At 58.8% G+C, this 140,887-nt stretch overlaps 2 protein-coding genes across 13 annotated transcripts; one reads left to right on the top strand and one right to left on the bottom strand.

Annotated features, from left to right (window-relative positions):
- The first annotated feature begins 59,618 nt into the window (after window positions 1-59,618).
- On the top strand, window positions 59,619-61,997 carry ID2 (inhibitor of DNA binding 2). 2 transcript variants are annotated; one of them, XM_059660604.1, is made up of 3 exons: window positions 59,619-60,090; window positions 60,454-60,515; window positions 61,240-61,997. In XM_059660604.1, exons 1-2 carry the CDS (start codon window positions 59,743-59,745, stop codon window positions 60,508-60,510), a joined length of 405 nt encoding a protein of 134 aa, XP_059516587.1. In that variant the 5' UTR covers window positions 59,619-59,742; the 3' UTR covers window positions 60,511-60,515; window positions 61,240-61,997. The 2 variants fall into 2 exon arrangements, with proteins under 2 accessions (XP_059516587.1, XP_059516588.1); XM_059660605.1 differs by lacking the exon at window positions 61,240-61,997 and adding an exon at window positions 60,857-61,233.
- A 9,886-nt stretch (window positions 61,998-71,883) lies between these two features.
- On the bottom strand, window positions 71,884-133,572 carry KIDINS220 (kinase D interacting substrate 220). Of its 11 annotated transcripts, XR_009448046.1 has the most exons (33): window positions 133,455-133,572; window positions 127,767-127,909; window positions 125,663-125,761; window positions 124,322-124,420; window positions 122,829-122,927; window positions 121,917-122,018; window positions 120,239-120,337; window positions 119,293-119,490; window positions 118,959-119,057; window positions 117,751-117,849; window positions 116,707-116,805; window positions 115,861-116,038; window positions 113,753-113,917; window positions 112,546-112,725; window positions 111,454-111,619; window positions 109,358-109,509; window positions 108,739-109,028; window positions 107,949-108,089; window positions 107,057-107,300; window positions 106,506-106,594; window positions 105,343-105,487; window positions 103,652-103,814; window positions 95,589-95,767; window positions 94,267-94,493; window positions 92,372-92,485; window positions 91,601-91,657; window positions 88,279-88,314; window positions 86,836-86,868; window positions 78,939-79,067; window positions 77,286-77,384; window positions 76,165-76,398; window positions 72,825-74,761; window positions 71,884-72,765 (listed from the first exon to the last, which is right to left on the bottom strand). XR_009448046.1 is itself a non-coding variant. In XM_059660593.1 (32 exons), exons 2-32 carry the CDS (start codon window positions 127,872-127,874, stop codon window positions 73,535-73,537), a joined length of 5,349 nt encoding a protein of 1,782 aa, XP_059516576.1. In that variant the 5' UTR covers window positions 127,875-127,909; window positions 133,455-133,572; the 3' UTR covers window positions 71,884-73,534. The 11 variants fall into 11 exon arrangements, 10 of the variants coding, with proteins under 10 accessions (XP_059516576.1, XP_059516577.1, XP_059516578.1 ...); XM_059660593.1 differs by having other exon boundaries at window positions 71,884-74,761; XM_059660594.1 differs by having other exon boundaries at window positions 71,884-74,761; window positions 121,917-122,015.
- Between the last annotated feature and the right edge of the window lie 7,315 nt (window positions 133,573-140,887).

Here is a 140,887-nt window from a genome sequence, read left to right as displayed (position 1 = left end):
GGTGCCTCCCACTGTGGGCGTCTGGTGCGAGGCGCCCCCCCAAAACGCGCCACCCGCCCTCCGCAGCCAGCAGACAGAGCCGTGCGCAAAGGAAAAGGCCTGTGCAAAAGCGAAGGCCAGAAAGGAGGCGTCACAGGGAGTTGATTTCAGAGGAAGGGAGAGGGGAGAGAGAGAAACATCCATGATGAGAGCATCACTGACCGGCTGCCTCCTGCACGCCCCACACTGGAGACCGAGCCCACAACCCGGGCCTGTGCCCTGGCGGGGAATCCAACCCTGACCTCCTGGTTCCTAGGTCGACGCTCAGCCCCTGAGCCACAGCGGCTGGGCAGTCCGTGTGTCTTATGCTAAGCAGAGCGCCTGTACTGGCCAAATATCCAGGAGCCTTTAAGGGTGATGACAGTGTCCGCTCCTGTCACTCAACCAGCTAAAAGGCCTTGAAACGCTGGCAGTTACGATTGCTGCCTGTGCTGTTTCCCGGGCTCGCTGAGCACTCTGCAGTGCTTTGCATGAACAGCGGACGCTTGACCAACTCCGGGGTTAAGGGTGCCCACTCCCCACCACTGTGTAGCAGGGGCCCCTCATCCATGGGTTCCCAGTGGGGAATCCAAATACAGTTGCCCCATGAACAGCAGGGGTTTGAACTACCAGGTCCACTTATATGTGGATTTTTTAAAATTGGCGTTGTTCAAGGTCAACTGTATCACTTCATGTCCGTCTAAAAGGTTGCGGTTTTGATTCCCAGTTGGAGCGTGTGCAGGAGGCAACCAGCCGATCTCTCTCTCTCTCTCTCTCTCTCTCTCTCTCTCTCTCTCTCTCTCTCAAAATCAATGGAAACCACCATTGTTGTAAAAAGAAATGTCATTACACCCATTACACAGATGAGAAAACTGAGGCTTAGGGCGGGGCAGGGACTTGTCTGAGCTAACTGTGCTGCTAGTACACCCGGTCAGAGCTGGGATGAACCCCAAACCTACTGAGGCCCTTTCTTCCTCGCTCTCACCTGATTCCCACGGAGGACGCAAGAGCTCAGGTCTCGCCAACCGCTCCAGGGAGCCCCCTGCCCGCATCCCTGTGTCTCCTTAGGGGTCTTCTCCCAATTAGGCGGCACCCTGGTTGTCCATTTGGTCTGCTTCCCGCAGACGGGGACCCTGAGGACCGCTGTGGGCTCCGGTGCCAGGCGGCCCCTTGCTGTGTCTAGCACAGAGGCCGGTACCCACGGAGGGGGCAGCCGATAGGCGCGGAATGAGTCAGCCCGTTCCTCCGGGGCGTCGTTTTTATTCCTCACAGACCACGCCTAACAAGAAAAGCCACCAGCCCTGACCGGTTAGGCTCAGTGGATAGAGCGTCGGCCTGCGGACTGAAGGGTCGCAGGTTCGATTCCGGTCAAGGGCATGTACCTTGGTTGCGGGCACATATCCAGTAGAGGGTGTGCAGGAGGCAGCTGATTGGTGTTTCTCTCTCATCGATGTTTCTAACTCTCTATCCCTCTCCCTTCCTCTCTGTAAAAAACCAATAAAACATATTTAAAAATAAATAAATAAAAAGCTCTTTAAAAAAAAAAAAAAGCCAGGAAACCTGCCACTGAAATCCAACGTGTCCTTCTCGCCTTGGTGCTGAGGCCGGACCACCCGGAGCGTAAGCTGAGCGCCAGCCGCTGGGCCCCAGCCAGGCCTCACCCTCCAGGGGCACCCGCTCTCCAGGCAGGGCCCCGTCCCCACAAGTGACAAGCTAGACAATTAAAGACACTCAAACCTGCCCGGCGTGGCTCAGCGGTGGAGTGTAGGCAGACCTATGAACCAGGAGGCCGGGGTTCGATTCCCGGTCAGGGCACATGCGGGAGGCAGCCAATCAGTGGTTCTCTTTCATCATTGATGTTTCTCTCTCTCTCCCTCTCCCCCTTCCTCTCTGAAATCAGTAAAAATATATTTTAAAATAATAATAATAATAATAAATAAAGACACTCACCTAACCCACTGCCTACCACACATTCTGGGCAACTTTGAACCTGGGCACAGGTCCTGCCCGTGGGGAGATGCTATCCGAGGCGTCACGGGCACGCGGGCTTTTCCGTGCGCCTTTGGAAATGACCGAGAACAACATTTCCATGCGAGTCCCAGGCCCCGACCCGGGTCCCGCCAGCTCCCCGTGGCTGCCCCCTCAGAGAGCCCCCGGGCCCCCCCCAGGCGGCCGCGCCCAGCCGGTGGCACTGACTCAGGCTCGGTGCCCCCAGAAACTCCCTCGCCCCCAGGCCCGGCGCACCGGGGGCTTTTGGTTCTCAGTGAGGTTCTCGGTGAGTGTGCGGGTTTCGGTGTCACCCGGCGGGAGGCGGGCCCTCGCAGGCCGAGTCAGCACCCGGTGGCCCAGCCGGCGGTGAATCACGCACCGCGTGGCCCTCCCGGTCCGTCCGGGAGCCGCTGGGAACCAGCAGCAGCTGCAGGAAGTGCGAGCGCGGCGACCACAGAGCAGCCGCAGGGCCCGGCAGAGCGTGGAGGCCGGGGACAGGAAGTGGCGTTGGGGCCGCTCCCGGCCACCCCCGAGGCACCCCCCCAGGAGGCGCCGGGACCGGCTGTGGGTCAGGAGGAGCCAGGAGCACCCGAAGGCGCCGCCCACAGCCCTGGCAGCCAGAGTGTCCCGAGGGAGAGGGGGCCCGGGAAACCCCTGGCTCTGGGGTCCGGCTGCGTCACGGTCCCCATAACCTGGCCTGTGGGGGAGGGACAGCCGCCGGGGCCGCGCTGACAGGCCGTTCGCGTTGGCCCAGGCATTTCCTAACCTGGTCCCGCCGGGGACATGACCAGCCCGGGGTGGCGAAGGCATGCGGAGCCGGTGAGGCGTGAGGTACCGCCTTCGCGGCTCAGACCCCCTCACACCTGAGGCCGCAGCCACGGAGAGAATAATAGCCAGGCAGGCGGCACCACACCCTCCCACACGGCCCTGGAGCGCACAGACACCCTGGCATGTAGGTCGGATCGGCCCCATGTCCCGGATGAGCAGACTGAGGCTCAGGGCTGCTTACCCTTCTGGGGCACAGAACGCATGGGCGGAGCCCAGACTCTAGGTCTGACTGCCTCTCTGTGCACCCCGAGTCATACACCCTCTCTGTGCACCCCGAGTTATGCACCCTCTCTGTGCACCCCAATTCATACACCCTCCCTGTGCACCCCGAGTTATACACCCTCTCTGTGCACCCCGAGTTATACACCCTCTCTGTGCACCCCGAGTTATACACCCTCTCTGCACCCCGAGTTATACACCCTCTCCATTTGTGCTGGGGAGGAAAGAGGGAGGTGAGCAAAGCCGAGAGCCGAGCGTGTGGTCGGTGTTTAGTAACATCCTCCGTGGCCAGGGCGGATGCCAGCTCGAGCAGCCCCATGAAAGGGGAACCCCCTCTTTGCACCCCAAAGCAGGCCCAGGGATCTTCCAGGGGCAGCCAGAGCAGGTGGCCTGCTGGCGCTCACTCCTCTGTGACACACAGCATCTGCACGTGAACCTGGCGCCGCCCCGGGGGGGGGGGGGGGGAATGGCTGAGGGGGCCCCAGCGGGCCTTCCCCGGGCTCTGCGCTGAGGGGATCCCCCTCCCGCCTCTGAGAAGCTGGCGGGGCCCCTGCCCCAGGGCTGTGCCCCTGCCCCAGGGCGGTGCTGGCTGCTGGCGGCCACCTCGGGGGCAGCAGGAGGGGTCGGCGCGGCTGATTCACCGGTTCCTGGAACTCCGGGGAGAGGATGCTGTGGGCAGGCCCTGACTGTATCATCGGGCCGGGCCGCAGCAGATGGTCCCGTTTGAAAAAACACTTCCACGTGGGCTCGAAATAGCACAGCGCTCCCATCAGCTGCGCGGAGCGGCCGGCCGCGTCACGTGGGGGCGCCGGCTGCAGGTCGGGGCATGGGGCCCAGGCAGCGGCCGGGCTGGCGGGCAGAAAAGGGAAGCCTCCGGCACCCACTGTGCGCCCGGCCTCAGGCCAGGCAGGTGGCACCGCTGGCCCAGGAAAGCCCCGTGGCAGCCCCCCGGGCATGTGACCCCGCGCAGGGGGGCTGGCGCCTGAGACACGGCAGAGACGGGACGCAGGCGCGCGGTCCAGAACCTTCCGTCGGTCCTGCCGTCGCTCAGCTCTGCCGCCACCGTGCGCGCCGGGCCTCAGGCCTGGCTGGGAGTGGAGTGGGCACAGCAGCCCGGGGGGTGGGGGGGGCGCCCCACACAGGCCGCTGCCCCAGGCAGGCCCCTCCCGCAGGCAGGACACAGCCCTGGTGTCTGCGTGGAAAGCAGCTCCGTGTGGCCAAGTAGAGGCCGGCCCTGAGCGGCTGGGCCTGAAGTCACCGCGGGGGAAGCTGCGGGGGACGGTGACCACTGAGGTCCCGCCGGCGGGGGCACCGCCAGGCTCCAGCCAGCAGCCCCAGCTCCCTCCTGCCCCCCAGAGCTCAGCTAGTGGAGCCCTGGCCGCATGGCCTGAGCGGGGAGCACCGAGGGGGGCACTGCAGGGGCGTCAGGACACCTCGGTCACTTGGCTGAGACGAAGGTTTGTCTGGAATGGAGGGCTTCTGCCCAGGGACCCCGTGTTCTCCGGGATGACCAGCGAGCTGTGCTGCAACCGCGGACCACCGGCTCTGCCGGGAGCCCAAACGGCTCTGATTTGGGCCAGGCTGTGTGGAGGGAACCCCCAGCTGCGGCCCCCATTCCGGGCTGCGTGGAGGGAACTCCCCGCTGCGGCCCCCGTTCCGGGCTGCGTGGAGGGAACCCCCCGCTGCGGCCCCCGTGCGGGGCTGCGTGGAGGGAACCCCCAGCTGCGGCCCCCGTGCCGGGCTGCGTGGAGGGAACCCCCCGCTGCGGCCCCCGTGCGGGGCTGCGTGGAGGGAACCCCCAGCTGCGGCCCCCGTTCCGGGCTGCGTGGAGGGAACCCCCCGCTGCGGCCCCCGTGCCGTGTGATGGGGCACCGGAGCTGGGAGGAGCCCGCACGGTCCCCTGCCAGGAGCTCCGGCGCCCAGCGCCTCCCTGGTGATACCAGCCCAGCCCTCCCAGGGGGACGCGCCCGGGGTGGAGGGGGCCGAGCCAGGACAAGGCCCAGCTGAAAGGCGGCTGCCCGGGGGGACTCGGTCTTCCGCGGGACTGGTCCGTGTGCCTGCTCCCTACCCCGCTCTGCTCACGGCTGCGCGGCCCGGGGATGCTGACGCCCCCTGTGAGCCTCCTGGGGAGGGAGGGAGGTCACCCCCCCCACCCCCCGACAGTGACCATGTGGTTGGAATCACCCCTGGGCACATGGGCTCGTGTTTTAGGTCAAACACGGGACTCTCCTCGTCAGCGCTCGTTCCGGGCCCGCGAGGAGCCTGGCCCACCCACACTCAGACCAAGGCGCCTGCCAGGCCCGCACCCCAAGGAGCGCCGTGTCTCTCCCTCCCGCTTCCCCAGGGCTCGTCCGGCCGCCGCTTCCTCTCCTGCCCACGTCCACCCACCGCCGCCTCGGTGCCCAGCAGCTCACCACAGGCGCTGCCCACCCAGCTCGGCAACCCCGCTGCCCCGCCCTCTCGCCCCTTTCTCCCCCCCCTCAGCCTGGGCCCCTCCCTCCCTGGGTGTGGGGTCCTCGCCTGGGGCCCCGAGTCTTAGGTGGGGCCCTGTCTCCCTTGCTGAAGTCCTGGAGGCGAGCTTCCTCCCTGCTGTGGTCTCCAGCATCCAAATCTATCCGTTTCTCCCCAATCTGACCTCCACCCCGATGCCTGCTCTGCCTCCCACAGCGACACAGAGGAAACTCTCGCACCCACGCACCCCGCAGCGTCTGAGGCCCCTCAGGCTCAAGTCCAAAACCACTCCTGACCCTCACAGAGCTCTGCTCCGGAGCCCGCAACGGACGGTGTGGACACGCCACCCCGTGACCTCGCCCCTGACCTGCCTGAGCCCTGTGCTCCCTGGCACCTGGAGAACCCGTCCCCCGTGCCCTTCACCCCTTCACAGAGCAGGACACCCCCCCCGGGACCCAGGGCCGACTGGTGCTCCCCACCTCAGCCTCCCCTGGTCCCCTCTAAGTCCTCCCCATCCCAGGCGGGGGGAGGTCCCCTCCAGCAATACTCTGGGGACACAAACGGCCTCCCACGCGGCTCCTTAGGCCCGCGTGGCCAGCCACAGACTCCCTCTCCCGGTTCCATTCTCTCTCTCTCTCTCTCTCTCCCTGGAGCAATGCTCTTGAATCTGCACCCCTCGCCGCACAGGTCTGCGCACACCCCTTCAGCCCAAGCTGTCCTCCTTCCCTGCCCCCCCACCCCCACCCCCGGAAGATCCTGCATCACCCCCCTCCCTCCCCCAGCTTCCCCACCACTGTCCTGAGTTAACCCTGTTTGTGCCCGTTCACTGTCATGTGGTTAACTGGTTGGCTCTTAGCTCTCCCGCTGGGCTGGCCGGTGGAGCGGGGGACAGCGAGCAGGACAATGCTTTGCCCCGGCAGGGGCCTCATCTGGGCCGCGGGGCCGCCCACCTGCTGGACGCCCGAGGCCCAGCCACGTGACAGCGTCCAGGCCTCCTGCGTCTCCACACACCCTGGGGTGGGGCTCCAGCCCCCCAAGCCTCCTGCCCAGGACAGAGCGCCACCAGCCAGGGACGGCCTGCTGCCAGGTGTGTCCACCACAGGCCTAGGAGGCCCCGCGCAGAGGAAGCGCGGAACACGCGTGGGGGATGCGGGCAGCTCCCGCCCTTGGTTCTGCAGAAGCTTTTTCTGACCTCGAGGGCAGGCGAGCAAGGCGCTCGCAGCTGGGGGCCTGCCTGTCGGACGCGCCCGTGTCCTCGGCCGAGCTCCCGGGCAGGACTGGGAGTGGGTGCGCCCTCCTCTCGCTGTGTCTGTGAGGCTCGGGGCGGGCGAGAAGGCGGAGCTCCCTGATCCTGGGCCAGGGAGGCGCTGCTGGGCCTCTCTCTGCTGCTAGCATCTCTCCCGCCCCCGCCAGCCTCCCCCTCAGGCTGCCGGGGAGCGGGCTGCCCAGAGACACCGCCTCCAGCATCCGAGCCAGGACCTCAGGACACAGAGCAGGCTCCCGCTTCCAGCTCCCGCCTCCGGCCCGGCTTCTCTCCCAGCGGTGAGCCCGTCCCCATCACCCAATGCCAGCACTCTCTCCAAGGTCATCACACACACACACACACACACACACACACACACACACACACACACGTGCATACACGCATGCATGCACGCACATAGAGAGATACACGCATGCACACTTACACGCATACGCAGACGTGCACATATGCACGCACACATACACGCACGCATGCACGCACAGAGATACGCACACTTACACACATGTGCACATATGCACGCATGCATGCACGCACACAGAGAGATACACGCACGCACACTTACACACATACACACGTGTATGCACGCACACCGACGCTGCATTTGAACGCTGTTCCCCAGGAAACTCGAGTAGCGAGAGGGGGGAGATCACTGGAGACAAGAAGCGAAGCAGCGTAATTCCAGAACGCACGCTCACCCACTGAGCCACACCTGCCGGGCTTTCACCCGACCTGTAATTCCTGCTGTAGTTCTCTCTTCTATATGCTTAGCAGCCGCCTGGGACCCTTTCCTGACAGGGAGGGACACAGGGAAACACGTGAAGCAGATGAGAGGAGAGGAGAGGGGAGGGGAGGGGAGGGGAGGGGAGGGGAGGGGAGGGGAGGGGAGGGGAGGAGAGGATGAGCTGAACAATGAGCTGGTGGGTGGTCCCCTGACTAAGGGGGAAATCTGACCCCACCCTGAGGTCCCTGGGCGTGTGCCCGTGTGTGTGCCCGTGTGTGTGCCCGTGCACATGTGCCCGTGGGTGCGTCCCCACCCGGCCAGCTAAGAGGCCGTTTGGACGGGGCCTCCTGGGCTCCCGCAGAACCGCAATCTTAGGGATCTTACAGGGTCTCGGCTCCCATGGCCCCAGCCCCGAGAGAAGTGTTTTTGCTCCCACGAGGGCCCGCAGCGCCAGGGTTGCTGGTGCTGAGGACACGCCCATCCCGGGCCCTGAGGCTCCCCTGGTGGGAGGAGCGAGGCTCTGCTCCTACCCGGTCCCTGGCTCCGGACAGGCGCGAGGACGGTGCCTGCAGACCTCGGGCACCTGGGCGGGTCCACACGGCGGGTCCGGGCCCCCCCAGGCACCCTGCGCGAAGGGTCCCATATCCCCACGTCTGCTCCCACAGCTCCCTCCCTTCGTGTAATGCCTGCCCCCCCCCTCAGGCCGGCGCCCTCCTTTCTGACTCTCACCTGACACCCCCTCCCCACCTGACTCCATGGGGCTCCCCACCAGCCCACCAGCACCCCTCCCCCAGCCTCACGTTGGCCTCGGAGAGGGTCCCTGGCAAGTCAATGTCTATGAACAAACAGGTAAACATTTATGACTTTCCCCCGGGAACTCGCTCGCCCCAAACACACGGCTTGTGACAAAGCAAAGCCACGTGTCTGTCCAGCCCCCTCCCCACCCCCTGCTCCCCGCCTCTCTCCCTGGGCAAGCGTGACTGACGCCCTAGCCTCAGCTTCAGCGCCACCTCCTCCAGGAAGGCGTCTTTGATTTCCTCGCTCATTCCATAAGCATTGCCTGAGTGTGCATCCTGCCTCGGGCACGTGACAGGTGAGAACAGGCAGAAGCGGCCCCGCCTGGGCCCCGAGGGGCAGGTAAAGGCACCGGGATCCACACCCCACACATCTCTCACATGCACGCCACACGTGTGCACACACGCACAGCACACCTCCAACCGACGGCGAGTGGGGCTGAGACCTGCTGGTCACCCCCACACTGAGGAGGAAAACTTCCCCTGGGAAGGTAAGCAAAGCATGGAGAGAAGCCAGGCCACGCAGCGGAGTCTGGGCAGGGCTCAGAATGAAAACCAGCACCCACTCAAACAGAAGAATCCCGGCCGGCGGGGCTCAGTGGCTGAGCGTCGACCTAGGAACCAGGAGGTCAGGGTTCGACTCCCAGTGAGGGCACAGGCCTGGGTTGTGGGCTCGATCCCCAGTGCGGGGCGTGCAGGAGGCAGCCGATCCATGATTCTCTCTCACCATTCATGTTTCTCCCTCTCCCTCTCTCCCTCTCCCTTCCTCTCTGAAATCAATAAAAGTACATTTAAAAATAAATAAATAAATAAATAAAGGCCTACCCCAGGCTCTTACCCAGGCTGCAGGCTGTGGGAGGGTGGCCACCCCCCAGCTCACACCCCTGGGAGCCCTACACCCGCAGCTCCCTCGGATGCCAGCTGCACGGCAGCCAACCCCAAAGACAGGCATCGCGAGGCCGGCGGGGCACCTGCCCGGTCACTGGTCACTGTAACTGGGGGAAGCAGCGTTCAGGGTGGCCTGAGGTCCGTGCACTGTGCCCAGGCCTCGGCCACCGTGGGGCAGAGCACCTGCCTCGGCACTGAGGACCCCAGACGCCAGGGGACCGACAGCCCTGAACCACAGCTGTGTGTCCAAAGACCGGAGCAAACTCCCGCCTCCGCCGGGCCGCCCGCGGTCAGAGGCACAGACGGGCGCGTGCGGGCGGTCAGGGCCCGGAGCTGAGGCCGCTGCAGCTGCGGCTGGGGAGGCAGCCAGGCGCCCGCCCGCCCGCCTGTGAGTGCCGATGCCCCACCGCCCAGGTGGCCGCAGAGGACGGACGAGGAAGTGCGGGCGGCAGGCCAGCCCCGGCCAAGGCCAGGCCCAGACCAGCTGCACAGAGGCAGCCAGAGGCCTGCCACCCGGGCGGACACAGAGGCAGGTGGGAGCACCGTCCAGAGGCGCAGAAAGCCTGCGCCCGAGCGCCCGTGGGCGTCCCTGCAGGGGGTGAGCGCGCAGGGGTTCCGAGGGAGCGGCCCTCGGCGGGGCCCGGTCTGGGTCAGCCTCACGGCTCCCAGCCCCGAGAGGCCCAGAACATCTGTGTCCCTCACCCGCAGGCCCGCCCCCAAACAGCTGCGCACGGGCACCTCGCGCAGGCGCTGCTCAGACGGGACTGCAAACACGCCGGTCTCTGCGGACGACAGTGGCCCTGGCGGCTGCTCCTTGGAAGAAAGGTCAAGGGCGAAAGGCGAATCCAGGGCAGATGCTGCTACAGCATCTCCGGTGCCGCTCCCAGCCAGCCTGGCCCCTGGCCCGTGTGCCCACGTCTGTGCCCGGCCTCCAGCACGCTGCTGCCCTGCAGGTGCGTCCCTGGCCACCGTGTGGACACAGAGGACACGGCTCCAGGAGAGGGGACGCCACCCCTGAGCACCTCTAACTTTAGCTCTGACACCGACACGATCGGGCGCTGCCAGGAGTCCCGCAGGGAAGCGCAGGCACAAGCACCGCCGGCGGGCAGGCTGCTCTTGTCAGCCGTGGACAGCACAGACCCGCGGCCGGCGGGCACCGGCGGGCACCGGCGGGGCAGGCTCCTCTGGAGCCCTGGCCTCCTGCAGCCTCCGTGGGCCCCTCTGCGGGGGTCAGAGCCGAGCATCCGCCTTCCGCCATCTCCCCAGGAAACGCCAATTCCTCGCCAAATATTCGCAACAGCTCCTGGCCACCTGAGTGCGCAGGGCCCCTTCGCCCCGAGTTCCGGCTCCGCTGGGGGCCTGAGGGAAGGGGGTCGCGGCAGCCCGGGGCTGGCCCTGCTCCTGGGCCAGTTCACACACTTTTGTGGCTGAGTCACCATTTTCTCCTCTTACACATGCACGCACAGCACTGCACACGCGCCACACGCATGCACACCCATGCATGCATGTACTTCCCACAACATACATGCGCATGCCACACAATCACACCGGGGTTCCCAGGACAATGCGCCAAACCAGGATCCTCACTGGGCTGTCAGCCGGTCGCCCCCGTCCCTCGGCTCCGGGGGAAGGAGCACAGAGGGAGAGGCAGTGGGAGGTGACCCGAAGGACACAGGCACGGGAAGGCCACACCGACCGGCGGCACCTGCCCGCCCACACCTGGCACAGCCCCACCGCCCCAGAGCAGCCCTGGGCGCCCGCCCTGCCCCACCCACCTCGCCGTGTGACCGCAGACCCGTCACTTGCCTGCCTGGGCCTCAGTTTCTGCCTGGCAAGCAGTGAAGTGACCGGCGCCTCCACGGAAACAGCCCTGAGGCACCCCCACCCAGGAGGACTCCCGCTGAGGTTGGGGGTCCTCCCGGGTCAGCCCGCCCTGCCCCACCTGCCGGAGGCTCACCACAGACGCCCCGGGCCCCAGCGGACACCTTCCTCCTGATGGCGCTCTGAGGGCCCCCATGTCCCCGGCAGCCGGGCAGGCCGGCGCCACACGGGGCCTGGCTCTGGGGGTGGGCTGCCCGGGCGGCCCCGGGAGGCTGCGGGGCGGGGGCGGGGCGTGTCTGTGGGGCCGGGAGTGGGCCTTCCTGCGGGCACTGAGCGGCCCCTGTGAGCAGCCCGTGCGCCAGGCACAGCCTCTTCCCAGCTAACGGCACCCGCAGGACGCGCCTCCTCGCACCCTCACCCCGAGGGTGCTTCGCTCCAGGTGCTGCCCATCCACGGCTCGGTCCCCCGTGGGGGCAGCAGGAGGCAGCCACTCAGTGGTTCTCTCAGCATCGATGTCTCTCCCTCTCCCTTCCTCCCTGAAATCAATGCAAACACATTTTATTTTTTTTAATAAACATTTTTATTTTATTTTATTTTATTTTATTTATTTATTTTTTATATATTTTATTGAGTTTTTACAGAGAGGAAGGGAGAGAGATAGAGAGTTAGAAACATCGATGAGAGAGAAACATCGATCAGCTGCCTCCTGCACACTCCCCACTGGGGACATGCCCGCAACCAAGGTACGTGCCCTTGACCGGAATCGAACCTGGGACCTTTCAGTCCGCAGGCCGACGCTCTACCCACTGAGCCAAACTGGTTTCGGCCAAACACATTTTAGAAGAAAGAAACGTCCTGTGTGGATATCCACACGCAACCGTCAAGGCGCCGCGTGGCCTGGCAGCAGCTCCGGGGACACACGGCCGCTCCCGGGTCACGCCTGGGGCTGGGGCTCAGGAAGAAAACTCGCCCTCTGTGAGGAGTCATCACTTTCTAGTTTTTACGAAAGGAATGAGGAGGGACGCACAAACAAGACGCAGTCGCCATGGACGCATCCTGAGAAGCGGCTTCATCGGCTGGTACAGCTCTGGCAGCAGCCGAGCCGGTAAACGCGGAGCGTGCCCGTGCAGGGAGGCCGGCCGCCGCAGTGCTGTGAGGCTGGCTCTCCCGGGAGGAGACCCTCGGGCCTGGGGTCCAATCCCGGCTCAGCACGAGCGGCCCCTGTGTTACTTGTCTCTGGGGCTTCGTTCCCTCTTCCCCTCGTTCCCTCGTGGGTAAAAGGGAAGGGCAGGGGCGCCCATGAGGTCCCCTGAGCGGAACTGAGCTCCAGGCCCCCATCGCACTCTGCCTGCCTCCCCTCCTTGTACGAGGAGCAGAGGGAAGGGAGGCTGCATGGCAGGCCGGTCCTCAAGTGCCCTCTGCCCTCCAGCCCTGCGCTCCACCCTCCACCCTCCACCCTCCACCCTCCACCCTCCACCCAGCAGCCCAGGCGAGGGGCAGGGGGCGAGGGGCCGGGGCAGGCCACCTGGAGGCGAGAAGTCCTGACGACACCGGCGCTTTTAGCACCAACACGAAGCCGACCCGAGCACGTCCAGACACCCAAGGGGGGTTAATAATAAGACACCCCCTGTTGTGCTAAAAATATGGCAATGAAACTATTGGACAGTGTTTTTTTTTTCTTTCTCAGGAAAATGCATAAAAGCCAAGAATGTAGACACGGCACCCCCAGGCTTGCGCAGGAGCGTTTAAATAACCCCGGGTGTCGGTGAAGGTAAGCGACTGGCCCGGTCACGGTGGCCCGCCCGGTCAGGAGTGAGGACTCCCGAGAACTCAGGTCCGAAAGGACGTGCGGACATGAGTGACCCAGAGCACAGGGGCCTCACGCATCTGCCCGGCTTAGTGGCCAAAGGCCGACCAGCCCCACCTCCCTGAGGGCCCCACCATCTCGCCCCCCTCCCACCCCCACGCCCCGCCCACCCCCACCCCCACCCCCTGCAGGACCCTGGGAATCGATGACTTTAGCCAAAAGGCCCAGGTTCCTCATCTGTAAGGAAGCGGCTCTTCCTCTGGTTGGGAGGATTCGATCAGATAAATGTGATGAGCTAGGAGCTCCCAAATGCTGAGGGTGGCTCCTGTCCCCGGGCCCTCGGGGCTGGGGCTGTTCCAGGGGCAGATGAGCTGTCTGTGAAATGGTGGGGGCTGTGAGGGGCCGGGCACATAGGCTGGCGTCTCTTACGGCCTGTGGTCACCTCCCAGGAGCAAGTGGGGTCCCCAGCCAGGCAGAGCCCCCCGTGCTGGCAGGGCAGCTGCTAGAATCCTCCCCGCCACTAAAGGGCCTGCCTCCACCTTCCTCCACGCCTGGACCCGCTCCCGAGCCTCGGCCGGCTGACCTGACCTCCAGGCGGGCCCCCGCCTGCCCCCTCCCTGCCCCCAGAGCTGTGTCTCTCCTGTCCCGGCCGCCCAGGGAAGCAGCCTGGGGCCTCCCCCAGGAGGCATTCGAATAGCTCACGTGGCAGCTCCAGGGCCCACGTGTCCTTCAACCCGGTGACCGGTGGCCGTGCCTGCGAGTCCGCCCCACAGCGGACAGGACCTGGGAGCCTGGCTTTGATCAGTGAGTGGGTGCCCCCCTCATTCCAGGGCAGGTGACCTGGCCCCCAGCGGCGGGGCGAACGGATCCAGGCCTGGACTTTCACCTTCTCGCACTCAGTGCAGAGTGGCGTCTCTAAGCCCCTCCCCATGTCGCTCCAGTGAGAGCATTAACCGTCTTTAATGTTGGGAATAACTGCAAACAGTGGAACAGCCGCACTGGCTCCGTATCTCCCGGGTCATGCTCCCTCCGTGCAGAGGGTGGCAATATTTTTAGACCCTATTCACGTTCCCCACCCCGGTGGCAAAGGAAATATTAATTGAAGGTTATGCTCGCAGCTTCGGAAAATGATTACTCTAGATAGCAATTATATTTCCCTCCTCCTCGGGCAATGAAACGGCACCTCGCTGTGCAGCAGGCGCGGGCAATGCCGGCCCTGTTGGTAGGGAGGCGGCACCAACGCGGAAGCGAGGGCCTGCCCAAGAGACACAGACACATCAGCCCCGCGGAGAAAGTGGTGACTCAAAATAGCAGGACTCGACACCCAGGGCGGGGGCCGCCCTCAAGGTCAGGGACTGCCCAACCGGCAGGAAAGAGGGGCCCGGTCGCGAAGCACGCGGAGACAGGAGCAAGGAGACTCGGGGTCGCTGAGCAGCGGTGCAGGCCCGCAGCCTGCGTGCACCCGGAGCCTGCGGCACCAGGAGCCCATAGGCCAGCTCCCCGGGACCCTTCTGAGGGCTCAGCCACTCAGGACAGCCCCCTGATCCAAGAGCCAGCACCGGAGCCGCTTCCCAGGCAACTTTCGGGGAAGCCACCGCGTCCCTGGAGAAAAAAAGAGGACAGTGTATCACCTGAAAAACAACAGTCCTGGCTGCCATTTATTGAGCACCTACTGTATGCCACGCAAACTCAGTGAGGCAGGGATTCCCGCCTCCAGGTGACAGACAAGAGCCCTGAAGCCCGGCCATCTTAAACAGCTTGCCCAGGTCGCACAGCAAAGGGCAGAGCGGGACTCAACTCAACGGGCCGACTCTCCCACGAGGGCCGGCTGTGTCCCCAGAGTCCACCTCGCACGGCGCTGGCCCCTAGGAGGCGCTCAATCAACTGCACTAATTCCACACAAGAAGGAGAGGGGTGAACTCCTGGAATGACCATCCACGCAAGGAGGGCAACGCTCCACCACTTCGCAGCCTTAAAAAAAAATAGCTGTGACTTGGACTGGAATGCAGATAAGCATCACTAATGGGCACAGACAGTAGGGGGATGAGGGCATGTGCTGGGGGGCAGGGAGAGGTCGATGGGGGGAAAGGGAGACATGGAATTCTTTCAACAATAAAGAGTTTTAAAAATATCGCGGTGACTGTGAATGAGTCCGGGCCTGGAGGGGAGCAGGACAGGTGGGGGAGGGCAAGCCTCGGGCCCCGCAGGTCAGGGTGGCAGGCCCCGCCCCCAGCCGGGCACGCACTGAAAATCTGTGGCACTGACCTCAGCGGAATACGGTGGGTCTGGGACAATGGAGGCTTATTTTGTGCTGCGACCACGTGAGAATCAGGCCCTTCTCACCAGGCCGCCCTGGAGGGGAGTGACGAGGCGCTGGCCGCAGGGCCCACTTCCACCCGCTGGCCTGGAGGTAACTCCCGGGCAAAGGAGAAGAGCCGGGCGAGGCCTGGCTGCCGGGCGGTCGAGGCTGCAGGTTGCGACAGAGCAGAGAAGAGATTTGGCGGCTGTGACCCTGGCGCCTCCAGACCACGTGGCCTGGAGCCAAGGACTGGGATCTGCTGACCCCACGGGGTGGGAGAGCTGCTGAGGAGGGAAGAACTGTGCCGGTCACCGGCGGGAGGCCTTCCGCTCGGGGCAGGGCCCCGGGGGCTTCCCCAGGGTCCCAGGGGCAGCCCCAGTGAGGACTGGAAATTCCCAGGTGCAAGGATTGTTCTGGAAACTGGAGAACCTGGGGGAGGCAGGGACTTCCTGATCTGAAACGAGGAGAAGCAGGAGGGAGCCCTTGGGGACCTCACTGGCCCTTGAAGCAGAGGTGGGGGGCCGGTGGGTGTGTTCCCTGCAGCAGCAGGCAGAATACAGCCGTGCAGTGAGGGTCAGAGCCAGGCTGGGAGGGGCTGGCCGCGGCCATCGTGGGCAGAGGGCGGGCGCACAGGCCTGAGTGTGCAGTGTGTGTGGCGATCTCGGTACTGACATGCACAGACCCGGCCCTGCCCTGGAGATCAATGCCTCCGGTGGGGCCCAGGGCCCCCCACCCCTGACACCCGCCCCTGGCTGATGCGCCCCTCCCCCCTCTCCCCCTCCCCCCCCCCCCCCCCCCCAGAGCCCAATGCCTCTCCTGTCCTTCCTGGACCTCCTGCAGGGGGCGCTGGTTCACCAAGGGCTCCGATGGCCTGCACCAGGGGTCGGGGAGATTCCTTCCCATCCCAGGGCCTTCAGACCCCAGGCCCTGACCAGATCCTCTAGGACAGCGGTTCTCAACCTTCCTAACGCCACGACCCTTTGATACAGTTCCTCATGCTGTGGTGACCCCCAACCATAAAAGTATTTTCGTTGCTACGTCATCACTGTCATGTTGCTACTGTTATGAATCGTCATGTAAACATCTGATCTGCAGGATGGATTTTCATTGTTGGCGACCCACGGGTTGAGAACCGCTGGGTGAGGGGCCCCTGGCGGGAGGCGGGGCGGACACTGAGGCCGGGCACTGCGAAGGGGCGGGGGGGAGGGGGTCCTACCATCTGCAGAAAGGGGACTCCAGGCCCTGCTTTTGCTGATGCCACATAAGTGCACTGACACTCATCCTTCTTGGGGACAAGAGTACGTGGGCAAACAGGTCCCAGAGCCAGAGATCCACGACCCGCGAGGTCAAGGCCGCCAGCCTCCTCCTGCCCTTAACCCCCACGGCCCCCTGCTCAGCGGGCTTGGCCAGAGAGGCCTCCCAGAGAGAAGGCCCAGACACGGGAGAGAGGGTGAGGGGTGGCGGTGGCCGGAGTCAGCCCGGAGGGACTCATTTGCAGCTGGCAAGGCCCAGGCCCAGAGCTCCCGGGAAGCCCTGGGGCCCTCACCGGCCTCCTTTGGGGCTCCCTGAGGGGTCCAGGGATCTCAGGACACACGGGAGAGAGCGGGAGATCCACAGAGCGCGCTGGAAGGCAGTGCTGCTTCGGGCTGAACCCGGCAGGCTTCCTGCTGGAGGCGCCTTCCTGGTGGCGATCGCACAGCCCTGAGACCTCTCTCGGTGCAGAGGTGGGTGGCGAGGTGGGTGCTGAGGAGGTGGCAGTGAAGAGGAGGCAGGAATGTCCCTGGGAAGAGGAAGTGGAAATGTTCCAAGAACTGGATCCCTTTCCTCTTCCAGCAAATGGAGACCATTTCCCAGGAACGCTGATGAAATCAAAGCTGCTTCCATAGCCCTGGGTACAGGGAGGAGGCTCTGCCCGCCACCCCACCCCAGATTCCAGCCGGACTCGGGCCTCTGAGGGCGGCGGGCGCCCCGGCCAGGAACCCGAGAGGCCGGGGCAGAGCTGCCTCGGGCCCAGGGAGCAGCGCCCAGGCTCCCCCACGACCAAAGCCTGTGGGCAGGAGCCCTGTGCCTGCTTCTCCCGCCCCTGATCCCGCCCAGCACCTGAGGCCCCGCCCAGCACCTGAGCCACCGCCCAGCACCTGAGGCCACGCCCAGCACGTGAGGCCCCGCCCAGCACCTGAGCCACCGCCCAGCACGAGGCCCCACCCAGCACCTGAGGCCCCGCCCAGCACCTGAGGCCCCGCCCAGCACCTGAGGCCCCGCCCAGCACCTGAGCCCCGCCCAGCACCTGAGGCCACGCCCAGCACGTGAGGCCCCGCCCAGCACCTGAGCCACCGCCCAGCACGAGGCCCCACCCAGCACCTGAGGCCCCGCCCAGCACCTGAGGCCCCGCCCAGCACCTGAGGCCCCGCCCAGCACCTGAGCCACCGCCCAGCACGTGAGGCCCCACCCAGCACCTGAGCCACCGCCCAGCACCTGAGCCCCGCCCAGCACCTGAGGCCCCGCCCAGCACTGAGGCCCCGCCCAGCACCTGAGCTGCACCCAGCACCTGAGGCCCCGCCCAGCACCTGAGCCCCCGCCCAGCACCTGAGCTGCACCCAGCACCTGAGCCCCCGCCCAGCATCTGAGCTGCACCCAGCACCTGAGCCCCCGCCCAGCACCTGAGCTGCACCCAGCACCTGAGCCCCCGCCCAGCATCTGAGCCCCGCCCAGCACCTGAGCCCCCGCCCAGCACCTGAGCCCCCGCCCAGCACCTGAGCTGCACCCAGCACCTGAGCCCCCGCCCAGCATCTGAGCCCCGCCCAGCACCTGAGCCCCCGCCCAGCACCTGAGCCCCCGCCCAGCACCTGAGCTGCACCCAGCACCTGAGCCCCCGCCCAGCATCTGAGCCCCGCCCAGCACCTGAGCTGCACCCAGCACCTGAGCCCCCGCCCAGCATCTGAGCCCCGCCCAGCACCTGAAGCCCCGCCCAGCACCTGAGGCCACGCCCAGCAACTGAGCCCCCGCCCAGCACCTGAGCTGCACCCAGCACCTGAGCCCCCGCCCAGCATCTGAGCCCCGCCCAGCACCTGAGGCCCCGCCCAGCACTGAGGCCCCGCCCAGCACCTGAGCCGCCCCCTGGCACCGGGTGGGAAAAAGCATGCGGGAAGGACACCGGAGGGGAGAGAAGCAGAGGGGCCCCAGGTGGGAGGAGGCGCCCTCCGGCCCTGACCGCCCGGCGCCGGCTCACCAACTGCATCCCTAACACTGAGGACCCGCGCTGGGCGCGACCATCCACCCGAGGCCGCAGCGCCCCGCGGCCAGCGCAGACCTGGCGGTGCGGGTGACGGCAGTCCAGGTCGGGACAGGCCGCGCGGGGCAGGCACAGGACACAGGACGGGGCGCGGAGGGAGGGGTGCGCGGCCGCGGTACCCGCCGGCTGCACAGCGCCCTCCCCGGAGCCTGGATTGAGGACGCTGGGGTCGGAGCCCACACCGGGGTCCCCTCCAGCATCGGGGCCCAAGAGGAACACACGCCAGTCCCGTGCGCATCCTCCCCGGGAGTCAGCAAACGCTCTTTTTCCTGGGCGGCCAGGTTCCCCTTCAGACCCCGCGCACGCCTGGTGGCTGTGGCCAAAGAAGGGGGGACACCCGAGGCTCCGCCCACCTCCCCGCCCTCGCCTGACCACGCCCCCTCCTCCGGGCGCCTCCTTCCGGCTCACCTGCCCCGTCTCACCTGTCCCGCCCCGGGGCTGGCACCTTCCTCTCCTGCGTCCGGACGGGCGTCACTGTGCCTGTCGGCATCGCCTCTCTCTGCTCAAGCCCCTGCCATTGCTTACGGCCGCCTCAGGCGCAGCCTTTCGGGAATCACCCCTCTTTCCCGAACCAGCCACCCCAACCTCGCAGCTGGTGCTGCTCAGACAGGGGGCTTCAGGCCGCTCCCCGCTACCTGCTCCCTGCGCTGCAGGCCTGGAGGCCTGGGAGGTGTGTGGGCCTGCCCTGCCCTCCCCGGCCGGACCCGGGGGACCCTCCTGCACCAGACAGGACCCTCCCAGCTGGCCTTGGGGGGGCGGGGGGGAGGCTGAATTCTTAGCAGTGACTGAGCTGCTCTCCCCACCAGGCAGAGTGGGGGTTAAGGGCACAACCTCTGACCCCTGATCACTCGTTTCAAACCCGCTCGGCTCGCGTTTGTGGTGTGACCTTGAGTGGCTTTCCTCACCTTTCCATGCGAAATGGGGATCCTGTCCCTAACAGCCACAGAGCTCTGTCGAGGGGAACGGAAACATTTCGGAAATGACAGGGGTGAGGGCTGCACACTGTCAGTGAAATTAGTGTCACTGGATGGGACACTAAAACAGTGAAAGCGGGAACGTTTGTCACAGATATTCTATTATAATTCTGCAAAGTTAGTAATGTCACATACCAAGAAGCGGTGCTGGACACTTTTAATGGGTAAATTGGATGATATGTGAATTGTACTTCAATAAAACTGTCTTTTTAAAGTCACAATAAATGGAAACAATAATGATGCCCACGGGACAGGGCTGTGGGCGTTGAATGAGCCTCCGCGTGCTCGGAGGGCTCAGCTCGGTGCCCAGCACCCGGTAAGCACTGAGCCGGCGCTGGCTGGCATATTAAATACACCTCACCCTTCATCTCATTCCATCTTTATAAGAACCCTGCAGGGTTCAAAGTATAGTCACTCCTGTTATGGGTCAGAAGATGGACAACCAGAAAAAGCGGCAAAGCCAGGACTCACACCCAGGTGCATCGGGCAGGGAAGTCTGAGGCGGCAGTCTGCGGGGGAGGGGGATGGGTGTGGGGGTTGTGCAGAGAAGGCTCCTGATTGGGTCTGAGCGATGGGCCAGCGGATGGCCTGGGGCTGCACACCTATGAGGCAGTCCGTCCTGCCGCTCCATCCCCAGAAGGGAAGGAGGAAGGAAGCTGGGCAGCAGCTGATAAGGCCCCGCCTTCCCCGAGGGAAGGTGACCTTGCCTGCAGCAGCCCTTCCCTTTTCGAATAACCTTCCGGTACTGCCCTGTCTGCCTCCGCCTTCCACACTGCTCAGCCCCCCGGGGCTCCTACCTGCCGGGCGGGTGCTGTCTGCCAAGGCCAGAGGCTCTGCACACGGACTGGCTGGTTTCCGCTTTAGCACAGCAGATAGCAGGGCTGTCTCGGGCCAGAGGCAGCAGACTCCTCGGTGAACAGGACAGACTTCTCTCTAAAGTACTGGGTGCTGCCGACAGGCGTGGCTCAGTGGTTGAGCGCTGACCTAGGAACCAGAAGGTTCGATTCCCAGTCAAGGCACAGGCCCAGGTTGCCGGCCCGATCCCCAGTGTAGGGTGTGCAGGAGGCAGCCAATCAATGATTCCCTCTCATCATTTATGTTTCTCGTCTCTCTCCCTCTCCCTTCCTCTCTGAAAACAATACAAATATAGTTTAAATGAAGTGTTGGGTCCTAACTTGCCTTTCTCTTCGATTAAACCCAGGACTGGCTCCGGGCGAAGGCCCTGCGTCAGTCCCCGAGCCGTGGAGGTGGCAGTGGGAAGTCCGAGGGCCGGAGGCTCTGAGACGGACAGAGGGACGAGCATGCAAGTCAGAGTCCAGCTTCCCGCCCTGCCAGGTCTGGCCCGGGAAGCGCTCGGGGCGGAGGGTCCTGCAGGCCCTCGAGGACACCCGTGTGGCCGTGGGCCCACTCAGCACCCCACAGGCAGCTCGCCCAGCTTCGGGGCGGTCTCCCCGGCCAGCTTCTCTCACGCTGGGCTCCAGCCCCCACAGAGCCCCCAGCCTGTTGCTCGAAGCAGCACGTGGACCGAGCCCCCCTCGTTCACAGACATCGCCTCCGGACACGTGAACGCAGACGCCAACCAGCGCTGGGCCGCGGCTCTGGCTCCAGGAGCCGAGGAAACCAGGGAGCGAGGCTAAGAGGTGCCACCCGCTAGCCCAGGTCCCCACCGCCCAGCCTGTGGGACTTGGGGCCAAGTCTCCGCGCCCACAAACAAAACACTGAGCCGTCCTCACAGCCCTGCGAGGAGAAATGCCTTCAGAGACCCGCAGGCGCAGCGCAAATCTCCCTCCTCTTTGTTTTGTTTTGAGAAATCCCGGTTGGATGCTTCCAGGCTTCCATCCTGACTGTGACCAGGGCAAGTGGCTAAACCGCAGCGGTTCTCAACCTGTGGGTCGCGGCCCCTTTGGCGGTCGAACGACCTTTTCACAGGGGTCGCCTGAGACCATCCTGCATATCAGATATTTACATGACGATTCATCACAGTAGCAACACGACAGTTATGAAGTAGCAACGAAAATAATTTTACTGTTGGGTCACAACATGAGGAACTGTATTTAAAGGGCCAGAAGGTTGAGAACCACTGGGCTAAAGCTTCCTCATGGTTCCTCCCAGCGAGCAGGGCCCAGCACAGGCCGGGCATTGGGACCAGGGCCGTCCCCAGGGTCTGGAGCAGGTCGGGAGGCCGGTGAGTGACAGCCTAGAGGTGAGGGATGGAGCTGGAGTCGCACAGAAGCTCAGAGTCCTCCCCAGAGGAGGGGTGAGCTGCCTACGCACAGAGCAGGGCAGACGGACAGGAGGAACGCCCGCCCTGCGACCCTAGGCTGGGTCAGCTTCTGCGTCAGCCTGGCAAGGTCACCAGCTCAGGGCACTGAGGGTGGTGCCCGGCAGCGGCGATGGTTGCTGGGAGGAGGGCGCCTGGGGTCTGAAGGCCAGGGCCAGTGCTGGGCCGCATTTAGCACAAGGCCACCCGCCCTCCTCCTGGTCCCCTGGCCCCGTGGCCTCCCAGAGCCTCGCCCTGCCTCCCCACCCCCACCCCCGCCCTCAAAGCTCCTGGAAACAGCCTTCAGATGCGGGCGGCCTTCACACCTCATGCTGGTCTTTCTTCACATACACGGATGTCAGCCTCTCAGACACCCTGTGGGCTTGGTATTATTGTCCCCATTTTCCAAAGAAACTGAGGCTGAAGCAGGTGGATTCGCCTGCCTGAGACCAGCAGCGAGTGGGTGGCAGTGCCAGGCGTCCTGCAGGCCCCTCAGGGTTGCTCCCTCCCCGCCACCCCAGAGCAGACCAGGGGAAACACTCATTCCCCCAGTGAGCAGGGCACCTAGAAAAGAGGTGAGGAGCCCTCCTTCTATTTTAAATCTGTTCTGAGCCCCCTGAGGGAGAGCTGATATTGTCGGAGCCTCACAGGGCTGGGCGGGGTCTAATTTGGGCGGAGCCACCCCTGACCCCTCCCCGACAAGGTCTCTCTCGTAACCTTTGGTGACTCACAGATGGATGGTTGCCCAAGGGCACCAGGCACCCTGGGTTGCCGCCCACTGTCCGCCCATCCTCTGCCCATTCGGTCACTCACTCATCCACTCACCATGGCCGTGGCGTGGCCTTGGCATCCAGCTCAGGGGCAAGCGGAAACCACCACGCGGCATCGCGAGGAGCCAGCGGTTTCGCAGACAGCATGTCATCCAGTCCCCTCCGCAGCCCCGTGAGCTCGGCTGTGATCCCCATTTTCCATCAAAAACCAGGGGGAGGGTGAACACCTGGGCTGAAGCCGCCCACCTAGCCGGGCCGCGTGGCTCAGGGGTTGTGCGTTGACCAGGAATCCGGAGGGTCCTGGGTTGACTCCCGGTCAGGGCACAGGCCCGGGTTGTGGGCTTGGTCCCCAGGAGGGGGTGTGCAGCAGGCAGCCGGTCCATGACTCTCTCTCATCATTGATGTCTCCATCCCTCCCTCCATCTCCCTCCCTCTCTGAAGTCAATAAAAATATTTAACCAGTAAGTAAACAAAGTCGCCTGCTGGTTTCCGAGCGAGCTTCCGAGCTGGGTATCGGAATGCGGAGCCAGCGCTCTCTGCTGGACTCCATTTCCACCGGCCGCCCCTCCTCGCTTCCCCCTGCAGGTTACGGAGCCTCCATCCACACCCGGGGCCCCTCAGCCCGCCTCGGCTGGTGCCCCTGCTCTGGCGTGTGCCAGACACTCAGCTCTGAGGGCACCTCGATCCCACACGCGGATGAGGCCGATGCCCGCTCCCTGCCAGCAGGAGCCGTGACCTGGACGCTGAAGGTCACATGCATTTGGAGCTTCCGTTCACCTGCCCTGGCTCCCGGGAAGGGACCCCGGCTGTGGGAAGGTCTGGGTACAAATCTCCTGACTTCCCCGGGCCCGGAATCCCCTCCCGACTGGCAACTTCCGGTGCAACCGGGAGAAAAATTCTCCCAAGGAAGGAGGCACCTTTCCTCCCGACACGGGCCCCTCGAGGCCACGGAGACCCTCACGCTCTCACTGGGGGGTCCCAGGCAGCCTCCAGCCGGCCTCGGTCAGCTCCCCGGGAGCCAGGGTTCTACGGGGTCCCGGTTCCCTGATGGCGGGACCACACGGGTCCCCGACACTCACAGATTTAAATGTGTCCCAAAGAGCACAGACAACTTGGCTTCTGTCAGCTCCGTCTGGGGTTTAATGCTGTTTTTTTTAAGCAGCTTATGGGGGGAGCGGGAGTGTCTCAGTAACAGGGTCCAGAGAGAGCGCCTCGGGGACGCCCCGCCTGTGCTGGAGCCGGAAGCCGCGCCCAGGCCTCGCTGGCCGCCCTGGCCCTCTCCGATGGGTGCACCGCTGGGCTCGCGTGCCGGACAGAGAGGCTCCGGCGGGGACACGCGCTCGTGCGGGGCTGGAGGCCGGGTTCCTGCAGGACGGGAGTGGACACCTTCCTCTGAGAAGGCCCAGCCGCCTTCCTGCCCTTGGTTCGGGGTCAGACGCGCCCGCTGGGCCTCCGCAGGCTGCACCGCGTTTCCCCGAGGACGTTCCGGCCCCCGGGAGCTGCCCTTACCGTCAGCCGTGACTGTCAGCCCCGGAGAAGGGTTTGGCCCAACAACACAGAGAGATAACGGAGTTTGTCATCAAATATTGAGAAACCTCAGACCCCTGGGCACTGGCGGCCTTGGGCGCTGCAGGCCTGTGCCTGAGCCGTGCACCGCCCTCTGCGATGCTGTTACAGGTCATCCCGGAGCGAGGAGTCCTGGGGACTCGGCGATCTAATCCAACCCTGTGCGGGCGATAAGGAAACTGAAACCGGGAGGGGGGGAGCGGGGGCCTCGCCCAAGGTCACCAAGGCTGGGCACGGGCTGAGGGTGCCCGGGCTCAGTCAGCGCCTGTGATGGGCTGAACTGTGCCCCCAATTCCGACCTTGAAGTCTTAACCCTCAGGACCTCCCAATGCAACTGTGTCTGTACCAGGCCCTGGCTGAGGAGCTCGGGGAATGAGGCCCTTAGAGTGCGTCCCCTCCCAGCACGACCTGTGTCCTGGTGAGAAGAGGCGCTGAGGACACAGAGGAGCCAGAGGGGTGCCCCGTGAGGACACGGCGAGGCCGCCGCCTGCATACGACACAGAGAGGCCTCCGGAGAGACCAGCTCCACCCACACCCGGACCTCCGACCTCTGGCCTCCAGCACCGAGACACTCAGGGTCTGTGGTCTCCACCGCCCGCTGCGGTGCTTTGTCACTCACCCGGGGCCTCTCTGCCTCCCCGCGACACGGCAGCCACGTGGAGAACGAAGTTGTAAAACACCTCGTCTGTGCAGGTCCTGAAACTGACGCTATGGCGGGCCCGGCACCGAGTTAGGGGGCGCATATTGGAGGGACCCTCAGGCCGTGGCTTGTGCTGACAGAGGCAGTATGAAGCCCTGTGTGAGCCGCCTGTGCCACCATCTCCCCCGGGAGCCCCCCAAAAGGCTCCAGGCGGCGACGCTGCTCCTGGGGTGACCATGTGAGGGGGCGGCAGTGCTCACGTTGATGGATGCGATCAAGTTCAAATGCAGTCACACCTCCCCACGGGGCTGGGTGAGCATCCATACAGAACTGTTCCCGTGGCGACGGCGCCCAGGGCCCTGCTCACCCTCCGCCCAGCGGCGAGGTCAGGCTCCCTGAAGACAGTGTAACCAGAGGCGTGCCACGGGCCCTGGAGGCCACAGAGAGAGCCCGCGTCCCGGCCCCGCCGGGGTGTGCAGACGGGTCACCCAAGGCGACTGTGAGCGGGTCCCGGCACGCGGACGGAGCCGGTTCTGGAAGGAGGGCGCCTGCAGGCAGCCAGAAGGCTGCGATGAGACCCGGGTCGGGGAACTGAGGGAGATGGTGTGGCGGAGAGAAGGCTGCTGGGAGGGGCTGGGGTGATGACGGACTCAGACCAGGGAGAAGAGTGACCGGCGTGCGGCGGGAGGAGGTACCTCAGGGAGGGGCACTTGGGGCAAAGCCAGGGAGCGAGCGTGGCCGGGATGGACACGGAACCAAGCCCCCGACCTGCCAGGCAACTTCCTCCGGGGCCTTCGGATCCCCACGGTGGCAGCCGGCCGGGGTCGCTGTCCTGTGTCCCGTGTCCGTGCACCAGCGGCGGGTGCAGAGCAGCGCTCAGCCCCGTAGTCTGGGGAGGGTGTTGGGCCCCAGGTGGCGGCCCTTGGCTGAATGATAACCCGGTGAGGGGCCCTCGCTGGGCACGAGGGAGACAGCAGGTGGTGGTGACGGGGCACCCAGAGGCCTTGGGGGTCCAGAGGAGATAAGGCCGCTCAGAAACAGCCCAGAGGAGGCAGGCGGAGTGAGGGCCCGAGAGGAGCCGATAGCCGCCCAGGAGGGTCCCCGCGAGAGTCCTTGCAGCTAGAGATTAGGGACAAGGCGCCCGAGGCAGGCCCGTGGGCTCCCGGCCCGTGTGCGCCTGCCATCGCCACTCTGGGTTCCGGAGACACGTCTCTCCTTCATCTTGCCTGCGCCCCCTCAGAGAGGACGGGAGCGGGAGAGAGAAAGAAACATCATTGATGAGAGAATCATGGATCGGCTGCCTCCTCCACGCCCCCACGTCGGGGATCAAGCCCGCAACCTGGGCATGTGCCCTGACCAGGAATCGAACCATGACCTCCTGGTTCCTAGGTCAATGCTCAACCACTGAGCCACACTGGCCGGAACCCTTCTCGAGTTAATCAGCTGCTGCTGCTGCCGCCGCCGCCACAGCGGACGTCCTCTCGCTGACTCGCCCTCCTCCCTGGATTTCAGAGCCTCGAGCAGCAGCGGCAGCAGGAGCCTCCACAGGCACCGCCGGGGTTTCGGGCACAGGTGCCCGAGCAGAGCCTGAATGGCGAGGGTCTGCATCTCCTGCAGGTGCCAGGCGGGTGAAGACCTCGGTGCCCGCTTTGCCAAACACAGACCTGCTCCTGACCTCAGCCTGTCCGGCTGCCGCCAGAGAATACCACCGACCGGGCGGCTTAAGCAACATCACTTATTACCCCCCACCCTGCTGGGCGCCGGGCAAGGTCAGGGTTCCCCGCGGCTGGGCTCGGTGCGAGCCGTCCCCCTGGCTGACAGAGCCGCCGTCTCCCATGCCCACACACGGGCGTCACAGCCTCCCAGGGCCTCCTCCTCTGAGGGCGCTGAGGGCGTCTTAGGGCTTCTCACTCATCATCTAATTTGTCTCCAAAGGCCTCACCTCCAAACACCATCCCATTGGGGCTGGGATCCCGGGGGACACGAGCCTTCCGAGCTGATCAGCGAGGAAAGGCACCCGCGGGCGAGGCAGCCCGTCCCGCCGGCCCCTTGGCGGGCACATGGCCCGCTGTCCCTCCGCGGGGAAGTGATTATCGGAGCGGCACCAACAGGTTTCTTTCTCATTAGAGCGGAGTCTGGTTTTCTCGGGCATGGAGTCCCAACCCACAGGGCGCAGGAGGCCGGCTCGGAGGTTCGGGAGTCGGGAAGGCCTGCCTGGCACGGTCTCGGGGAGCCCTGAGCACCCCTGAGCTGGCAGGGGGCTGGTCCCCTAGGATGCAGCCTCCGGCACCCTGACCTGCAGGAGGCTGGCCCCTGCAGATGGAGCTCCAAGCATCCCGGACCTGGGAGGGGGCCGGTTCCTGCAGGTGGAGCCAGCGGGCCCAGGACCCTGGAGTAGCCAGGAAAGGCGGCTGCAGCGAGGACACAGGCCTGGAGGCAGGGGTCCCGAGTTCATCCTGTGACCAAAGCAGCGCCTTCCTCCCTCCCCCCTTGCTGAGGCCCGCACCTGTGACGTGGGGGGGGAGGGGCGGGCGGTGCCGAAGCCGCCTCCTCGAACACAGAGCCAACCACAGGCTCGTCCGGCTGGGCCACAGCCTCCTCTCCTTTGAACTCGCTGCTGCCGGGTTAGTTCTAAGGTCTCTTTGAAGTAAGAGCTGTGAGAGATGCTGGGTCAGAGACGACAGGGGAACACACCTTCAGCTCTGCCCGCTCCTCGGTCCCTCAAAAACAGTTTTGCTTTACGCACGGAGCTGCACTCTAGAGGTGTAAGCTGCACTTACACTCTTTTTAAAAAAATTGATTTCAGAGAGGGAGGGAGAGGGAGACGGAGAGAAACATCAATGATGAGAGAGAATCGCTGATCGGCTGCCTCCTGCACGCCCCACCCTGGGGATCGAGCCAGCAACCCGGGCCTGTGTCCTGACCGGGAATCGAACCGTGACCTCCTGGTTCCTAGGTCGATGCTCAGCCCCTGAGCCAGGCCGGCCGGGCTGAAGGTTCACTCTGATTGAGTAAATCCCCAAATCCCGTCTCCAGGCCCCACGACCCACATCTTCGGTGCTCACTGGCCACACGTGGCCGGCGCTGGCACCCGGAACAGCACAGGGAGGAACGTTTTCATCGTCGCAGGACATTCTACTGGGCAGCCTGGCGCAGGCCCCCAGGCAGCAGCGGGAGAGCACGGGTGCTGGGAGCTGGGAAGGGCGGAGGACGGGCCGCTGAGCTGAATCGCACGCCAGAGCTGGGGAGGGCAGAAGCCGGCTCCCCTGCCGAGGGTAAGGTCTCAGCAGGGGGCCCACGGAGCCACGTGCCCTGCGTCTGACACAGGCCTACCACCAGACAGTGAGCTTTATGGGAGGACTAGAAGCAGACCCTCCCTCACCTGCCTCAGGGCGGCCAAGTGCCCGGGAGGCCCAGGGGGAGGCCCAGGGGGAGGCCCAGGGGGAGGCCCAGGGGGAGGCAGGCCGTGTCTCTGCAGCATCCCCAGAGCCGCGATGCTCCCCAATACTTCCTTCTCTCTGGAGGAAAAGGCGGGGTGCCCGTGGGGCTGGCTGGGGATCAAGACGCGTGGGATCCGGCAGAACTAAGGAAGCCCCTCCCTGCCCATCAGCCGGTAGAGTGGGTCTGAGGGGGCAGAAACATCACTTGGTCCTGAAGGCGCTTCCGCTCATGAGCTGCCTCGCGCATGGTCATGGGACTTGGTGGCGCTTTTCTGATGAGAGACAACAATGACCCCATTCACATGTCTCAATTCCTTGAGACCCGAGTTAATTCCAAATCCGGTCTCAGTGCCAAGCTAAATGCAACACAGCCCACGGCTTTCTCCCCCTTCCCTCCCTCGTGGATCCTTGCACATGGCTCACTTTCCGTTTTTATAAATTTTATTATAACTGACAAGAGAGCAAAGATCAATGAAACGGTTAGATGGTCTCTCCACAGCCCCGTGGTTCTCAACCTTCTGGCCCTTTCAATACAGTTCCTCATGTTGTGACCCAACCATAACATTATTTTCGTGGCTACTTCATAACTGTCATGTTGCTACTGTTATGAATCGTCATGTAAATATCTGATATGCAGGATGGATTTTCATTGTTACAAATTGAACATAATTAAAGCATAGGGATTAATCACAAAAACAATATGTAATTATATATGTGTTTTCCAATGGTCTTAGGCGACCCCTGTGAAAGGGTCGTTCGACCACCAAAGAGGTCGCGACCCACAGGTTGAGAACCGCTGCTCCACGCCCTTTCTTGATCCCAACTCATTTATCTTCTCGCTACAGGTTTGGCTCTGAATGAAAGAACAAACGAGTGAAGAAATAGATGACTTCATCAGAGCCACCGACACGAAGCCAACTGGCCGCCCTCGCTCTCCCCGCTCTTCCAGGGCCGTGGTGGGCGCCCAGGGGCGGAGCAGCCGCCCAGACGCGGGCATCAAAGGGCCAGAGGGAGAGGGACCCGGGACCCAACCACCAGATCCATCAGCCGAGAAAACCTCAGGAGGGCTTTCTTCCTCGTAACGTTTTTATAATTAACCTACAAACCTAAATTCTGTGGAAAAGAGCCCAGCGCAGACTCCCCGAGCAGTCACAAAGCCCCCACTTCCCAGGCCGCCTCGCAGCCCTGCGCCCACGGCTGCTCATTTCCGCTCCTGGCGCTGAGGAGGAGGGGACACACTCCATCTTCAAGCCGCGGCCTCAAATCTGATCCTGCTCTCCAGGGCCCTCGCGGCTTTCCCAGCCCGGCCTCCGCATGGCACAGATAAGAAAAGCGAGGCCCAGGGAGGCAGCATCTGCTCAAGGTCACACAAGGTCAGAGGTGCAGCTGGGACCACAACGCCCCTGCTCCTGCCTCCAGGAGAGGTGAGGGTGTGCCCGGCATGTCTGCAGGTGCCTCCTCCATGCAGACAGACGCCTGGTCCACCCCTGGGCCCCGGGTTCTGATCCTGCAGAGCGGGGGGCAGCCAGGACGGGACGGGCCTTGTCCCTGGGAGTCCAAGCCTGGCCGTGTACCTGGGGCCCTGGCTCCCTGACCTGCCCAGTGACCTGCAGGAACCCTCTAACACTCCAGGGAGACCCCGCAGGGAAAGTGCCCCTGGGACAGCCCAGACTTGCTATTTCCCGCCCTGGCCTCACGCCCTGACCAGCCAGCAGACTGGACTTTCTGAGCCCAGCGGCCCCTTGGTCCAGCTCCTCCTGTGGGGCCTGGGCCCACCTCTCCTCGATGCTGCAGCTCGTTAACCAGGCCACGGCCATGCAGCAGCCCAGCGCCAGCTCTCCCGTCACACTCACGGCCCCAGGGACCGGGTGGGGGGCTGAGGTGGCCCCAGAAAGTGAGGAGCACAGTGGGGTGGACGGGTGGATGGAGGACAGACGGTGGTCACAGGGGAGCCAGCTGGAGAAGAGTCCAGAGCGTCCGGGAAAGCATTCTGAAGAGGCAGGTCCCTCCCCTCCCACAGCGCCCCACTCCCCACAAGCCCCCAAACACAGCCCCCAGGCCCAGCCCTCAGTCCCCTCCCCCTCCCTGCATCGGGGTGTGAATGGCCCTGCAGCCCTGTGAATGTCCTATGGCCTCAGAGCCGTTTGTGCCAAAGAAAATACCCGAGGTGCTTTATGGACAAAACAGAGAGGGAAGCTGGTGGGGCTGCAGGGAGCGGGGACCTGGCTGTGGGCCGGCGCTCACCCCGTCCAGCCGCCCGCTGCCCTCGCCAGGTGGCCCGGGCTCGCACACCCACACCTGGCGCTCCACCTGCGAGCCAGGGCTCCAGAGCGGACGGCCCAGCGCCACGAGGCCGTGGCTCAGCCTGGAGCCGGGTTACAGGCCCAGCTGGGAGGAGGCAGCTGGAGACACAGGGACTGGAATAGATGAGTGTGTGAGTGTGTGTGTGAGTGTGTCTGAGTGTATATGTGAGTGTGTATCTGTCTGTGAGTGTGTGTGTGAGTGTATGCGTGTGAGTGTGTGTATTTGTGTGTGTGTGAGAGAGTATGTGTATGAGAGTGTGTATGAGTGTGTGTCTGTGAGTGTATGTGTGTGTGTGTGCGCGTGTGTCTGTGTATGTGCGTGTGTGTGTGAGAGTGTGTGTGAGCATGAGTGTATGTGTGTGTGTGTGTGCACGTGTGTCTGTGAGTGTGTGTGAATGTGTGTGTGTGAGTGTGTGTGTGTGTGTGGGGGGGGGGATTTTTTTTTTTTAATATATTTTATTGATTTTTTACAGAGAGGAAGGGAGAGAGAGATAGTCAGAAACATCGATGAGAGAGAAACATTAATCAGCCGCCCCCTGCATATCCCCCACCGGGGATGTGCCCACAACCCAGGTACATGCCCTTGACCGGAATCGAACCTGGGACCTTTCAGTCCGCAGGTCGACGCTCTATCCACTGAGCCAAACCGGTTTCAGCATGAGGGGGGGATCTTGATTAACATATAGTTTAACTCTTCAGCTAAACACACAGGCTGTCAGTCACAGCCATTCCACCAATGGGCATAACCCAGAAGATGAATAAAGAGGAAACCGCTCGGTTGCGGGTCTGAGCAGGGAGCGCTGTGATAAACCCCTATCTGGCCTGCAGCGCAGTGGGAGGGGGGCGGGGGGCATGGAGCGCCCTGGGCCACTCAGCACAGGGGCTCCGACCCCAGGTGCCAGGGCCCAGGCCCCCATGGTGCTGCCCTCCAGGAGCCCAGGCCTGGGCGCTGCCTCCCGGCGACCGGACCTCCCGGCCCAACCAAAGGAAGGAAGGCCAAGCGGCGCCCTAGACGCCACCCGGGAGGCGGGCGGACGGCGTGGCGCGGGCCTCGTCTAGAGCCTCCCACACCAGGCGGTGTCCAGGAGGGCTCCCTCCCCGTGGAGCCCGGAAGGAGATGGGGTGGTCATGCCGCCGGCTGGTCTGCGGAGGGGAGGCCGGGGGCCCTGGGGGGGCAGCGGGCACTCAGGACAGCACTGACCCTCCACAAACCGCTCTCTCCCGGGGGCTGACCTGGCCCTTCCTTCCTAAGTCCCAGGCTAACGCTTTCCTTCCACGGGGGGCGGGAAAGAAACCAACGTGTTTCTGAAATAAAGCGAGAAACACCGGGCCTCGCGGCGCTCTGTGCCCGGAAGACTCGCCCGGGTCCCGACGCCCACCTCGCCGAGCGGAGGGCCGCCTCCCAGGTCGGCAGGTGTGCCAACAGCAGGCAGCCCGGGCCCAGGTCACTGACAAGTCCGCGTGGCGAACTTTACAGTAAAAATGTGCCAACTTCCAACGTCCCTCCCCTCTCTCCTGGCCCCAGCCTCATGGTAGCGAGGCTGTGGGGCCACGTGAGCAGCTGGAAGTGGGCGCGGGAACAAGGAGGCGGGGCCGCGTGGGCACAGACAGAGCTCCATGTAGGACACAAGGATGGGCCTGACTGTGCTCCCGTCCGACAGCAGGCAGCTGTCTCAGAACCGTGGGATACACCGGGCTTCCGCTGGAGAAACTCCTGGGTGTTTTCAGTGAAATGAGGTCACACAGGCTTCTACTGACCTTTTCGCAAAGTCACGCTCGGCGTCTCTTCCCCTCCACGAAGTCAGGAGGCGCTTGTTGACACTGGCCAACCACCGTGACCGGTTCTGTGCGCCCGTGTGCGCGGACGGCTCTGCCGTGCTGCATCGGCACAGCCCGGCCAACCCGGCCCTGCTCCTCCCGGCTCCGCGTGCTCCGTGTTGCCATGTGAAAGCTGGAAACGTCTCCTGCCGGGTGGATAAGAGACTGGGGTCTGAAGACCTCAATGCGAGTTTCTGGGCAGATAAGTGATAACATGAAGGCGCGACCGGGCGTCACACAGCAGTGAGGTCCTGGGGGAGGAGGGGGGCGTGTTCTCCCAGGGGGCGGACGCCTGGACACCACTGGGCACCACTGGACACCAGGGCACCCCGAGGTGGGGGGACGGGGACCTCTTAAGTCTTCCTGTGGTCTACACTTACTATTGGGCACCAAGAAAATATACACCCTTCCCCCCCATCCTAACTCAGCATTTTCTATTTGGTCGCTGCCACAGTACAAATACATCTTCTAGCCCTGGCTGGCGTGGCTCGGCCTGCGAACTGAAGGGTCCCGGGTTCGATTCCCGGTCAGGCCACGTGCCTGGGTTTTGAGCTCAGTCCCCAGTGTGGGGCGTGCAGGAGGCAGCTGATCCGTGATTCTCTCTCTTCGTGGATGTTTTGCATCTTCTAGGATGTCCTCCGGGACGTTTTTAGAAGCAATGGCTCCTCATAGCCTGCCCGGAGGAAGCTGTGCCCCAGGGGAGAGGCGTCCTGCTGAGCGAGCTGCCCCGACGCCCTGGCTCATGTGTCCACGTGTCCAAACTGCGCCTCACAGTCCCCACCCGGTCGTCCCGGCTCCGGGTCAGGAAAGGCGGCTCTGGCCTTCGCTTCGCTTCGCTCTGGGCTGTGGTCCCAGCTCTGGAACCTTCTCACTGGGAGGCACGTCCCTTTCCTGGTCCAGAGGGAAGTCCATTCGAGGGGAGGACCCAGCCCGTCCCCTGCGCCCAACCCTGGGGCTGGCGGGACTGTCTGGGGGGAGGGAGCGGTGGGTTCTGCTTCACCTCCGCGGCTCCCGACCTGCGCACCCCAAGGGGACCCCACAGGCAGGCGCAGGGGCGGACGCATGAGGGCGGGTGCGGAGGGGCCGGCCTGTCCATCAGCATCGCCGTGGTCAGATGTCCGAGGAGGAAACAGCTACAGCTGCTCAAAAGGGACATACACTGCACAGAAATGAACCAAGGCCTATATTGGCCAGAAAACTGACTATTTTTTAAAATATATATATTTTTGATTGACTTCAGAGAGGAAGGGAGAGAGAGAGAAACATCAATGATGGGAGTCATGGATCGCTGCCTCCTGCACGCCCCGCACTGGGGATCGAGCCCGCAACCTGGGCCCGTGCCCTGACCGGGAACCGAACCCTGACCTCCTGGTTCATAGGCCAACGCTAACCGCTGAGCCGTGCCGGCCGGGCTAAGATCCATTCTGAAGGGCCCTGGGCCGCCCTTATCATGCATTACGTCTCGCAGGAGGCCCGGGCTCACCTGTTGGGATTCGGGGAGCGTGACGGGTCGTCCCAGAATAATGGAGTCGGTACGGGTGAGTGTGCCTCATAGGAGCCTCGAGATTTATCCCCCCAATTATCTCCCTTTCAGTCCCTTCCAGCCGGCACGTGAGCCCTTCCACCAAACGACGTGTGCGCCGTTCAGAGCCGGCAGGTGCCGTGGGCCGAAGGTCCCCCAAACCGGTGAGAGCGCGGCTGGGACCGAGGCCACGCGGAGCCGTGTTTGAGCTGGACCCTCTGGCTCGGACTCCAGAGGTGAAAGGTTTTCCCCAGGGCGGGGCGGCCCTGCCCCATGGAGGCCACTGCAGGGCCTTGCTTATCTCCCCGGACGCTCACACCTGCCACTGTTCCTCCGCGCCTCCCTTAAATATTAACTCTGTTTTCCAGCCGCACACAGCACGCCCGTCGCTGACCCGGGTGGGGGCGGGGGGCTTCTAAACCAGCCAACCCTCTGAGACGGGCCCTCCGTGCGGGGGTGGGACGTGGACCCGGCATCTTCCGGGACCGAAACCGAGGTCACTCTTCACTCACGCCGGGTTGTGGGACCCAGCCTGTGGCTTCGGGTCCCCGGGACAGGGAGAACAGAGGGACCCCACACATCAGCCGCCACAGCCCTGGCCACACTGGTCCGTGTCCCTTCTGGGGCTGGGGGCCCCCTGAGTGCCCAGGAGAAAGAGAACCAGGAATCGGGGCCACACCACGGCGGTCATGCTGGGGGCCCCGGCTCCCAAGCTTCCGCCGTCTACCCAGGCGCCCCTTCCGGGCCCTGGCCCTGCCCCTGCCCCCTGCCCCTCAGGGAGCTCCCAGCGCCTGCAGGAGCCGCCCCCAGCCCAGGCTCCAGGCTAGCGGACGGACAGGAAGCTCGCCTCTCCGAGCGGGGCATTGGCAGGGCCTGGCCACGCGGGGACATTGGCAAGAAGGTTCCAGGACCCGCCAGCTCCCCGATCCTCATTCCCAGACGGCCCCTCTGGGGCTCTGCCACATGCCAGCTTTGTCCTCCGTGATCGACAGCCACGCTGCCCCCGGGGCTCCTGTGCTGCGAAGGGACCAGCCCAGGGCCCGGGGCCTGTGTCTTCTGCAGGACGTCCCACCCAGGGGGCGCATGCCCGATCCTCGGGAGGGGAGGAGCTGCAAGGGCTGCGTTTGGAGAGTGGCCACGGCCCCCAGAAGGGAGAGCGTGTGGCAGCTCTGGCCACGGGCACCTGGCGGAGCAAGGACATCCCAGGGCCCTGGGGAGGGACTCGCCCCCGGAGCACAGGAGTGCTCTCTTTGTTTAAACATATTTTTATTGATTTCAGAGAGGAAGGGAGAGGCAGAGAGAAACATCCATGATGAGAATCACGGACTGGCTGCCTCCTGCATGCCCCACACTGGGGATGGAGCCCACAACCCGGGCCTGTGCCCTGACCGGGAATCGAACCGTGACCTCCTGGTTCCAGGTCGATGTTCAACCGCTGAGCCACGCGGGTCGGGCCCGGGAGGGTCTCCCAGACCCAAGACCCTGTCAGGCTGACGGAGGAGCAGACCCTGCAGGGGGTGGCCGAGCGGGGCTGTGCCCCGTGCAAGACACGTGGGGAGGCGCGGGGCTGGAGCAGGGCGCCCGCGGCCCAGAGCACGGCCAGCTCGCAGGGCGCTCAGGGCTGCGGGGGTGACTTCCTGCCCAGAGCCCAGCTCGAGGGAACACAATGGCCTTCTTTACCACTTCCAGCCGTCAGAAGCCGCAGCGAGGGACCCGTCCCGAACTGCCCCCCCACCCCCCCCCAAAGGCACTGTCAGCGTCACAGAGGCCACAGGCCGCCAGGCCCCGAGGCAGCGGTGGTGGTGTGGACCCCGCACCCCTGCTCCTGCTTCCCCCTAACCACCGCGGGGGCCGAGCCAGAGGATGATCTGGGCCCCATCTCCTGCCGTGGCCCGTGAGCCGCCTCCCGGCTCCAGGAGCCCTGCGGGCGCAGTGCAGAGGGGGGGGGGGCGCGGGGGGGACTGGGAGCCAGCTCCCTGCACCCTCATTCCTGGCTCGGCCGCCCTTTCCAGCTCCTGAGCCTTCTGCCAACCACTTACCCTGGCTGGGCCTCAGTTTCCCTACTGGGCTACCCCTGACCCCCAGGGGCATCCAGGCCTTGCCTGGGCCCCCTCAGATGCCTGCCCCTCCCCGCCCCTCCCCGCCCCTCCCCACCCCTCCCCTTTCTTCCCCTCCCACCCATTCCGACTCCGCCAAAAGGGTTTTCCTAATCAGCCGGCTCATTTCCTGCCGCAGCGTCCACATCTGAAGTGCCCTGTTGTTCAGGCCCCGAGGCCCGGCTTCCTGCTCTCCCGCGGCCGCACCGACAGCGGTGGGTGAGGACAGCCGCCCAGGACGGTCAATGATTAACCCTCCCCCGCAGGCAGCACCCCTCCCCCCTCAGGAGATGCTCACCCCTTGCTTCCGTTCAACAAGCCTGGCCGCTGCGACCAGGGAGCCGGTGCAGGGCTCCGAGTCGCCACCAGCGACATGAATGCCCTCGCAGGGCTGGTCGCCACCAGGGCCCCGCACACCCTCCACGCCCACAGCCCGGCCGCTGACCTTCCCCGGCCCTGCGGGCTGCCCTCTGCTCCCCGCTCCGGCTCCCCCTCCACCTTCCCCTCCGGACCAGGCTTCCAGTCCCCGTCCCCTCCCTGAGGCCGTCCCGGGCACTCTCCCCGCCTCCTCCCTCCACGGCCCGCAGCCTGCCTCCCTGAGACCTGGTGGGAGTGAGACTGGTCGGCCAGGAGCCAGCGCCTCAATGAGCGAGGGGAACAGCCGGGACACCCCCCCCAGAAACGAGCACTGGCCCTTCTTCTCTCGCTCACTCACTCGACATCACCCTGGTTTCCATCGTTTACGCTCCCTCCTGGTCCCCTCAGAGTCCCGGGGACGTCCGGGGGCTGGGCTGTGAGGTTTGGTCAGCGATGCAGTTTGCTCGACCTCGGACTGTAGGTGGGAAGTGAAGTGAACGCAAAGTAAAGGGCGACTCCCTCCCAGGAGCCCTGGAGAGCGGTTCTAGGGCGCGTTCTAGGGCGGGTTCTAGGGCGCGTTCTAGGGCGGGTTCTAGGGCGGGTTCTAGGGCGGGTTCTAGGGCGGGTTCTAGTGGGGGAGGCGGGGGCGGGGGGGACCCCCAGCCTGGCCCTGCCAAGGCATTAGGGTGAGGTCATTAAATGTTTGACAAAATATAGCAGCTAATTTTTTAAGAATATATTTTTACTGATTTCAGAGAGGAAGGGAGAGGGAGAGAGAAACATCAATGATGAGAGAGAATCACCTGTGGACCTGACAGCTCAGGGAGGCCTGCGTGGCGGTCTTGCAAACTCAGAGACCTACAGTCACCGCAAAGGACGGTCCGAAATTAAACTTTAACTAAAGCAGTGATGGTGGGCAGTTACCTCCTAGGCTGGTATCCTCACTGACAAGGTCAACCTTTATCTTATCTGTCCTTTTGCATCTATGATAACATACCCTTGAAGTGTCTGGGTAACTTATAACTTCCCTTTTTCTGGAGCCCCTGGGGCACAACCTAATGTGCTGGGTCCCAGGACAGAGACCACAAATTCCTTCATCATCATGTTCATTGTTCCTGCTCCCACCTAAGTATGTGTCTCTCATTTCACTTTTTATCCAATCCCAGGGGTTTCCCCCCCTTGCTTTCTCCCACCTCTAGTCTATCACCAATGGGTTTCATGTAACTCACCTACATCCGTTCCTTTGATTGAAATGTATAAATACAGATGTAACCGCCATTCTCTGGAGCATTATCTCAATCCGTTGAGGTTCTGCTTCCCGTCAATGATCAACAGTCTGGCTCAAATAAACTCACAAAAATTCTTTACAGGTTTGAATGTTTTAATGTTAACACACTGATCGGCTGCCTCCTGCACGCCTCACTCGGGATTGAGCCAGGCGTGTGCCCTGACCGGGAATTGAACTGCGACCTCCCGGTTCCTAGGTCGACACTCAGAGCCAGAGCGCTAACCTCAGTGGATACTGCTGTGCGGCCTGAGAATGACGCTATAAACAGCCCAATGACCTTGGCAGAAGACAGGCTCCCCGCCCCTGCCCCAGAGCAAGGTCTTCCCTGAGGGGGGCACCCCAGCCTGTGCCTGGAGGGGTCCTGTTCCCAAGAAGTCCTCAGCCACCGAGGTGACCCGGGAGCCTGCTAACACAGAAAGGCTTCCCCTCAGTGTGTGTGTGTGTGTGTGTTGGGGGGGGGGTCCTGGGCCCCGGATCCCAGCCTCGATGATGGTTTCAGAGGCCAAGGCAGGTTCTGGCCACTCGCGACAGCTCACTCAGTGACCATGTGAAATCACAGTGGCTGACTTTTAGCCCTGAATTCAGGACCCAAGAACCTGCAGGCGAGTCCAGGACCCATCCTGAAGGCGCCCTCAGCTCCTCCCCACGCCTGCAACTTCCTTACCCCCCTCCCAAACCTTGAGGGCCCCTCAACAATGCCGGCTTCCCAGGATTCCAGCAATCACGGGTGACGCCCCAAACCGCCCTGCCCCTCCCCCCGGAGCCCCTTCGCTCCGGCTCAGACCACACACCCTGCAACCTCCCCAGGAGACACCCAGGAGGGAACCTCTGCCGGCTCCAGGCTCCCCGGCCGCCTTTTCAAACCAGAAGCCAGAGGGCAGGGAACCCAACACCCTCCGATAAGCTCAGCTGCCTTTGCAGACACAGTGCTGCTCCTCCGCTTTCACTCTGAACCGCACACCCCCCTCCCCTGGGCCTCAGCCGGTCCTTGTGGACTGTGTCTAAGGTGTTTACAATGGAGCCTCTGGGCTCCTCACTCGCCCCCCAGGAGGTGAAATCGCCCCCCAGGAGGCTCTGCTGCTTCCACCCCAGCAGCTCCGGGTTAACGCCCGGGAGTCCAAGTTGCTGGGAGCAGGAGGGTTAGCGCGTAGGGGAGGGTGGGGAGGTGGGTGGCGGGGAGAGATGCCAGGCCCTGGGCACTAACCGGGGCTGAGGCCTCGATACCGGCCAGAAACGGGGCTCCCTGGCGCCTCACTCTCCCCTGGGCCTGACCAGCCCCCACCCTGCTGCAAGCTCACCCCGAAGCCCGAAGTTAAAGACTCCAACGCAGAACGAACGCCCTTGTCCCTCAGCAGCCGCCCTCGGGGAGCTGTCCCGGAGCCGGCTGTCCCACAACCTCTGACCTTGTCCCTGGGCTGCTGGCCTCTCCCAGGATGACCCTGCCCGTGGCGAGCCCCCCCGACCGGCTGTCCCTGGGGAGGGCGATACACCCCCGCGGCCCAGCCTGGGTTCCCACCCCGGAGGGAGGAAGCGTGTGCGGGTGAGCTCCCAGCGGGGCTGTGCCTGCCGCCTCCGTCCTCCCAGCTCTAAATTAGGAAGATCGGGGGTGTCCTCGTGTGTGTTTAAAGCCAAACAGAAATTTCCCGCTTCCCGGCACAAAATTAAACTGAAGTTTATGAAAGGGCCTGTAAATGCTCGCAATCAAGCCCATTAGCCAAGCAAAAGGCAGGCGCCGCTTGGGTTCCGTGGCGCTCGGCGCTCGCCTCTCCCGGCGCTGCTAAGGCACCTGCCTCCTCACGTTGCTGGAAAAGGAAACCCCCCGCTCTAGAGGAGAAAAGAAGAGAGAGGGGAGAGGGGAGAGGAGAGAGAGACAGGGGAGAGGAGAGAGGGGAGAGGAGAGAGGAGAGAGGGGAGAGGGGAGAGGAGAGGAGAGAGGAGAGGAGAGGGGAGGAGAGGCCCTCCCTTTTCACATGGAGGCTGGGGCGGGCGAGAGAGGGGGCGCGAGGGAATAGTGCGGCTCTGGCCCGGGCTCTGGAAGGCGCTGGAACCCGCACCTGCGTGTCCCCTCCTGTGGCCTCAGGGCCGTGGCCTCGCGTGGCCTCACAGGGTTCTGCTGGGATCAGAGCGTTTCCGCCCCACGGGCTCTGCAAACCCGCACACACGGCGGACATTAGCGTCCCAAGGCGCCTCCGCTGCGAGGGCAGAGCCCCTCTCCCGGGGGAGTCCACGCTGACAGCGGCTCTCACGTTCCAGGCCAGGCTGGCCCTTCCCAGAGGCCCCGCTCCCGCCCGCTCCGTCCCTGGGAGAGAATCCTAAGCCAGAGCAATGCCCGGGTGTCCTGCAAACTGCTCTGTTGTTCTGTTGTTGCTGTTGTTCTTAATCCTCCCCGAGGACGGTTTTCTGTTGGTTTTTAGAGAGAGTGGAAGGGAGGGGAGAGACAGAGAGAGAAACACGGATGGGAGAGAGACACATCGATTAGCTGCCTCCCGCGCAGGCCCTGAATGGGGCCGGGGAGGAGCCTGCAGCCGAGGTGTCTGCCCTCCACCGGAATCAAACCCGGGACCCTTCAGTCCTTGGGCCGATGCTCTATCCACTGAGCCACGCTGGCCAGGGCTCATCCGAACTTTTAATAGTCTTTTTCCTGATATCTTAATCACACTTTCAGTGACTTCTAACCCCCACGACACAGCACCATAAGTGTAGTCTGGGGGGGCCCGGCAGTGCCTATGGCTGCATGTGCTCTCTCATCTCTAACCCCCACGACACTGAGCACCCTAAGTGTAGTCTGGGGGGGCCCGGCAGTGCCTACGGCTGCATGCGCTCTCTCATCTCTAACCCCCAAGCGCAGGGGTTTTCGTGGGATGAGGACCTGGATCAAACTCAGTGAGGACGGAAAGGGGCACAGGGCCGGAGGGCCGGCCAGGGCAGGACGCGGAGCAGCCGGGGCCCCTCCGCCTCCCCTCGGCGCCCGAGCTCGGGTCCCGGACGCCGGTCCCCCCAGAGCAAAGCTGGAGGCGATTCCAGCGGTTTCCATCCACTGGTTACTCAGGGCCCGTCCGCTCCCTGTGGATCAGCCGCTGCTGCGTTCAGTCAGGGGGTCCTCCCAGGACCGAGGTGCAGTGGCCCTAGGAATGCCCCTCTCCGACAAGCCCCCCCACCCCCCAGGCCTGATCGCTATCCCAGGAGGCCACAGCCTCTGTGTGCAGGGCGCCTGCCTTGGGAGCTGGGCCCTTTCCAGCGGCCATGCCACCCCCTACCCAGCTCATCCCCCCGTGGGGCGGGCTCCCCAACCGCAGGCTCGCCCCACCCTCTCCTCCCACAGCCTCGGGGCTCCAGGCCTGGATGCCGGGCGCTGGCCGTGTCTGTTCCACCGCGAGCAGGTGCTAAAGGCGGGCCGCGGAGCTAAGTGGCGTCCCTGAACTTGCTGTCCCAGAACCTTCCATGAGCCCAGCCAGGAACGCAGGCGAAAATGGGGCGGGTTCACGAGTGAATTTGCTCAGACTCTGGCCAATGACATCTGCTCAGCTACTAAATGAGTGTGAACTTGGTTTAACCGCTGGGTCAGTCGGCTGCAGGGGCGCGGAGCCGCGGGGATGCGGGTCAGTCGGCCGCAGGGGCGCGGAGCCGCGGGGATGCGGGTCAGTCGGCCGCAGGGGCGCGGAGCCGCGGGGATGCGGGTCAGTGGGCCGCAGGGGCGCGGAGCCGTGGGGATGCGCCGGCGACGCCACCTGCGACGTGTACGCGCTCCACCGACCGGGGATCTCACTTCACATGACTGACACTGAAGAGCCCTTTTTGGACGGAAAATGACTGTTTCTCTATCCCACTTGCAACACCCTCACCTGACTCCGCACACAGCCAAGAATAAACGTCACGCTCATTGCAGACGGTGGGGGCCGTGGGGCGGGGGGCGGGGGGGCACGTGGCCTAGGTCTGAATCACGCCCTGAGCACCTGGGACCCCGGAAACCCCTGCCCCACGGCCCGGCCCGCTTCCAGGGCCCCAGCCAGCCTCTTCCCGGGTGGATCACCCAGGGGGCCGCGTCGCTGAGGGGACACCCCGAGGTCCGAGGGCCAGCTTCCTATGGGGTGTAGGAAGGAGCTTGGGTTCGAGGGCTCGGTGTCAGGCCACACAGACCCTCACCAGGCTGTGGAGGCCGTGGGAAGAGAGGGGAGACTGTCCCCTTGCGGGGTCCCCGCGACTCTCAGAAGGGGGCCTGCCCCCTCCCCCCGTGCACCCATCAGTCACCTCCTCCTCGGGCAGGAGCGTCGGGGCTGTGGGGACGGGGAGGGACGTCCACCCTCCTCCCTGCCTCAGAGGTGCTGCCCAGGGTGACAAGGGTGGACCCAGGACACCGCCCTCATCCCTTCACGTGCCAGCACCCTCCCCGTGGGTGTGACCTAATCGAGCCATTTCCCTCCCCTCGGCCTGCCCCAGGCAGACAGGCTGCTGGTCGCCGTGTGAAGAGGCCACTGCCCCTCAGTGTGTGACACAGGCCAGCGGGAGCCTGGGAGCCACCCCCTCCGCAGTCTAAACACGCTGCTCCCTGGAGCCGCGCCTCACGTCCAGGTGCCTCCCCACCTGCCCGGCTCTGTGGGCAGCAGGTCTGCGAGCTGAGAGCCGTCTCCTCTCCCGGCACCCCCTCCGCCTGGATCCCATAGGACAGGCCACCGGACAGGCCACCGGACAGGCAGGCCACGCCCCAGGCCACGCAGGCAGCTGGGCCTCCTCTGAGGTCAGGAGAACAATGGGTTTCAGCCAACCTCTGACTCACTTGGACTGGAACCCTGAACCCTCAGGTGGCCTTGCCTTCCATCCCAGAGGCCCCTCCTCTCTGCATCCCTGCACACACTCACACTCACCCACACTCACACATACTCCCACACACTCACACACTCACACGCACACACTCATGCACACTCACACATACTTACACACTCACATGCACACACTCATGCACACACTCATTCACCCACACTCACATGCACACACACTCACACTCACCCACATTCACACATACTCACACACTCATGCACACACACTCACTCACCCACTCACACATGCACACACACTCACACTCACCCACACTCACACATTCACACTCATGCACACACACACATACCCACTCACACACACATGCACACACACTCACACTCACCCACACTCACACATACTCATGCACTCATGCACACACACACATACCCACTCACACACACATGCACACACACTCACACTCACCCACACTCACACATACTCACACACTCATGCACACACACTCACCCACTCACACATGCATACACACTCACACTCACCCACACTCACACATACATACTCATGCACACATACACATACCCACTCACATACACATGCACACACATTCACACTCACCCACACTCACACATACTCCCACACACTCACATGCACACACTCATGCACACTCACACATACTTACACACTCACATGCACACACTCATGCGCACATACCCACACTCACACATACACACACTCATGCACACTTACACACATGCACACACACACACATACCCACACTCACATACATACACACCAGCCTCAGGACCCTCACAGGCGGCACTTTCTCTAGTGGAGGACGGGGTCCCCTGAGCTCAAGCAGCCCACAGAGAAGCGCGGGGAGATGACCGGGCGTCCACGGAGAGAGGCCACGCGGAGGGGAGTGGGCACCAGGCGGCTGGCACCGGGCCTCGTCCAGGGACGCGGGTGACGTGGTGGCCGTGCTTCCTGTGGGGGCTTTACCGCTGTGACCTCCGCAGAAGCCCAGCTTTTCACAGTCAACAGCCTGCGCTGTCGTCTCCTCACCAAACCTGTTTGTCTCCCCTGCACGGCCAGTCCCCGAGCAGAACTAAAAATACTCCCGGGCGGCGTTTTGGCGGAGCCACCAGCAGCCTTTGCAGCGCTGAACTTCCTCGTTCCTTTGCCCGGAGCTTAAAGGGAAACGACGGGCAGATCACCCTCCAGGCCCACTTCTCTGGGGAAACGGCCTGTATTCACCACTTTCCTTCTTTGCGTGCCCCAAGATCCTCCTCCCATCTCGCTTTAAAAATATATATTTTTATTGATCTCAGAGAGGAAGGGAGAGGGAGAGAGAGAATCATGGATCAGCTGCCTCCTGCACGCCCCACACTGGGGATGGAGCCCCCAACCCGGGCCTGTGCCCTGACCAGGAACCGAGCCGTGACCTCCTGGTTCATAGGTCGACGCTCACCGCTGAGCCGCGCCGGCCGGGGGGGGACCCCCATCTCTTAGTGAAGCAAGTCTCCACCTGGTCAGTGAGTAGCTGCCGTGAGCTTCACAGGGCGGCTGCCCTCCCAGAGGCCTTCCAGCCCCATCCTCCGCCACCCCCCGCCCCGCACCGCCCTGCCACAGACTTCCTGTTGTGAGGACATTCCTGGCTCCCAGGTAAACGCCTGCACTCCCAGGCGTGGCCACCTCCCCGCCCAGGCCCCACCCAAGGCTGCGGATCGCTGGACCGCACCGCGGAAGGTCTCAGGGTCACAGGAACACAGCAGAGGGCCCCCCCAGGGCCAGCTGCTTCCCCACCTCCCGGTTTATTAATACTCACAAAAACCACCCGGGTACCCACAGTCCCCGTTCACCCATCCAGCGGGCACCAAGAACACCAGGCGAGACATAAATAAATCCAGTAAATGAAGCAGGTGCTGACCTTGAAGAGTCCCCATCTGGTGGGAAAGACAGATGCAGGCAAGGGGAGCATCTGCCCGCAGGGAGACGGCTAGAGCCCAGGGAGGCCCGTGAGCCCAGGCACTGGAAGAGCGGGGGGAGGGGTCCCCAGGGCGGGAGGACACGTTGGAGCAGGCCACTGAAGGACAGAGAAGGAGAGGGTTCAGCCGGAGGGGTCGGGAGGCCTGAGTGGGTCTGTTTCATGACCTCCATCAGGAGTCTGTGCTAAGGTGACCCCGATCGCTATGGCGCAGCGGGTCAGCCCCGGGCCCGGACCACAGTGAGGACGGGAGGCCTGGAGTGCGAGACGGAAGTATGTCCAAAACTCCGTGACCGAGAGCGAGCGTGTTTGCATGCGGCGTTTAAGGCATCAGAATCAAGGAGATCCTTGGTGAACAAAATACTGCATTTTTATCTGAAGACAGGACCGGCATTACTGATGCCACCTTTTGTGTCTGACTTTTTCCCGTTGAAATGCAACTTTTTCTGTGTTCACCGCTGTGGGTGTGTACATGTGTGTGGGTTTGTTTCACGTGTTCACCGCTGTGGGTGTGTGTACACGTGTGTGGGTTTCACGTGTTCACCGCTGTGGGTGTGTGTACACGTGTGTGGGTTTCACGTGTTCACCGCTGTGGGTGTGTGTACACGTGTGTGGGTTTGTTTTTTTACCAACAATTCCCCTTATTTCTGGGGGAAGGAGAGAAAGACCACAACTCGGGAGAAACGGTTGAACCTCAGCTCGTCCAAGCCTGTCCAGGCCTCCAGCGAACGGGCCAGAGTCCCTCCGCCTTTTGGAAAAACCAAGACATTTGTCACGAAACACGGCAGCTCCGGGGAATACCGCTCCCGCCCTTTCCTCTCGGCCCAGCGTCCAGGCCCGGCCGGCTGGCTGCGGGCGGATGCGGGTGCGGATGCGGGTGCATCCTGCTGGGAGCCCGCGGCGCAGGAAGCCGCAATCACAGCCGCGGGCGGCCGGCCGGCCAGGACTCCGGCTTATCGGGAGGCGGGACCTGGGGTGTGTCTGGGAATTAATCAGATCACAGGTTTCAGAGGAAAAGGGAGGAAGCGATGCCCACTTTGCTGGTGCCCAGCACTTTCCCCGAAGGCACGGGCAGAAGCAGATGGGCAGCCCCTGGGCACCCGGAGGCTTCCTCTGCGCCCTCCGACCCCCGTCCCCCGTCCCCCGTCCCCCATATCTTCCCAGCAGGCCCTCCTCTCTGGCCACTAGGACTCCTCCCAATGTCTCGAGGTCATTCCCACTTGTAGGTGGAGCTCCTCACGCTTGGATCCTGGCCAGGAAGTGAACTTGTTTCAAAGTTAAAGGGAGATTTCTAATTTCTCTTGAAGGTTCCGATTTCAACTCATTTTAAACCAAATGTGCCACAAGCAGCTGAGGATGTAAAATGTGTGCTCGGGGAAAGCGAAGGCACGAGTCCTGCCAGCCTCACCACACCACACGGGGTCTCGGGTGCGCAGGGACCTGCCCTGCCGGAGACGCACCCCAGGCCCCGTCTGCTCTCCTGGGGTGCTCTCTGGGGACCCCGCAGCAGCCACTGTGCTGGCTGTGCTTCCAGAACCACGAGTGGGCCCTGTGAGCCAGGACCCCGGCTCTCCGCTCAGCCCACAGTGCCTGCTGACGCCGAACAGACCAGACGGGGGGGACGGGCTCCGAAGAAAGGTTTCCCTCCCGCGACCCTGAAAGAGACCCGACTGCTGCCCGCAGGGCCGGATGGAAAGGTTTAGACAGAAATCACAGGACCCGGAGGACGAAAGGGCCCACCCTCGGCTTCTGTGGGTGGTGGAAGCCTGCTCACCTCGCAGCAAGAAAGCGTTAGAAACGCACAGCACACCTGCTGTGTCTCTGAGGTCCACTCTGAGCCTCGGTGTCTTCATCGGAACACGGGCTGGAGCTGGTGGAGTGTCCTGATGCGCCCTCCTTCCTGTCCACGGCAGCTTCCCTGACCTGTTTCTCCTCCTTCACCACCTCCAGGGAGCCCTCCATGCAGACCCCGGGGCTCTCCGTGAAGACCCACCTGCTTCCCAATCCCCACCAAACACCATGTGTGCACCTGGGAGGGCCTCGCTGCCCGGGACCAGCTCCCCACTCCCTGAGGTCCCGCCTGTGGGAGCAGCACCGTGGCTCGTCAGTGCCCCCCCCCAGGCCCCCTCCCCACCTCTTGTCCTGAATTCCCCCCCCTTCCCCCCCCCCCGGCCCCGCCAGCTCCCACAGCCAAAGGGGGAACAGCAGAGCCGCCTGGGGAGCAGGGGCTGTGGGACAGCCTCCCAGGCAGGGCAGCCCCTGGGTGGTGAGGATCCCGTCACCTCAGACCTCGTTGCCTTAGAACCCCCTCCACACCTGCCGCCTTCTAAGCCCACCTCCCAGGAAGCCTGTCTCCGCGCCCCACGTCCCGGCTGGGTGAGCCCCTGCTCCAGGCTCCCGGCATCGCGGGCTCACCTGGCCCCTGGAGCCTCCCATGTTGCATTCACAGCTACACTTTTCCTCATCGTCTCACCTACACCTGTGTCCACCTGTGTCTCTCACTTCCCGCCCTAGGCTGCTCCCCAGCAGTCGCCTCAGCCCTGATCGAAAGATGAGGAAGGAAGGAAAGAAGGAAGGAAGGAAGGGAGGGAGGGAGGGAGGGAGGGAGGGAGGGAGGGAGGGAGGGAGGGAGGGAGGGGAAGGAGAAGGGAGGGGGAGGGAGGAAGATGTCCACCCACAGCGGCCAGCAGATGCTCGCGTTGGTCTCAGCGGCGGCTCCCCTGACCCCCAGGCTCTGATTGCCACCCAGTGGCTATTTGCCCACCTGCGTCCCCAGGGCCACAGCTCTCTCACCGCCTCCCCCCAAGAGCCGAGGGGACGGTTGGATGTGGGCACCAGCCTCGGAGCTCCCTGTGACCCCGACCCTGACTTTCCCACGCACCCGCGGCTGGGCAGAGGGAGGGCCCAGTTTGCTCTAGATCCCTCTGGGGTCTGCGGACCCCCAGGCAGGGGGCGGGGTCCGAGTGTCTGTGACTGGAGCCCTGGTTCCCTCCTGTCCGTCCAGGAGGAAGATGGACATGGGCTGACCTGTCCCATCAGGCCCTGCTCCCACCACGCCTCCTTTGGGGGGTGAGGCTCGGTGGTTTGTGCAGAGAAGTGAGAGCGATGAGCGGCAGGCGGACCCCTCCTGTAACCCTGAGCACCCGCGGGCGCGCCCCGGTCACCCCGACCTCTCCCCAGCTGAGGCGCCGCGATCCCGCCATCTTCCCCTTGAAGATCCCACTCAGCGGGAGGGAAGCCCGCTCTTCGCGGGTGGAGGGGCCGGGGGGGACCCGGGCTGTCCTGGTGGCCCAGGAGCCGGAGGCGCGGGCAGGGAGTGTATGGGCGAGAGCGGAGCTGGCCGTGAGGCTCCCACTTCGGGGCCACTCTCAGCGGCACGTCCCTCCTGGGCCGGCTCCCACCTTCCCGACCAATCGGACTCTCAGGACATGCTGCTGCCATGAGTGACGAGGGGAAGTGTGGGGGCAGCGTGGGCGTGCTCCCCAGGAATAGACTCTTCATGGCACGGCCTCCGACGAGGAAGGAGACGAGTTTCCCCGCTTTGGGATGGGAGCAGTAACACTCAGAGGAGGATTTCAGGAAGGGCAGCCCCTTTGGGTCCAGGAAAATGTTCTGCAGAAGCCGGGTCGCCTGGCAGTCCCTGCACCTGCTGCCCTGCCCGGCGCTGCCCTGCCCGGGCCCGCCCCGGTGCTGCCTGGCTGGGGAAATGTGTGAGTCATGAGCGTGATCACAGGCTGACCCTACCGCTCCCATCGTAGGCTCAGTGATTAGAGCCGTCAGATCCCAGCTGCCGACGCACTTCCCTCTCCCTTCTGTGTTTCGAGAACCACAGTCCCGAGTGGCCACGTGGGTCCCCCCCAGGCCCTCCGACTGTCCGAAGGCCCCGCACAGCCAGCAGCCCGGGTCCCCGCTGACTGCGGAGCCCAGGGCAGAGCCTTCGAGAGGCAGGAGGTGTGTGTCAGACAAGTCAGTGAGAACGGGCTGTCGTCTTCCTTCCCGAGAAGGGGCTCTGCGTCCAGGTCTCCTCGCTTCCTGTGACGGCAAGGACCCCCGTGGACTGGTCACGGGTCTTTCACTCATGAGCCTCCCATGTTGGGGTGGAGGGAGGTGCGAGGGGCCCGCGTGTCTGTCCCCGCGTGGCTTGTCTGTGAGTTCTCGGGGAGCAGGGGGCTGGGCCCACTCTGGTCATCTCTCAGTGCGGTGCTGGGCGGACAGGAGAGCGGGTCCCCTTCGCCAGAGAACTGGGCAAAAACCAGAGATTCAAACTCGGAGGGGCCGCTCTCAGCCTCATGCTGGATAGCAGGATGGGACTCAGACCAGGAGTGTCAGGTTTTTAAAAGCAACCACTGCTGTTCTCTCGACCCTGCAGGTCAGGCAACACCCGGTGCCGGTGCCGCGGTCAAAACCCACCCTGCATGCTCACGGGAGCCGGTGCCGGCGGTCAAAACCCACCCTACATGCTCACGGGAGCCGGTGCCGCGGTCAAAACCCACCCTGCATGCTCACGGGAGCCGGTGCCGGCGGTCAAAACCTAGCCTGCATGCTCACGGGAGCCGGTGCCGGCGGTCAAAACCCACCCTGCATGCTCACGGGAGCCGGCGCCCAGCGTGGCTGCCTCGTGCCTTCATGCAGGGGCCCTGTTCCCCATCGTCCTGGGGTACAGGGGCGCAGAGGGGAAGGAGGCCCTGCCTCGGGGCTTATGGTAGGAGGACATCCCGGGTGTGAGGTGCTGAGAACAGGTTGGCAGCAGGGAGAGTGAACTGAAGGCCCCCTCACCCCTCAATGGTGAGGAACCCCGAGCCCGAGATTGCGCCCTCGGGGCGCCGACCACCTGCACCCCCTCCACCTGCGCGGCTCAGGCTCTCGTCCTTCCCAGACCTTCACACACTCGGCACAACGGCCAGACCTCAAACCAAACAAAAAAATGGCCCCTCTGCCGCTTCCAGCTGCACCCAATGGCCTCGCAGCCAACTCCGGGAGCAGGACAAGCGGCGGCTCCAGCTCTCGCCGGGAGGGACCCGCACGGGCTTTGTCACGTGATCCCCGAATCCGAGAAACCACCCGGGACCGGGGGCCAGACCGGCTGCTTCAAAGAGGCTGCTCCGTAACCGGAGGCTGAACGCAGCGACCCCGGACACTCGGGACGGAGTCGGAGAGCAAGCTCTGGGGGGGGGGGGGGCGCCCCCGCGGGCTCCGGCCCTCCACCCCACCTGGAGGCAGCATGGCTGCGCCGTCCTCTGTAAACAGCCGTATGCCCTGCTTCTTAAACGCAGCTTAGGCGGCCGGCGGGGCTCAGCGTTTGAGCATCGACCTATGAACCAGGAGGTCACGGTTCGATTCCCGGTCAAGTCAGGGCACAGGCCCAGGTTGGGGCTCGATCCCCAGTAGGGGGTGTGCAGGAGGCGGCCGATCCATGATTCTCTCATCATTGATGTTTCTATCTCCCTCTCCCTTCCTCTCTGAAATCAATCAAACACTTTTTTTTGGATTAAACTGCACCTCCCCCAATAAATGAAGCTGACGCCGCTGTGGCAGCGATCCCATCCACCGCTGGAGCTGCCACCTTCTTGGTTGGCTGTTTCAGTTCTCATCCCAGGAGGACAGGCGGCCGCAGCCCCTCCACCTGGAAGCTGCGTCATTGCGCCCTCATTCTCCTGCCACCCCCACCCCCCTCAGCAGCCCTCCCCTGGCCCCCGAGAGCGGGTGGCCTTTTCACCGTGCCCTCTGCACCCTTACTTGGGTCTCCCCAGTTTGGCTGTGAGCAAATCCAGGATTTCTTTCCCTGGTGTGTTTCACTGACAATGATTCTGCTGAACGGTGTGAATGTTCACCATATGTGGGTTGTGTGGCAAAATACCCTGGCTCCCCTCACGCGGCAGCTCGCTGAGTCATGCTGAGTCAGGCTCCCAGAGCAATGGCTGCCTGGGGTGGTCATCAAACCAGCAGACGCCAAACAAAACAAAACAACCAGCAGACGCCAGGCCACGGCCTGCCCCTCGGAGGGACGGAGGGTGACGCGGACGGAAGAGTCGGCCGAGATTCCACAGACGACGGCACCACCAGGGCTCTCACCGACACGTCGCCCACTGGTACTGACCTGACCTTTCCCCGCAGAGGGGGGGCTGAGACAAAGCCAGGACGACGCCCGGGACTAAAGACCCAGGACTCAGCCAACACGCAAAGCTGACCTCCATCCCCCTCCAACCATGGAGCGCGGAGACCTGTGGTTTCAGAACTGTTCCCTGGTGTCTTCGCTATGGGGCTCCCATTCGAAAGGGAACTCACTCACTCATGCTGATGATAAATAATCATGTTTTTAAAAGGAACCTGGGTCACGTGTGAGTGGCTCATTCCCGGGGTTCCTTCCACGCCCTCCAGAGTCAGAACCTCCGTGGCCCAAGGAAACGGTCACATGGCCGTAGGAGTCACCTGCCAGGTCTTGTCGGCAGGGCAGGCTCCAGCCACACGTCCACTCCTCTGAGATGCTGGGGGCTCGGAGCTTCTGAATGACCCCAGGACTGCCCAGGAGTCCCTCCCCTGCTGTCAGGAGGCCCCTGTCTCAGCCACCCTCCAGGGTAAGATGATCTCAGGGAAGGCAGAGAAGGGAGCAGAGGCTTTCACTGGGGAGTGAGCCCCTTCAACAGCATTGGGGAGACCCCAGGGCCGTGGTCGGCAAACCGCGGCTCGCGAGCCACCTGCGGCTCTTTGGCCCCTTGAGTGTGGCTCTTCCATAAAATACCACGTGCAGGTGTGCACGTACAGTGCGACTGAAACTTCGTGGCCCATGCGCAGACGTCAGTATTTTGTGGAAGAGCCACACTCAAGGGGCCACAGAGCCGCATGTGGCTCGCGAGTCGCGGTTTGCTGACCACTGCCCCAGGGGGTCCTGGATCTCTGCCCTCACCAGTGGCACTGCCTCCCTCCCCCACTGGTGGTCTCAGGGAGGGCTGGGTGAGAAGCCGGGACACTCCCCGCCCCCCAGCATCTGTGACGGCCACGTGGGGAGGATAAGGAGGCACCTGTCCCGTCTCAGCAGGGGTGTCATCAGAGGCCGGCTCTGATAGAAGACCCAGATGTGACCCAGATTCTCCTCACTGAGCACTCGGCAGGCCCAGGTCTCTGTAAAAACCCCTTGTCATGCCACAGCAAGAGCCAGGAAACGCTCAACCTGGGCGAGAAAGGACGACCGGCAGCTGCCAACGCGGAGCTGACAGAAAGTGTTGGGGTTGGCGGATAAGGGTTTTATAGCAGCTGTCAAAGCAGTCTTTCCATGAGCAATTACGAACGTCATCAAACAGCAACAGGAAATCTCAGCGAAGAATAAGAAGACGCAAGGAAAAGGCAGATGGAGATTTCTGACCGGAAACACACAAACGCCAACAATAAAAAAACTCGCTGGACGGGCTCAACAGGCAAATGGAGAGGACAGAGGAGAGAACCGGTGAACCTGAAGACAGGACACAGAAATGACCCAATCTGAACAACAGAAAGTAAACGTAAAAAAAAAAAAAAGAGTGTTTTCTGTGAGACTCTAACAAAAGGTCTAGCATTCCTCGCCACCAGGGTCCTGGGATGAGAGGAACAAGAGAGTGGGGCTGAAAAAATATTTGGAGAAATAATGGCTGAAAATTTTGCAAATTTTGCAAAAGACCTGAACAGCATTGGGGAGACAAGAAACTGAGAGAACCTGAAACTGGAAAAAGACAAAGAAATCCGAGCCCCAGTACCTCCAGGGCAAAGTTCTGGAAACTGAAGATCAAGGAAGCCGAAAAGAAGGGGCCGCTCATCCGGAGGGACACGCAGCTGGAAGGACCGCTGGCTTGTCCGCGGGAGCCCCGTGGCCAGAGGAAACGGCACAGGCGTCACGTGCGGAAGGAAAGGAAGGGCCAACCCAGAATTCCAGACCCAGCAAAGGGAGCTGCAGGAACCAAGGGAACACAAGACTCCCTCAGAGGCAGTAACCAAGAGGACTTGCCAACAGCCCACCTCTCCTTAAAGGAGTGTCTAGAGCAGCGGCTCTCAACCTTCCGGCCCTTTAAATACAGTTCCTCATGTTGTGACCCAACCATACATTTATTTCCGTTGCTACTTCATCACTGTCATGTGCTACTGTTATGAATCGTCATGTAAATATCTGATACGCAGGATGGTCTGGGGCGACCCCTGTGAAAGGGTCGTTCGACCGCCAAAGGGGTCGCGGCCCACAGGTTGAGAACCGCTGGTCTAAAGGCTGTGCTTGAGCCCGGCCGGCGTGGCTCTGTGGTTGCGCATCAACCTATGGACCAGGAGGTCACGGTTCGATTCCCAGTCAAGGGCACAGGCCCAGGTTGTGGGCTCAATCCCCAGTGTGGGGCGTGCAGGAGGCAGCTGATCCATGGTTCTCTCTCATCACTGATGCTTCTCTCTTTCCCTCTCCCTTCCTCTCTGAAATCAATATATATATATATAAATGGTAAAAATAAATAAAACAAAGGATGCTCTTGAAACAGAAAAAAAATTCATCAAACAAAGTGCTAGAAAGGCAGGAAGGAAAAGGGAAAGTGGGGGTAAATGTAATCAACTGGCTTTGGATGTTTGAATTTTCTGAAAACAAACGCCGGGGTCCTCAAGCGTCCCAAGATGCCCACGGTCCCCGGTGGGCAGCCCGGCCAAGGCAGGCGCACTGAGGGACAGCCGTGCCCCGGAGCGGCTCAGGGTGGCGGGTCCCTGCACCGGCCTGTCAGCATGGCCGCAGGGGGCGGGTTCCTGAGTCAGAGGGTCCGGAGGGGCAGGGCCCTGTGTGGGAAGGGGGTCCTTTTTTCTTTGCTTTTTAGTGGAAGCTACGTTTATTGCGAGAGGCCAGGCCTGGAAAAGGTGCAGCTGGGTCCCAAGCACAGGCTGGTGTCCAGAGCGTCCGCTCCAGGTGGCAGTCGGTTTAGTTCAGCGTCCAAGCTAATCAACGTCCAGTTGTCCACATGCGACTCCCACACGGCCAGCAGCCCCGTGGGCGCAGGGGAGCACATCTCCCTCGCGCCAGAGAGGAAGGGGAGAGAGAGGGGAGAGAGGGGGAGGGAGAGGGAGAGAAAGAGAGACTCTTATATTCATAAGGTCCACAAAGTCCTCTGATCTCCGTTGACCTTCTGTTAATAAAGGTCGAGCTCAGTCACTCGATGTGAACTTGGAGGACGGTGAGAACACGGTGTATTGAGAGTTCCTGGCTCTGGCAGTCCAGCCTGCAGGCCCGGGCAGGTTTCAAAATAAAAAGTCATCATCCCAACCAGGGGTGAAGGTCGCACAGTCTGCCCCATCCCAGGGGCGCGTGGGCCCAGAGGGACCCGGCACTCACCTGGGCCTCCCTCCCCCTCTCTGAGAAGGACAGCTCCCGCCCGGCCTAACCTGGAGGGAGGGGCCTGCCTGGTGAGCTATTCTCACCCAGTGTGAATGTTTAACCTCCTGCAAGAGGGCCACAGCGCTGCTCTTTTTTCCTGGAAATGGAATGTCTCTGTGTCCCTCGCACAGACTCTGGGAAAAACAGGTGCAGTTGGGAGAAAGTGCATGACCATTCACACGGCCTTTCCTCCCGGGCGCGCAGATGGTCAGCCCAGGCAGGGAGCAGGCCCCTGGCTTCACAGGGTCAGCAGCACCCCCCCAGAGCTGACCACAGGCACCCAGGGACTGCCTCCCCGCCCTCTCCCTGCAGACAGGGTAGCAGCAGTGACATGTGACAGGCGTGTGGCTGGGGCTGCAGGACCCTCAGGGACTTCCAACTGGGAAGGCGGGGTCTGGGAATAGTGTGCGTGTGCGTGTGTGGGGGGAACAGAATCTGGGAGTGAAAGCCTGGAAGAATGGGGTAGGGCCGTGGTCGGCAAACTGCGGCTCGCGAGCCACATGCGGCTCTTTGGCCCCTTGAGTGTGGCTCTTCCACAAAATATCACGTGCGGGCGCACATGGACAGTGCGATTGAAACTTCGTGGCCCATGCGCAGAAGTCGGTATTTTGTGGAAGAGCCACACTCAAGGGGCCAAAGAGCCACATGTGGCTCGCGAGCCGCAGTTTGCCGAGCCGCAGTTTGCTGACCACTGGTAGGGGAAAGCGGAGGGTATCAAACTGTTTTACTTGTTTTTAAAATATATTTGTATTGATTTCAGAGAAGAAAGGAGGGGGGGGAGACAGAAACATCAATGATGAGAGAGATTCATGGGTGGGCTGCCTTCTGCACTGCCCCGGACAGGGGATCGAGCCCACAATCTGGGCATGCGCCCTGACGGGGAATGGAATCATGACCTCCTGGTTCATAGGTGGACGCTCAGCCACTGAGCCACACCCGCAGGGCAAGGGTGTCAAACGATTTTAAAAACAAAAGTCTCTCCCCAGCCCACCTGAGAGGGCTTGGAGGGGCACAGGACACGTGTCCACGGAGCGCCCCACCCCCCTGCCCTAGCCCCTGATCTGGGTGTGGGACGCGCAGTGGGGCGCACAGGGTAGCCTGGGAGGGGGGCGCACACATGGTGTGGGGCGGGAGGGCTCCTCCCCACTGAAGTCATGGATTTGGCTCCCAGCGTCCGCAAGGCCGGGGCGCAAACGGGGTTTGGGCCAAACAGCACAATGTGTTTCTTGTTAGGGACTCAAAGCCAGGCCTGGGGTTTGCTCTCGGGCTGGGGCTGCGTTAGAACATGAGGCGGCAGCCTGGCTCCGGACAGCCGACCCTTGTGGCCGCAGATTCCCACTGGGCCATGGTCAGCCTCGGGGGTCTGGAGGCGGGGGGGGGGGGGGGTGGGGGGGGGTCGTGTCTGCAGCTGGGGTTCCCCCCTTCCCGTGACCGGGGCACCCCGTGGGGGGCAGACCCCAGCCGCGCCCACCCGGGTGGTGCAGACTCAGCGACGCCAGCCCCGCGCCCGCCAGCTCGCAGGCGGCCAGGATTGTTTTCCAAGACGTTATCTCGCTCGAGTTAATGTTCTTCTGTTGGCGGCCGGAGCACGAGTCCCAGGAAAGCCCTTGGTGGGAGCCCGGAGCGGCCAGACCGGCACTTGACAGCGTCTAACCGGCCCCTCAGCCCCTTCCCGACCGGCCGCCTGCGCGCGCGGAGCTGAAGGCCGTCTCCCCGAGACCAGGCTGAGCGGCCGCGTCCAGCTCAGCTTCCTGGTGCTCGGGCAGCACCGGGGAATCCGGGCCGGAACCGGGCCGGACCGGGGAGCAGGACTGCTAAGCCCGGGAGGTGGCCGAGGCTCTGTGGGTGCAGTGAGCTGTGCGCGCCCAGACGCAGGGAGGGCCAGGCGGGTCTTCAGAAGCACCCCAAGGGGGGAAGCAGGCACCCCGTTTGCTTTCGGTGGCTTCGCCCCCTTTCTCTCCCTCGGTGCCCCCATCGAAGGCCGCTCAGTCCAGATCCGCTTATCTGGCTCCAGGGCCAGGGCTCCGCCTGCCAAGGAGTTAAACAAACACGGAAAGCAAGCGCTCGTGTCCCCGTGTAATCCAGATGCCGTTTCCTCGAAACCACAACACGCTCGGCTCCAGAAGATAACAGGCCCGGGACGCGCCTCCGCCCCTGGGCCAGCGGAGGACAGCCCCACCGGGACGCCTCGCCGGACCGGGACCAGTCCTCGCGCCAACGCTCTGGCTGCGGGGAGCCCCGGAGGGCAGGAGAGGCCGGAGTGCCGGCATCTGGACCTGCGCCGGGGCCTCTCTCCCGCCCCCCCCGCCCCCCCCCCCCGGAGGCCGGGCGGGGCGGGGCCGCTGCATCGCCTTCTGCCCGGGAGCCGCTGATGCTCTCAGCGGAAAGGCAGCTTAGAAAGGGCTCAGACGCCTCTGTGCTTTGGGGTGGCCAGGAGGGCGCGGGCTGGTCCCCGCCAGCAGATGGGGGCACATCCTCCCGCCCCCGCCTCCCCTGGGCTGGGGAAGGGTGCCGTTCTGGAAAAGTCTGGTGTCGTCAGTGCAACCCCCAAGGACTGCCAGGAGGAAGGCCGGGCGGGGGTGTGGGAGGGTGTCCTGAGAAGGCATTTTTAGGAGCCCAGTGTCCGCCATGCCCTCCAGGACCCAAAGCAATAAGTACATCCCGCCACCCCCCCCCCTCCCCCCAGGACAGCCACCTTCGTCCCATCCGCCCCGCCCCAAAACCTCCGCTGCAAACAAATACAGCGCACTCTGGCTTTGGCACCTTCCCAGCCACACTCTCCTCCTGCGGCCAGAAGACGAGGCCTTTCTCCTCCCTCTCCCGGCTTTTTCTCTCTCTCCCCGCCCCCCTTTCTCTTCCTCCGCGTCCTCCTTCCTTCCCCAAATCGCTGGAAACTTAAGACGCGCGGCGGCTGCAGGTGCGCGCGGGCGGGCGGCGGGCCGGGGCGGGCCTGGGACCGCGTGCCTCGCGGGCCTTGATCAGCTGGGCGCGCGCGCTGAGTGACGGCGCCGTTGCCATGGCAGCCGCCTGAGCGGCGCCGCGAGGACAAGGCTGCCGGGCGGCGTGAATGGGCGGCGTCACGCGCCTGGCGCCAGCGAGTCTGCTCCGGGCCCCGGCTCCGGCCCCGCCGCGGCCTGGCCCGCGCCCGCCGCCGCCGCCAATTCATCACCTGTCAGGGATCACTCGGGGGGTCACGGGCGGAATGGACACAGCTGTGAGAACAAAACCGGGGGTGAAAGCCAGCGCTCCCCGTCGGGCCAGATGTGCGGGGAGGACCCGGGGGCGCCCCCTCCCCCCGCAGGCTCCCCGCCCCCATTCACACACACCACCACCCCTCCCCGCCCCGTGCATCGCGCGCGCCCTGCCGGGGCTGCTTCTGATTAACGCGCGGGGTTGGACACGCTGGATCGGCCTGGGCTGGACCCCGAGGGCCGTGGAGGGCCCCGGAGCCGGTTAGGGGGACTTCCAGGGCCGGCATGTTGCTTTAAATGGGGGGGCGTTGTCTCCACCCCCACCGGAAGCCCTTCACACCTCCCCGCCACCCACGGGTCTCGCCCATGCGGGTGCTGTCTGCAGCTGGGACCATCTGAACTGTAGAGGCCTCAGGTGCAAAGCCACGGAGCGCCCCACTGATGAGCCTTTCTCTGCTGGTAACCCACCCGGAAATGCCCAGGGCCGCTTCCCCCACGAAACGTGATTTTGAGTTTATTCCGCATGGGGCTTGCGAGACAGACCCACCCGAAGCTCGGGTCGTCTTAAATCACTAGCCCACGCAGCCGCGGAACCCCCCGAAGGATCGTAACCGAGTGTAGAACCGGGCAGCGTGGCCATGGGGTCGGTTTAACACAGGCTGGCTGGACTCGGACATGGCAACTAGAGAAAGACACAACCAGAAAGCCGTCCCCATATTTAGCAATTTTACTACCTCGGGGTACAAGCACGATCCCGGGAGAAGGCCCTGCCTTAACCCACCGCGGGTGTGTGAAGGCCCAGGCCCGGCTCTCGCATCCCCGCCCTGGAGCGAGCCCCGCTGTTGCGGGGGGGGGGGGGGGGGGGGGAGGAGGAGGCCGGCCCGGAGGTCCGCAGACTGTTGGGGGGGGGGGGGGAGGAGGAGGCCGGCCCGGAGGTCCGCAGACACACCGTGTCCTTGGGAAAAGCTAGGAACGCGTCAGTGCCCCAGAGCTGCCATGTCCAAGAATCACAAGTAATGATGTGAGGATCCCAAAGATGTTTGTTGACGTTGGCTATTCTTGTAAAATAGTCCAAGTATCACATCATCCGGCACCAAAATAGTGTCAAAACAAAATCTGTTCCACTGTGGCACGTATGTGACAGAAACACATGCGCACAGGGTCCCTCAAAAGGCTGGAGCTGCGGCGGGGGGCTCGGGGGTTCGATCGTTTCCAGGCGTCATCCCGGAGGAGAGGGTGTTCATGCAACGCCGCCGGGAGCCGGGATGCAGGCGGCCTTCAGGGCCCGGCCCTCCGCAGACTCCTCGGCGGGTCAGGAAACCAGCCGCCTTCATCCCTCCTGCAGAAGGAAGCCGCTGCGTTTTCTGAAAGTGCACCCTCCTCAGCACCACCCACTGGGCCTCCCGAAGAGAAGGCCAGGGGCAGGCACTGGGCCGCCTGACCAGCCCAGGAATTAATTATTAATGGAAGGAAAAAATAGCTCCCTCCTTATGAAGCTTTGCTTTTTCTCCAGTCCTGCCCCTTCCTCTTTTTAAATGCAAAGGAGGTGGCGATCAAGACCAAAAAAATAAACAAGGTTTTTATAAATAGGATGTGCTCTCGATTTTCCAGTTGATTGTATTCTGGAGAAGTCTGATTTTCAAAACACACAACTGATTTACCGTGGTCTTTGGTTAAGCTGGAATTATGAGTGCATTAACTGAAAAGTATGTTAGTAAAGAGCCGCACACTTTTTAAAGATTTAGACCAAATGAAGGAGTTTTTGAAGATTTACAGGAGAGGGGAAAAAAAAAGGAAAAAACGAAACAAAACCCTGAAGCTGCATTCGGTACTAGTGTTGAAAGATTCCAAACCTCACACAGGACAGAATTTTTAAAAAAACTACAATGTGAAGATGACGGCCATTGGCTAGAGCCTCCTACCTGTCACACAGCTTTAAAAATACTGTAGGTGCTGGAATGTGACACCAGAAATCACTCTTTGTGCATAATTAATTACATTACTCTGCCACCTACGCTGCAGGGCACAACAGACCCGCAGCCTCAAGGGCGGTGTATGTAAATACAGCTTCAATATGCAGATTAACCTAATGATTTCCGATTAGGAGGGTCATTATAATAGTTCTGCCCAGTTCTAGAAAAGGCCCCCCGGGAGCCAGCTCCTTTTCAGAGCTCCCGAGATCAGCACGGTTTCCAGTCTGCAGGCGCACGCCTTTCACCGAGTCTGCACGAACGCCTCCCGCGTCGCTGGGGAGCAGGATCCCGCGCCAAAGCCGTCTGAGTGCCCGCGGGGTGTTCATTTTCCCCACAGCTTTTCCTGGTCTGAAGAGCGGAAACTCACTCTACAGACGCCCCTTGTCCGTGGCAAACTTAGGTGCGTTTTCCCTTTGTGCAGAAATGCCGTCTCTGAAGGACCATCCCTGGATCGCAGTGAGCTGCGTCTCCCCCTCTGCTGCGCAGGACTTGCCCCGGGCGCGGGCGCGGGGAGCCCAGGGCTGCAGGGGGCTCCGAGGCGCCGGGCACACCCTAGGGGCCAGGGTCCTGCCTCGCCGTGGGAATGAGAATTAAGATGCGCATTTAGATTCCTGGGGCCCCGTCCCCCACCGTTCCTCGCTGCTCCCCTCCTTCCCTCTCCCCCTCCCCAGCCCTCCCGCCGGCGCCTACTGTACTCTATTTACCACCCCAGCTGGGCTCGCGCCCGCCCCGCCCACTCCGCACGGATTGGCTGCAAACGCGGAAGAACCGAGCCCTCGCCCCGCGCGCTGGTCCGCCAATGGAGGCGCCCGCTCGGCCTGATGGACGTGACACCTCCCACCAATGGGGACGCAGGGAAGCTGGACCGCGGAGCTCCGGCGAAGGCAGATAAAAGCCGCCCCGCCTCGCTCGCAGCTTCATTCTGAGCGGATCCGGGTGCCGAGCGCTGGCACCTTGGTAGGCGGCGGCGGCCTGAGCTCCAGGGCAGCCCGCTCCCTCCCGGTCTCTCCTTCCTCCCCCGCGATCAGCATGAAAGCCTTCAGTCCCGTGAGGTCCGTTAGGAAAAACAGCCTCTCGGACCACAGCCTGGGCATCTCCCGCAGCAAGACGCCGGTGGACGACCCGATGAGCCTGCTGTACAACATGAACGACTGCTACTCCAAGCTCAAGGAGCTGGTGCCCAGCATCCCCCAGAACAAGAAGGTGAGCAAGATGGAAATCCTGCAGCACGTCATCGACTACATCCTGGACCTGCAGATCGCCCTGGACTCGCACCCCACCATCGTCAGCCTGCACCACCCGCGGCCCGGGCAGAGCCAGGCGTCCCGGACGCCGCTGACCACCCTGAACACGGACATCAGCATCCTGTCCTTGCAGGTAGGGCTGCCCCCCGGCGCCCCCGCTCGCCGCCGCCGCCGCGCACGCGGGCGATCGCCTGGGCTGCCGCGGGCAGACCCGCTGGCCAGCGGCTGGAGTCGGTGACTTAGAGATGAGCTAATTAACTTTATTTTCCTACAAACGCGCTGTCGATTGAGCCGTGTGTGCCATCGCCGTTAAGTTCTGACATGTTAATGCATCTGTCTTTGATCTGGATTATAGCAAAAACGTGTTTAAGGGAACTTGCTGTTCTAGGAACTACTTTAGAGACAGAGAGAGAGAGAGAGAGAGAGAGAGAGAGAGAGAGAGGCCTTTCTCCTTCGATTGTCTAACGCCGTGCCTTTCGTCCCCTTTCTCTCGCAGGCTTCTGAATTCCCTTCCGAGTTCATGTCAAATGACAGCAAGGCGCTCTGTGGCTGAGTATGGTGAGTGTTAGCTTGTGGCTCCCGCGGGTTCAACTGCCTCTTGGAGTGTTTTTTTTTTTTTTCACGCGTGTGTGCGACGTACTTGTGTGTCTGTAAAAAAAATGTGAATGTGTACTTCGATGTAGGTAGGAAGCTGCTAGTGCTGGTGACTCAAGATCACAGGACATTTTCCTTAAAAAAAAAAATTAAAATTAAAAATGAAATGACTTCCTCTGAAGGCGGTCGGGGGAGCGTGTGTGGCGTCTGCCCGGAGTGGAATGCCCAGGCGGCCTCCTGGGCGGCCCCGGTGCTACGAGGTACTAACCTCCGTGCAATTAATCTTATCGCCACAAATTCCGCAGGGATCCTCCTCCCCGAACCCGGGCCTGTGGGATCGGCCGGCAGCCCCGCTGCCCGGCGCCGGCAGCCAGCCCTGTGATGTGGGATCCGACTTCCCTATCTGTTCACAAGGGCTGTTTCCAATCAAATAATTGTTCCAAGAAGCAGACAGGCGCCTGCAAGCGGCCGCTGGAGATCCCAGTAGGCGATTGCGGCGGGACTTGTCCCCGGAGCCTCTGCTGTTTCCATGTTTAATTTGCGCTGTCGGGGCCGCATCTGGACGCCAGGGTTTGCCCAATCCCCAGTGTTTGGTTAAATGTTCAAACGGCGGCTTCCTCCTGGCGCCAGGGGCGGCCTCTGCCCCGCCGCCTTCTGCTAACCCGCCTTCCTCTGCCATCTTTTGCAGGTGGCCAGGACTTCTCCCCTTCGCTTTGCACAACAACAAATCCACAGGAACTTATTTTTCAGCCTCTCGCGAGGAGGACAGCGCGTTGAATGGGCCTTTTTAAGCCGTGGAGGCAAGACTCGGGGGGATCGGCCCTCTGCCCCAGGGTGTGTGTCTGGCCTGGCCTGTGAGAGCGTTATTTATGAAAAAGACTTTTCAGTGCCCTTTCTGAAGTCGGAAGGCTTCTTCATATACTCTCCCGCCGTGGGGAGCGGACACTTTAAAACCACAAGGAGTTGCTCCATTTCAGCAGACTTTGCCTTTTTCTCAAAGGTGGAGCGTGACTACCAGAAGGATCCAGTATTCAGTGACTTAAAAGGAAGTCTTTGGTCAGAAATTTACCTTTTTGACACAAGCCTACTGAATGCTGTGTATATATTTATACGTAAATATATATATACATATATATATATTGAGTGAAGCCTGGCGAACTCTTTCACGAGTTTGCTCGTACCGTGGCAGAGATGCCCATTTCTGCAGACTAAGTGTAATGATGTACTCATTCACGCTAAACTTTTTATAAAAGTTTAGTTGTACACTTAACCCTTTTATACACAGAAAATAAATCAAGTGTGTCTATTGAATGGTGATTGCCTGCCTTATTTCCGGGGACCAGTGCTATGGTTGTTATTCTGCTATGTTATAACTGAACCCGATCCATGCAAGCTCACGTGTATGTAGACTGTGTAACGATGATAATAAACCGTGTCTGGAGTCAACCCCTGGATTCTGGGTGGTTTTTCAGAGCTGGCTCTCCCTCTCTCTGGCTCTCTCTCCATTTGATGGAACCCTCTCCGTCCCCCTCTCACCGTCCTCGGCCTTACGGTTGGTGTGCTGAGAATCTTATGCAGAGGTTCTCAACCTGTGGGTCGCGACCCGTTTGGGGGTCGAATGACCCTTTCACAGGGGTCGCCTAAGACCATCGGAAAACATATAATTACATATTGTTTTTGTGATTCATCACTATGCTTTCATCATGTGCAATTTGTAACAATGAAATTGGGGGTCACCACCACATGAGGAGCTGTGTTAAAGGGTCGCGGCGTTAGGAAGGTTGAGAACCACTGAATTCTTACGGGATGTGTGGTGGGGCTGGGACGGTTACAAACAGGGAGAACTCCTCCCGCGCCTGGGCCGAGTTTCACACTGAGACGGGTTGCTGTAGGGGGTGCCTGGGCAGGGGGTGCGCAGGAGTCAGAGCGCAGGAGGTGGGGGGGCAGGAAGGCCCCTCCGGGTCCCTGGGAATCAGGCTGTGCCCGGCCCAGAGCCCGTGGCTCCCTGCACTTCCTCCACCTGCCGCCCAGCTCAGGAGGAGGGGCCGGCCTGGCCCTCCACGCAGGTGGCTGGGAGCTCGCCCTTCACCCTTGACTGCACCCGGGCTGACGGACAGACGGCCGCTCAGGAGGGAGAGGGCGGTCTGGGGCTGGAAGCGCAGCGGACCCACAGGTGCCTTTAGCATCCAGGCCTTCAGCAGAGTCTCAGACTGGGAGGCCCTGCCCTGGGGGCGGGGAGGCTCTGGAAGGCCTGCCCGAGGGGGGCCCTGAGGAGGAAGAGGGGCGCCTTGCAGGGACAGGAGTCTCACCTGGGACCTCTGCCCAGCCCAGCCCCGCAGGCGTCTGGGTGCCCCAGGCCGGCGCCCGCAGGTGAGCCCGCGCTTAGAACGGGCGCATACCAGGCCGGGCGCATACCAGGCCGTCGTTGTTGATAATCGTACCCCAAAAAGCAGGCTCTGCCGCCCCCCGGGCGGGGCGGTCACCCCCACCGGCCGCCCTTCAGGCCTGGCCCCCCCTGTACCCCCAGGCCGCCTGTGCTGCGGGGCTGGGCCCCCGGGGCGAGCGCGGACGCCAGCGGAGAGGACGGTCGCTGCCCCCAGCCCCGTCCTTCCTCCGGGACCGCGGCCGCCGCCTCGTCGCTCCCTTCGGCCCCTGACGGCGCATCGCGGGGGGCCGGGCGAGCGGGGGGCCGGCGGGGGTCTGCCAGGCCCTGGCTTCCCCGGGCGCACGCGGCGAGCACCTACCTGCACGGCCCCGGGAGCCCGGCCGGGGGCCACGCGGACGGGACGGGACGGGACGGGAGCGGCGGCGGCCGGGACAGCGGCGCCTGTCGAGGGACGTTCCCGGCGGAGCGGCGTCCGGGTCCGGCGGGTGGAGGCCGCGCGCCCCCTGCTGGTCGCGAGGAGGGAGGGCGGGCGGGCGGTGTCGGAGGCGGGGCCTCGGCGCGTGGGGCGGACACGCGGGGCAGGGTCTCGGGGATGATGGGGCGTCCCCCCCCCAACGCGCCCCGTCGCTTCCTGGGCGACCTTCGCTGCCTCCCTCCTCCGCCTCCTCTGCAACCGGACTCCACACGGGCGCTGGGGGTTCTGGGGGGGCGCCCGGATTCCGTACCTGCACCTGCGCCCCCCGCGCCCCCCGCGCCCCCCGCGCCCCCCGCGCCCTAACTGGATTGCGGAGCCGAAGGAAAGTCAGGCCGCCCCCCTCTTTTCCCCGCACTTTCTGTGTAACTTCGTGTTTCCTGAACCGCTTGGCCACGCCAACCAGGACCCCCCCCCCTTGAGGCTACAGGGTGGGGGTGGGGCGGGGCGCCCTTGGCTTATCCCCGGGGGACAGGGCAGGGTCCTCCCTGCAGGATGGCTCGGCTGCGGGCAGGAGGCGCAGGGAGAGCCCTGCGTGGTGAGGCGGGGGCTCGGTTGCTTGTTGGGAATTTTACTGCCTCACCTGCAGGTGAGCTGGTGCACGGGTGTGCTCTGCGCCCTCCTCACGAGTCCCACCTGCACAGGATGCCAGGCTCTGCGCCCTCCTCAGAGTCCCACCTGCACAGGATGCCAGGCCCTGCTGGCTCATGTTTCACTGACCTGGAGCCGCCTTCCTTATCTGGGCTGGAGTCAAGGTCACAGCAACCTGAGCGGGTGCTCGGGCAGGTCCGTTTACATTGCATCCAGTTCCCGACACCGGCCGGCCTGGAAGGGAGGCGGGCAGCCAGGTGCAGAGCGGCCAGGGCAGAGCGGCCAGCGGGCGGGCTGCCCACGGAGCAGGGGCTGCTGGGCGGAGCCGGGCATGTAGGATTCCTGAGGGTCCCAGGAGCGCCCGCCTGAGCCTGCAACAACCTCAGGACGGTGGAGAGAAGTCACCTGAAATTTAAGTTAATTATTACATAATAAGCAATTTACCTTACTATTGTTAAAATGTCAATACCATCCGAAGCAATCCACAGACCCAACGCAATCCCTGTCAAAATCCCAATGATCTTTTTATTTTTGCCAAAATAGAAAAAATCCAAGAGTGACTGGGAACCCTGGATGGGAGCGGGCAGGGCGCTGGTCCCACGGGCGCTGCGTGGAGGTTTGCAGCTGCGTGAAGCAGGACATCGGGGTGAGACCACCGTGCGGGGTGGCGGTCCCCACCACAGGGCAGACGAGATGCGATCGCTGGCCAGCCCAGGAACAGCCAGGCGGCCTGTCGCCTGAACTCAGGATGGGAGAGTCCCTGGGAAATGCACAGCCACAGGTCTGCCCCCCTGGGAACGGGGGTGCCACTCGCCTAGGAAACCCTAATGCCGACACATTAGCATAAACACCCCGAGGGGTGGGCAAACCCAGAACCTCCTGCGAGAGAACCCGCCGTACAGAGCACACAGAATCCTCACACCAAGTGGCCTGTGAAAAAGTACTTTTTAATCCACTGTGAGCCAACTTGCCATGCGGGACTCAGTAGAGACAATGAAGAGCAGGATCAGAAATGAAAGAACTATAAAGGCTGTAAACAAGGAAGACTAAAATAATTTTAAAAAATCAAAGAACTAATTGAAAACATAAGAACAAGATACAGTTACTGAAATGGAAAACTGAATGCAGTGGTTAAAACCCAGCTTAAAAATGACTGGAGCCTTTTCATACACCAACAATGAACCAACGGAAAAGGAAATTGAGGAAACAATTCCATTCACAACAGCATCACCGAGAATACAATACTGAGGGATGAACCAAGGAGGTGAAAACAACAAAACGTTCCCAAAGAAATGAAAGAAGATGCACAAGGGAAAGACCTTCCCCCTCAGCTGTGGCCTCATGCTCCCAACTCACTCCCAGCCCTTCCTTCCCTCCCCCCGGGGGTGTCGCCCCGCTTTGCTGAGAACAAGCCCTCAATCTGACCCGCCAGCGAGGCCCAGATGTGCCCCATCTTGGTCTTCGCCCCGTCACCGCAGGAGAGGGCAGCCGTGTTCCCACCTGGAGTGCGATGATCCGCCCTTTTAGAATAAGGTCTTAGTTTTAAGCACTTTTCTACCTGCAGCCAATGCCATGACTTTTACAGATAAAAGTCTTCTACGTACGTTTCCCTGGTTCTGGGAGAAAGGTCTTAAAAACTCACACATCCCTTCGAAGTTCTCAAAAAAGAAAAAAAAACCCCACAGACACCGCGCCAGCGGGCACAGGAGAGGCCACTCTTAATGTCCTGATTTTACCAGATCTCGCCAAAGCCCACAGGGAAAAGGGCTCATCAAAAGTGCCGACTGGAACTGGAGTCCCCCAGAGGAAAATGCTGAAAGGAGTGAGACATTTCAAATGTAAGTTCAACCCAAAGCGGCCGAGTGGATCCGATGTAAAACCCTCTGCTGGGAGGGTTGTCTGGCCAGGCGTGTCGAGCCTGGCCGTGCGCCTGACCTCGGCTGGTGGGGCCATCCCCAGGGAGCTCCTGCACCTGCTGGCAGCCATTCTCGCTGTGGGAGCTCCCTTCTCTGGTGTGAGACCCACACTGATCGGAGGAAGAACTCACAGGCTCAGCGAGTCTCGGATTTAAATAGAATTGCAGCCCTGCGCTCGCTCTACATCGCTGTGTAACAAAGTTCCCCAAAGCTCAGCCGCTCCAGATGACAAATGGTGACCACCTGGCAGCTGCTGCAGGTCAGGAACCAGAGTGGCTGCGTGGGGAGGTCTGGGCTCAGGGTCCGTCACCTCGAGGCTCGCCCCCTCCAGAGGTGCTGGGCGGCATGTGGCCGAGGTCTCACTTCCCTTGCTCCCAGGGCAGCGGCTCCCCAGAGGGAGGCGGGAGAACGCCCAAGACAGAAGCTGGAGTCGCTTTAGAAACCACCCCAGAGAGTGACGTACCAGCACTGTGGGTCGCAGAGACCAGCCCTGGGACATCGGGAGGGACCCCAAGGGTGTAGGGTGTGAACAGGAGGGGGGCTACAGGGGTCTTCCCATCAAGAACTTGGGGTGCTGGGGAGGGTGAGATCCGAGCCCACCCAGGCGTCCGGACCCCCCGCTTCTGGTGAAAGGCAGGAAGCCCCCTCTGAGCAGGAGCTAAAATCCACGACCCGGTCAGAAATGGCCGACTTCCGGCCGCGGCCCTTGGAGAAGCTGGGGGACCGGGTGGAAATGCAGGGTGAGCGGCTGTGTGACTCCTCCGGCCGCGTCCTGCCCTGTCGCGGGCGCGCTCAGCGTTCCTCGGCGGCCGCGGCCGGTGTCGAGGGATTACACGCGTCCTCGTCAGTCACGGCCGAGCTCGTGCACAGCGCTCACCGGGCCGCGCTCACTTGCTTTTCTTGACCCGAGGGAAGGACAGCCTGCTCAGGGACCACCCGCACAGGACACCATCGCTCACCAGACGGTTTCATTTTTCCCAAACCTCACTCCCGGCTGATCCAGTGTCTGGCTGTCAGTGGAACCTTGACCTAAGGTGAATAGTATTTCCAGGCCTACAATGTCAGGGGTAGTTTGGGCACAGATTAGAGAGAAGGTATAGATAGAGATACAGACAGCAAACCATCTTATTAAAAGTTTTGGATTTGGGATCATTATTCTAGTCATAAATGGAATAGCAAAGTGTGGTCGCCAAGGATAAAATTCAGGCCCTCTCCCCCCGCCCCCCCATCCCACACCCGACCCAGCTGTGACATGCACACCGCTCGTCAGGGGGACATATTTTAATTCTTGGGAACTTGCTCAACACAATCGCTAGTGCTCTTACTCTCGCATGGAAGCCACGCCCTCCCAGCCCACTGGCTGGTGGAATAGACAGTTTACAGGAGGTGAAGGTTTTTTGTTTGTTTTTAAATATATTTTTATTGGTTTTAGAGAGGAAGGGAGAGAGGGAGAAACATCAATGATGAGAGAGAACCATTGATCGGCTGCCTCCTGCACGCCCCCTACTGAGGATCGAGCCCGCAACCTGGGCATGTGCCCTGACCAGGAATCGAACCGGGGACTCTTCAGTCTGCAGGCCAATGCTCTATCCACTGAGCAAAACTGGCTAGGGCTCTTTTTTTAAAATAAATAAATAAATAAATGTTTTTATTGATTTTTAGAGAGAGAGGAAGGGAGAGGGAGAGGGAGATAGAAACGTCAATGAAAGAGGAACATCATCCATGGGCTGCCTCCTGCACGCCCCCTGCTGGGGATCAGCAACCCTGGCTCACCTGCTGAGCCACGCTGGCGGGGCTGGAAACATTTCAATCACCTAGAATGCCATGTGGCGTTGCACCATCTTAGTTTGATTCTGCAGTTACGATCCTTTATGGGCCGGGCAGCTCCAAACGGGGCCAAGCAGAGGATGTGAAGTGACCAGTTTCCCAGCCGTCCTGCGGGGCACGCAGCCTCGCACCTCGATGCCCGCCTGCCCCAGGGGCTGGGGGGGCCCCTCTGGAGCCTGCACGCAGGTGATGTCTGGGAAGATCCCGGGTCACAACAGAAAAGCCTTCAGGGGCCAGACAGGCGAAGGGAGAGGAGGCGGGGCCGTGCCGGCCGGGAGGACCGCGCGCCCAGGTGAGCCAATGGTCAGTGTGGTTTGGGGCGGGCCCTGGGGTGGGCCACAGTGCCTGCGTCCCTGCCCCTGACAGGTGCTGCCCGAGTGCCCGCTGGCCCTCACCAGGGCCGCCCTAGCAGCTCCTGCCCTGCACTGCGCCAGGCAGGTCTCATGTAAACAGGAGGGATGCAGGACAACGTAACAACTAAAGACACAGAGAGTGAAGAGAACCCAGGTACAAGCGAGAGGAAGGAAAGCAAAACTCAGAAAGAAAGTGGTTTCTTTAAAAATAGAAACAGTTTAATTTGCATTGAGTATAACAACGGGCAGCCTATACTAGCACGTTCTCAGAAACACAGCTGAGGCGATGCAAGAGCCAGGACTGAAATTCTGACAATAAGCCCCCAGCGTTGCATTCAACGTTTGCCCCAGCAGCCCCTCTAGGAGAGGGAATCTCAGGCCAGGTACGTACTCACATGCTTTTCGCTCTACGTGTGGGCTTCTACCGAAAATTCTCTAAAAGGAACATTTCACCAAAAACAACTCAAATTTAACAACTGAGAACCAAGAGCCGGTGGGGCGTGCGGCCCCCTTCTCCGGCCGCCGGCAGCAGGCCGCGGGCTGGCGCGCAGTCTCTTCTCCTCCCCGGCGTCTGGCGAGGAGCCAGTGTCGGAAGCTCAGCCGCGGTCGGAGGGCCCGGCTGCGGGCAGGCGCTGAGATCCAGGGCCTGTTGCCTTGAAAGGAAATGAGGTAAATGAGCATGAAGTCGGTTAAAGCTGGAAAATGGCAGTAAGCAAAGGGGTCTCAGTGATTTCAACAGCGTCTTCACTGGAACATGGAGCGTGGAGCGTGGAGCTCTACATGCTTTCTTAAAGTAAGATTTCACTCATTCACGTTCTGATCAGTGTTTGATATTATTTCACGTTTTGTTAAGATCCAGGAAAAACTAAGTCCTAATAGCCCTGACCGGGTGGCTCAGTGGTTGAGCACCGGCCTGTGAACCAGGTTGAGGTTCGATTCCCGGTCAGGGCACATGACCAGTCTGCAGACTCGATCCCCAGTGTGGGGCGTGCAGGAGGCAGCCGATTCATGATTCTCTCTCATCATTGATGTTTCTCTCTCTCTCCCTTCCTCTCTCTGAAACGAATAAAAACATTAAAAAAAGGTTTTTTAAAGAATCATCCTACTATTAGTCTGCAAATAGTTGCTCTTCCTTCTCTACTGACCCTTTATTCTTGTCAATTCTTTCCTTTCTTCACGCCACACCGTGACTGGGAATTCAGGATGGAGCTCACCCAGGCCCCATTCAGCTAGTGCTGTGCTCCCAGTGCCAAGCGCAGGATGCCCCGGCCATGAGGCTGCTGGCCACCCAGCCCCGGGCAGCCGAGCTGAGCTAACCAGGCCCCGGGCAGCTGAGCTGAGCTAACCAGGCCCCGGGCAGCCGAGCCGAGCTAACCAGGCCCCGGGCAGCCGAGCCGAGTTAACCAGGCCCCGGGCAGCCGAGCTGAGCTAACCAGGCCCCGGGCAGCCGAGCTGAGCTAACCAGGCCCCGCGGAGCCGAGCTGAGCTAACCAGGCCCCGGGCAGTTGAGCTGAGCTAACCAGGCCCCGGGCAGCCGAGCTGAGCTAACCAGGCCCCGCGGAGCCGAGCTGAGTTAACCAGCACTGGGCTTCGCTAGGAATGCTCCCTGCACAGCTTAGGCTTTGTGGTGTCGGGTGGATTTCTAGCCATTACTCTAGAGCAGTGGTTCTCAACCTTCTGGCCCTTTAAATGCAGTTCCTCATGCTGTGATCCAACCATAAAATTATGCTCGTTGCTACTTCATAGCTGTCAGGTTGCTACTGTGATAAACCGTCATGTAAAGATCTGATTTGCAGGATGGTCTTAGGCGACCCCTGTGAAAGGGTTGTTCGACCGCCAAAGGGGTCGCGGCCCACAGGTTGAGAACCGCTGCTCTAGCTGTTTCTGGCGTAACTCTATTAAAATGGCGCGAATGTAAACTCTCTCGTGGTGACGGCTGTTTCCAACGCCGGCTTCCGCGTGCCGTGAGGGTGCCCGCCTACCTGCGCTCACACCGGACCCTCTGCGGCGGCGTCTCCCGGGGGCGGCCGGTGTGCCTAGGCAGGAGAGCGGTCAGTTACACAGGATTTATGTTCCCCCTCCGTCATCGGCCTCAGCCAAGGGCTCTCAACCTTCCGGAAGTGACGAGCCATCAGACGTCCATCCAGTGCCGCCCACGTCACATAGAACTTCTTTGTAGTTTTCCATTCATTTGTGTGATGATGGTCCCTCCTGACAGGGCCAAGGTAGGGAAGAGCAGGGGGCACCACACCCTGGGAATTAAAGAGGCAGCCATTTCGCTTAGCCCCCCGCCCCCACCCGGAGCGAGCATGCCTCTGCCCAGCTGCCCGCACTGAGCCTGGACGGGCAGGAGGGACCGGAGCCTTCGCCTGGAGGGGATCTGAGTGCACGGTCCGTCCCCGGCTTATTCCCTCAAAGCCACGGTCCCTGCGGTGACGGAACAGCGCCCCCTCGTCCTGGCTGTTCCCGGTAGTGACGCAGATTTAGTCAGTTATCCAGGAATTCGGGGGTTTTCACCTCGGGGAAGCTTCTAAACAGGCTGAGAATGCCTGGTATTACCAAAAATTATGTAGTCTTAAAACTATTTAAATTTAGCCTTTTAGCCAAAAGAAAAAAAATAATATCATTCAAAAACTATTTTGTAATGGTTAGTGTTTGCAAGAAAAAGACGATTAAAATAGATTTGACTGCAGCACTGTAGCATGCAGTCTAGAGAGCGGCCCGTGTACTAGTGAGGCGAGGACTTTAGCAAACAAGGTTCTAAACGCACCAGGCCGGCAATGCCATTGCTTTCACCACCACATGCTCAGGTGACAGACACCACAAACACGTGCCCTCGTGACGGAGACGAGCTCGGCTCTGAGTGGCCCTGGGCGCGCGGCTCCGGGAAGGCGCCGGCCGAGAGCCACAGCGGCTTCCATCCCTCCTGGTCCCTCCCGCGCCGCCCCACACGCCCCAGGGAAGGGCCTGGCTCAACTGGTCCCACATGAACAGACCGTCTGGCTTCCAGCGAAGGTCACGTGGCTTATCCAACATGTAGGACTGACGCTGCGGGACGAAGGGCTACGAGGTCAGGGCACCGGTGTTCTTCCCTAGCATGTTCCACCGGCCGAACACAGCTCTGCACGTGTGAACCAGGCCGAGCTACACGTTATAAATACACACACTGACACACACACACAGACACAAAGACACAGACACACAGGCATGCACACACACACACACAGATACATACACACAGAGACACACAGGCACGCACACACAGACACAGATACATACACACACAGACACACACAGACACACACAGATACATACACAGGCATGCACACACACACAGATACATACACACAGAGACACACACAGAGACACACACAGAGACACACACACAGACACACACACACAGACACACACACACACAGACACAGACACACCGACCCGCAGATAACCGGGATGCCGGCGTGGCCCAGGTCTGCTGATCGCTGTGGTGGGCGGAGGAGCGCGCCTCCCCAGGTGGCTCATCGAATGATCGCAGCCCCAGGACCTGGACCACCTCCTTCCTGCAGCAACAGACGTGCGCGGCTCAGAGCCGCCGCCGGCACCGCCGAGAGCTCCGCGTGCACTGGACGGACCGAGAGCCGCACTCTCCCGGGGACTGTGGGCGGCTCAGAGCTGCCGGCACCTGGCTGCGCTCTGCGCCTGGACGCCCCTAACAGACTCCAGACACATGAAAAAACCAACACAAAACGAGCCCGTCACCCCCGCAGTGAATAAACACTCGGAGCCACACTAGCATGCGATATTCTTTATTTTTCTAGTTTCTAGTGCACCGAATACCACGGTGGGAGCATCACAAGCAGCATAACCCCGACAGCGCCACTGAGCGCGCCTGCTCGTCGGGGGGAACAGCTTTGCCTCTGAAGTAACCACTGACTACGCCCCTGCGGCTCACACACAGAAACCCTCACGCGCTCGTGCTCCTGACTGGCTAGGACACCGCTGGGGCCGAGCAACAGACACACGTGAGAAAAAGTTACACACTTGAGCCTCGGGCAGTGAGACCCCAAACAGCAACTAGTCGTGCAATGACTTGTCAAGCTAAGAACTTACTCAGCACATGAGTGAAGGTCGTGAAGACAGACCATCACAGTGTGACACTAGATCCAGGTACTCACACACCTACAGTCACAACTAACATCTAGCAACCAGCGACCTGCAGGAACTCATCTACGGGGGTTAGAGACCTCGCGCTGGCGGGCGGGGGGGGGGGGGGTGGGAGACGGCCTCGCGCCATGGAACCTCCAATGCCCTCCTCCTCTGTCCACAGCCGTGCCCGGCCACAGCCACACAGCTTCGCCCTCTTGTCACCCTTGCTTTGTATGTTGTTCAACTTTTTAAAACATTCTTCCTTCTTAGGATCCCCCAGAATTAACATGCGGATTTAGAAGATGAAGTTTCTCAGCTCTGCCCTGGAACAGGAGGCCAGGGTGAGTTCTGCCTAAATGTCACTGCCCTGACGCACCACTTCCTCCTGCTCTCAGCCATGAGCACCGCTGAGCTCCGACTCCCCCGAGAAGAAGTCAGGTTCCTCCTCACTGCTAGGGGCGGAGGGCACTGGGCTCACAATTTGAAGTTACAGGGCAGACAGGAGGGTCCCGGGCACAGAGGGACACTGGGCTCACAATCTGAAGTTACAGGGCAGGCTGGAGGGTCCCGGGCACAGAGGGACACTGGGCTCACAATCTGAAGTTACAGGGCAGGCTGGAGGGTCCCGGCCGGTGGCCGTGCTGGGAGCCGGTCTGAGACTGGAGAGAAGAGCGTCCAGGTCGTGGGGAGGTTACGCCCGCCCTACAGGCCACACCACAGCTCCCGAGGCGCTACTTTGGGGCTCTGGGCCCACTTTGTCATCAGTTCTGAAGCCCTTTATCATGTACTTTCCACATAAAGTTAAACACCCTCTGATAAGCAACCTGACTACTGAGGTGGTGTCGCTGCGCTAGCTCTCCACCTGCCGTCCGTCTCTGGGCTCCTCCGTGCCCGTCAATCCTTATCTTTTCCCCTAAAAGCAAACGGGGCTCCGGTTCACCTGACAGCGAGCTCCCCTCCAACACCTGGGAGCGGATTTCTACGGGAGCGGCCCGAGGGGGCCGTTTTCTCTGCAAATGACAGCCTTTGCATGCAGGTAAGACACCGACCCATCTTTATACTCCGATCGTCTCAAACATTTTTGTGGGGTTTGTGCCAATGGAAGTTATAACAACAGTGAGTCCGAAAGCTTCTATCACTACGGCCACGAGGCAGGCTGACCGGCAGCGGCCCCTCCTGTGGTGCGGAGCGTGTCCGTCCCCCACGGCCGCGCGTCACGGATGCGAATGGGAGGGTGCCCTCGCCCCACAACCCGGTCAGCTGTCACACCTCGAGGCGCCATCCTGCGGGGCTCCCTAAAGGATGCTTTCCCTCTCCTCCCCGAAGCCGGTGCTGTCGGCAGCGGCCACGGCCAGGAGCTCGGAGGACTCCTTGGAGAGCCGCGCGTAGCTCGCCCGCGGGCCCCGCTTGGGCGCCAGGCTCCTCAGGTTTTCGTTCTGCAGGGCCGTGGAGCTGGGGCTGGGCCGCAGGAGGACCGGGGCCGTGTCCCGGGGGCCCTCCCGCTCGGCCGGGGCGCTGTTGTTGTTGAGGGTCACGGTGCTGGGCGTGCGGTTGAGGTTGAAGGCCTTCGGGCCGGCGGGCCAGCCCTCCTCGGGGCTGCTGGCCATCAGGCTGCACTCGGACGGGCTCTGCTTGTCCTCGGAGCAGATGGACATGCGGGCAAGGCCGGGGTCCGGCAGGCCGCTCAGGCTGCGCGGCAGCCCCCGCCGGCCCGGGCCGTCCTCCTCCAGCTCGATGAGGTTGGCCTTCTCCAGCCGGGCGTCGCCCGCCTCGTTGTGCAGCGAGTGGTTGGGGGAGCTCTCGCTGGAGCGCACGCCCGAGTCGGACGAGTCCTTCTTGTCGAGCAGGGCGTCCGACAGGTACTCCTTGGCCTTGATGAAGGTGCGGATGGGCTCAGCGCTGCGCTCCGGGGACCGGGGCGCCCTCTCCGCCCGGGCCTCGGCCTTCCTGTCCTTGTCGTCACGGAGCAGGGGCGTGTGGTCGGACTCTTCCGGGCCAGACTCGTCCTCGTCGCTGGGCAGCTTCTGGTAGCGCAGGCCCCCGCCCTTGAGCTTCAGGTCCGTCGGGAAGAGACTGGGCCTCTCTGAGGACTTCCTGCCCGGGAGGAGCTTGCTGGCGGACTGGTCGGACTTCTCGTCCTCTTCGGTGATGGGGTCCAGGGGGGAGGCGTCGGTGGTGGAGACCCCGGACGAGGAGTAATCGAGCACGTCGGCCCTCTTCAGCAGGAACGGCTTCCTCCCGTCCTCCGGCTTCGGGTCGCCGTCCTTGCTCTTCTCCGGCTCCAGGGCGGAGTGGATGGAGCCCCCCGAGGAGCTGGGCCCCAGGTAGCATGTGCTGTGGGGGGAGGACCTGCCACTGACGGCCGTGGAGCCCGGCCCCCCTTCTAACTGCGACATCTGCGCAATGTACTCCCTATAGGCGTCTCGGTACTCGGCCTGCACCTTGTCCGTCAGCTTGGAGATCTCGATGCTGGAGTCCTGGGAGTTGAGGCTCGAGAGACTGGGGGTTCTGCGCGTCTGCGACTGTGAAGACAGAGAAAACAACGTACGGATTCAGGTAAGCAAACAGGGGGGCGGGCAGCCCAGGCGTGACTCGGGGTGAGCGGCGACCTATGAACCCGGAGGTCAGGGTTGGATTCCCAGTCAGGACACATGGGGCGAGCAGGAGGCAGCTGATCCATGACTCTCTCTCTCCCACCCCCTTCCTCTCTGAAATTAATAAAAATATATATATTTTAAAAACCACAAAACTCTCCACCTTTAAAAAAGGGAGGGGCATAGTAAACGCCAGCTTAGGAAATATATGTGTACACTAAGAATTTTAAAGTCCTCACTTTTAAAAAGAATTCTGCATGATAGTTTAACAAAAGCTGTGAACTATGGATAATTTTCCTGTTAATAGAAAACTTTATATAAATTTTAATAAAATTAGTTTTATATTTTAAAGTATAAACTAAAGGTTGTGTTAACAAATAATCTTAACACTTGTTTTCAAAACTTCAAATTTTTAACTTTTATTTTGAAAACGCCAACTTCATTGATAAAATGTAAAAATTCCCCTTTGAAAAGAGAAAGAAGATTAAAGATATATCTCAAAAACAAAATACTCATATCTTCAATGTATGTTTAAAAATACAAAACACCTTTCTCAACTTGTAAGATACAATGTTTCTGTCAAATTTCAATTCAGAGTAAGAAAATACACTCAAAACGCAAAAAAGAAAAGAAAAAGAACAAAGCCTTTAAAGGGCCCAGAGCTTGGAGGCGGGAGAGGAGGTAAACACGGAGCCGCCACGGCAGGAAGGGGAGCCGTGAGCCAACAGGCAGGTCTTGTAAACAGAGAAATAAAATATTTTTAGAAGATCGGCTCCCAGTGTGAAGGGTTGTTTATTTGTCTATTCTATTTTTTTAAATCCTCACTCAAGAACATGCTTTCATCGATTTCAGAGAGAGGAAAGGAGAGGGAGAGAGAAACAGCAATGATGAGGGAGAATCATGGATCGGCTGCCTCCTGCGCGCCCCCCACTGGGTACCGAGGCCACAACCCGGGCCTGTGCCCTGACCGGGAACTGAACCCACGACCTCTCGGTCCACAGGACGGCACCCAACCAACCGAGCCACACGGGCCAGGGCTCCCAGGTAAGTGTCAGGGTCAGACTTGCTGTTGATCCCAGAGAAGCTAGTAAACGAGGAGCAGAAAGAACAGACGGAGAAGAGGAGACGTGAAGAATCAAGGACGCGGGCGGAACCCCAGCAGCCAGCCCCGGCGCCCTCACCAGCCCGGCTTCCTGTCTGCGCGGCTCTCACGGGTCCCAGCCCCCGAGCTTTGGCTTCTGAGTGACGACCTCGTGCCCCGGCAGAGCCGATGAGCTGACCTGGCCCTCCCCCCCCCGCCCCCCTCGGTCCCGTGAAGAACAGTGACCCACCTGCCAGCTGAGGTTGCTGGGCCGCGGGGCGCCCTCGTCCAGGCCCAGCGTGTTCAGCTCCTCGAAGCTGAAGTTGAGGGTGTAGGGGGCCTGGCCCGAGAGCTCGGTGTGCGGCAGCTCGTGGGGGGGCCTCCGCGCTGCCTCCCCCTGGGGCGCGGGGCCGCTGTGGCTCTCGCTGAGGAGGCGGAGGTCCTCCGCGGCCACCTGGTGCTCCGCGCTCCTCATGTCCAGCACCTGCAAGGACAAGGCCACTGAGCCACAGTCCGTGTCCAGAGCCCTCGCAGGACAAGTGCCACTCACATCCGCACCGACAAGGCACAGGTTAGAAGCATCAAAAATTACTTTAAAAATCAAACATAAAGTTATTCTACCGGAAATGAGAAGCACACGTCCTGCCAGTGAGTGGATTTCCAGGGAGCGTGTCCGTACCCGCTCACCTTCACTTGAACACTAAGAGGAGGAAGGTCGGGTCCTTGTATGTGATGTGACTATTTTAGTTTCAGGTTAACTGAAGAGCCAAACCAAAGGCAGCTGGGGCGTGGGAGCCGGGCTGGGCGCCGCCCCCCGAGAGAAAGCAGCTGTGATCAGGAACCACTGCAGGGGTGGGGGCGGGACGGGGGGGGGGCGGACCCCAGGGAGCGTGGGGCCCAGTCCAGCCTCAGGAGCAGGGGGATCAGAGCTGAGGGAGCAGCAAGGCCGGGGGCTCTGCTGAGCCTGCTGGACGGGGTCCTGGCCGAGGCAGGCGGGGCAGGTGGCCCAGGGGACGCTGGGAGTGAGGAGCGAATGGCCGAGGGCGATCAGACACGGAAGAGACATAAGGACTCTGGCTGTGAGGGCCGCAGGCCTGACCAGGACAGACCCGAGGCCACGGCCTGAGGCTTCAGACCTGACCAGAGGCAGGCCAAGGGGAAGCGGGAGCAGGAGGGGCCTCTCCCAGGTTCCCGGGAAAGGCCAGGGGCCACGCCACCGCGTGCTGTGTCCTGCCTCAGGGAGCACACAGGCGGGCCGACGGGCCAAACGCATTTTCCTGCTTTCTAAGCAGCCGCGGATGTATCTGTCTAGTCGAGACCACACTCCCTGGCACTAGCTTGATGCCGTGCGGTGAATATCAAGTATCTTACTGTGCTTCTAAAGAGATGCCAGTCTCCGAAATTCATGTTCATCTCCTTCTTCAGCTCGTCCATGTTGCACTGCGCCAGCACGCGCCCGTTGATGTTGGCCTGAGGACAAGGACGGAGGGAAGAGGTGTGACGGGCTCCGGGTCACTGGGGGGTCAGTGCTCCTACGCGCAGCACAGACAGGCCTAGGGACCAGGAGGCGTGGCCACCTGACTGAGGGAGCGGGGTGGGGGGGGGGTGGGGGGGGCGAACACCACGGCCGCGCGTCCTCACTCTCAAGCGAAACCACCTCTTCGGGGACAGGCCAGGGGCGGCCCCCCAGCTCTGTCCGCACCACCGCCCGCCAGGAGCAGCCGCAAAGCTCCTCTCTCCTCCAACCTGTCACACCCCAGCGTGCACAGCAGCTGCAGGAGGGACACGGCCGGGCAGTGCCGCCCGAGCTCTGTGCGAAGGAAGAGCCACGAGGCCCCCTCACACCTTTCTCAGCCACAGCAGGCGGCGCAGACACAGCCCCAGCCGCCCACGTGGGAAAGGACGACCGTCCCTTCACAGGCAGGTCTGACTCCCCACAGCCCTGAGCCACGGGCGGGAATGGCGGGATGCCCGCATCTGGAACTGACGCTGCCCGGTCTCCAAGTGAACCAGGCGGGGAAGGTGCACGGGAGCTGGGGCTGCGGCCGGGGCCCCGCCTCGGGAGGACGGCAGCGGGGCAGGGGCCAGCAGCTGCCGGGGGGGGGGGGGGGGGGGGGGGGGCGGGGGGGGCGGGGGCGGGGGGGGGGGCTTTGAGAGCCAGGCCTGCGGGTACGCGCTGAGCGGGGAGAAAGCCCCGCCCATGGGAGCATGTCAGCACGCAGGGTCCCGAGCTGCCCCGCCTGAGAGGACACCAGCCGGGCCCCGGCCGGGCCTGCCGCCACTGCCACAGCCCAGACCAGCCCGCGGCCGGCTCACAGGCTGGCCCTTCGCTGGGCGGAGGAGAGGGCCCAGCGGCACCGCGTTGCTCAGTCCCTGCAGGAGGGGCTCCCGGGCCGCACCCCTGAGGCTGGCTGCGCCTCTGACCGCTTCTCGCGGTGGAAAGGCCTCCGCAGCGGCTGCGGACGGAGCCCCGGGAACCGCAGGGCACAGACACGCGGCGGAGAGGAGGCCCGGGAAACACAGGGCACGGACACGCTGCGGAGAGGAGCCCCGGGAACCGCAGGGCACAGACACGCTGCGGAGAGGAGCCCCGGGAACCGCAGGGCACGGACACGCTGCGGAGAGGAGCCTCCTCCTGTGCCGGCCTAGCACACCCAGACCCGGGAGCTCTGTCCAACGGGACAGGACCCCAAGTCCTGCAGGACGTGGAAATGCGAATTCGGGGGAACCGAGAGCATGGCTGCCTTTCTCATGTTAAGTCACAGATAAACATGCAGAAGGGACATGTGGCAGCACAGGCCTCCCGGGTTCCGGGCTGCATGAGAAGCAGGAGCTAGTGCAGCCAAAGGCGGCCCTTTCGCCCTCGATCGGCCATTGAAAGTGACCCTGCCACGCAGCTCCCGCCTCCCACCACCCAGACCCCGAGGGACGAGGCACTGAGGGCACCGGCGGAGGCTGCGTGGGCAGCGCTGGTGCCCAGGTCCGTGCCCCCCACGCCCTCCCCCGGGCGGGCAGGGGCCTCACCTTGCGGATGGTGGCGCAGTACTGGGGCAGCATGCTCGGCTCCAGCCCCTCGATCTGCTTCAGCCGCTCGCACACGGCGTCCACGGTCATGGCGCTCAGCGACCCTGCGCCGGGGGCGGGGCCCGGCCCCTGGAACAGCGTGGAGAACACGTGTGAACGGAAGGCCCAGGAGGCTACACTGAAGCACCCGACGGAGTCGAGTGTTTTCAATGCAGGACGAGCTGGGAGGGCGTGTGGCTGGGGCAGGACCCGTGGCCGCCCTTCCCCTCGAGCAGCCTTTACAGTTTACAGCGCAGACACGCCTGCTCACACCCCAAGGGGAGCGTCCTGCAAACCAGCCCAGGCCGCCCTGCAGCAGGCGGGCGCTAAGGGAACTCGGGGGCAGTGACTGAGCCCAGATACAACCCAGGGAAGCCCGGGGGTGGTTTCAGAGGTAGCCAGGGCCTCCCCGTCTCTCAGACGGGCTCAGTAGTTTCAGATCCTGGCCGTCCCCAGGACTAAACTTCCCCCAAGAAGCTGTTCGATACCAGGTAGCTATAAGGCAGGTTCCTCTTTACACAAGTGAAAGTAGACACAATCCATTAAAACACGGTCTCCTTTCAAAGAAAAGTCAAAATAACAGTCATTCTGCAATTTACTTAGAACATTTTCTGAATGTGCAACAGACTACAGAGGATCTGCCTGGGGTCGACGACACAGGAGCCTCCGTGTTACAGGCATGGGCACTGAGGCCCGGAGTCACGGGATGAACAGCTGGTTCGTGGTACATTGGACCAGAACCCCAGCTTCTGGGTCTTACAGCTTCGACCTTCCCTGCTCTCGTTCTGAAGCGTTTAAAGAAACCAAAAGCACCACAGAGAGAAGACAAACCCACCAGCATGGAGGTTAATGTTCCAAACGACCTGTCCTGCCTCGCCTTCGGCCTCCTCTTACAATGAGACACGCCTGCTCCAGGAGAGGGAAGCGGACACCTCGCCTGCCTCCTCCAGCACCACCAGGACAAAGGCAGGTGTGACACAGCCACTCGCGGCATCAGCGCCCAGCCGGTGAGGACTATCTAACCTCAGCGCACAGCCTCACTCTGTTATGAACTGACGAGTAAAGCTGCACACACAGCGCACAGCACCTCGCCACTCCCCGCGCAGCCGGGGGACCAGACCCCGTGGCGCAGAGCCAGGCCGTCTCCGCGAGGCCACAGGCCGGAGGCAGGCCCGAAAACGTCTGGGCACTGATGACTTGGAAGACACTGCACCAAGCACGTCTATTCAGAGTTTATTCAGTTTACATTGAAAACGCCACAGTGTGCAGCCTGAGGTTCAACTGCTTCAAAAATACTAACAGCAAAACACGACTGCTTCGGTCATTTCGTCTTCACCTCTCTAGACAGCCCCTCAGCCTGGAGGCACACGCCTGCACTCAGTGGGAGCCCACCTCCGTGGGGACTGAAGTGCCTTCTGTAAGTTTATCGCTCGCTGCGGCCCACTGGTTAGCAGCATAGAATCCCAGGCACGTGACTGGATAGTAAGACATCGTCTACTCTCCTGCGTGCTCGGCCCGCAGCCCGGGCCCCTCGCCACAGGCCTGGACCCTGCCTCTCGCCTCCCCGGCCCCTCCCCTCAGGTGACCACCCTTCTCTCTGTGTCTGTTCACTAGCTTGTGCTGTTTGACATCCGCGTGAGTAAAACCACAGGTTCTTGTCTTTTTCCATCTGACACATTTCACTCCGCGTGATACTCTCAAGATCCACAAAATAGATCAAAGACTTAACGATAAGACCTGAAACAATAAAACACATAGAAAAAACATAGGCACTACACTTATGGACCTTGGTCTGAGAGAGGCTTTTGTGAACTTGACCCCAGAGGCAAGGGAAGTAAAAGGAAATAAATGAATGGGACTAGTTCAAACTAAAAGGCATCCGCACAGCAAAAACCAAAAAACATCAACAAAACAAAAAGCCAAGCCACCAAGGGGAGGAGGTATTAACAAACAAGTCCAATAGGGGCGAATGCCCAAACTACATCAAGGGCTCAGACAACCCAGTGACAACCGTGAAACCCGGTCACTGGCAGAGGACTACACAGATACTTCTCCAAGGAAGACACACAGATGGCCAACGGACATGAAAGCACGCCCGACACCACTAGTCACGAGGGAAACGCACAGGAAAGCACAGAGACCCCCGCCACGTGTTAGAACGCTGTTGGCCACAAGGGAGAAGAGGAAGGTGCTGGGAGGACGAGGAGCAAAGGACCCTCCCACTGCGGGGGCGGAAGGGGAACCAGCACGGGGGCTCCTCCAAGAAGTAAGAGCAGAACTGCCGCGTGACCCACACCCCCTCTGGGCATCTACCCGTGACCCACGCCCCCTCTGGGCATCTACCCGTGACCCACACCCCCTCTGGGCATCTACCCGTGACCCACGCCCCTCGGGGCATCTACCCGTGACCCACACCCCCTCTGGGCATCTACCCGTGACCCACACCCCCTCTGGGCATCTACCCGTGACCCACACCCCCTCTGGGCACCTACCCGTGACCCACACCCCCTCTGGGCATCTACCCGTGACCCACACCCCCTCGGGGCATCTACCCGTGACCCACACCCCCTCTGGGCATCTACCCGTGACCCACACCCCCTCTGGGCATCTACCCGTGACCCACACCCCCTCTGGGCATCTACCCGTGACCCACACCCCTCAGGGCATCTACCCGTGACCCACACCCCTCAGGGCATCTACCTGTGACCCACACCCCTCAGGGCATCTACCTGTGACCCACACCCCTCAGGGCATCTACCTGTGACCCACACCCCTCAGGGCATCTACCTGTGACCCACACCCCCTCTGGGCATCTACCCGTGACCCACACCCCTCAGGGCATCTACCCGTGACCCACACCCCTCAGGGCATCTACCTGTGACCCACACCCCTCAGGGCATCTACCCGTGACCCACACCCCTCAGGGCATCTACCTGTGACCCACACCCCTCAGGGCATCTACCTGTGACCCACACCCCCTCTGGGCATCTACCCGTGACCCACACCCCCTCTGGGCATCTACCCGTGACCCACACCCCCTCAGGGCATCTACCTGTGACCCACGCCCCCTCAGGGCATCTACCCGTGACCCACACCCCTCAGGGCATCTACCTGTGACCCACACCCCTCGGGGCATCTACCTGTGACCCACACCCCCTCTGGGCATCTACCCGTGACCCACGCCCCCTCAGGGCATCTACCCGTGACCCACACCCCTCAGGGCATCTACCTGTGACCCACACCCCTCAGGGCATCTACCTGTGACCCACACCCCCTCTGGGCATCTACCCGTGACCCACACCCCCTCTGGGCATCTACCCGTGACCCACACCCCCTCTGGGCATCTACCCGTGACCCACACCCCTCAGGGCATCTACCTGTGACCCACACCCCTCGGGGCATCTACCTGTGACCCACACCCCCTCTGGGCATCTACCCGTGACCCACGCCCCCTCAGGGCATCTACCCGTGACCCACACCCCTCAGGGCATCTACCTGTGACCCACACCCCCTCTGGGCATCTACCCGTGACCCACACCCCTCAGGGCATCTACCTGTGACCCACACCCCTCGGGGCATCTACCCGTGACCCACACCCCCTCTGGGCATCTACCCGTGACCCACGCCCCCTCAGGGCATCTACCCGTGACCCACACCCCTCAGGGCATCTACCTGTGACCCACACCCCCTCTGGGCATCTACCCGTGACCCACACCCCTCAGGGCATCTACCTGTGACCCACACCCCCTCTGGGCATCTACCCGTGACCCACACCCCTCAGGGCATCTACCCGTGACCCACACCCCCTCGGGGCATCTACCCGTGACCCACACCCCCTCTGGGCATCTACCCGTGACCCACACCCCTCAGGGCATCTACCTGTGACCCACACCCCCTCTGGGCATCTACCTGTGACCCACACCCCCTCTGGGCATCTACCCGTGACCCACACCCCTCAGGGCATCTACCCGTGACCCACACCCCCTCTGGGCATCTACCCGTGACCCACACCCCCTCAGGGCATCTACCCGTGACCCACACCCCTCAGGGCATCTACCTGTGACCCACACCCCCTCTGGGCATCTACCCGTGACCCACACCCCTCGGGGCATCTACCCGTGACCCACACCCCTCGGGGCATCTACCCGTGACCCACGCCCCCTCAGGGCATCTACCCGTGACCCACACCCCTCAGGGCATCTACCCGTGACCCACACCCCCTCTGGGCATCTACCCGTGACCCACACCCCTCGGGGCATCTACCCGTGACCCACACCCCTCAGGGCATCTACCCGTGACCCACACCCCCTCTGGGCATCTACCCGTGACCCACACCCCTCAGGGCATCTACCTGTGACCCACACCCCCTCTGGGCATCTACCCGTGACCCACACCCCTCGGGGCATCTACCCGTGACCCACGCCCCCTCAGGGCATCTACCCGTGACCCACACCCCTCAGGGCATCTACCCGTGACCCACACCCCTCAGGGCATCTACCTGTGACCCACGCCCCCTCAGGGCATCTACCCGTGACCCACACCCCTCAGGGCATCTACCCGTGACCCACACCCCTCAGGGCATCTACCTGTGACCCACACCCCTCGGGGCATCTACCCGTGACCCACACCCCCTCTGGGCATCTACCCGTGACCCACACCCCCTCTGGGCATCTACCCGTGACCCACACCCCCTCTGGGCATCTACCCGTGACCCACACCCCCTCTGGGCATCTACCCGTGACCCACGCCCCTCGGGGCATCTACCTGTGACCCACACCCCCTCTGGGCATCTACCCGTGACCCACACCCCCTCTGGGCATCTACCCGTGACCCACGCCCCCTCAGGGCATCTACCTGTGACCCACACCCCCTCTGGGCATCTACCCGTGACCCACGCCCCCTCAGGGCATCTACCTGTGACCCACACCCCCTCTGGGCATCTACCCGTGACCCACACCCCTCAGGGCATCTACCTGTGACCCACACCCCCTCTGGGCATCTACCCGTGACCCACACCCCCTCTGGGCATCTACCCGTGACCCACGCCCCCTCAGGGCATCTACCTGTGACCCACACCCCCTCTGGGCATCTACCCGTGACCCACACCCCTCAGGGCATCTACCCGTGACCCACACCCCTCAGGGCATCTACCTGTGACCCACACCCCCTCTGGGCATCTACCCGTGACCCACGCCCCCTCAGGGCATCTACCTGTGACCCACACCCCCTCAGGGCATCTACCCGTGACCCACGCCCCTCGGGGCATCTACCCGTGACCCACACCCCTCAGGGCATCTACCTGTGACCCACACCCCCTCTGGGCATCTACCCGTGACCCACACCCCTCAGGGCATCTACCTGTGACCCACACCCCCTCTGGGCATCTACCCGTGACCCACACCCCCTCTGGGCATCTACCCGTGACCCACACCCCTCGGGGCATCTACCCGTGACCCACGCCCCCTCAGGGCATCTACCCGTGACCCACACCCCTCAGGGCATCTACCCGTGACCCACACCCCTCAGGGCATCTACCTGTGACCCACACCCCTCGGGGCATCTACCCGTGACCCACACCCCCTCTGGGCATCTACCCGTGACCCACACCCCCTCTGGGCATCTACCCGTGACCCACACCCCCTCTGGGCATCTACCCGTGACCCACACCCCCTCTGGGCATCTACCCGTGACCCACGCCCCTCGGGGCATCTACCTGTGACCCACACCCCCTCTGGGCATCTACCCGTGACCCACGCCCCCTCAGGGCATCTACCTGTGACCCACACCCCTCGGGGCATCTACCTGTGACCCACACCCCCTCTGGGCATCTACCCGTGACCCACGCCCCTCGGGGCATCTACCCGTGACCCACACCCCTCAGGGCATCTACCTGTGACCCACACCCCCTCTGGGCATCTACCCGTGACCCACACCCCTCAGGGCATCTACCTGTGACCCACACCCCCTCTGGGCATCTACCCGTGACCCACACCCCCTCTGGGCATCTACCCGTGACCCACGCCCCCTCAGGGCATCTACCCGTGACCCACACCCCCTCTGGGCATCTACCCGTGACCCACACCCCCTCTGGGCATCTACCCGTGACCCACACCCCTCAGGGCATCTACCTGTGACCCACACCCCCTCTGGGCATCTACCCGTGACCCACACCCCCTCTGGGCATCTACCCGTGACCCACGCCCCCTCAGGGCATCTACCCGTGACCCACACCCCCTCTGGGCATCTACCCGTGACCCACACCCCTCAGGGCATCTACCTGTGACCCACACCCCTCAGGGCATCTACCCGTGACCCACACCCCCTCAGGGCATCTACCCGTGACCCACGCCCCCTCAGGGCATCTACCTGTGACCCACACCCCCTCTGGGCATCTACCTGTGACCCACACCCCCTCAGGGCATCTACCCGTGACCCACGCCCCCTCAGGGCATCTACCCGTGACCCACGCCCCTCGGGGCATCTACCCGTGACCCACACCCCCTCAGGGCATCTACCCGTGACCCACGCCCCCTCAGGGCATCTACCCGTGACCCACGCCCCTCGGGGCATCTACCCGTGACCCACACCCCCTCTGGGCATCTACCCGTGACCCACACCCCCTCTGGGCATCTACCCGTGACCCACGCCCCTCGGGGCATCTACCCGTGACCCACACCCCCTCTGGGCATCTACCCGTGACCCACACCCCCTCTGGGCATCTACCCGTGACCCACACCCCTCAGGGCATCTACCCGTGACCCACACCCCCTCTGGGCATCTACCCGTGACCCACACCCCCTCTGGGCATCTACCCGTGACCCACACCCCCTCTGGGCATCTACCCGTGACCCACACCCCCTCGGGGCATCTACCCGTGACCCACGCCCCCTCAGGGCATCTACCCGTGACCCACACCCCCTCGGGGCATCTACCTGAAACAGCCGAATACACTGATTTTTAAAGTTCTATGTGCCCCTCTGTTCACTGCAGCATTACGGACAGTAGCCAAGACACCATTTGTTGAAGAGACTTTCCTTTCTCTAGTGTATGTTTTTTGCTTCTTTGGTGAAAATTAGTTGCCCTGTAGCTCCCTCAAAGCTCTAGTCTGACGCAGTTATCTGTCGGCCGCGTGATCGGGAGCGAGGCAAGCTGTCAGTGAGTGAAGCCGCACAGTGCGCTTCGAGGAGGAGGAGGAGGAGGAGGAGGAGGAGGAGGAGGAGGAGGAGGAGGAGGCATCCCTGCAGGCCTTTCCTGTCAGGCTCACGGGTAACGAAATGAGTTTGGTGCCCAGTGAATCTCATAAAGGAGGGAGGAAGAGAACAAGTGTGGAAAAAGCAAACGCAACGACTTATCAGGGAAACACTCAGTAAGAAGCGGGTCGGTTACTGGGACACAGAACGGCAACACTCAGAGTTTATCGTGCGTCTTACTTGAAAATCGCCTGTTGTAAGTCAAGAACAGATCATTTCGGCACACGTCACAATTTCTTTTTAAAACATTTTCTAACACGAAAGATTGAATGCAAACGATGTTAGTTTGTTTAAACTGTTAAGTACAAATGTCAAAGTGCACACAAACTGAGATGTCTCCTGGCCAAAGTAATGTTAACAAAACAGACTGAAATCACCTTGGTGAGCACTAGAGCGTCAGCGTGTAAGTTAGGGCTACACGGACACAGCCTGGTGAAGGGGGAGGCAGCGGAGAGGCTTGGCTGGGGGGGTGCGTGCAGAGGCTGCGAGCAGCTGGTTAGTAAGAGGCCCCGGCGGAGCGGCCGGGCGAGCGCACAGCCCAGCAGGGAGGCGCCAGGCTGCGTCTAGCGGGCGAAGGAGAAGGAAGATCTCACTGAAAGTGTCGGTACCTGTCTCTGCGTGTTAAACCCACAGTCACACAGCTTCAGGGGAGAAATAAAACAGAATGAAGGACACGAGTGTAAAGCAAAACATCGATACAAGTATATATAATATAATAAACACAGGCAGCACCCTGTCCTCCCCCCCCACTCTCACAACCCTCCTCTACGCAGCACCAGCGAGGAGCACCCACCCCCACCCACCCCCGCAGTTCCGTTTCATTAACACGGCTTGGCAGCTTTTAAACTGCACACTCATTAGAATTTATATTCTATGAAAAGAAGAAATCGTTGGCCATACATTCAACAAAAAAACCAGGTAAATCAAATTTGTTATGAAAAGTCAATAATCCTACTACCTCCAAGTTTAAAGTTAATTGTTAAATATTCTGATTAAAAAATGCAATGATTTATTGCAGACCAATTTAACAAGATCTAAATACTTGGAATTCACATGATCACGTCATAAAATGAAATATTCTCTAGCTACACTGTAGTTAATGTTCAAAACCATACTTTTCAAATGTGTGTTTTGTTTCGTTAGGCATGAAGCACATACTGCACTAAAAAGATACCATTTAAAAAGAAAGGCCTTAACGGCCTCGCAGCTCAGGCCATCACCATCGGAGGGTGAAAGCCCTGCCAACTATGACTAGCAGAACTAGTCTGGTGATGGAGAGGTTGTTGTTTTCTTAAAATATGTTTTTATTGATTTGAGAGAGAAACATCGGTGAGAGAGGAACATCAACTGGCTGCCTCCTGTACGCCCCCTACTGGGGATCGAGCCCACAGCCTGGGCATGTGCCCTGACCAGGAAACGAACCCATGGCCTCTGGCGCACTGGACAATGCTCAACTCACTGAGCCACACTGGCCATGGCAATGATGGAGGTTTGAAAACTCTCATTCAAATCAGACACACTGCCATGAGCTATTTTTCTGTGCCGATGAGGTTGATGGTCAAGGTTCTTAAATGGTCACAATAATCCAGGGCTGACAGCCCCGACTCCCAGGTGATGGCAACAGGCCCAGCGAAGTCTCCCTCTCACGTCTTGTTTTTGGCTTAGCATCGACCTTATGATAAGGAGGCTCTTTACAAAGTGACTACGTGTATCTGTGGAGACTAGGAAACTATCAGAAGCGGTGCTGAGGGAGTCGGTTCACCACGAAGACCCAAACCGAAGAAAGCTATTGTTAGCTCCCCTGGCTGCAAAATGTCACTTCCTCTCGCACAGGGAGAGACAATAATTAGGTCAAAGCGACAGACGGGCTCAGCACCGCATTTTAAGGACAATGTTTTAAAACACAGAAGTAACGAACACCTGCCATGAGTGTGAGTTTGTTATTTTTTACTTTAACTGCGCTCTAACATTTCCACGATGTCACTACGACCCCCTCCCGCTCCCGTGACACTATCTCAGTCACGTCAGCCGAGGCGCTGCGCCCGCCTTACCCACGGCATCTGCGCCTGTCCCGTCCAAGGCTGCGCCTGGCAACGAGAGACAACGTCATTGGGACGTGATTTGCTCGGACGTCGCCAGGTCTAAGCCAGTGGTGGAAACAAAGCCGTCCACGGCTGAGGCCCATCTTTTTTCCTTTTCACCTGGGCACTGACTGGACTGTTCATGAAGACCAAGGCCTTGGTTTCTGACCCCTTTATTAACGAAGGGATGCACTGGCCGTGCCGGAGTTCCTCACACCCACACTGTGCTGTCCCTCGAGCTGACCGGTTACCCCCATGCCTCTCAGCGAGGTGGAGGGGTGACCCCGAGGAAGCTGGCGGAGGCTGGAAGAGGGACTCGTGGCCCTGAGAGCCGCTCCCTGCCCCGAGAGGAGGGCCTGGCAGGGGCCCGGCCGCAGTGCCCGCGACGCTGAAGCGAGGAGGATGACAGGCAGGGTCTAGAAACGCTGTCAGCCTTCCCGGGGGAAAGGCTGCTCCGGGAGACCCAGCTGCCCGCAAAGCGGAGACCTGAGTAAAACCGACCACAGTCCTCGCACAGCAGCCCTGAGACACCCCAACACGTGCCCGAGGAGCCCCGGGGGAGGCAGAGCCATGGAGGCCACTCCCCGGCGGGCGGGGCTGACGGGAGCACCGAGAAGAGCCCGGGGAAGCTCCCACGTGTTAGAGCACGTGGGGCACACAGATGCCACGGAGCCTCCAGACTCTAAGGAGGCAGCGCCTGACACCTCTGCGGCCAGATCAACAGACACAGGCCGAGCCCACTGAGCGGGCAGAGCCAGGGTTTAACCAGGGGCTTTAGTGCCCGTGTCTAGAACGCTCCATCAAAGCATTCGCTGTGGGCGGAATAACAATGACGACTAAGTATAAAGCGCCCGAGGCTGCGTGATGCTCACAGGGGACCCGGGAGGCAGGTGTGCGTGGCCCGGACGAGGAGGCTGAGCATCTGAGAGGCTGCGTGGTCTGTCCTGTGCTCACGGCAGCACCTGTTCCATTACAGACCTGACCACGGCGGACAGGCCCAGAGCCGCAGGAGCAGCGAAGGCAGCTGGCATGGGGGTCGGGCCGCGTGGGCTCCCCTCCCCCGGGCGCTCCCCGCCTGCACTGCTGGGGTGAGTCTCACAGAGCCCCGGGTGGTCCTCGGACCGTGGGCAGGACTGGCCGTGGGCACGCGTTCCAAGGACCCGCGAGAGGAAAGGCGGGTCCCGGGGGCCAGGCTCCTAGCTTTCCTGGTTTTATAACCCGGAGTCTGGTTTTTAATGAAGGTCTCAGGCCAAAAGGGCTCCTCTGCTTCCGCGGGGGGAGAAACGGGCCCTCCCGGCTGCGACCCGGAGTGTCTTGGTCCAGGGTCACTTCCGGCCGTCAGATCCGGCGGACGTTTGCTCTCCTATGAAAGTGGGGGAGCTAGCACGGAGGCCTGTATGTACACCCCACCGCTGCGGACCCCTGGCCTGTCTGCAGTTCACCTGACAAGTCCGTGGTGGCCTCACCAGATCCGCCCACGACAGTGACCCTGGCTGAGAACCACGGTCCGCCTGAGGGCCTGCTCGTCAGCTCATGAGCTCGTCAGGCGGCGGGTCGCCTCGGGGCCGCCTCTGCGGCACAGGCTGTGGCTGGCTAGCTCTTGACCATCCGCTCTCTTGGTGTCTGTTGTAAACTCATCGCTCTGTCTGTAATGACGATCTGTCAAAAACTGTGTGGCGCTCCTGACGCATCCGCCAGCATCTCTCGTCACCCAGTGATCCGCTGGAGGGACAGCTGAGCGAGCAGAGGGGCTCCGTCAGAGGCACAGGGTCCCCCCAGGACCGGAGACCCGGGGCCACGAGGCTAAACCTCTCAGGTCCGCTGCGTCTGCGCTGGCTCAGCGGTGCCGGCTGACAGTCCGCAGATGGCAGCCCCCCTACCCCCCATTTCCACCACTGCTTTTAGGTTGGCTTTGAACGAGTGTCTACTGCGACTAGGCTACAAAACACATCTACAGCTACTGTCATTGTTAATGTCTTAAAAGCAAAGAAGCTCGGTGAGTATCTGTTATTCACTAAGCGGGTCCCAAAGGGACCTTCCACGTGAGAGAGCAGCAGCAGCGGGTATCACTGCACACAGGCCCCGCCCGCCGGGACGCCCGGCCCTGTCCCGGGCTCCTTTCTGGACGAGCTCAGGAACTTCCTCGGAGCTCAGCGCACTCGCTGCCGCCTCCCCGGCCCTGAGGACCTGCGGGCACTAACTCCGCCTCTGTGCCCATCGTCAGCTCGGGACAGCTGTGTCCGCAGGGCTGCACGGCCACCGGAGGCCACGGTTTCTGACCTCCATCGGGTTGGGGAGGGCTTTGCCCAGAGAACGGCCCTGCATGCGTGGTCCTCGCACTGAAGGCCCTGGCGGAACTGACAGCCATTCTTGCCACGTGCAGTGACCACGGCCACAGGCTCCTCCAGCACCAAGTGGATGATGACGGCTCCTGTGCCTGTCACTCCTGGGTAACTGAAGTCACGCAGACGCTTCAGCTACATGTCAATGTTTTTAAAAGAATCATCAACCCCTCAATGAAAACACCAAAGCAGTTCCCTTTCTCTCTCTCACTAACGTTAACTCAAAAGTAAAGTAAAAAGCTACTGTCTTCCCAAATGCATGTTTCAAGTTGAAACATGATGGATGAGCTCGGATGGCACTTGATCCCAGTAAGTCCGGCGCTATGGACCGTCAGGCAGCCTCAGGCTGACGGGATCTTCTCTACATGGCACACCGCTCTGTACATAAATCGAAGTGAGGGCAGAGTCTAAGGCCCATGCAGTAAACGTGTTTTTTAAGTATGAGGCCTTGAATGATAAAGACACACAGCGACTTCCTAGTCGTCTGTTTGCCTGCGTTGGTTTGGAGCCTGTAATGGGGGCGGGGGCCACCCCAGCTGAGCAGCAATGTGGGCGTCTGGAAGCTGCTCTGATAAGTACCGGTTGAGAGCAGGGCTCCGTGTACACGAGGCGCCCACAGTGCGGACCCAGGCGGGATGAGCCACGAAGACACGGGTGGCCTCGCCCTCTCGCTCGGCACGGCTTTCTGCAGCCTCGGGGGGTGTGGACTATTTTCAAAAATATTCTCCACGTGGAGGCTCAAGAGCCAGCAGAGGGAACGGAGCTCCGCCCCCGGAGGCCCCTTCCTCCCACCGTCACTACCCTCCCGGCTCGGCCAGGGGAGCGGGGACACGGGCACAGCGGCCGCTCAGTCACTCCACACGCACGGTCATTAGCAGCAGCTGCTGCCACACGCGGTGCTGTTAGTGCCGGGCCGAGCGAGGCGGTGCCACGCCACACACACGCATTACCCTGGGGGGGGAGGTGGGCGAGGCGAGCCCCTCCGCAGCGTCCTCCTTGATAACCTCCTGGCAACAAGAACAGAGCGTGTGAGGGGCAAACTGGGAGATGAACGAACGTGGCGTTAAAACCACCGAACACCGAGACCTGGAGGGGACCTGCCGTTCCCTTCAGTGACAACATTTCACGTTTACATAGAAGGCGAAGCCCTCCATCTTTTCCTCCCAATTTATAACAATATGCTCACGGGGACTTCCTTTTTTACATTATGTAAATTATTTAACAAACTTTATCATCAGGAACACCTAGTATGTTAGCCATAAACATACTGCTTTGGATTAGATTCAAAGGTAACTAGATTTGAATAATTTCCTTTTCCTACCTACTTTCTGCCATTAGCTTACTGCGTTCTTTCCACGTCCCCTGATTGTCATACAAAAGGGCTGACATATATACACACACCACACGTGCATGTCCTTTAAACAGACAGTAGAAATCAGCAGAAGTAAAGGCCGTGTGTTACGTTTGGTGACAAACGCTGCATTCTAAGCAGACACGCTGGCTGCCAGCATCTCAATTTACCCACGAGGCTGCCCGTCGGCCCCTTCCACAGAGTCAACAGAATGAAAACAAATGCATTTTATGTTAGTAATAGCTTACGTTTCCTCAACTATTCACAAAACAAGTTCATTCTCTTTCTACAGAAAGGAAATAACCCACCTCCAATGTTCTAGATGGTTCTCATTAGATTGACACTTTAGTTATTACCCTTTTATACTTACTAGGCCATTGCTCTGATCTCTGGACAAATTCGATTTTACTGTTGGACGTGAGATGAGATGTTGGGAACCGCCAGGGTAATACCGTGGCGTGTAAAGGTATGGGGCAAAGAATGGCTATGGAAAAAACACGTAACAAAAGAGTGGGATAAACAATCACGGAAATCAAAGGTAATGAGACTTATCAAATGAAACTAAACAATAACATACAGACTTTAATGCAAGTGACAAAACAAAAGAAAAAAGCCTTTCTCATATTCTACCCGATACCAAACCCCAAACTTGACATATCACTTAAATTGTTACACTGTTGATTTACTCAAAGCTTTTTTTTTAAGCAACTAAAGTTTTACACCTTATAATTTGACACATGAGTTTCTCTTCATATTAATAATTTTATGGGCTAATTACCAAGTGTCTGGTTCTAAATGATTTATAAGTATTAACACAATCTCTTATAAAAAAGCAGAATGGAATCTTAATAGAAAACTATTCTTTACCAAAAAAAAAAAAAAAAAAAAAGGTTAGCCTTAAATAAGACCAAAATAGTCTGGACGATGTGAGAACAGCCTCCGTGGCCCCCAGGAATACCTGCTAGCCCAAGTTCCTGGGGTTTCGCTAGCTCTACGTAAGCAGGCATATCTTCGATGGGGAAGCCACTGTTCAGGCGAGTTGTAGCTACAGCTTTTATTTGTAACAAGTTTCTTGTTAACAGGAGCTGTCAGATTCTATGGGCTAAAGGCAAAGATTAGAGTTCTCCAAGCTTCATACACTAAAATAACCGCTTTCACTCCTGCCATTTTAAGAAAATTATTCTTCTTTTACTTTCTGATTAAAAACCTCAAATAACTAGAAAAAAAAGTAACTAGACCTAAAACCATGAGAGAATTTTAAATGTTTTAAAAGTAATAGAATGTTATTAAAGTATTACATGATTGTTATTCACATGAAATCAGTGAACATGAGGTCTCAGCCTAGATGGTTTGGTAATTTTTAAAAAAATAGCTTCATGGTCTCAAAAGTTCAAGTGTCCTCCCCTGACCCACGGAGCCGTTTTAATCCCAGCTCGGCAGCTTTGGGGCCTGGGAAGTAACCCTGCTCCGCCGAAGCTGCGGCCGGCACCCCTCGTCCAGGCGAGCAGCGGCCCGCGTACGAGCACCGAGGGTGTGCGGCTAACGACTCACGTGGCCAACGCTTTCAACCAACGGGAAATGTAATTGGAATTCTGGCTCTAACCCCCTCCCTGGCTCACGTGGACTTCGTGTGCCATGCGCGTGGCTTCGGAAGACTAGCCCGTGTTCTTGAATTGGACTGAAGAGGGAGACCACAGAACTGAACTTGGCAGGGTCCGGACCCCGGGGCACTCGACTGTGCTTCCATCTCTCCAGCAAGACTCACGTGCTCCCACTGAGTCGCAGCCACACGTGCCGAGGCGACGTGGAACATTGGAAATGGCTGTGGCGCTGTTACGCGGCCAAGTCGTCTGAGCCCCACACGCAGTGTTTCCCATGAGCGTCTCCATGTAGAAGCTGCACCACATACTGAACACAGGGCTACTGAGCTCCTGCAGAAACTGGCGTTTACACTGTTCCAACGCCCACGTGAATGACACGCAAAATGCAAAAGTCCACGGGGCAGGCCCTGCAGCAGCCTCAGGGCTCCCCTTCGAGGCTGGGAAGCGAAGAGCCAGGAGCGCCCCAACGCTGACTCAACTGACACTGAGACCCATTAACGTGCAACCTTCTTGTAAGTTTAAAATATCGTATATGTTAAATTTAAACCTAACTTTCCCCAATTTTAAAGCTAAAGTACAGCTTCAAAATAATCACAGCACCCGCAGCAGAAGACGTCTGCTATTTCCCAGCCCCGTTCTGAGACGAGACTCGCCTCCTGCTCACCCTGTTGTAGAAGGGGTGCTGGGGCCCCGTCATCCCGCTGTAGTAGCTGCTGTGCGGCTGTGGGGACACCACCCCCCCTGCGAAGGGGCCGTTGAAGGAGGTGGACGAGGAGCAGACGGACGGGGCCTGGCTGTAGCCGGACGCGGGCCTGGGGGCAGCTTCGTGCAAGGGCAGCGGGGGGTACGCCAGGCCTCCGATGTTGATCTGCTCTCGGGCGGCGCGGACATCTGGAAGGCGAGGTGGTCCCGAAGGAAGGGAAAGTGGAACATTAGTCGTCAGAGCAGCTGGCACCTGCTCCTTCACTGGCCCAGTGGATAGAGCGTCGGCCGGCGGACCGAAGGGTCCCGGGTTCGTTTCCGGGCAAGAGCATGTACCTTGGTTGCAGGCTCTTCCCCAGCCCGGGACCCGGTCAGGGCTCGTACAAGAGGCAACCAATCCATGTGTCTCTCACATGATGTTTCTCTCTGCCCCCTCTCTCCCACTCTCCCCACAAACATCCTCAGGTGAGGGTTAAAAAAGGAAGGAAGCGTTCTGCCTGCGCGGGGGAGGCAGACACTCCGGAAGCTCAGCCCGAGAGAGGAGCCCCGCTCCCCGCACGCAGCTTCTTGCTCCACCCGACCTCTCTCGTGAGCCACCAGAACACATTGCCTCTGCCTCGCCCAGCTGCTGGCTGCACTGCCCTGGCACCCTTACGGCTCAGCGTGGGCACGGATGCCCTCACCTCGCCGAGGGGCTGGGCACAGGGCCAGCGGAGACCGGCTGGGAAGCGCACGGCGCACCCACCTTGAACAACACGGCCCTCTGCCCCAGAGCAGAACGGGGGGCCCGGGCTCTCGCCCCATCATTCCTGGAAACTCGGGCTGGGCCGCGAGGGCCCCGTCATACGAAGGCCGTGCATTTCCACAGAGGCTGTGTCTGCGCCTCTGTGCACAGTGGTGCCTCAGGACGACTTAAATCATCCCCACAACTTCCTGTCACTGCCCCCCGTGCCAGTCCCCAGGCTCAGGATGAAGGCTCCGTGCCCTCCGGGTGAGAGCCACTAGGGACAGGAGGGGGAGAGAGGACAGTCCAGTGACGGCAGCCACGGTGGGGCCCGACGTGGACGGGAATGGTTCCAAAGCAAGGAGGGGGCTGGGTGGGGAGCTAACCAACAGCCCTTTCTTCCCGCCGCCCCAGGACCCCACGCCGGGCCCTGTCCTCCCGCGGAGACGGGAATCAGCATTTCTGGGTTTCACGGCACAGGAGTCATGAACAGAGCTGCTAAAAACGGGAAACACTTGAGAGCTTCCCAGAAGGAAAACGAACGTTCCGCTGGCACCCACCGGCGATGATCTCCCGCAGCTTGGGGTCCAGGTTCACGGTGCAGGGCAGGAAGGTCTTCACGTCTCGAGCCACCAGCACAGGCGTCCGCGAAGCCAAGAACACTTCGAAGTTCCTGATGTCCCCGTCTATCTCCAGCAGCGGCTCCACGTCCTTAGTCGTCGGAATGCTCTTTGAGATTCTTCAAACGAGAACGAAATGAAAAAGATCATTAATGTCACCACGAGAAAGGCAAATTCTACATAAAAATAAATCGCACATTAGATCCTTTGCTGCCATCAAAATCTTTTTAAAGAAAAAAATAGGCGGCACAGTTAAAAGTAGTAAAGAAACGAGTGGGTGCGATGGGGCTGCCTTTGACAGACGCAGGGCGCCGTGGGCCAGGAAAACAGGCTGGAAGGAACGCGCAGCTCACGCGGATGGCACCTCCCGGGGACAGTGAAGGGGCAGCTAACCGGCCGCCTGGAGCCACAGGACCGGGAAAGCGAATCCGACTGGCTCTCAGGCCTGCGCCTGCACAGGGGACCATGGGTCTTGCCTTTGCAAAGAGAAGACATAAAGAACAATGTCTGAATAAATTACACAGACGAGAACGTCAGCACAGATTTTGTTTTAGGAAAGGCTTTGTTTTCTGTTGTAAAGGAAATATGTACTTACTACTGCACATATTTAAAACGCAGAGGAATAGAGGGACACAGAGGGACAAGCATCATCTCACCAATGGGCATAGTAAGTACTGACCCAGCATGTCACCTAGCATTTAAATAGCAAATTAATGCCTATTATGCAGAATTTTTACACAGTTGTTCATATAGGAAAACACTTTTGTATCAGGCAGTGGTCTTGCATGGAAAAAGCAATATTCATTAAAAAACAGCAAACACTTTTTGTCAAACTACATAGAAGCGCCATTTTCATAGGCCTCATGGTCTCCGCCATCCTTGCGAAGCGCACCATCACCTGTGGAAAGAACCAGAAACTCTAGGCGGGAGCGGGCTGCCCTCCGTCCTAACGCCGGTGGCCTGCGCATCCTCTGCAGCCCGCGCCACCCGCGGGGTCCCCCCGGGACCAGGGGCTCCTCTATGACCAGCCCTCCCAGCACAGACGCGCCCTTCACACCACACCTCACGGGGGACGCTGCCGTGGGAGCGCTGCAGCGTACCGCCCCCTCAGACGGCAGGTCCGTTAGTGCCGGGGAAGCCGGACAGGCGTGGTTTCTCGCCATCGTGCCTGCGGGCTGGCGCGAATGCCCGCTTTCTACTCCTGCCCGATACACATTTGTAGAGTCAATAAATACACAAGAAAATATGTTGCTCCCAGTGAGCTCTAGCCTTTTAAAATAATTTTCACTTCAATGGTCCTTTCTTAGATAGAAAAAACCTTGTACTTGGGAAAGCGTACGACGATCCATTTCGAGTTCATTTTTGTACGTGATTTGAATTTTTAAATTTCCTCTTCCTTTTCCTCAAAGGCTCTTAGGGTATTTCTTCTTCCCTGCGTGGGTATTTACGGTCGGAAATGCCCGAGCCCTGCCTGTGCAGCCCTCCCCTGAGCTGTGATCACGCCGAGGGTCCACACAGCGACCCCTCGCTAGCGACCCCACGAGGCCCCGTTATGCAGGAGAGAACGTGAGCCGGGGCGTGGCCGCTGCGGAGGAGGAAGCAGTGACGCTACACCCGCCGCGGGAGGAGCGCGGGCGCCCAGCAGCTCCCAGGCGAGCAGGCCAGAGAGGAAGCAGCGAGGCTTCTGGGCGTGGGGCAGAGCTGCCTCATCCTCTCTGCTGCCCGCGCCCGAGCCCGCGCCCCGAGCCCGCGCCCCGAGCCCACGAGCTGCTGTATCAAGGCCCGGGGCCACAGCCCGCACTGCGCACAGGACACACACCGCCCTCGCCTTCGGGCGTGTTTCTGATTCAGGCATGTCATGTGTTTGACGCATGTGTTCACACATGTCTGCCCAGGGTTAAATAAGCCAACATGAAAGCACTGTCTAAGCTGCCACAGCAACCACTGGTGGCGCTCACCGGCTCCGCGACAGCCAGAGGCATGTGGACTGCAGCCTGGGGAACAGTCAGTGACGTCACAGGAACCACGGCGGGGCCAGGGGGGCCCTAGACGCACGGAGGGGCCATTCTGTAAACTTATAACTGCCTAACCACCGCGCTGTGTGCCTGGAACCATATAAAACAGTACTGAGTGTCAACTGTAATTGGAAAATAAAAACACGCATGTGATAGAATAGCCTGTCACACACTAGAGGCGCAGGCGCTGAAGGGGACTAACACATGGACCCGTGTTACCAGGTGGCCTGGTTTTTACCGCCTTTTTTTTAAACAGACGTAGAGAAGGTTCTCCTCCATCCTCGTGTGCATATGTAAAGTCCTTCATCGTTTCCTTTAATCCAGACGGACACTTTTTCGTTCACAAAATTATACAAGCAAGTGCCCCGCCCCCTACGTGCCAGAGCTCAGACTGAGAACCAGTGAGAAACGCATGATGAGGGGCCAGGGACCGGCCGTGGGGATGCAGGCCCAGCACCCCAACCAAGAATTCACCAGAGCATCTCCACATCTTATTGGTGATTCGCCCGTGAAGCCAAACCCCCATTCATCTTTCCAGCGCCTGGATCGGACGAACTGAAAACACCGGCCACAGCAGAGCAGTTCACACCTGCCGCTCAGGGTCAGGTCTCCTGGGTGCCACGCCACCAGGCCCACGCGGGGCACAGATGGATGTCCCGCCCACGAGGATCGCAAGTCACACACACGCTCCAGCGTGATCCTCTCCAGAAGAGCTCCTTTTTCTCGCTAACTGAATTTATTAGGACATGTTATAACTCGCATCGATTAATTTATATTCATTCTGCTGTATTTGTTGGGATTCTGCAAAGGATTTGATTTGAAAAGGTCTCCAGTGGGGAGCCACAGCCTGAGGCGGCCCTCACCTCTGGCAAGTGCTCCGATGCGAACAATCGCCTCGCTGCAGGCTGCGGTGACAGGGAGACCAGCAGAGGCTGAGAGGCCAGCTTCAGAGCCCCTCCCTGAAAGCAGTGCTCGCAGCACAGCCAGGCTCGCACTATGCGTGAGAGACGCCCCAACGCAAGAGGCAAGACCCAGTTTCCATAGCGGCTGGGGAGGCGCTAGTAACACCACAGGTGCTGCCAAGCGGAAGGGTGTTCGTGGTGCTGTTGCCTTTAAGAAACTTCGGAGAGTTTGACGTTAGTCAGACAGAGAAAGCAAACGTTTGCAATGCAACGCTGAGTGACAGGGTAGAGAATGGGGCACGGACCACGCTGCCCGGGAACATCTCAGGCTAAAGCAAAACCCCCATTACCCAGGTTCCCTTAAAGACTTAATGCCGAGTAAGTACAGGACCCAACATCTACAATGTTTAGGGCTTAACAAGTTTAAATGTAAACACAAACTTGAAAGACCAATAAAAACTCCTTTTTCCATCTCCATCCCTTTCCCGAACGTTAACTGAAAAGGGTTTCAGAAGAAAGGGGCCCGATCGAGCTTTAAAGCATACAGGGTCAGGCGGCTGTCCACGTGCCTGCAGCCATGGTTCTCAGTGCTCGTCAGTGTCCTGGAAGCCGTCGGAAAAGGAACTCGAGAGTCTGAAATACTCATTAAACTCAGGGCTCCCTTGTCATTCTGCTGCCAAAGGGAGAGCAAATGCACGAGGCCGTGGCCTTGGCTGGTGGAACACTGCCGCCTTGTGGATTTCGTGGATATTGCTACCGGGCCACTCAGCGCGGCTTTACATCAGCACCTCACCTTGCCTCTCATCAGCTGGCATTTTTGTTTCTTTTGTTTACTCTCATATTGTGAACAATATAAACACACTTTTGCCTGAAATTCCGAGATCACAAGCCTCTGCTGAAAAACATCAGTTCAGGGGAAATCAGCCTCTACTTGATCTCTAAGGCACATTTCATGTTTTGGTGAATTTGAATCCTTCAATAATCAGATTTTTAAAATGTAAACATGTATAATAAATATTATAAGATATAAAATATTACAAATATTATGTTATAAAATATGTATTATAAGATAAACTAAATCTGCAAGGGTAATGACTTTTTACATATTAAAATATATAGTTGAGAGAAAACTGATTTTGCTACTTCTGCTTTCAAATAGCCTTAATTAATGTCCTTGCATTTCCATGCTGAAGTTAGAAACACACACTTTGGAACACTGAAAACCCTTCCCCTGTTCTACATTAGCGTTAGATACTAAAAATGGCGTCACGACAAGTTTAATGAGGACGTATTTTAAAAACCAATTTTACCCACAGAAAGGAAAGCAAGGGACTGAGAAGCCACCTAGGAGGGGATGGCAGGCACTCGGCACCCATAACGGCGCGAAGGCTGAAGCCGGCAGCTGCGCCAGCTGTTCCAGTGGAGCCGCCACAGCCGAGTGCTTCACGCTCTCCACCCAAAACCTCCTGCAGCTCCCGGACACACTCAGGATTTTGCAAAGACCAGGCCATCTTTATAAAAGATAAGGCATTGATAAAACATGGAGCTGGGAATAAAGTATCTGCACTATAAATACATTACAGGCAAGTGTGTTTTCGGAGTAAAGATGGAGCCAGTAATTACACACAGACAGCCATTTAATGGTGCTGAGTGAGCACCTACAGGGAAGTCTCACCGCCTTGAGGAGACAGAACGGCCTTAACGTTCTAAACTACACACAAAAACACCGACGGCACGCGGAACAGTGTTTGGAATAACTGTTTACAGTATCTCAAACCTAAATGAAAGGGGAAAATCGTCAGTACAAGGATATACTTTGTACTAAAAGGAAAGAACTTTTTCACAAATCTAAACAACTAGTCTCCACTGCTTCATGCTGTTCAAATTTATATTTTTTTTATATTTTATTGATTTTTTACAGAGAGGAAGGGAGAGGGATAGAGAGTTAGAAACACCGATGAGAGAGAAACATCGACCAGCTGCCTCCTGCACACTCCCTACTGGGGATGTGCCCGCAACCAAGGTGCATGCCCTTGACCAGAATCGAACCCGGGACCCTTCAGTCCCCAGGCCGACGCTCTATCCGCTGAGCCAAACCAGTCAGGGCTCAAATCCATACTTTAGGTCCACACGCAGAGAAACAAATGCGTGCATAATCGGGCCACATTCGGGGGCTGGGGGTCAACTAACAATCGCCCGGAACACGAAGGGAACAGGAGGTGGTGGGTGAGAGCTGAGAGGCGTGAGATGCCGAGAAGCGATAACGTTAAGCTTATGAGAACTCTGCTGAGTATCGGGCAGAAATATCATGATGTGATGTTCTGTTGTATAAATATCTTCAAGTACAGAAAGAGCACTACTTGAATAATTTAAAATACCCAACTCCTGGCTGGCGTTGCTCAGTGGTTGGAGCCCAGCCTGAGCACCAAAGGGTTGCAGGTTCGATTCCCAGCCCTGGTTGGTGTATGTGGGAGGCAACTGATTCTCTCTCTCTCTCTCTCTCTCTCTCTCTCTCTCTCTCTCTCTCTCCCTCCCTCCCTCCCTCCCTCTCCCTCTTTCCCTTCCACTCTCCCTGAAAAGTCAATGGAAAAAATATCTCCAGGTGAAGATTAACAAAAAAATAAATAAGTAAGTAAATAAATAAAGATACTGAATTTAATATAAAGGCATCTGTAATGCCTGTTCAACAAATAGCTATTTCAATGAAATGAAAGATGGCTGCCATTCTCAGGCTCTCAAAATGCATTTGATCGTTTTTAAAAATGAATATGCAGAATCAAATAAAGGTGGGCACTGTCCTTATCACAAAAGAATTCTGACCAGAGCATCCTGAGTAAGACTTCCTAAGCAGCGTCAAAACAAAACTTTAAACATTATCTTCACAGAAATTCTTAAAATTGATCTTTTCAAACCCTTTATCATTGCTTAAAATGCTTTCTAGAAAATATGAGAAATAAAGTTTTTTAACTAAAATATTTCAGTGGCTGTGTAAAACACTATAATAAAAAGTCGACAGAAGATCTTAATCTACAGTTTTAATTTTACTCCCTTTCTTCTTACTAAATATATGTTAACAAAAAAACACCCCTCAAATGATCGAGACAAAAGCTTTTAGCTCAACACATAATTGCAAGGAAATTACAATAATTGTACCAATTAAAATAATCTTGAATGAACAGTATGTCATCTTAATGTTCCAATGGTTTATAGAGGGATCTACTTAATTAGCTGAAATTGCTTTTCAGTGTTATATCAAATGTCATTTGTTAAAAGTTGAACAATTTAGAAAATAATTTAACAAAGCAATTTCACCAAACACTAAGAGCCAACATTTTCTTTTTCAGCAAATAAAGCAAGCAGCTGTGTCATCAAATTGCTATAAAAGTAAATGAGGCTTTTTATGGATTAAAAAAATTTTATTACTAGCGTTAAAAACACTATTTTCTGATTGTTTTTACCAAGTCAGAATTCTTTAATAAAATAAATGAATATCAATTATATACTGCTGCTTTTTGTCTGCTGTAAATAAAACTTTTTATTTAAAGGACAAACAATGGCATCAAAGAACTCAACTACAGTTAACTAGAAACAGTCATCGATATTATTCTAACATATTCCAACATGATTTTTCAATATGTTGATCAAATTCTCTTCCCATAGTTTTTCATTCAAATCATCTTAAATTTAGTTCTTTTGAGTCAAGTTCTTCATGAATTCTCCAAGATTCTCATTACACTGTATTTTCTCTTCCTTAGAACATCTACAAAGCATTTGTAAGTATTTGTAGGTGTATAAGACATACCGATTTCTTAAGAGAAAAAAGGGGGGTTACCTCAAAATCACCCTGAACCCAACCCATTCAGATGGCAGCCCCCGCAGGCTGAGGTCTGAAGGACATGAAGCAAGTGGCAGACAGAGTCTCCCCATCTCATTACACCTCCAGCATAAACATCCTACATTTACTTGAACAAAATCCCCTATAAACACTCACTCTACACTATTTTACTTGTATAATAAAAATACTCCCTCAAAACATTTCTTTGGCAAGTGTTCTACTTCACAGAATGAAAAAAGTACTATTCTCTTTAAACTATAGGTGATACATTGTCTTTTGTCCCTAAGCCACATTTTAATTAAAAATGTCATTTTTTTAAGATCTCCTTGAACATCAGGAAGTCATATAGCTTGAAGCGCTCAAATGAAAATCAGGGTGAACGCTTTCAGAGGGCAAGCAACCCTCTATCGGCAAAGAACAGCACTTTCAGCCGGAAAGCTTTCCACCCCCAAAGAACCGGTAGCCCGATCCTGACAACACTTCCTGATTGGCTGGCTGAACCCCACGTGGCTGCTCCTCCAGTCCTTTCTAACGTGAACTGTGTGCTTTACCTCCCGTCAGAACACAGACTCCTGGACGCTCAGAGTGTGAGAACAAAGGACGTGTGTGTAGGTGACCCTCTAATGGTCTAGGAGAGGGTCTCTCTATAGTCCACTCCCAGGGCGTCAGGTGCTGTCTACATCTGTCCCTCACCCCACGCACCCACCTCCTGGCCCCGCAACACACAGAGGCAAAAAGGACAACCACCTAAGCTCAGTTAAAACTCACCCTACACCCACATCAAGTGAAGAAAGCGACTGAACATAAGCGAACATAAGTTCCTTTATTATTTAATGCAAAGAATCTGCTCCAGTCAGCATTCAGTTTCTAAAACCCTTCAGATCCAAAGCTGAGAAATACTTGTACCAATGATGTGGAAAATGCGGCCTCCTTAATAGTCCACGAAGACACGTAGAATAAAAAGTAAACTGGAAACAAATAACAATGTCTTAGGCACTGCGTTCCGTAGGTACAAATACATAAAGCCACGAGGGCTGTTAATTACACATTTTATCACCTTAGGTTGCACTGGAAAAGGAAGCTGTGAATGTCACACGATGGGAATTACACTTGTGCTAACACAGCTCCCAAAGTAAATGAATTAGTGAGAATCTTCCACTGAATTTGGAAGCGTCCATTTATATGCATTAACTTTTTCCTGAAAAGTCAATTCGATGAAAAACCAAGTTAAACATAAAAGAGATTCAGTACCTTTCATAGATGGTTTTCAGCGTCATCTGATCTGGAATCCCTTCCGTCTCCTCCAGGTACAGGATGAGCCAGGACGTGCGGTACGGCCACTGCTCTGTGAGGTTGATCCAGCTGGCAAGGCGGTCCCAGTTAAAACTAATCTGATTGGCTCTCAGCAGCCGCCCTTTAAGGAGCGCAAGAACATTTGTGAATTAATAGACATGTGATGTTATGCTAAGCAAAACATTGAGCATACTCACAAATCATTTAATGTCCTCAAATCTTTAAAATTTGCCATTTAATTTACACAACATATTCAAACTAACTAAATGTGAATCTCTCTATATAAAAGCCTAAGCAACTGTCTGACAGTCTGACTGGTCGCTATGATGCACACTGACCACCAGGAGGCAGACGCTCAATGCAGGAGCTGCCGAGCTGCGGTGACTTGGCAGCTGCAGTGAGTTGGCAGCTGCGGTTCTCAGGTGACGCACCCGGAACCAGAGAGGAGGGAGCCCAATTCCAGGGTGTCACCCGAGAACTGCCCTCTTGCAATCTGGGACCCCTCAGGGGATGTCGGAGAGCTGGTTTCGGCCCGATCCCCGCAGGCCAGGCCAAGGGCCTCTGGTGTGTGTCTATACAGAAATATATATATTGTAGAAGCTGTATATATATACATACGTATACATAAATATGGCTTCTACAATCCAGAGAGCTCTACTGGAAAGCTCCTAGAATGACACCCAACTCTGCTGAATTCTAAGGTGGTTTCTGTGTGATTTCCCACGGCTGCTGCCCTGACCACACCCAGCAGCAGGTCTTTCAGAACCGTGTCAGAGAGGACAGTCTGGGCACTGCCTCCACCACAAGCAGAGCAGCTGCTGCTCCTGCGACGGCCCATCCTCCAAGCAGTGCAAGAGCCCGCTGCTGGCCTTGAGCAAACCAGCCGTGCCGGCCCACTCTCGCTCTCCTGTGGGTGAGTGTGCGAGCCCCTTTCATTTCTAGGGCTGAGGTGCCTCTGGGAATGACCAACCAGGGTTATGATGTGTCCCCAGGACTCGCTCTTTTCCCTAACCCTGTCTACCCGGCTTCTCTGGGAACCCCGCTCACATTCGGCACGGGGAGAGCTTACAGGTGGGCAGCTGCAATCCTCAATCTTTTAGAACTCATGCCTTGTTTCGCTGCCTCATCATTTTATCCCTGATTTTGTTGGGATTCTGAACCACAGATATTTTTGCTTTTTAATTTTGAACATTATCCGTTTAACTTGATCGCTATCAGTTTATATCCAGTTGTTCTGGCTCAGATGAATTCTCCCTCCCCTACAACTACTATACAGACCCCCACCCAGCTCTTCCTCTCACCCCTCGGCCTGTCTGCCCGGCCACGCGACACTGCAGCACCGTGGCTGGGCCCCTCTTCCTTGGAAAGGGGTTCTGGTCGCTGGACCAGGGGCAGGGCCTTTGCCTTCCACTCAATTCCACCTGAGAGGAAATCAGAGGCCTCTTTAACTTGTCACATTTTGAAATAACCGTGCACACTGACGGCTGATTTTTGTTGTCAAAACTCACTTTGGTTTTACTAAACACCCTTAAAGCAAGTATCACGCCTTCACAACGCAAACACCCAGGCACAGGCCGCCCCCCTGCTCCCGAAAGTGAGCTGCCCCGGCACGTGCAGCCGGCCGGCCGTGAGACAGGAGGAGGCGGTACCTGTCACGGACACGATATTGAGGAGCCTCCGCATGGTCTGCGGGCTGATGTCGCTGAACCAGTCCTCCGTCACCAGCAGCTTCGTCAGGTCGAAGGACATCTGCCGCGTGACGGTCCGCTGCATCTGCCGCCGGCGGTACGTGTCCTGAGGGGCAGGCGCGAGTGTCACTGCACCGCACGCAGGGCGGCTCTGCGACAGTCACAAGCCTCGCCCTGCAGGCCAAGGGCGGAATCGCACCCGCCAAAAGCCACCTGCCTCCGAGGCAGGGCTCAGGCCTTGGGAAACAGGGCCGCAGGCGTCCCAGGCCCTGGCGCGCAGAGGGAATGAGCTTCCTAGCTGTGCGGCCGAGCGATCGGTGCCTGGGAGATCGCACGCCAGCAGAACTCCACCAGCAGAACTCCGCACGGAGAGTTCAGCTGCTCACAGGAGCCCTGAGGTGACGCAGCCTACCTCCTTGCGGGGCTTTAAGGTTCAGCATGTCCCAGGGCAGATACTCGGCACGGGAGGTCACACCCTGCTCCTGACTTAGCGTCAGCGGCCACGCACCACATTAATTTGCATCCGTATTTGCACAGGGTAGAGGCATAAAATCAGAATGTCAAAATGTCACTGAAGACATTTTTAAATGCCAAAGATCCAAATTTAATGTAACAATCTTAAAACGAAACAAAAAACCACATAAAACAGTGCCAGTCAGCGCCAGCCCACCTGGCCGTCCCCAGCGCTCTGCGGCCACGGCGGCCTGCACCGGGCCACTTCCTGGCCTGGTGCGCTCCCTGCTCCGCCGGAGAGAGGTCTGGGAGTGGGCAGAGGGTCAGGAGACCCACGGTGGGCACAGCACCCGGGGGAGGAGGAAGGCCTCCCTCCCCTCACAGCTGTGGCGGCCACGGGCACTGGGCGACACCTTCGGGCTCACTGGGTCTGGGTCTGGAGCGGCGTGTGGCCTGAGGACCGGCTGGGAGGGACAGGGGCTCCTGCGTGAGTCACTGTGGCTGTAGGGTCAGACATGCCCGCAAAGCCACTGACGCGGGAAGGAGCCAGTGAGAAAATGCATTGGCCGAGCTTGGTGCACTGTTTACAAAAGATGGTTTAGTGCCATCAGCTCAGCTTTTTTTGAGTGACAGCAACACAAACATGGGGCTCAAAAGAGACGGCGTCTTACCCGTCTATTGAGGGCTGTCTTGCTGCCAAACTTTGTCATATCTCCAAGGCTGATCTGTGAGACTCTTCTGTCGGCGTCGTCCTGTGTCCCTTAGAGAATTTACCGAGAGCACCGTTAGCACAGCCTTCTGCTGCGGGACAGCTCAAGGGAAGAAGCCCACCTGCAGCCGTCAAGGTGAAGGTGAGCCACACGCACAGGCCTGCACCCACGCGCCCACCACCCTGCCAGGTGAAGGCGAGCCACACGCACAGGCCTGCGCCCACCCGCCCACGCCCTGCCAGGTGAAGGCGAGCCACACACACAGGCCTGCGCCCACCCGCCCACCGCCCTGCCAGGTGAAGGCGACCACACACACAGGCCTGAGCCCACCCGCCCACCACCCTGCCAGGTGAAGGCGAGCCACACGCACAGGACTGCGCCCACGCGCCCACCGCCCTGCCAGGTGAAGGCGAGCCACATGCACAGGACTGCGCCCACGCGCCCACCGCCCTGCCAGGTGAAGGCGAGCCACACACACAGGGTTGTGTCCACGCCCAGGGGCTGGCCGGCACCTGTGGCGTCCGGGCAGGGGATGTCCCCGTTGGTGGTGGAGGCCACCAGGTACTTCTTGGCACCGCTCAGCCCGCGGCTGTTGAGGAAGACGGGCAGGTGCACGATGTTGCGCATGTAGTCGTGGCCGTTGATGTTGGAGTCGCGCAGCACGCTGTTGAGGTTCTGGTTGATGGCCTTGATGATGATGTGTGGGTCGCTCGCGAAGATGGCGATGAACGGCCCTTTGGAGAACAGCACTCGGACCTGCGGGCGGGACGTGCGTTCGCGGTGCAGCTTTCAACTGCCCAGCGTCTCAGAAACTCCCTCCCAGGCCCGTGCAGCCTTTGGTGACTGGGTATTTTTTAAAACTGTTTTTCATCCAATATTATTCTATCTGAACACGGCTGCCACTGAAGCCTCCATCTGGTTCTGCACCATCTGACACTGCACCAGGTGACGGTGAGGGCCTCGGGAGAAAACAAGTCCTCCCGTCCCATCTGGGACGCCTGCGGTCGACAGGAGAGGGGAGGCCAGCCCGTGGGAGAGGCCCTCGGGAACATGCGAGAGGCACGGCACACGGGTCTCTGCCGTCACACGCTGCTGCTCAGCACACACCTCACGGAGAGGCACGCGTGTGCGGCTTTAACAAAACACGGCGACCCGTGTGCCCTGCCGCTCTCAGCCTCACCAGACCGTCCGCAGACACTGGGCCACGCGGGACCGCGCGCCTCCCCTCTTCCTCTCACTCCGCCAGCACGTGCACGCTCTCTACACCTGTCCACGAACGCTCACTCTCGCTACGTTTCCACATAAAGAGGGCTACTTCTACGAAAGAAAAGTGCAATTCCAATGCCCCGCGAGCTGTGCCGCAGCCGCCCTCCAGCGTGACAAGCCCCGGGGCGGCGGGCACACCGTGTCCAGCATCTGCAGCACTTTGTCCTGCTCGCAGGCGTCCAGCCCGTCGATGATGACCACCAGCCGCGTCTGGTTCTGCGTGAAGCTGTCGATGGTCTTGGCCATCCTGGCCATCAGCTCCACCTCGCACTTGAGAACCTGCGCGTGCGAGAGAGAGAGAGAGAGAGAGAGAGAGAGAGAGAGACGCACTGAGGGCGGCACATTCTGAGCCTCACAGAAGCCACCGACGCGGACACTCCCGGCCGTCCTGCCCCCACGGTCCCGCCCGACCCCAAGGGGGGCTCCACGAGGGACAGCGGCTTCACACCGACAGCAGTCCCCCCACAGGGAGGGACGCCCGTCACGGCCTTCGAAAAAGTTACTCAACTGGGCTGAGTGACAATCCCAGATCCCCTTCTCTGAAGGTCACCAGGCTGAGACCTGAATGGAAATTAAGTGACCCAACCCTGCAGCTCCTGACAGGACGTGGCCGTCAGTTCAAGGACGTGTCCTCAGTCCCTCTGCTCTGCCAGGCCCAGGCGCGGAGGGCCCACGCCACTAGGCAGGAGTCACACCGTGAAGGACCCCTTTCGCTAGCTCCTTTGCGTCTCTTATAAAAGTCTATTTTATAAAAAGATGCTCTTGTTCTAACTTTTCCCACTCAATGTGCATTTCCACAGGAGAAACCTGGGCTGAAACTGAAGCGACCGCGGCGCTGCGCCCTGAGAGAGAGCACGCGCCCCAGAGCCCCGCGGCAGGGCCCCGGGCGCCCCGTCCTCCAGCCCCGAGCGAGCGAGCGAGCGCGCACCTTCATGAAGCCTTCGCTCTTCAGCTTGTGCAGCCTGGAGGCCGCGCTGTGCAGGCGCTTCCGCTGGGAGTTGAGGAGCGAGTCGAGCACCTGCCACCAGGTGCGGCAGTTGAGCACCAGGGCCAGCCCCACCACCGCCGCGATGGCGATGAGGACGGCGTTCACGGTCAGGTGCTTCGCGTCCACCCGGAAGACGGCCAGGAGCGTGACGCCCGCAACCACGCAGCCCAGCACGAACAGGAAGATGACGAAGGACGGGAGGCAGCACGTCTTCTTCCACTTCCTCTTCCCTGCAGGACGACGGTCGCACTGACACTCGGCCAGAGGCAGAGCATCCCCCGCAGCACGGGAGGCCGAGGCCGACCCGATGTCCCCTCGTCGCATCGCGTGCTGGACACACACACACACACACACACAGCACACACACACACACACACAGCACACACACAGCACACACACATACACAGCACGCACACACACACAGCACACACACACAAACACACACACAAACACACACAGCACACACACATACACAGCACGCACGCATACACAGCACGCACACACACACATACTCACACACACACACACACACACAGCACCAGCAGGGAGCAGGCCCTACCCTGCGAGTCCTCCGTCTTGAACACTCGGAAGAGCCTGGTGGCCAAGAAGCCAAACTCGCGCTCGCAGGCGTCCGAGAGGGTGGCGATCATCTCGGCCATGGACGTCTCCCCGCCGACGCTGGACAGGCGGTTGTAATCCGTGAACAGGAACCTGCGGGAGGAAACGGCCTCAGCTCTCCCAGAAGCCCCTGCGCATCGCCTGGGTCAGGCCCTGTCTATGTCTCTTTCAGAAGATTGTTTTTAAAGTGAAGGAGGGAAAAGAACTCGAAGTCAGGCATCTTCTGCTTCGAACGTCCTACGCACGTCTCTGCGGAAAGACCATGATCAAGCCGCACGCAGCCAAGGGACAGAGCAGCTCCGACTGAAGGCGGAGGGGAGAGGCCGTGAGGGCCCAGCGGGCCGCCCGCGGCAGGTCTCACGAGGCGACGAGAAGGCGGCACCGCATGAGGGTGCAGAGCGGCACTTCGGGAAGGTTCCTAAGCACCAACTGGGCGATTAGAACCAGAGGACACGACCTAGTCACTGAGCATTTAATGCCATTTAAAAACTCAGGCTCTAGCCCTAGCTGGTTTGGCTCAGTGGATAGAGCATTGGTCTGTGGACTGAAGGGCCCCAGGTTCGATTCCAGTCAAGGGCACATGCCTGGGTTGCGGGCTCGATTCCCAGTGGGGGGCGTGCAGGAGGCAGCCAATCAATGATTCTCTCTCATCATTGATGTTTCTATCTCCCCTCTCCCTTTCTCTCTGAAATCAATAAAAATATATATTAAAAAAATGAAAATAAATAAAAACTCAGGCTCTAGACCAGGGGTTCTCAACCTGTGGGTCGCGACCCCTTTGGCGGTCAAACGACCCTTTCACAGGGGTCGCCTAAGACCATCCTGCATATCAGATATTTACATGACGATTCATAACAGTAGCAACATTTACAGTTATGAAATAGCAACGAACATAATTTTATGGTTGGGTCACAACATGAGGAGCTGTATTTAAAGGGCCAGAAGGTTGAGAACCACTGCTCTAGACTATTTCATTTATAGCTTAAACCTCGACCAGAGACTTAAAAATAAGTCATAGAATATTCTATTTGAGTTGCTCTTTGAAGTAACGGAATTGCTTACATTTGAATGCCCTGGGTGAACAGTATGTCCGCACGGTTCCCCTCCCTCCCTCCCTGCGTGAGCTCTCCCCCGTCAGCTTTCACGCCGTCTGCGGCCCCACTGCCCGCACTGCACTCTGCTCTCCACTGAGGCTGTGTGAAGTGACCTCTCTTTTTAAAGTGATACCATCTTGTTAGTTTAAAATGTGTCCTTTCCTGTAAAAATATTTCCCCCAATTACTTTATTCTACTCTGTAAGTTCTCTTTTCAACTTTTTATGTTTAAATCCTTTTCTTAACACTGACTCTTTCCTGCAGGCTTATGTCTTCCTTCTCATGTGACAGCTGCCACAGTTTGTGCGGTGTGGCCTCTGCTTTCACTGACAATTGTACGTTTTACCTTAGTCACTGCGACTTCTTCCTTTCAGTGCATGTGGAATTCTCGTGCTATTTCCACTGACTTCCTCCTGCTTCAGCTGTTTCCACTGCTTCCCCCGCAGCCCCGCCCCGTGCCTGTGCCCCCTCGCACCTGTGCCCCCTCACGCCTGTCCTCACCCTCCTGCATGTCTCCCCAGACGTTTCCCACGTGGCATTACTGATAACGCCAGGCAGGCAGGCAGCACGTGCCCACAGGTGCGGACGGGCAGCGGAGCACAGCGAGCTGCCCAGTCACAGCCAGCACAGGAGGTGCCAGGACCCAGCCCAGGGCCACGCCCTGTCCACAAGTGTCACACGGACGGCAGCCGGTGTCACAGGGGAGGGGGCCGGCACACAGATAAAATCTGCAAATCCAAGTGAAACGGATTCTTCACGGGCAGGTTCTCTGACCTCTGATGTGCGGGAGGAGATGGACACGGAGTGCTTCCCTGTGCCCTTGACCAGGCGGCTGTTGGTTTTACTTCTCCTGTAAAAGCTTCAGAAGCGGGCACTGACAATGGCGCATTACAAACTGGATTGGGCCTCGCCGTGTTAAGTCACCGTCGCAGGGACCGACTCACCTCACGGGCAAAGCCTTCGTGGTCTGCTCGGGCAGCTCGGGCGGGTTCACAAACATCAGCTTGAGGAGCAGCTGCAAGTACCCGATGTGCCTGGCCAGCCTGGTGCTCAGCACCCAGGCCCAGTTCCAGCTCTCTCCTTCCCTCCGGCCACCAAAGTAAATGACGGCTGAAACACAGAGTTAAATAATGGCCGCACCCCCAGGGTCAGGCAGCCCCTCCTCCCAGCAGCCAGACAGCAAGGACGGCGGCAGGCCCACGCAGCTCTTCCTGGTCCTGCCACTTTCTGCCACCCCTCCCCCACCCCCACCCCCCGGCTCCTCCATGCACGAGCCTCCGCCACACACAGGAGGCATGAGCAGGGAACGTTAACAGCTGAAACATGACGTAAGCAAGACGATGCCTTCCACAGAAGCATGGCTCGCTCAGATCCCAGAGCAAATAATGTGGGGTTTGTCACTGTTTCCTTTCTTACAACTGCAGACACCCCAAGGACATGGGTTTTATATTTTTTCTTTGCTTTTATATAAAAATTACAACCATGATCAAAACGCTCAAGAACATGCCAGCGATACTAGGAAAACTTATTTTCAAAACAAGATTTAAATACAAAGCACTAACAAAGATACACGTGGGTGAGTGCAGAACTAGGGTTCTGCTTCACTACTGACAAGCAGACTCTCGTTTTCAAAGCTGCTCCTGCCAGGCTGTGGGCATGGGCCTCTAGGCCAGCGGTTCTCAACCTGTGGGTCACGACCCCTTTGGGGGTCGAATGACCCTTTCACAGGGGTCGCCTCAGACCATCCTGCATATCAGAGATTTACATGACGATTCATCACAGTAGCAACATGACAGTGATGAAGTAGCAACGGAAATAATTTTATGGTTGGGTCACCACATGAGGAACTGTATTTAAAGGGCCAGAAGGTTGAGAACCACTGGGCTAGGCCAATTTACAAAGCAGCAAAAAGACCCATTTTCTAAGTGATTTATGAAATTCACTTAAAGGTCTTGGGAGAGAGGTGCAGGCGATGTTTTAGGAACAAGAGTCTTGACGTCTCCACGTCTCTGCGAACAGCAGCAGCGAGGACTTACTGAAGAATATGTACAGGAGCGCCAGGCAGCTCAGCGACACGGCCACTCCGAGGGTCAGGTCGACCGTGAAGGCGACCAGCAGGCCCAGGCCCCCGCAGAGCAGCAGCGTCAGGAACACGACCAGCCAGGAGAACTGGAAGAGGGGCTCGGTCTGCTGCCCCGCGAAGGTCTTCATTTCATCTGGGGAGGGAGCAGAGAGCGTATTCCTGCTTCAAGAACCAACTCCTAACTTCACATCCATATATACAAAAACCTGAGCGACCAGTGAGGCAGAACAACTGGTCACTATGACGCGCACTGACCACCAGGGGGCAGATGCTCAGTGCAAGAGCTGCCCCCGGCCCACAGGCCCCAATTGCCAATGGAGCCTGCAGGCCAACCCTCTGGTCCCTCCCTCTGCCAGGCCCCCGGGGATGGGGCACCGCGGGTGGGTGGCAGCAGATGCAGCCCCTTTCCCAGGGGGGCCGATGGCCAGCTCCCTCCTCAGGGCCGGCAGCCAACTTCCCAGTCCCTCCCCCTAATCAGCCCATCCCCTACCACCGGCCAGCAGGCTCCAATCGCCCAGCCGGGGCTAGGCCTCAGGCTGGGACAGGGAACCGGCAGTGGGTGGCGGTGGACATGGGCGGAGGAGGGGGGGAGGCAGGGAACCTGATCGGCCCTGATCGCCGGCCAGGCCTAGGGACCCCACCCATGCATGAATTTTGTGCACCGGGCCTCTAGTTGAATATAAACATTATGGGGCACTTACTAAGGCCCTCGATAAAATGCTGCTACTTAGCCACTTAACCAATGTTTTCTTTGGATCAACATAAAGTCCCACTCCCAGGCTCCAGCCGGCACCCCGCTTCCTGTGGAGGTACACCAATCCCTGTCAGGCACTTCCTCCGTCAAGGTGGTGTTGATGGTTGTTTTTTGTGGTTTGTATTATACAAGCAACAAGGTGTTGCCATAGGTGAACAGAAAACCACTCATACTTTGCTACGTGTCTTCACTAGTGACGCCTCCATTCGCTCCTCTCTGAAACTGCTCCTCACCTCTCCTTCCAATCACATCTGAGAAGCGCAGTTCTCAAAGGTGTGTTGAGCCCAAATGAGCTTAAATAACTCATTCTTTCTACCAAACTCCACATGTATCCCCAAGTAAAACTCGGTTTTTCTTTTCTTCGCAAAAACTAAAACCACTAGCAAAACCCTCGCTGTGTACGGACCCTCCAGCTTCTTGAGGAGGAAGGACTTGCCACTGCCCCACTGCGCGTACAGCCCCACGCAGATGGGCGGCTGCATGGTCGGCTCGCTGAGGATGTCCGCCAGGGCGCTGCTGTACAGGTCGTAGCCCAGCATGTCGCCGTCCGTTTCCGTGGGAGACAAGTGTCCTGTAATGATAAACACACCAGGGCCTTATGTGAGAGAGACACTAGATCAGGGGTGGGCAAACTTTTTGACTCGAGGGCCACAATGGGCTCTTAAACTGGACCGGAGGCCGGAACAAAAGCATGCATGGAGTGTTTGTGTGAACTAGTATAAATTCAAAGTAAACATCATTACATAAAAGGCTACGGTCTTTTTTTTTTAGTTTTATTCATTTCAAACGGGCCGGATCCGGCCCGCGGGCCGTAGTTTGCCCACGGCTGCACTAGAAGGAAACATCCATTCGTATCTATTGTTTATTGAATTAGAAAAAACTTAAATGTGTAAAACAGGTTCTGATCCTCTTTTTTTTTTTTTAATATATTTTATTGATTTTTTACAGAGAGGAAGGGAAAGAGATAGAGAGCTAGAAACATCGATGAGAGAGGAACATCGATCAGCTGCCTCCTGCACATCTCCTACTGGGGATGTGCCCACAACCCAGGTACATGCCCTTGACCAGAATCGAACCTGGGACCCTTCAGTCCGCAAGCCGATGCTCTATCCACTGAGCCAAACCGGTTTCGGCAGGTTCTGATCCTCTTAAGTTAGTACCACATTTCATAGACCTCAAGACACCTACTGAGTGTAGGACGCACCATGACCATGTACAACCGAGAGAGAAAAATGCTGCCAATTGCGGCATGATGCTTTCTACCCGCCAATGGAGGCGCGTTCTGATCTGCGATGCTGAATGCGGAGCAGGGTGCATTCGGACACAATGTGATGTGTGACAGTACACACAGAAAGCGACACAGCACTACCGAAGACCACACCGACTCAGAGAAAAGAGACACTCGATGGTTCCAGGCAGAAAGGCTCAATGACTCACAGACATCAATTCTCCCCAAATCAATCTATCACTTTAAGGCAATTCCAATCAAAATCCATGAGATTTTAAAAACTGAAAAGCAAAGACATGTGAAAGTAGCTAAGAAACAATTTAAAGACACCAAAAGCAGGTGTCCATAAAGCTACAGCTAAAACACATGGAACTCACCCAGGAACTAACAAACACTTCAAATCAGCGGGAAAGAATGATTTGGTGATTTGGTGAGTGGTGGTAAGAAGTTAGACATCCATTTTAAAAAACAGAATTATAGCTCCATATACCTCATACCTTGTATAACGAAAATAAATTTCTAAAACATAAATAAATGTAAAAAGTAAAACTATAAAAATACTAGAGGAGTCTGGTGGGCGTGGCTCAGTGGTTGAGCATCAACCTATGAACCAGGAGGTCATGGTTTGATTCCTGGTCAGGGCACATGCCCGGGTTGCGGGCTCGATCCCTGGCCCTGGTCAGGGCACGTGCAGGAGGCAACCAATGGGTGTGTCTCTCTCACATCGATGTTTCTCTCTCTCTGTCTCCCTCCCTTCCACTCTCTCTAAAAATCAATAAAATAGCCTCAAGTGAGGACTAACAACAACAACAAAGAAAATATAAACACAAATGCTCGAGTATTTAAATGAGGCAAAACTGGTATGTGTTTAGGTAAAGTGTCACTGAGAAGGTGGCGGCTGGCCCGGGCCTTGGAGAGAGAATTTTAACAAACAGAGGCAGCCGCGGGGATGGCGCAGGCAGACCTGGGTGGGCACACCACCAGCCGAGGCAGGGAAGCGTGGGTGCTCGCGCCACCCTCGGAAAACTGTGCGTTTTGATTAGCAGCACGAGGTACGCCTGGGGGAACGGTGGCGGAGATTTTTAGAAAAGGAGGCGAGATGTTCCGGCCTCACATGCTGACTGATCAGCCTGAACGCGCGGCATTAGAAAGCTGCCCCGCAGTGCAGAAGAGCTGCGCCAGGAGGAGCACCTGTCCCCAGCAAAGTGACGCCTTTATCGTCTCCGTGAAGTGGCGGCGCTAACTGCTGCGCCTCGTTTCCCGGGAGGAGCAGGCGCAGTACTCACTGGCTCCGAAAATCTGAGTCAAGATGCTCTTCTGGTGGCTGCAGTCGATGTTGTAGGGCGTCTCGCCCGCCTTGTTGGGCCGGTACAGCAGCCGGCCGTCCTTGGGGTTTCTCAGGAGCAGCTCCGCCAGCTTCCGGCTCCTCCCGCGGATGGCGATGTGCAGAGGGGTGTCTCCTTTCTGCGGAAGGCGCAGGGGAGGGGCGGCGTGTCGTCACAGGGGTGCACACGGGAATACTCTCCCGCTGCTGTAAACGACTGCAAATCTGAGCTCTTCCTGTGTCAGACACCAGACCCAAGTCACGGGCACTTCTCTCTCACGCCCCCGGCAATGTCTTCTCTTGGTCCTTTCCTCGCCCCCCTCCGGACTGGCTTCTCCCGCAGCCTCTGAAAGAGGCCCTTGTCCTCCGCCCCCGAGTCACTAGGGAAAGCAGCAGCTCCTCCTGCCGCCCCAGCCCCCCCTCCCCCCCGCCAGGGACCACTCCCGCCCAGGTGAGTAGCCACCCTCCCACCACATTTATGTCCAATGTCAGGGTCTTCCTCAGCCAGTGCACACCCGCTGCACACCTGCTCCCGCCTCCTCCCCACACCTGCCCGCTGCAGCCGCGTCCACCATGAAGAGTGGGGAGCAGGCAAGGTGCAGGGGCCCCTCCCCCAGGGGACACCATGCCATCTTCTCCGAGCCGTCCTCCTCCGGCCCCTTTGGAGACCACACCAGGAAGCTGGCAGGACATGGGGCTCCCACCCAGGTGTCCCAACAGGTGACCTCCCTGCACACACCCAACCAGCCCCCGAAGGCCAGGGCGCAGGCCAGCTGCCGGCCCCTCCCCGCCGCCTGCCCCGGCTCACCCTGTCCACGGCAGACACTTTCGCCCCTTTGTCCAGCAGCAGCTCCACCACCTCGATGTTCCGCATCTTGGTCGCCTTTATCAGCGGTGTCTCGCCGTCCTGTGGGCACAGAAGAAAGTGTGTCACCTTGACAGCTTCCCTTTGACATGCTAAGGTCACATGAACACATCTGTAAGAATTCAGGCATCGGCCTCTGGACCAGTCTATGTTCAATGTTCTCCAGGACACACAGCCGTAAAAACATGCTTTTCCTTTCACAACCAATCTTCTGTATCAAAATACTTGCTATCACTCAACCGAGCATGAGATGTGGCCCACGACCCCAGCAGGTGTGTCTGGCCGCAGCTCCCTGCCCACACTGTGGCCGCCACCCCCAGCTCCACCGTGACCTCGGGCAGCGCCTCCACATTGCCCCAACTTTCCCTTCCTCCCTGAAATCAATAAAAATATGTTGTTGTTTTTTTAAAAATAAAGACGATCAGGGAACCGTCCTGCCCTGTGCACTGAGGTTGGCATCACTGTCTTAGAAAGATGCCTGTCCCCGTCCTTGGAGATGAAATGGGCTTGTCTCATGGGTGACTCCACACGACTGTGTTATTCATGAAGAATTATCACCATTTCACTCAAAAATTCCCACTACATCTTCCCCACGGAAAACTACTACACATGGGCTGATGTGTCGCTGAAGTCACATCCAGTGGACAGTCCACAGGGTCTGAGTAAGGCGGATGCAGGGCTGCCTTGGGCACCAACGCCCACTCGCGGGGTCTTTGTAAGGAAAGGGGTCTGCATCCCACACAACGCGGGCAGGAGCGAATCCTGGGGGCGACCCGTCCACGGCTGGTCAATAGCAGACGCTGCATTTTCTGAACGCACTTAACTCACGTAAGAAATGACACGCTCTGTTTCCCTGTGAGCTCACAGCTCCCGAAAGGACACAGTGCCCCTCAATGTCACATGGAAATTACTAGAAACATCGGCGTCATCTAGTGTCCAGCACGCAGGACTGGCACTGGCTGGTGAGGGGACGGAGGGTGGGCCTACCTTTGTGCATATTTCCGTGTCGGGGTTGCACTGTAAGATGTCTCTCACCATGGTCGCGTTCCCTTTCTCAACAGCCCAGTACAGAGCAGTTTTATTGTCCTGTCAATAAAAACAGCGATGGCTGCATGTGGGACGCATGCTTTAACACGCTCTTACACATACTAAGGGTCCTCAGGAACCTCCTGCCGACAGCAACAGGAGGGCTCACCCACAGCTGCGTGGCGGGAACACCGGGAACCCTCGCCGCACCCTAGACCGACTTGTGGGGTTTGTTATGAAGGGAGCCTGGGGAGCTTCTATTACTTGGCGTAGAAAGAACAAGCTCACGTGGTCGACAGGTCACGTGCATTTCTGTGCTGTGACCAGGCTTCGGGACCACGCGCTGGGCTCCAAGTCCTCAGGACCTGAGCTCCCCCGATGGACAAGGCCCCTGGCGTTCCCTCTGTCCAGTCTTTTCAGAGGGCTGCATGAGGGTGCACTACACAAGCCTCAGGCGACTGCTTCCGCCACGTTTAGCTTTCTTAACCCCGCCCCCGCCCCACCGCCACCACAGGTCAATCTAGATCACATCCTTTAAAATCCGATCGAGTTCAAAACCCAAAAATAGGTCAATATAGACTTTGAAGTGGAGCTAGAGATTTACTAGTTTGATTCAAAAATGGATAAGTGAATAAAGCAAAAACTGAGCGGAAACCAGAGTGTCCAACAAAATGAGCTAAAGCTCTGAAATATTGGATAAACCCACAAATTTAGGGATGTTTTATCTAAATTAATAGCCTTTGGGCGAAGGCTGCCTTGGCAAAGCCCACAGGCGCTACCAGTGCCCAGGAGAGGCAGGCGGACGGGGGAAGGAGAGGGGCCATGCAGCGGCGGGAAGGGGTGGAGCAGACAGACAGAGGGAAACGTACAGGAGGTGAAGACATGCCATCTGCACAGCACACTCAGCAACGCCAGCCTCAGCGCTCTCGGCTGCTCACTGCAGGACTGAGTGTACTTCTCCATCAGTGACAGGGGCGCACTCAAACCCCGAGCTACTGTAACTCACTTCTCTCTAAAGCTAACCTGGCATCCACACAGGAATTCCCTAACAGCGCCATGGACGTGAGAGGCATTGTGAAGCATATCAGGGCTTACCGCTGGCAGACGCCACTGTGATCTGCCAACCTGCCAGCCCATCAGACCCCGAGCCAACCACCGCAGCCACGTACCTGCCCTCGAATGTCGATGTCCGCGTACTTCTGGAGCAGCGCGCGGACGATTTCCACGTGGCCGCCTCTGACGGCGCCGATCAGCACGGTGTCCCCGCTCTGCAGACAGACCACAGGGGCGTGAGCAGCGGACGAGCTCGCTCTGCGGCAGGTCAGTGCGTGTAATGCAACCGCTTTTCCTGGCAATCCCGCGGCAAGAGGCCTCTCCCTGAAGGGAGGACTTTGAGGAACGGACAACCCCCGAGAGAAGGCCCGCGTGCAGGCAGAACCAGGGAGGCGGCGGGACACGAGGTCATCTCCCACCCACGTCACTAGGAGACCAACAGGCACCTACCCTGTCGGGGATGTTCACGTAGGTGCCGGCGTCCAGCAGGTCCTGCACGATCTCCGTGTGCCCCTCCTTGGACGCAATCATCAGCGCTGTGTTGCCATCCTTGTCTGTCAAGTTCACATTTGGATTCCTCTTCAAGATTTCTTTTACTGACTGTGTGTAGCCTCCTTTTACAGCCACGATAAGTGCAGTCATTGAATTCTAAGCACAGAAACCAGCCCAAGAAATTACCACATTCTAGAAAATATGATTTATGCCATCATAATACAATGATGTTTCCAAGCAGGTGGCCTATCACAGTTGTTTCTGACAATAAAGCGTCAACATAAATAACCAAAAACACACAAGTGCCAGGAGGCGTGTTTTCTATTTTTGAAAATCCATCCATCCCCCCGAGTCCACAGGACCCTGTCACCTTCAGTTCTTTCAGTGATGATCCGACAGTGGGCAACCCCCTCACACAGGGAATGAGTATAAAACAGTGGGTCGGGTGATTCAAATCAAACACATTCTAAACTCAACCATCCAAAGTAAGGCCTTTCAGACTTCAAACGAAGAATTGTTTATAACAAAATCTACGGGGGAAACTGAAAACAATGACTTAATAACTACAGAATACTTCACTAAAAGTATATTCTTCTTTTTTACAGTGATATAGAAACCCATTTTCAAAAACTCTTATTTTAGAGGTTCTTAAAAAAACTGCACATCTAGTTCATAACAATGAATCACCTAGCACACACTTCATGTGCATTGGCCATGGATCCTTAAGAGCAGAGCCTGATGCACATGACACTTGCCATGTAACACTGTCGGCGTCACAGAAAGAGGACGCCTGTCTCCCAGTGTCACTGAGAGCCGCAGGCGGCCTCTCCAGGTGCCGACAGCAGAACATCCTCAAAGCCACAAGCACGCCTGTTACCGCGGAGAGCACAGGGACGGTACGTACGGCGCCTTCTTGGTCCACGTCGGCGCCCATGGCCAGGAGGTGCCTCACACAGTCCAGGTGACCCTTTCGCGCCGCCCACACCAGAGGGGTGGTTCCGTACTGTGGAAGCAGCACACATTTACCGTCGTATCAGCTGGCGCGAAAGGAGCCCGCGCTCGCCACAACGTGGATAAACATCATACTGAGTATTCTGAGATTACTGCCTACACCTCATGATTTTAATTGTCGCTAAATCACATTTCCCCCTTTTATTTCTCCAGGTTAGGTGACTAGCCGCTGCATGAAATACCTTTTAACCAACTTTATCTTTTATCATCAGTGACGAATTTCCCATCATGAAGTCCCACACTCTGATTTTCCACAAGCCCCACTGCTCCCACATCTTGTGAAGCACAAGTTAAAGTGCGGCATGTGACTACAGGGGAAAACGGCAACATCAAGTGCCAACCACGGTTCTAACGACTTCACCTGTAACCCATGGACTCCTAGCACACGAGGGAGGACACGTGGCCATGTCGCATCTTCCCTGAGAAGCAGTGATGGGCTCAAAGTCACAAAGCTAGTGATTAGGAGGTGGAGTTGGACCCTGAACCCACAGCCTGGCTCAGTCCGTGCTCTGACCCACACCCCGCCTCAGCTCTGCCCTGGCAGGTGAGCTGCAGCCTCAGATGGCACTCAACAGCACCTCCTGCTGGAATTCGAGGCAAAAGGCATCAGACACAACTCGTGCAGAACCAGCCGTGCTCTGTCTTGGGGGGCGCGGCGGCCAGAGCCAGGGCTGCCACAGGGACTGTGAGCTCGAGAAGCCCACAGGCGCATGAGCCTCTGCCGACGGCGTCCCGGGGATGCTGGGCCGTGGAAATGCTATCGTTCTGCACAGCACCGCAGCGCCAGGCACCTCCGGCTCCTGGGCGCCTGAGCTGGGGCCAGTGTGACTATTTCATCTTCTTTTAGTTGATGTGATCTAGCAGCTATGTGGCTGGTGGCCACAGGAACCACAGCTACAAGCTGCAGCCCGGCTCTCCCCGGGGGCAGGGCCTCTGAGGGCAGCCTGGGCACCAGCCCGCGGTGGGAGGAGCCTGCAGAGAGGGCAGTGGTCCAGGCCACCCCGTGGAGCAAGCTTAGGGGCGGGAGAAGGAATACCGGAGGCCCTTCCCCAGCTCACTCTTACATCTCTATTCGCCCAGAATTAAATTCCTCCTAGCTTCTCCTTTGTGGATAACGTTTTTTTTCTGGCTCAGACGCCTTCCTAAGTCTACAAATGAACAATCTTCGACATCTTCAGAGACGCTGTAACTGAGCTCCTCCTCTGAGCACTCTCTCCTTCCAGAGCAAACTATCCCAGGCCACATGCTCCAGACCACCCTCCCGCCAGCCAGGCCCTCACCCTCCTCAGCAGGGAACTCTCATTGGGAGGGTCCCTGACATGTGGCCACGTCCCTGAAGGGGGTACTCGGCCCGCCTCAGCAAGTCTCCCCGCTTTCTCTCAAAGCCGGGCCCTCTCATAGGAAACCTCACCGCTCCGCGCGCACTACGGGCCCATTTCCCTTGTTTCACCTAGAAACGTAGGCAGTGACCTCCTCCCGCGTCCGCGCAGCCCCAGGAGACGGTGTGAAAACTTGTCACTGACACTGAGTGACAGCACGTGGACGGGAGCCCGAGGGGCCTGCTGACCTACCTTGTCGGAGCAGTTGACCTTGGCGCCATTCTGCAGCAGCAGCTGCACTATGTCTGCGTGGCCTCTGCCTGCTGCCCAGATGATGGGGTAGACACTGTACTGCTGGCGCGCAGGCAGGCAGGCAGGTGGTGGACAGAGAGGGGAGGGAGGGAGGGAGGCAGGGAGAGAGGAAAGAAAAGCCTTTAGGCAGATGCTACAGCACAGGCTTGCTAAGAAAAGTAATGAATGGAATAATACGAAGTAATATTTTTAATATCAAATTACAGACCCTTCTCCACTTTAAAAACACAGCACCCTAGCCTAATTGGCAGCTGAGATACACTCCACCTTAAATACATCCCCTGGCCGCATTTATTTTAGTTTCAGCTCATTTAATCGGGTTATCAGGCCAACAGGCAGGACTGACAGCAGGCGTGTGAAACTTTTCTTCCATGACCCTTCCATGAACTGGAATAAAAGTTCTTTGTTTCAACCTTATTGAGGTGTAGTAGTGGGCACAACTGTGAGATAGTTAAAGTGTACATTAAATGATATACCATCAATAAAAGTTTCTTAATCTGCAATCTGAGATCAAGTCTCGCACAAAGTAGTAACGAATATATCGCCATCTGTAAGACACAGAAAAATGTCTCTTTTCTTTTAAAAAAAGAATTTAGATTGAGATACAGGCCCACAGAACACCGGCCAGAGGACTCAGGGTTTCAGACTCCTTCTGACATGTAGACGGTTGTAACTGACAGGGAAGCTCTAGGAGTCACCTTTTGTTGATACGAATTGAGAAGCAAGCTGAGCCTGAGAATGAGTGCTCCTGCGCTGTGTCCCCCTCTTCATTCTGATCTTAGTGCCCTCAGCCGCGGTCCTCCCCCGAGAACTGGCCACTGAGCCTGCAGGTGGGCTTGGGCGCACGCTTACCAGACCAGTGACGTTGGGATTGGCTCCATGCGAGAGCAGCAACTCGACCACGTCAGTGCGGCCTTTGTAACAGGCCCACATCAGAGCTGTCCATCCTCCCTGAAAAGGGGCGGGATGAAATTGTGGGTTGTCTCCATGCACAAAAAGGCCAGGAGTTATAGAGCTGGACATTCAGTCAGGTCAAGTCTTACATACACCAATACTTAATCTGTAAAATGCCTGCCCAGAATTGTTTTAATATCACGCCCCACTTTAATTTATATAACGTCACTCTATGCCAGACTCTATGAGATAAAATCTTATCTTGAGAAAACTGTGTCTGAATCTGCCAAGTGAAGAGACTGGAACCGACCGCCGTCAGCGAGCGCTGCGGGTGGGCAACCACTGGAGGTGCTCAAGAAGAACCCTCACCGGACTTCCCGACATCAGACCCGGGGGACTCCCCCTGCAGGGAGCCTCTCCTCACCCAAGTCCCCGGACCACGCCTTCCTCACAGGCAGCGGCCACTCCCACCGCCAGTCCATCCCAACACTAAGGGAGACACAGTCCTGTTTCCCCGATTTGTGGGGCTTTACACAAAGACCCTGTACATGTAAGGTGTGATAATTACTTGGGGGGAATGAGAAGTATGGAGAACCTACAGGGCTTAGGAAATCATTTGTTACAAATCGTACTAAACCCTGCACATTCGCGATGTGTGCTTACACTTCCTGACTCCCTTGCAGACAGGGGTTCAGAACGGCCTGACGGCTTCACTGCTGAGGGAGCGGGGCCAGGCCCGCCTTCGGTCTCATTCCCGAGCCACCCTCGGCCCACAGGGCTGCTCCCGGAACAAGGAACAGCCAGCAGAAGTGCAAGATGGTGGGAGGCTGCAGATTCTTAACAACTCAGACCACCCACACCCGAGGCATCAGCAGCCAGTAATGCCTGTTTCATAGATCAGGGCAGATCACCTCCTTTCTTTCTTCCCTTGTTAAAATGAACTTTCCAAAAGAATAAAAATTTTGCAGAATAAATAAACCAAAAACGATCCCTTTCTTAACCTTTATGCTTTAAGCAGATGCCAAGAGCAAACAAGAGCCAAGATAATTAAGAATCATATCTTGTTAAGCTTATCATGTATAGATGGCATGTCTGAACACAATCACGTGTTAAAAATACGTTTATAAATGTTAATCTGAAAATGATGACTAAACAACTGAAACTATGTCCCTCTTAAAATTCCTCTTAAAGGAAACATTCTCTCATAAGTTCTAAAACACTGACATACTAAGTGGTGGTGAGTACTTTTAACAATATTTCAGAATTTTAAACTCTAAAATAAACTAGAGAGGACGACTAAGGGTATTCTGAAAGAGGCAGATATCATGCCGCCTGGGCTTACACATCCTGAGGGTCATTAATGGCACCCTCAAAGCAGCGTGTGTCACCTCGCCCAAGCCCCCGGGCCTGCCACCCGTAACAGTCCCGCCGAGGGGGAGCAGCGCCCGTACCATGTCGCGGTGCTCCAGGTTCCCCCCGCACTTCAGCAGCTCCTCCACCACGTGCAGGTGCCCTTCTTTGGAGGCCGATATCAGCGCTGTCCAGTTATCCTTGAACACAAGACACTATGTTACTGTTTCAAAACCAGAAATAACATTCACAATGAGGGAAAGCGGCCTGAAGGAATGTGACTGTGCTGCTGAAGGACCACGCCAGACTGCCAGTTACCACTCGACTCTAGCGTCGGCCGGGGGATGGGTCTGTCTGCCTGCATTACTACCATGCGCAGAAGTGCTTCCACAACTGCTTGGTCAGTCTTTTCCCCAGACTTCTAACCACACCCCAGGCTTTCTAAAAAGGAGAGAAGATGACTAGCAAAACCTCAGAGCTAATCCTGTGCTAGCAGCCACCGTGCTAAATGAAATTAAAGACCGTAATGAGACTTAAGCACACACTCACAGGCGGGCAAACTAAAGCGATCCCATGATGAGTTTAGAAACGATGTGATAAAGAAATCACTTATTCTCCTTTATTTTCTTAAGTAAAGGCTACAAGTATCCTATCCTAACTTTTATTCATGAGTGTAATTTAATTCAAATGACCACTCAATAAAAATCAACAATTGAAAATAATCAATTAAAAAAAACAACACACAGATGTAACCCCAGCCAGTTTGCCTCAGTGGATAGAGCGTCAGCCTGCGGACTGAAAGGTTCTGGGTTTGATTCCGGTCAAGGGCACATGCTCAGGTTGTAGGCTCGATCCCCACTGTGGGGCGTGCAGGAGGCAGCCAATCCATGATTCTCTCTCATCATTGATGTTTCTCTCTCTCTCTCCCTCTCCCTTCTTCTCTGAAATCAATAAAAATATAAAATAAAATGAAAAAAAACAGATGTAGGTGTGTAAGTAACCCTAAAAAATAATTCCTGGGAAACAGCAAGAGAAATGAGCGCCTCCGGGAACAGTGATCTACCGCTTAGAAGTGGAGTCAGAGGCACTGCATCTTCCTGGCTGTGACCATGTAATGACACTGATGACAACAGACAGCATTAGGCGGTGTAACTGGTAACATGGCTCGCACATGGGTATTTTCTAGGCAGGCATTTAATTTCATGTGTGTGCTCCCTATTCACAGTGCCATCTACATACAACAACATGAAGAGCTGAGACCTTCCATTCAAAGTAAAAACGTCTCTCCCTTTTTAGAAATTAACTTAGCATATTACTAGGCAAAGCTGATATGTAACTGGTAGTATAACTGGCCGCCCATTCGTTTAGAATCATTTCATCAACCAAACAGCCAAGTTAAGGAAAAGAAGGCGAAGCCATGAGCGCCTCCTCTCAGGAGCTACCAAGTCCTCCAGGTTGCAGTTGGCTCCATTCTTGATCAGCTCCTTCACGATCTCCAGGCTGCCCTGCTCGGCGGCGATCATCAGCGGGGTCTGGCCGCACTGGGGACAGAAAGGACACGGTCAGCGCTGGGCTTGACCGAGATGCCGTTAGCACCACGCTCTCTTTTTCACAGCGAGACGGCTTACTGGGTTTCTTGAATTTAGAAACACCTTTGAAGTCTTAAGTTTTCAATTTACTAACAATGTGAAAGTCAAAGAGAGAACAAAACCTTCTTTTACCACAGCATGACTAACCTGTTATCAGCACTGCAATTTCGTTCAAAATCTATCAATACCATTAGCATCAGGCTCTGAAAGTCATCAGCACAATGTAACAACCACCTTAGGTACCAATGGGAACCAAATTCTCTCTATAACACAGTTACATTATGATACATGTACTATCAGGACTAAAGGGAGAAAGGTTCGCACATATACACATACATGTATATGTGAAAACTAAACTAACGTCTTATGAGCTTATCCACTGGCAAAAAAATTATACTACATGAAAAATACAGTTTTAAGGAACAAAATTATTATTTTTATTATGTTTTATAAAACCTGTACATGCTTTGCCATTAAAAATTCATTCAAAAAATCTATTAGCCCATAAACTGTTGCAGCTGTTCATGATAAAATAAGATCAACATTGTATTTATATCCCCAGTCTCCTGTTGACTAGAAATATCTATTGTAATGAGATGGTAAATGTATACTTCCCTGTCTTATCAAACAGAACACATGACTATTTAACTCTCTCTTAAACATACAGGGTCTTTAAAATCCCAAGGTGTGTGGCATGGACACCTCAGAAAGGTAACGGGGTCTCCATTAAAGAAAATATTTCGAAGTCCTAATTTTGTTTGGCTAATCTATTTATAGAAGCTCTCTGAAGCGTCCTAGAAGCACGTTAGATTTTAGTAAACAAACTTCCTGAATATTGATTATTCCATCTGCAAAAAAGGCAATCATAAATCTAAATTCAATACACAATCATTTATGTAAGTTCAAATGCATTCCAAAATATGGAATTGGAAGTACATTAACTACAAGAAATTGTCCTTATTTTAAGTCAGTATCACCGAGGGTGTGATACTTTCTTACTCACTCGCCTCGACCCGTGTACACTGCCTGCACACAGAGCATCACACACGCTGCCTGCACACGGGGCATCACACACGCTGCCTGCACACGGGGCATCACACACGCTGCCTGCACACGGGGCATCACACACGCTGCCTGCACACGGGGCATCACACACGCTGCCTGCACACGGGGCACCACACACGCTGCCTGCACACGGGGCATCACACACGCTGCCTGCACACGGGGCATCACACACGCTGCCTGCACACGGGGCATCACACACGCTGCCTGCACACGGGGCACCACACACGCTGCCTGCACACGGGGCACCACACACGCTGCCTGCACACGGGGCATCACACACGCTGCCTGCACACGGGGCATCACACACGCTGCCTGCACACGGGGCATCACACACGCTGCCTGCACACGGGGCACCACACACGCTGCCTGCACACGGGGCATCACACACGCTGCCTGCACACGGGGCACCACACACGCTGCCTGCACACGGGGCACCACACACGCTGCCTGCACACGGGGCACCACACACGCTGCCTGCACACGGGGCATCACACACGCTGCCTGCACACGGGGCACCACACACGCTGCCTGCACACGGGGCATCACACACGCTGCCTGCACACGGGGCACCACACACGCTGCCTGCACACGGGGCATCACACACGCTGCCTGCACACGGGGCATCACACACGCTGCCTGCACACGGAGCATCACACACGCTGCCTGCACGCAGGGCACTGCACACGGGGCATCACACACACTGCCTGCACACGGAGCATCACACACGCTGCCTGCATGCGGAGCATCACACACGCTGCCTGCACGCAGGGCACCACACACGCTGCCTGCACACGGGGCATCACACACGCTGCCTGCACACAGGGCACCACACACGCTGCCTGCACACGGGGCACCACGCATCCTTGTGAGGAGCAGTGCCGCCCAGTCTCACCTCGTTTCTCTCGTCCACGTCTTTGCATTTCTCCAGAAGCGCCTTCAGGGCCGGGATGTTTTCCTCCTCCACATAATTGATCACACTCTGTGATATCAGAACCGACATGTTTGCGGAGGCTGCGGTTACCTTTATCCCAACACCTGCGGAAAGCAGAGATAAAATACACAGGGTTGCCCTAGCTGGTTTGGCTCAGTGGATAGAGCGTCGACCTGCAGACTAAAGAGTCCCAGGTTTGATTCCGGTCAGAGACACAGGCACGGGTTTCGGGCTCGATCCCCAGTGGGGGCCGTGCAGGAGGCAGCGGATCCAAGATTCTCTCTCATCATTGATGTCTCCATCTCTCTCTTCCTTCCTGATATTAATAAAAAATAAAATAAATAAATAAAATATACAGGGTTTGTGATTAGAAAAACAGCGCCCCTTAGCTTGTACCGATCACCTCCACTGGGCAGGACTGAAGGCAAAGCGCCCCGGCTCAGCAGGCGAAATGCCCGCTCCTGTCTTTCCCAGGCTCACACTCCCCTCCACCTAACTCATCCAACTCCCACCCCCATCTTCCCCATGAAAGAGAGTGCTCCCTTGCTCCCCGCTGTCTTCCCGCCTCGGTAAAGGCAGCTCCAGCTCCTCCTTCTAAGGCCAAAGCCTCCCTACGACTCACCTCGCCCTCTCACTCTGCAGCCCATCTCTGAGCAACCCCCTGGGCTCTGCCTAGCAATCAGATTCGCCCTGGTTACCCCTCACCACCCCACACCCCGCCTGTCCGGGCTGCCAGCACCTCCACCCACATCCCCGGCTCTTCCTGCTTCCATTCTGCCTTCCCACGGCCTATCCACAGGCCACCAGGGGACGGGAGAGCGAAGCTGCCCAGAGCTCCAGAAGGAAGCCATCGCCTGCGCCAGGACCGCCGAGACCTGGTGAAGCAGAGGCCTGGCCCTTCGCTCAGAGGCTGCGCAGGTCTGGGCGGGGCCCCTGGGTGGTTCCAGTTCCCGGCCATGCTGCTGCGGAGCCGCTGCCTGCAAGCCACCGTGAGCAGCACCGAGTCAGACGACAGCTGTCCTTGCTCCCCGCCCTCCAGCAGCCCCTCCAAGCAACGAGGCGGACTGGCAGGTGTCCTCCGGCCCACGCGGCATGGAGGCCCACTCTGACCTCATCCCCTACCACGCCTCGCCCATCTCACTTGAGCGGACGGCACTGCGCCCCTCACGGCCTCTGCACTAACCAGGCCCCCACGGCCGCCCCTCAGCCCCAGTCACCTCACCAGGCCCGGCTGCCCATGTCACTTACCACAGCGCCCCCCCCCCCCGTCCCACCCTCTGTTCTCCGTGGCACTGACCACCATCACAGATACGGCACGTGCGCGCTTACTGCCCACCCACCACAGCCAGAACGTCAGTCCCAAAGAGAAGGAACCTGGTTTTATTCAACTGGACACCCAACTAAACAGACCTCAGCTCATTCATACCGCGCCCCAAACACACACCAACACAAAGCTGCCCTAAATGTCACATCAAAAGCACAAAACTTCCAGAAGAAAACAGACTATTTTGGATTAAGCAAAGATGTTTTTCGATATAACACTAAAAGCGTGGTGCTTTTTTAAAAAAAACAACTGATAAATCGGAGTTCACCTAAATTAAAACCTTTGCTTTGCCAAGAGGATAAAATTGTTCGGGCCTGGCCACGACGTCTGTTCTCCCAGCCCACTCCTGGACGGTGCCTGCGCCTGGCTCCCCGCCTGGCCCTGCACCGCCCCTCACGGCGCACGGCTTCTTTCCTGAGCTCACAGGCTCACAGGTGGACATGCCCACGGGACAGACAGACCTGGAGCCTCACTCACCTGGTTTAGATGATGGGAACTAGAACTTTTGAGCTGAAGAAAGGATTTGGGGCGCTGAGTTGCTCCTGCAATGTGCTGAGACTTTGGGGGGCCTGGGGGTGGGGTGAAGGTGGTGTGCGTGTGGGACGGAAGCCTATCTTTGGAGCCAGAAGACAGAAACTGCTGACTGCATGATTCCATCTAGTGACATTCTAGGAAGGGAACATGAGACAGGCAAAAACAGACCAGACGCCGTCAGGCTTAAAGGTGGGGAAGGCAATGACTACAGTGGGTCTAAGAGAATTCAGGGAGTAGATTGTCGTACATCCTCACCGTGGTGGTAATTACACAATTATATGGCTTTGCCAAAATTCAAAGCTTAACACTAAAAAGTGAATTATATTACATTATATGTAAAGTATACCTGAATGATACCTTACTTTTAAATAATCATCAAAAAAGGTTATGGCCGGAACCAGTTTGGCTCAGTGGATAGAGCGTCGGCCTGCGGACTGAAAGGTCCCAGGTTCGATTCCAGTCAAGGGCATGTATCTGGGTTGCGGGCAAATCCCCAGTAGGAAATGTGCATGAGGCAGCTGATGGATGTTTCTCTCTCATCGATGTTTCTGACTCTCTATCTCTCTCCCTTCCTCTCTGTAAAAAAATCAATAAAATATATTTTTTTAAAAAAAAGGTTATGTTATTTGATCCTGTAACTTTATTCTAAGAATCAATTCTAGAAACACAAGAAACACGGAGAAAGATTTTAAATACAACACAATTTTAGTCATGAGTTCAAAAAAACTTAGAGATGGGGATTCCACAAATTATGCGACAGCCACACAGTGGAAAAATATACAGTCATCAAACGGTTCTAAACTATGTACTGACAGAAAAAATGCTTGTGATGTATTAACTGGGAGAAAAAAATAACCTAGAAAACTATCTACACAGCATCTCAACTATATAAATTTACATTTTTTTAAATTACATTTTTTAAATACAGAAATGACGTCAATGTAATTTTTATTTTCTTTAGAACCTTTAATTCCTAATTTTCTAGATTGTGGTCCTTTTATAATTGGAAACCAGTAAGAGGTTTTGTTAACAGTCATCACCAACACCCAGCACCTTCATTTATTCCCACTTCTTACAGGATCTAACCTCAGTCAGGCATCCAGGGTCTGGCTCTACCTACCCCTCCCTTTTACCACCTCCACCTCCCCCCCCTCCCCCCACCCCACAAAGTCACCCCTGCGCCCGCTGCCCCTCCTCTGCCGTGGCCAGGGGTGCTCCCCTCCCTTGAACCCCGGGTTTCGGGGGCCTCGCACCCACTCCACACAGCGCCTCCGCTCTCCAGGACCAGCAGCTGCCATTTCTCTCCAATTTACCTCCCGTGCCGACATCAGCCGACCGGACTCTCGGTGCCTTGGTGCTGGGTCTTCCATCTACACTGAGTTAAGGCTCCTAACAGTGCAAGACGCACACTTCAACCGGCTTCAGCGAAACGAAGCGCGCAGGGCACTGGCTTATTCCATCACCACGCTGTGGGAGAGGCGGGCCTGGACCTCAAATGCCAGCAGAATTCTCATTCTCCACTGGCTTAACCTACTTTCATTACAGGCCAACGTCTACACAGATGGGAATATGGCTGCCAACAGCCATCTGGCCCCAAGCCAATAGCCTCTAAAACCAGAGACGGTGTGGATTTGCTCCCAAACCCAAAAGCCCCAGGAAAGGGCTCTGACTACTCAGCTGGAGTCAGGTGCCAGCCCAGGACTAACCACTCCAGTCACAGGCACAGTCACAGGCTGGTAGGGCACCGCAGGTCACACCGTGTGGGCACTGCTTCGGGGAAAGGACCTGCTGTGGCCTAGGCACCCGTCCCAACAGTGTCTCCCAGCTGTGCCTCTCCCTCCGTCCTTCAGACTCCACAGTTCCCGGAAAGGCCTCGCTCCGTGCAGAGCAGCGAGGGCTCTGAGCTGGGGTCTCGGTGATGGTGGGGGGCACGCACTCCTTCACCATCTGGCCCGTCTCACCTCCCTCCACCTCATCTTCTCCTGGCACAAGCCCATCCCTCCCCTCCACCCAAACCTGCTCCCTCCACACAGACACACGTCCACACTCCAGCTCCAGCCACGCCACCGCCCCGCCCTTTCTTCTGTCCAGGCCTTTGCTTACCGCCCCTCCGCCTAGGTGCCCGCCTCCAATACAGGCTGGACAGCAGGCCCCTGCCCCCCAGGCCGCTCCACCCGCACCTGCTCCCGAGCCTGCGGTGACCGCGCTCACTCTACACCACGGGGCCAGTGCCTGCTCCGGCCGCCTCCATGCCGGGCACACCTAAGCTCACACCACACCCGCCCTCCCTCCTCCTCACCCACGCCCACATCTCCCCTCGACTACACCGCCCGAGGCAGGAGCCACTTCACATCTGGCACGATGCCCACCACCAGGGTCCGAGGAGGAGAAAAGCGGCCCCAATGGACGGACGGACAGACAGACAGTCGGGAACGGCCGGGGAACCAGCATCAGAGGAGGTCGCTCTGACCACGACGATGGGACAAAAACAAGCCACTTGGAAACGCCATCTGAACACAGACAAGCAGGAGCCCTGGCCAAGCTGCACCTCGACGCTCTCCTTCAAAAGCCTCTTCGCGGGGCACAGAGCACAGACCCCCCCCCCCCCCCGCCTGGTCCGGCCCCCCTGACCTCACCCCTTCCCGCTGGGCCGCCTGGGGCTGGATTCTCGCCGCTGTCCAGGGCTCAGCGTCATTAAATAACTGCACAGTCAGGTGAAAGGGGTTGACACTGTGCCCAACACACAGGCCCGGGGCTCCGCTCCCCGCCCTTTCCAGCCCCGTCATTTGCGGTCACCGCGGCCCATGGCCTCTCCCCCGGGATGTCCTTCTATGAGAGAAGGGACTCCTGCCTTTTGTTCTGGACCAAATGCCCAGCTCAGATGACCGCCCGCGCCGGTGACGGGAGAACAAAGGACACACCGGCCCGGCGCTGCTCCCGGCTCGCCTGGCCCGGCGGCGCTTGGACCACAGAGCCGGGCGCCCCGCCCCGACGTGGAGGTGCGAGCGCGGACACAGGGCGCCCGGCCCGCGGCCCGAGGGGCGAGGCCCGGCCACACCCGGGGATCGGGGCCGGGGAGCAGCCCGGAGCCAGCGCCCCTGGCGGCCGCAGGGGGGGCTGCAGGGCCCCGGGAGGGCGACGGTTTCAGCATCTGAGTCCCCGCGACCCACCGGCCGCAGGAGAAACCCGCGGGAGCACCGGCCACGACCTCGACCTCGACCTCGTCTCTAGAATAAGTCGCGCCCGCGTCCAAGTCGGCGGCGGAGGTGCTGTGCCTGCGGCTCCTGCACAGTTTGGCCCCCTCCCCCCCAGCCCCACCCCGTCCCCCTCAACCCCACCCCTCCCCCCAACTCCATCCCTCCTCCCCGTCCCCACCCCTCCCCCCCAGCCCCATCTCTCCCGCTCCTCCCACTCCCCTCCCGCCTCCGCCCCAGCACTCCCCTCCCCCACCTCCCCTCCCCCCAGCCCCATCTCTCCCCCTCACCCCCTCCCGTTCCGCCTCCCCCTCCCTCTCCCCCCTTCCCCCATCCCTCCCGCCTCCGCCCCACCGGCGTCCCCGCTCGCAGCCCCACGAACCCACGCGAAGCGGGGAGCCCGGCCCCGGAGGCCCCGAAAAGGCACCGGCTCAACCCCCCCGCCCCGCCCCGAGGCGCCCGTCGGCCCCGGAGAGACGCGCCTGAGACCGCCAGTCCCAGACCGGCCGGCGCTGCAGCCGCGCGGACTCGCGGGCCCGACCCCCGGCTCCCGGCCGCGCCCGCCCCGCCCGCCCCCGAGGCCGCCGCCTCACTGACCGCCTCGCCGCCGCCCAGCAGCTCCGGGTCAGCAGCCGGGACGCGGAGAGAACGCGGCGCCCACCTCACGCCCGGCGGCCATTTTCCTGCGTCTCCACAACTGACAGGTCACGTGACGGTGGGCGGGAGGGGCGGGGCTGCCGGTGGCCACGCCCCCGGGGCGGGGCGAGTCCGAGGTGGAGGCGGCGGGCGGGGCGGGAGCCAGCGCGGCCTGGGCGTGTCCTTGTGCCGCGGGCGATATGCTCCCCGCTGTGGATGCCTGTCTTCTTGCTGTGGTTACTTTATTATTATTTTAATGCTTTTTAAAAATATATATTTTATTGATTTTTTTTACAGAGGGGAAGGGAGAGGGATAGAGAGTTAGACACATCAGTGATGAGAGAGGGGCAGCCCCGCACTGGGGATTCCCACAGTGACCTCCGGGTCCAGAGGCCGGCACTCGACCACTGAGCCACCCTGGCCGGGCGCTGTGGTTACCCTATAATTCAGCATCACACTCAAAGCTTGTGCAGAGTCCTAAATGCAATGGTAAGCCCCCAAAATACGGCAAAGGAAGGCCAGCGCCAATCCCTGCCTCGGAACCCAGAAGCGGGGTCCCTGCCTGCCCCCAACGCAGGTGGGAGCCCCACTCCTGGCCCTGAGGGCCCACCGGCTCCCCCGCTCCCTCACTCCCTCCTCCGCAGCCCCTCCACGGCTGGCTCCCACCCCATCTCTGCACAGGGGGCCTCTGAATTGCCCCACCTGCAGGGCCGAGCTCCTCTCCGTTCTCCTTGGCACACCTGCCAGTCAGTGATTCCCTTCATCACTGATGTCTCTCTTTCTCCCTCTCCCTTACTCTCTGAAATCAATAAAAATATATTTTGAAAAATTTATTAACCAAGCTCCTTATTGAAAGGGGGCGGGGCCCCCAGGATGCTCCTAGAACAGTGATGGCGAACCTATGACACCTCTGACACACGAACTCATTTTTTTGATTGGTTTTTCTTTGTTGAATGGCATTTAAATATATAAAATAAATATCAAAAATATAAATCTTTGTTTTACTATGGTTGCAAATATCAAAAAATTTCTATATGTGACACGGCACCAGAGTTAAGTTAGGGTTTCTTAAAATGCTGACACGCCGAGCTCAAAAGGTTCGCCATCATTGGCCTAGAACGTCCTTTCTCTTTGCTTTAGTTGATGATGGTTGTCCCTGTCACTTCTCGTGATGCCTGTGCCAGTCTCGTCCCTGCCCTGTGTGGTCAGCCCGTTCCTTCGACATAAAACACACGCAGAGGGACGCTTCGTTGTCCCCGGGGCGGCGGCAGGAAGAGCAGGAGCACACGGCAGCCCAGGAACAGACAAGACAGAGAGGCACCAGGAGAAGGAAATGTGACACTGTGTGTTCAAGTGGGGCAGGGGCTGGAGAGAGAAACAGGGAGGGTTGGGAGAAAGAGAGTTACAGCGACTTCACATCAGTTCATATGAGAAGGACTTCAGGTTTCGGGGGGGCCGCACGCTCCGCGGAAGACATGCACGGCTGCCAGGAGGGAGACGCCTTTCCTGGTGCCGAAGCACCGCGCCACTGTGGACCAAGGACACCGTGACACTGCTGCTCTCTCGCGGCCACAGTCCCCGGGAGTCACATGTCAGCAGCACCAGATCGTTGCTGTAAAATCCCCTCGTTCTTCCTTCTGAGTCAGCTTCTCCTGACAAGTGATTCAGAGTCAGGTGCAGGTCACCGGCGCCTCCTTCTACGGGCTGTATCTCACCCAGGTCACGGTCTGCTTATTCTCGGTGAACGTTAAGGACATTTCCATTAACTTTATCTGCCGATGGCCTACCTGCGCCCTGAAAGGAGGTCACAGTCGGGGAAATACCAGGCCCAGCAGGGAGGAGGAGGCAGGAGAGGAGAGGTTCCCAGATGCCGAGGAAGGACCCCCAGCGAGAGAGTGGGCGGCGCGGCCCAATGCCACCCAAGTCCAGGGAGAGAAGCCGGGCCAGCCCGCCGGCGGTCAGCAGCAGGGGCCACACAGGGCCCGCAGGAGGCTCCGTGGAGCTGGGGACAGACAAGGCAGCAGAGGGGCTGCGCTGGCTACTTTTCAACAAGCGGCACTGTCCATGCTGAGGGGTGGCTGCAGGTGGGTGTCCGTTACCAGTTACTCTTTATTTTTTTAATTGATTTCAGAGAGGAAGGGCCAGGGGGCACCCTTCCCACAGCAAGTTGATTTCCTGCTTGTCACTGCACACTTTTTAAGGCATGAGTCCTTAGCCTCAAGAAGAGTGTTATATGTACATTTCCTTAGGGCCCAGACTCTCCCATCGAAAAAAGGAAGGAAGGAAGGAAGGAAGGTAGGAAGGAAGGAAGGAAGGAAGGAAGGGCCCAGCCAGTATGGCTCAGTGGTTGAGTGTCAACCTATGAACCAGGAGGTCACGGTTTGATGCCTGGTCAGGGCACATGCCCCTGTCACGGGCTCACTCCCCAGCACGGGGCGTGCAGGAGGCAGGTGACCCAAGGTTCTCTCTCATCATTGATGTTTCTGTCTCTCTCTCCCTCTCCCTTCCTCTAGCGCAGTGGTTCTCAACCTTCCTGACGCCGCGACCCTTTCATACAGTTCCTCATGTTGTGGTGACCCCCAACCAGAACATTATTTTCGTGGCTACTTCATCACTGTCATGTTGCTACTGTTATGAATCCTAATGTAAATATCTGATATGCAGGATGGATTTTCATTGTTACAAATTGAATATAATGAAAGCATAGTGATTAATCAAAAAAACAGTATGTAATTATATATGTGTTTTCCGGTGGTCTTAGGCGACCCCTGTGAAGGGGTCGCGACCCACAGGTTGAGAACCGCTGCCTTGGAACACCATCCTCAGGTGAGGAAGCTGCAGGAGCAGGACCGCGCCTCTCACGCAGGCCTGGTGCTCAGCGCCCCGCACACACACACACACACACACACACACACACACACACACACATTTTTAAACTACCGTTTAATCCGTTTCAAAGACACACACATTAGAAAAGAACATTCACGTGTAAGTTACAAACATGGTTGAGACCCAGCCGGAAGCCAGGAGCAGCTCTGAGGACACAGACCAGAAAGGAGTGGTACCAGAACCGCCACGTTACAGGGCGTCCGACCCAGCGGCACACGAGGGCTGCGTACGGAGCTGTTGACAAGTAGCACTTCTTTAGAAACATGTTCCGGAACCGTAAAAACAGAAAGCACAGAAACCACGCCCCAGGCTCACGGGGGGGAAGGCACAGGAGTCCCGCCCGCCCGGCTGCTGGCGCTGGAGCCTCCTGTCCCGGGAGCAAGGGTCAAGGTCAAGCACGACTGGCGAAGGTCACGTCCGCTCGTGAAGGCAGGAATGAAGTCGCACGCCTCCCTCTGTGCCCCGGGGCCGCTCCTGTTCCACCGGAACCGCGTTCACGCTCCTTCCCGTGGCCTGTGTCTGTCCCTCTGGTTCCGAGAGGCCGGCGCACACCGGTGACGGGTGGAGAAGCCTCGTCCGGGTCACGTCCGTGTCGGATGCTCGATTCCTTTCCCCACGGGACGGAGTCAGGAGCGAATGCACGTCGCTGATAAGTCCGCATGTACAGAACCAGAAACACAGAAAACGGGGACAGAGGCATATTGCAAAGGCCTGGGAGACTCTTTACATGTTTGTCCTCTAACGGGAAGGGACGAAAAGGAACATCAACCCATCAATTTCTCAAAGAAGTGAGCCCAGAACAGAGAGCGGCGGCAGGTCACGGGACCTCGGGGAGAAGGCGGCCGGCGCCGTTTCCATCCCCAGCACCTCACTCCGGGAGCCGTGAGTCATCCTGCTGCCGCCGCTCTGTAGCGTTCGGTCTTTCATTACACGTCCCTGTCTTCCCACAGCAGCAGCATCTGACAAAACACGCCTGCGGGTGGCCGTGCGTCAGGAGTGAGCCGAGACCGTGGTTTTGCCTGGGTCTTCTCACCAGTATTTATAGAACACAGGCCAGGGGCGTGTTTGGGTTGCTCCTTTGCTGTATAAAAGGCGTATGAACAGAAGACAGTGCTACAGGCCAGGCAGACAGTCAGCATAAACAGGTGTCTCCGGCTCTGGGTGACGAAGGCCGCCCAGTGCATGGCCGAGAGCGCCTCAGCTCGTCACTGGGGTCTGCGGGGTGTTAAACCGACTAAAATCAGCGGCGCTTTAAAGCAGGTGGAAACCTTGTGGAGCAGCCCAGCCGTCACAATGGAGCCGGCTGCCTCCTCCTATGGGAGCCGTGCGGCTTCCTGCCTCGCTGATGGCAGGGCCTTCCCGCAGAGCCCACAGGGAAACTGCTCTCTGCCTCCCCTTCCCTAACAGCGACTGCAGGGAGATTGAGAGCAGGAGCTGCAGGCAAACGCTGGGGACACTCCCTACAGACTCAGCTTTCAAATGCACATCCGAGTGGGATTTCTCCTTTCAGAGGCAAACCTCTCCCTTTAGCTTCAGGACCCTGCATTTCGAGGCGAGGCTGCAGAGCAGACCCCCCAGCACCTCAGCTCAGGATGCAGCCGGCCGCTGGGCACAGAGGGCTGGGAAGACCCCATTTCACAGTGACACAGGATGCTGCACCTACGCTAAGTCTGATGCCTTCCAATTCGGACGGGGAGTCGCAGCTGCTGAAACTCCTCAACACACTGGTTTACACATAGAGCTCTGGACAAGGCCCTGGCCGACGGCAGCGGAGGCGCCGTCCGGAAGCAAGCATTCCCTCAAGTGATGGTTTCCTCCCGATCAAAACGTGGAACTCTCAGAACCAGTGAACAAATACTTTTGAACGGTTTGTGATAAACACACAACGTATAAATACCCAGAGTTGTTCACGAATATTCAAAATTTTAAATAGGAAAAATGTATGTCCTACGTGCAAGCCAGCCCTCGAATTAAAGTATAAATTCTGCAATTATTTTAATGGCAAACACTCTAATTTCTCCGTCGTTTAAAATAAGGTAGAACCCAAATTACGTGTTTTAAATCTCTTTGAACCAAATGATATTTGAGAGGCTGCAGAGCAGTACACCCAGTGAGGTGGGGAATGCGCATAAAATGGTCTCAGCATCTCCAACAGCATGAACAGAAACAAACACACGAAAGGCAGAGACAGCGAAAGGGAACGCGCTCTTCGGAGAGACTGTCCTATCCGAAGGCTCCTGGTGGGCCGGGCTGGTGAAGACGGCATGCGTCCTGGCTGAACGGGCTGAGCGGCTTCCCTCCGCTGCCCCTGACGGCCTCTGGAGAGCCGGGCCTCCCAGCGCTGTAACCCAAGTGCATGGCCAGGAGAGCCCGCCCTCGCCCGTGGCTGACGGATCTGCTCAGGCCGCCATTCTTACACACACACTGGCCACAGCTCCAGGACCGAGCCACGGAACTCGTTCACACTGAGCCCCGGAAGGCCCAGGTCTCCCCAAGGCCATGGGGGCTTCAGTGGGAGCCACCTTCGCCCCCAGAACCATGCTTCTCACTGCAGATTCTTCTCAAAACCAGCATCTGGGGGAACCCGTACGTGACTGCCACACGTGGCGGGGATCAGTCACAACGCTTTCCACCCCGAAGCGTGGTGGCGGCCAGGGGGTGGCCGTGCGGGTGGGAAACCACATAAACCTCTACCGTGCGGGACATTTTAGGAGTGGAAGGAGTTTCCCCAGCTACCCCACGTTCCGATGAAAACGCTTCTGTTAAACTCCGAGAGGAAGCCGCTCGTCAGGCGGAGAGACATCAAGTGAAGATGACTGACTGTCCAAGAAAATGAGAGAGAGAATGACTTCTGCTCATTTTTCCCTGAGTATCGCCAACCAAAAGTACAAATACAACATATTCTTTCTTCCGTGGTTCTTCTGGATTACATATTTGTGATGCTAATTTCTCCAGAATTAACTCCGATCAATTTAATGGGAAAAGAATAAAATAAATGCATGGCTCGGAAATGAGAGAAAAGCTGCCCAATAAGCCATTTCACACCAAAGAACAACAACTGGAGGGCCTTGGGGCGTGGAGATCAGTCTGTTTATCTCCAACGGGATGGGACAATCCAGCGGCCACCTTGCTTCCCGGGGTGGCGCTATGATTACACTCAGAGCAGGAGTAACAGGGCTCGAGGCTCACAGCCGAGAATAAAACAGTCTGGCAACAGGAACACACGGTGATTGTCTGGAAAGGGCCGGGCAGGCTGGACAAAAGGAGTTTTATTCTCGGGCATGCCTACACTTGTCTCTTAAACTCCAGACTTGTTTACTTTTTCTTCCTCGAGGCCAGTTCCCGGCAGCATTACTTAGACCACGGAGAGAGTTGGGGGCAGTTACGTCCCGTGATGATTCTCGCCTCTCCTCTCACATTGCGCAGCCGGCTCGATGCCACGCAGGGGAAAACGGAGAGAAGTTACTCTGCCACCTACGCTTTCCTGGGAGGCGACAGCGCAGGGCTGACCTCATCGGGGGGGAAATTTACCTTCAGGAAAATAAACACATTTCACACAAACGCTCGGGTATTCCCGAAGTTCTGAAAAGACACAGCGGTATTTTGTCTGGTTAAGACCTCAGAGGTCCCAGGTGCATTGCTTTCCCCGTCTTCTTTCAATGAAATACTCTGTCGCTGAAGCCCCATGGCTGTTCCGTCCTTAACGTCATTTGAAAAGTTACTAATGACAAAAATAAAAGAGACCCGCCGTAGATAACTTGCACTTCATTAATAATTTAAGGGAAAAAGAAAATAAATCCCACAAGAGATTGGTCAGAGGTGCCGTGCGAAGGCCCCTCCTGCCCGCCTGGCACCCAGCCCTGTGTGGGGTCCACGGTCGGCCGAGGCCCTGAGCCAGGCTGACACCTTGTCCCCCCCCCAACCTTTCGAAGCACAAGGCTGGGATTCGGGGAGAGACTCGGGGCCCAGGAGCTAAAAGCACACCTTTCCACTTACAGAATGGAAAACTCATTAACAAGCATTACAGCAACATTTTAATATGAGAAGTTAGGGATTTGGAAAAGACTTTATATTATTCTCTAAAAATGTGGCTCAGACCCAATGGCATTCAGTTTTCATTTCCCTAAAACTCTCCCAAATATGCATTAAACAGTCACAGAGGCGGGAGTGAATGGCCAGAGTAGCCTCACTCAGTGATCTCTCTTTCCAACCCTTGGAGCAATCCACCACTATTTTGTCCACGACCTTTTATAGACCGACTAGAGGCCCAGCACACGATTAAACTGTGCGTGTGTAGGGTCCCCCAGCCTAGCCTGCCATCAGGGCCGTGCCCGCTGCCCTGCAACGCTCCTGGGACGCTGATGGCGCCCCGGGGTGGGGGTGGGGTGGCCCGAGAGGTGCTCCATGCACCTCCTGGTGACCAGTCGTTTGGGCATCACGGCGTGGCGGCCACGGGCCTTCTATAACAGACAGAATTTATGGTAAATTTCTCCTAAGAGTCCAAC

Source organism: Myotis daubentonii, chromosome 12 (assembly GCF_963259705.1).
Source record: "Myotis daubentonii chromosome 12, mMyoDau2.1, whole genome shotgun sequence".
Classification (NCBI taxonomy): domain Eukaryota; kingdom Metazoa; phylum Chordata; class Mammalia; order Chiroptera; family Vespertilionidae; genus Myotis; species Myotis daubentonii.
Note: the sequence above shows the minus strand (reverse complement) of the source record. Positions and strands in the feature narration are given on the sequence as shown.

Excerpts from the sequence above, each read along its gene's own strand:
- ID2 (XM_059660604.1), top strand. The coding sequence starts at position 59,743 with ATGAAAGCCTTCAGTCCCGTGAGGTCCGTTAGGAAAAACAGCCTCTCG. Across the intron at positions 60,091-60,453 it reads TCAGCATCCTGTCCTTGCAG|GCTTCTGAATTCCCTTCCGA; the intron begins GTAGGGCTGCCC and ends TTTCTCTCGCAG.
- KIDINS220 (XM_059660593.1), bottom strand. The coding sequence starts at position 127,874 with ATGTCGGTTCTGATATCACAGAGTGTGATCAATTATGTGGAGGAGGAA. Across the intron at positions 113,918-115,860 it reads GACTCAGATTTTCGGAGCCA|GACACTTGTCTCCCACGGAA; the intron begins GTGAGTACTGCG and ends TTATCATTACAG. Across the intron at positions 76,399-77,285 it reads GGCATCTCTTTAGAAGCACA|GTGCTGGACATGAGGAGCGC; the intron begins GTAAGATACTTG and ends TTGTCCTTGCAG.